General features: G+C 36.8%; 1 protein-coding gene across 2 annotated transcripts; it reads right to left on the bottom strand.

Annotated features, from left to right (window-relative positions):
* Positions 1–26,165: 26,165 nt before the first annotated feature.
* On the bottom strand, positions 26,166–140,631 carry RERG (RAS like estrogen regulated growth inhibitor). 2 transcript variants are annotated; one of them, XM_030804583.1, is made up of 5 exons: positions 140,363–140,631; positions 136,602–136,776; positions 39,432–39,488; positions 29,714–29,787; positions 26,166–27,902 (listed from the first exon to the last, which is right to left on the bottom strand). In XM_030804583.1, exons 2-5 carry the CDS (start codon positions 136,660–136,662, stop codon positions 27,495–27,497), a joined length of 600 nt encoding a protein of 199 aa, XP_030660443.1. In that variant the 5' UTR covers positions 136,663–136,776; positions 140,363–140,631; the 3' UTR covers positions 26,166–27,494. The 2 variants fall into 2 exon arrangements, with proteins under 2 accessions (XP_030660443.1, XP_030660444.1); XM_030804584.1 differs by lacking the exon at positions 140,363–140,631 and adding an exon at positions 62,872–63,053 and having other exon boundaries at positions 136,602–136,680.
* Between the last annotated feature and the right edge of the window lie 3,548 nt (positions 140,632–144,179).

Raw genomic sequence — 144,179 nt, 5'->3', positions numbered from 1 at the left:
AGGGAGTCACTTTCCACTGTCAAACATCTCTACTTTTGAGTTGTCTGCTCTGTATCCCTGTAAGCACCGTGTATTAGACTGATGTTTTGATTCTAGCAGAAAGAAGAAAAATGATACAGGCAACACTAGGATGCAAAATTTTATGAAAATAATGGTACTTGTAGAGCAATAACATACTTTTAGACAACAGTCGCCTTTTCTTAATATTATGTCAAAAGTGGTTTATGTATTACAGGGATGACAATCGACCATAGATGCCATTTGTCCAGGGACAGTCCTGGTTTATGCCTATTTACTCAAGAAACTTACTAATAATGCTCTCTTTTGTTACCACATGCTTTAGTGTGGATGATAAACATGGTCACATTATTTATTAGCAAGTGTAAGCCACACTCAAAAAACTACTGTTTTGTATGTTTATTAAAGAGATAAGCTGTAAACATTTTCTGATTACTAGTACATATACAGTTTCTAAAACATCGGGACAAAAACCGTAATTTACTTCATCATATGATTAAGCTTTGATTCAAGAAGAATCTCTGATAGACACACTGAAAGTACAATGGCTATGAAACAAATAGTAGTTCTTTTCCCCATTTACCCAGTCCAGAGTAGTAAGTAGCACTTTTCACACACATAATTGTCATAAAAGCTATGAAAATTATCATTTTTATTGAAGCATTCAGAATATAGTCCCTATAAAAAGCGATTCCTACATGTAGAGTTTAGGCAAGAAGGGAAACTAGAAACTTTTCATTTCCTCAGCAAAGGAAGCAAGTTGTCCTTGTTGAGAAATTCAAGAGAGGAAAGCTTGAGGTTGATGTTCAACGATTTTAGAAAACTATAACTAAATCTCTTTTTGTCTGAACTCTAAGAAAAGGGTAAAACACTAGAGGAAATAGCCAGAAAGTTAAGTAGACTAAAGCTCACCCAGATGAGAGAAAAGTCAGAATTCAACCTGGACTCTCAAGTATTAAGCTAGCACATTCCCTCAACATCAGATTTTTCTATAGCTCAGGTATATAAACATTTTCAGTAGGAATACTTGCATGGAAATTAAGTAAAGTGAGTTTCCAACTGTCTCAATTGGTAATATTACTCTATATATTTTTCAGATGAGCATTTTGTGAATATGTGTGAATTGTTGGACATTATTTTTCTACATCTGTTGAAATATTGTTCATTTATATAGGACCAACCAACTCTGTTTTCTTCACAAACATAATTGAACTAAATTAAACCATAAACAAAACCTGGAAAGCAAACCTCACCCAGACCAATTAAATCCATCACTGGAAAGTGGGGATAAGGTCTTATTACTGGAAGGGCATGTTTATTAGTTTTTTAGAGCTGCCATATCAAAGTACCACAAACTGGTTGGCTCAAGCAATATAATTTTTCTTTTTCTCGTAGTTCTGGAGGCTAGAAATACAAGATCAAGGTGTCAGCAGGTTTGATTTTTTTCAGAGGCCTCTCTCCTTGGCTTGCAGATGGCCGCCTTCTTACTGTGTCTTCAAATGGTTGGCTATATCCTGATCCCCTGTGTTGTCTGTGTCCTGATCCCCTCTTTTCATGAAGACATCAGTCAGATTGGATTAAGATCTATCCATATGACCTTATTTTATCTTTATCATTTCTTTAAAGGTCCTAGTTTTACACAAAGTCACATTCCTTGGTATTCAATGTTAGGGCTTTAACATATTAATTCTGGGTGGAGACAATGAGCCTATAATATCAATGTGTGTGTTTGAAGTCCTACTTCAGAGAGTCTCTGGGCCACTTACACTGCATACCTGGAAATGTTTAGAACAAATTTCATTAATTCATAATTTTGCTTGTAACAGGCTAAATCTTGAAGTCAAGAGCCCTGACTTCTTGGGAAGCAATAGGGGATGTTGGAAACATATAAGGTTTGTCAACTGCAAAAGTGGCTCTTTTGACTGACAGCTATATGGATTTTGTGGAATAATTTAAGCATTCCAAGCCTTACTTTTCTTATCTGAAAAATAGGGATAATGTTTATCTCATGGATTATTGCATAAGCTAACTATGATAACATTTAAAGTAATTAATATAGTGACTGACATCAGGACTCAAATATTAGTAAAAACAGGATTCTTCTCCCTCTTGTATTTATTAACTCTGCATTTGTACTAGTTTTATCTTGCTACTGTAACAAATTGCTACAAACCTAGTGGCCTAAGACAACAGTGATTTATTAGGTTACAATTTTGGAGTTCAGAAGCCTGACATAGTTCTCACTGTTCTAAAATCAGGGTGTTGGTAGGGCTGTGTATGTGTGTGTGCACGGTTTTTTTTTTTTTTTTTTTTTTTTTTTTTTTTTTTTTTTTTTTTTTTTAAGACGGAGTTTTGCTCTTGTTGCCCTAGCTGGAGTGCAATAGCATAGTCTTGGTTCACTGCAACCTCCGTCTCCCAGGTTCAAGTGATTCTCCTGCCTCAGCCTCCCGAGTAGCGGGGATTACAGGCATGCAGCACCACGCCCATCTACTTTTATAATTTTAATAGAGACGGGGTTTCTCCCTGTTGGTCAGGCTGGTCTCGAACTCTCAACCTCAGGTGATCCGCCCGCCTCAGCCTCCCAAAGTGCTGGGATTACAGGCGTGAGCCTCTGTACCCAGCTGGGTTGTTTTTTCTGGAGGATCTGGGAGAGAATATGTTTCCTTGTCTTTTCCAGTTTCTAGAGGCCACCTGCCATTTCTTGGCTCATGGCCCCCTTCCTCTATTCTCAAAGCCAACAATGGTGGGTTGAGTCCTCATTTTTGTGACCCTATTTTGGTCATTGTCACATCTCTTTCTCTGATTCTAGCCAGGAAAGTTTTCTTGCTTTTAAGGACCCATGTGATTAGATTGGAGCCATTTCAACAATCCAGGATAATTTTCCCATGTCAAGGTCCACATCTTAATTACATTTGCAAAGTCCTCTGCCAAGTAAGGTGACATAGTCACAGGTTCACAATAATGGGGCTATTACTCTGCCTGCTGCAGTATCCTCGGACACATTTCCACCGAGCCAATTCTTTGACACTAACGTGGAGATACTGCTGTAACTGCCCACCTTGAGAGGTTTATTTTGGAAAGTTAATGCATTATTTTCTATTTAAGAATAACAATTCTGTAGTGAATAAAGTTTCTTCTCTTTACTCTATAGCTATATGAGAAATGAAGACTTATTATCAAAGCCATAAACAGAAATTCTATCAATTCTCCTTACATTATGGTAAATTTCTTACCTTTTTCTTTTCTTTTATTCTTCTGTACCTGACCCCATCCCACTGATTCTCTTGTACTTTAGTGATGGCTCTTGCTTATCTTTCAAGTTCAACTCCCTGTTCTTAATTTGGAACTATAACAAAAATTATACTATATAATTTAATTAATCAAAATATCTCATTTGCCAACCATTATAGAAACAAAAAATTGAAATTTGGACATAGTTCTTCTCTATTGGATACTTACTGTGATACTGAGCTTAATTCTATATTCTTTTAAAAATTTATTAAATGTTTCTTTTTGTAGAGATGAGGTTTTACTACGTTGCCCAGGCTGGTCTTGAACTCCTCAGCTCAAGCAATTGTCCTACCTTGGCTTTCCAAAGTGCTAGGATTACAGGCATGAACCACTGTACCTGGTCAGTGCTATATTCTAAGATTCCTGAAGGCCATTATTTACTGAGCTGGTTCCAAGATAAACTGATGATATAATTTGGAAGTACATGATGTTTTTCCTTGGAATGTTACTGCCTCCAATTTGTTTGTAGAGGCTAGTCCTTTTCAGTGCATGGGGAATTAAAGGGTAGCCAACACATATTATACTTTCTTTTTTTTTTTTTTTTGAGGCAGAGTCTCGCTCTGTCGCCCAGGCTGGAGTGCAGTGGCGCGATCTCGGCTCACTGCAAGCTCTGCCTCCCAGGTTCACGCCATTCTCCTGCCTCAGCCTCCCGAGTAGCTGGGACTACAGGCGCCTGCCACCACGCCCGGCTAATTTTTTTGTGTATTTTTTAGCAGAGGTGGGGTTTCACCGTGTTAGCCAGGATGGTCTCGATCTCCTGACCTCATGATCCACCCGCCTCGGCCTCCTGAAGTGCTGGGATTACAGGTGTGAGCCACTGCGCCCGGCCAACTTTCATCTGTTATATTGATCGACTATAAAACAGTGCTTCAAAACTGGAGTTTTATAGGCAAAGATACCAGGGTTTAACCCTTGGTCTGCCATTTTTCTAGCTGACTGACTTTGGGGAAGTTTTGCCTTATTTAGACCTTTATTTCCTCAACTATTGAATGTAGTAATATCAAATGTATAGGCTTGATTTGGGAATTAAATAAAATAATGCTTAAAATACATATTTCACAGTGTCTAGCACACAAGAAACACAGTATTTATTAACTTTAGTTATTATATTTTGTCTTCAGCTTTCCAAATGGCTGCTATGAAGGAAACGGGAAAGGGGAGCAGTTTAGATTTATAGAAATGAGTGTAAATGCGGTTTTCCTTTCCTATGGGAAGACCCAAGACACTTATAGGAAGCAAAAATGGTGAGCAAATTTTAAAATGTAAGCACTTTCCAGGTAGGAGCTTATCTTCCCCATCAAAGTGGGTATCAGCTTTTCTCCATCAGTTCCTTCCTCTTTACTATTCACTGAAAAAAAGTTCTATCCCTTTTAGATTTGTCCTATAGGTTAAAATCAAGGTGTTGGTGAGGCTGTGTTTTTTTTCTCGAGGATCTGGGAGAGAATACATTTTCTTGTCCTTTCCAGCTTCTAGAAGCCACCTGCCATTTCTTGGCTTATGATTGCCTTCCTCCTTCTTCAAAGCCAGCAAGAGTGGGTTGAATCTTCATTTTTGTTATCCTACTTTTGTTGTTGTCACATCTCTTTCTCTGATTCTAGTCAGAGAAGTTTCTCTGCTTTTAAGGACCCATGTGAGCCATCTCAACAATCCAGGATAATTTTTCCATTTCAAGGTTCTCATCTTAATTACATGCATAAAGTCCTCTGCCAAGTAAGGTGACATAGTCACCTCAATACAAAGGACTTAATTCACATAGTGCAGAATCTGGAGACGTGAGCGAATGAATGGGAGAAGAAAATGGGAAAATATTTCCTGGAGGATTTGAGCAGAAATGCGCCGCAGGAGTTATAGTAGGAGTTGTCAAAAGACAAAATTACAATAAATTTAAAAATTGGATTGGCTTTTATTTGTGCTTCTGGAATAGAGCAAAACGTCATTTTATAAAATAGAATGAGTTGGGCATGATAGAATGGCTGGTTTTTGTAAGGTGGGGACATGAAAACAGAAACATAAAAAAAGTGACTGGTTAACATCAAGTCACTACAGGTTCCTTTTCTTGTAAGTGTTGAAGCAAAGAGGACTTCCTTAAATGATGCTGACTTAGATTGACTGTGCTCTTTCTGATAGATTTCTGCGAATCTCCTGTTTCCAGGAGAAACTGGCTTAAAGTACAGTTTGATGGTGTGGCATTTAGCATGCAATGACCCCATTTTTATTTGTTTTGGGCTGCTGGGGCCTAGGCAGGACACTAGTCTAAAACAATGGATTCCATAAATTTTAATGTAGGAAAAAGAAGAAAGGGGATTCTAAAAATTATTGTTGTGGACTGTGTGTTTACTTTGAGATGTTAAAGAAATACCATAAGCAGGTGATTATCTTGAACTTAGGTTTTAGTTATGTTTCAATTTATTTGCTTTATAGTTCTTTAATTGGACCATGTGAATCACAGCCTCAATAGGGTTACACAGAGTGTTAAAAGAAAAACCTTAGACAAATTAAATATAACAAAGTTTAATTGAGCAGAGGAGGATTGTTGCATTGGGCAGCCTCTCAGGCCAGAGTAGATGCAGAGAGACTCCAGCAGAGCCACGTGATGGAAGAACATTTACGGACAGAAAAAGGGAAGCAACCTATGGAAAACAGGCATGTGAGGTATGGAAACAGCCAGGTTGGTTGTAGCTCTGGGTTTGCCTTATTTGAACACAATTTGAATAGTTGGCTGTCTTTGATTGGCCAAAACTCAGTGATTGGAACAAGAACAGATTACAGTCTGTTTATACATCCAGTTAGGTTACAGTTACTGTGCACAGAGAAACCACGAGGCCAAACTTTGAATATATAAGGAGGCAGCTTTGAGCTAAATTTAACAAAAAGGTATACATGTTTTGAAAGGATAGGGCCACAAAATAACAGATATTGTGGGAGAAAGAAAAAAATAAGCGAGAGAAAAGGAGAAGGAAAAGAGAAAGCAGGAGGGGAAAAAGGATGGATATGAATAAAAAAAGGGAGGAAGACGTAAGACAAACTACTTATTTCAACATTCTGACTAAAGTAGAACCCTGCAATCTGAGTTGTTTGTCTCCAGATTCAACTACTCAGAGTCACATTTAAAGTCACATTTTAGGCTAGGCAAGACCACAGATCAATTTGCTAACCTTACATTTTAAAAGTCTTAACCACTAGTTTATTTTGGGTGCCCTGGAAGCAAACAACTGGCTTTACTAACCAGAAACTTTTAAGTTGGTGGTTTTGGCTAGGTGTAGTCACAGCTAGAATCAGGGACCAAAACCGAGACTCAATCTTGACTAAGCAGATGCAGAGATGTTCAATAACAAGTAACATTTTCACGTTAGACAAAGATTACAGACTACATGCTCTCAAATTTCAAGTTTTGGCTTTGTCATTAGACCATAATTCTACCTCTGGTGTATCATTTCATTTTCCCTCATCCTTTTCTGGAAACAATAGCAATTTTCATGCAGAGACTGATCTTACGTCCAGGTAGCCGATGTTTCACATTTATGAGTTAGATACTGGTTTGATTTTTTTGTTTGTTTAGTCTCTAGCCATGTCCTCAGAAGATCATTATAGAGAAAGTAGAAGTTATAATAACTAAAAATTAGAACTGTAACTCTTACGCTTTCAAATTAATACAACAAAGTGCAGATGAGTACCAGGGTTTTAGAAGACTCTGCTCAGGGCCACAGAAACCAAAATCAAAACAAGGCAGGACTCCTACAATTCAGCGAATGATGATCTGGTGCACAAGACCAGCGAAACCATAAATCACCACCATGCAAGTCAGAAAGTGATCATTATAAACTAAGTAATCCGTGAGTACAAAGAAGAAAAAAAAGAAAGGGCCACCGATTAGGTAGTTTATTTTTAATTCTATAGCTTATTTTTTCTTATCCTAAGAGATTATGTGCAGATTATTGAGCAAACACCAAAACTAGTCCTCCATAATCTAGTAAAAGATAACCACTCTGCCATTTTATTCTCTTTCAATTTTTGTCCTTTTATACATAGTTTTACTTGAGATTTAGCTGTATAATTAGTATCTCACTTGTCTTTTTAAAAAATGTTATAAACACTTTCCCATGTTTTTAGAAACTGTCAATAATATTGCAGTCTCTAGAAAATTTATGTATAATTTTTAACATTGCTTATTATTGAATACATAAATGCTCCCTTTTTTGTTTAGTTGATTTTTGTTATTGTTGTTATGAGAATTAACAGTGCAATTAATACCTTTGATGTTAAGCATTTGCTGCATTATTTCGTTTCCTTAAAATAGCTTTCTGGAAATGGACTCTTGAGTAGGAAAACTTAAGGCTATAAAGGGACAGATATGAAGTGCATAGTGTTATTGGCATAGGTAATAGCACAATCAAAAGCAGGCTATTTCACTGGTTATGAAAATAGTTGTGAAAAAATAAACTTTGTAGAAATGATTTTCCATATAGGTCCTATGTTAACATGTGAATATAGAGTCTTCTATTTATGAAAAAGCAAAAGCGAAAGGCCTGCATTTGTTTTTGTTTTTGTTTTTGTTTGGAAAGGGTCTTACTCTGTGGTCACCCAGGCTGGAGTGCAGTAGCAAGATCACAGATTACTGCAGCCTCGACCTCCTGCTGAGCTCAAGCCATCCTCCCACCTCAGCCTCCCAGGTAGCTGGGACTACAGGTGCGCACTGCCACACGTGGCTAATTTATTGTGTTTTTTGGTAAAGATGGGATTTGACCGTATTGCCCAGGCTGGTCCTGACCTCTGCATGTTTTAAATTATAAATGATACTGTGAATCCCTGACTATAGCATTGGACAGATATAAGATGTCTTAGAATGGGAGAAAGAGAAAATTTACAGCTAGTCTGGTTGTGCAGAGTTGTGAATTGTAAGTAAAAAGTGGTTTTAAGACAAGAGTGAGTGGGATGGGGAAGCTGCTGTGCATCATTTCTTCACAGAGAAGATTCAGATAGCTAAACACAGTAGGCTCTGATTCAAAAAAACAAAAAACAAACAACAACAACGATGACAAAAAATAAAAAGGAAGACCCAGTGATAACAAACAAAATTCATACAGAGGATCTTAAAAGAAACTTATTTATCTAGAGGTGAAATAATGGAAATGGAAGAGGAGCTATGAACTGGAGCTATGAACCCAGGAATGAGCCCTCGAGGCGGTTTCTTTAGGCTAGAAAGGAGAGATCACAAGAACCTTGGGATGAATCTCTGGAGAGCTTTTAAAGGCAGCTGAGCTTGGCTACTGAATGACATGAAACCCTAAAAATACAATAGGGATATCTCTTTCCAGGTCAGGAAATACCAATGTGCCCCAATATATTTACAAAGAATGGATAGCTGAAAGTCCTATCAGCTGGTAATAGCAGCAATGAGAGGAAAATACTAGGCTAGGCTGTGTTCTTCAGCCAGAAATGATCCCCTTTTTACCTCCGGATAATAACAGCAAAGGGAAACACATCTACCAGCACACCAGGAGTTACACATGGAGCTCCATTTTGTTTGTTTCAATGATTTAAACCAAAGAAAACAAATGCTCAGTGCTAGATCGGCATTTTCCTGGAACTAGAGCTGCTTTTTCTTGCAGGGAAACAACTGCACATTCCAGGTAGGACTGAACTTTTTCTCCAGCCAGAGAGTTTAGCAGCAAGCATGGTCTTGAGTAACTAGAGTATCCAACCTTCCGGCCACAGTGAATGATTTAAGGATGAGCTTAATACCCACATCAGGACAATCAAGGCCTGTGAAGGTTTTTTTTTTTCAGTAGAAAATATCATCAAAAACTCTTTCTCCCAGGTTGACCAGTAGCTGTTTTTTTGTTTTGTTTTGTTTGTTTGTTTTCTATTTTGTGGCCGGAGAAAGAAGAGAAAATCCTGATGTGCTTTAAAAGTCCCTGGATCTATTAATGCCTGAAGCCATTATCTTTGATCTTCCCAGTCATTTAAGCCAGATCGGATAGTTTCTGCCAGCTATGACTGAAAATGTACTAATACATGTTGTGTTTTCTTGTATGCCACAGAAAAGAGTTTGTCAAAGAAGAGCCAGTACATATTTGAAAGACTCTGTAGTGAAGGGAGAAAATAAATTATACTCCCTCTTGACCCAAGAAGGATGCTCAAATTCCTGAAAATTCTCATGATAGAAGAGCTTTCCCTGAACGAGTTCAGGACATTATGTAACAACAATAAGACTGGATGATCAAATATATGTATTTATTAAGTTCGTAAAAATCAAATTTAAAACTGAGTAAAGATATTCTTGTTGATTTTTAAAGCAAGCTTTAGTATGATATTTTACATACAATATCCTATATACAATGGATATACAATGTATATATATAATATATATAATTAATGTATGTATACTATTACTTGCTTGCTGAAAATTTTTAGATTTCTCTGTCCCTTGTACTTCCATAGTGGCTGTAATTTTTTTTGCATTATTGCATTATTGCATACTAGTAAGTATTGAATCTAAGCCTCTTTCCAAATGTTCAACACTTTCTAGGTTTAATGACTTTGAGTCAGTCATCCATGCCTAGATCCAAGATCTCTCCAATTATGCAGAACAATCTGGACACTTGAGATGGAAAAAGCTTCAGATAACCTTTGCAATTATTTCCCCACGTCTTCCCCAATACTGGTTTCAACAATCTTCACTCTTCCCCTGACATCCTCAGACCATAGCTCAAATTACCAAGATTTCTGGGCATGATTGCCCTTCTCATAAGCTCTAGAGTGCTTCTTTTTATTCACTAGCTTCTATTTCTATTCTTGTTCTGACATCACTGAGGTTGTTTGGCAGTTTAGCTATCTACGGGCTGCTGGGAGGAGCTGATTTCTTGGGGTGCTGCCTTGAAGGCATCAGAAATTAATATATCTACCTCCTTCCCCTCATGCCTTAGATGTGTTTTGCCCAGTTTACATGAGACTCTCTATAAAAGGAATCTGAACAAATTGATGTCGAGTTTACTTAAAGGGAATCTCTGTTCTGGAATACAAAACATTAAGTTAATTAGGGAGATTTTGGTATTCAGGTGAATGATGGTGGCCTGAGTTCTTTGTACCATTTTAATGAAACAGACATTATTATAAAATTTGTGTCAAGAAGCTTCATTTTAAATTTGGTTTCACCCAATCTCCAGGAGCTACACAAATTACCCAGGTGCTTTTGTCAAGGCTCTCAGAACTCTAAGAACCTTGAAGAACCTTAGCTCTGGTGCAGTAATGTGAAGATCTGGCATACCCCTCTGTATGGTGGCAGAAAACTGAAACAGTATAGAGCTAATTCCCTTCCCCTTGAAATTCACAGATCCTTCCGAAAATAGATATTTGATATTTGATATATTTAATGTTGTTTCTTGTTCTGCCTGTCTCTTTGGCCCTACTGCAGAAATTGTCACACTTTGATGGAAAATAAATTCTTTGAAGATAAAATCATCACCTAGGGAGCTTGTTACATGCAGATTTCTGAGCTCCCCTGCCATACATTCTAGATCAGTGGGTCTGAAGTAGGTCTAGGATTTAAATTCTTAACACGCTTCCCAGAAAAGTTATATTTTGAAAAACATTTCCACAGGGAGTAGAGCACTGAGCTGTGCCAGGACAGCATGGGGATTCTTGTATTCCCTGCCAAGCTCAGGTTGGAGATGGGATATCATACTTTCCTATTAGTGTGCCTCCAACAGGTTTGACCAAGATGGTCCCAACAGAAAGGGCCAATTACTTATGGATTCAGATTTCCCCCCATGTTTTACCTTTGACTCCTTAGCAAAAACATGATTTGCAACATAGAAAAAACATCTGGCAGGTTGGCAGTCCAGTGTGTAATCTAGTTTTAGGCTAAGCAGAATTCAGATACAGCGGTAAGGATTTGTGGGCTGGTGCCCAGTAATTACAGTAGGTGAGAAGAGTTCCACTCTGTTTTACTTGCTCATATTTTGTGGTCAAAATCAGAGCATTTATCAGCATCATATATTTGTCCAGCACAATTTCTCTTCTCCACTCTGAGTTGACATTTTAATGGATTGTTTATAGACAACATGGCAGCAAGATGTAGGATGTTGATTCACTGTTAATTTATTTCAACTAGGAAGATTACCAAAGCAGCATATCTCTTTGGCAAGGTTTGGCTCTGTCCCTACCCATACCTCACCTTGAATTATAATATTCCTCATGTGTTGTGGGAGAAACCCATTAAGAGGTCATTGAGTCATAGGGGCAGGCTTTTCCCCTGCAATAGTGAATAAGTTTCATGGGATCTGATGGTTTTATAAAGGTGAGTTCCCCTGCGCATGACCTCTTGCCTGCTGCCATGTAAGACATCTCTTTGCCCTTCCTTCATCTGCTGCCATGATTGTGAGGCCTCCCTAGCCATCTGGACCTCTGAGTCCATTAAACTTGCTTCCTTCATAAATTACCCAGTCTCAGGTATGTCTTTATTACCAGCATGAAAATGAACTAATATACTCTTGTTTGTTTTTACTTGTTTGTTTTTTGTCATTGTGAGCAACCTGGATAGATGGAGCTTTCCCTGCATTGTTCTCACCTGTCCTTTGTCTGACTTTTCTTCCATAAAAGCTTTCATTTGGTACACTAGTTAACTTGGAATATAATATTTATTATTGCTAAAAGTTAGAGTAATTGAGCTAAGCTAGCAAACTCAAGACCCTCTTTTTTTTCAAAAAGTCAAAGTGAATGTAAAATGTCCCAATTTTCCTTAGAAAAATAGCTTGATAAAGGTTGTGTAGCTAATTAAATCTCAATTTGCCTATTCAACACCTCAATTATTTTGTATTTTTATTTTTTTCCAAGGTCCCATAGAATCAGTTGGCTGGAAAAAAATTAGCAGAGAGAATTGTAAAATTCAAGTTGTAAGTAATAGCATTTGGCTTAGACGTGAAAGCTGAACAGATAAATTGAAGCTGGTTACCCCTTCTCTAGAGAGAAATGGAGAAGGGCTAGTACATTACTAACTTTGCTATGGTATCTCAGTTTATTATATGTTTATGCTGCTGACTTCATTGACTTCATACAATGAAAATGTAGCAATAACGAGTTGCTCTTTAATCTACCATATATGCTGTTTTCAACTTGGCAAGTAGCATTACTGCACAGTGAATATAGTCTGGAAAATGTGTTTGCAAATTGAATTTTTTAAAAAGAAATCACTCATTTTCTGGAGATAGTCAATTTTATTTATTTATTTTTTGAGACAGAGTCTTGCTCTGTCACCCAGGCTGGAGTGCAGTGGCACGATCTCGGCTCACTGCAAGCTCCGCCTTCCAGGTTCACTCCATTCTCCTGCCTCAGCCTCCGAATAGCTGGGACTGCAGGAGCCTGCCCCCAAGCCCGGCTAATTTTGTTTTTATATTTTTAGTAGAGACGGGGTTTCACCGTGTTAGCTAGGATGGTCTTGATCTCCTGACCTCGTGATCTGCCCGCCTCGACCTCCCAAAGTCCTGGGATTACAGGCATGAGCCACCACACCCAGCCGGCAATTTTTAAGAATAATTCTGTGGTGATCTTTTTAAAGGTGAAGCCAGAAATTTTTTTATAAATTCAAATTGTAATGTTTCCATTTAAGAATATTATTGGTTGCTATGTTATGGCATAGAAGGGAGAAGAGAATGTAACCTAGCTATCAGGAGGCCTGCATTCCAATCCTGTTGCTCTTTCATTATTTTGCTCTAGAGTTGAGAGAATGGCATTAGAGGATCTTTGAAGATACTTTTACTTTTAGAATTCCAGGATTTCAGTTTCAAATTTTTAGTGACTGGCTTTGTTCAAAATAAAGCATTAACACTCAATAGATGGCAACATATCCTGAAGCTGCACCATCCAATACAGCAGCCACTAGCCACATGTGGCAGTTGAGCACTTGAAATATGGCTGGTCTAAACTGAGAAGTGCTGTAAGTGTGAAGTGCATACTAGATTTCAAATGTTTGATAAAAAATTGTGAAATATCTCATGAATTAATACTTTTTATATTGATTATGTTACTGTGATATTGTTACTGGGGGAGTCCTTGCTCCCAGAGCTCCCAAGATGGTGGCGGGCCGCTTCAAAATGGCCACAGGCCACTTCCAAGATGGTGGCAAGCCTCATGTTCTCTGACCTGGGGTTCTTGGCCTCACGGATTCCAAGGAATGGAATCTTGGGCCATGCAGTGAGTGTTATAGTTCTATTAGAAGCCATGTGTCACAGAACAGAACCATGGAACCCAGTGACTAGTGTTCAGCTCGACTAGGATGAACCCAGGCACTTAGCCGTGCAGGAACAATGGCAAGTCTTTAGCCGGATAGGGAGCAGCAATGGGCGCCTCGCTGCATCAGGAGCACAGTGGACACCCTGCCAGATCCAGAGGGATGGAAGTCAGTGGCAGGTCTGCGACGGTGGCAAACAGCAGTGGTGGACAGCGAGCGAAAGCTCAGCTCAGGCTGTAACAAACACGGACCAGAAGAGTGCAGTTGCAAGATTTAATAGAGTGAAAACAGAGCTCTCATATAAAGGGAGCAGACCCAAAGAGGGTAGCGATTGCCCACTTGAATGCCTGGGTTTATATCCCAATCATTGTCCCTCCTGCTGTGCTCTCAGGCAACAGATGATTGGCTATTTCTTTCTTTTTTTTTTTTAATACTTTAAGTTCTAGGGTTCATGTGCACAAAGTGCAGGTTTGTTACATATGTATACATATGCCATGTTGGTGTGCTGCACCCATTAACTCATCATTTACATTAGGTATATCTCCTAATGCTTTCCCTTCCCCCTCCCCCCACCCCACAACAGGCCTCAGTGTGTGATGTTCCCCTTCCTGTGTCCATGTGTTCTCATTGTTCAATTCCCATCTATGAGTGAGAACATGTGGTGTTTGGTTTTTTGTTCTTGCGATAGTTTGCTGAGAATGATGGTTTCCAGCTTCATCCATGTCCCTACAAAGGACATGAACGCATCCCTTTTTATGGCTGCATAGTATTCCATGGTGTATATGTGCCACATTTTCTTAATCCAGTCTATCATTAATGGACATTTGGGTTGGTTCCAAGTCTTTGCTATTGTGAATAGTGCCGCAATAAACATGCATGTGCCTTTATAGCAGCATGATTTATAATCCTTTGGGTATATACCCAGTAATGGGATGGCTGGGTCAAATGGTATTTCTAGTTCTAGATCCTTGAGGAATTGTCACACTGTCTTCCAAATGGTTGAACTAGTTTACAGTCCCACCAACAGTGTAAAAGTGTTCCTATTTCTCCACATCCTCTCCAGCACCTGTTGTTTCCTGACTTTTTAATGATTGCCATTCTAACTGGTGTGAGATGGTATCTTACTGTGGTTTTGATTTGCATTTCTCTGATAGCCAGTGATGATGAGCATTTTTTCATTTGTCTGTTGGCTGCATAAATGTCTTCTTTTGAGAAGTGTCTGTTCATGTCCTTCGCCCACTTGTTGATGGGGTTTTTTTTTCTTGTAAATTTGTTTGAGTTCTTTGTATATTCTAGATATTAGCCCTTTGTCAGATGAGTAGATTGCAAAAATTTTCTCCCATTCTGTAGGTTGCCTGTTCACTTGATGGTAGTTTCTTTTGCTGTGCAGAAGCTCTTTAGTTTAATTAGATCCCATTTGTCAATTTTGGCTTTTGTTGCCATTGCTTTTGGTGTTATAGACATGAAGTTCTTGCCCATGCCTATGTCCTGAATGATATTGCCTAGGTTTTCTTCTAGGGTTTTTATGGTTTTAGGTCTAACATTTAAGTCTTTAATCCATCTTGAATTAATTTTTTTACAAGGTATAAGGAAGGGATCCAGTTTCAGCTTTCTACATATGGCTAGCCAGTTTTCCCAGCACCATTTATTAAATAGGGAATCCTTTCCCCATTTCTTGTTTTTGTCAGGTTTGTCAAAGATCAGATGGTTGTAGATGTGTGGTATTATTTCTGAGGGCTCTGTTCTGTTCCATTGGTCTATATCTCTGTTTTGGTACCAGTACCATGCTGTTTTGGTTACTGTAGCCTTGTAGTATAGTTTGAAGTCAGGTAGCGTGATGCCTCCAGCTTTGTTCTTTTTGCTTAGGATTGTCTTGGCAATGCGGGCTCTTTTTTGGTTCCATAAGAACTTTAAAGTAGTTGTTTCCAATTCTGTGAAGAAAGTCATTGGTAGCTTGATGGGGATGGCATTGAATCTATAAATTACCTTGGGCAGTAAAGCTATTTATGACAAACCCCTAGCCAATATCATACTGAATGGGCAAAAACTGGAAGCATTCCCTTTGAAAACTGGCACAAGACAGGGATGCCCTCTCTCACCACTCCTATTCAACATAGTGTTGGAAGTTCTGGCCAGGGCAATCAGGCAGGAGAGAGAAATAAAGGGTATTCAATTAGGAACAGAGGAAGTCAAATTGTCCCTGTTTGCAGATGACATGATTGTATATTTAGAAAACCCCATTGTCTCAACCCAAAATCTCCTTAAGCTGATAAGTAACTTCAGCAGAGTCTCAGGATACAAAATCAATGTACAGAAATCACAAGCATTCTTATAAACCAATAACAAACAGAGAGCCAAATAATGAGTGGACTCCCATTCACAATTGCTTCAAAGAGAAAAAAATACCTAGGAATCCAACTTACAAGGGATGTGTAGGACCTCTTCAAGGAGAACTACAAACCACTGTTCAACGAAATAAAAGAGGATACAAACAAATGGAACATTCCATGCTCATGGATAGAATGATTGGCTATTTCTTTACCTCCTGTTTTTGCCTAATTAGCATTTTAGTGAGCTCTCCTTACTATCTGATTGGTCGGGTGTGAGCTAAGTTGCAAGCCCTGTGTCTAAAGGTGGAGGCAGTCACCTTCCCAGCTAGGCTTAGGGAATCTTAGTCGGCCTAGGAAATCTAGCTAGTCCTGTCTCTCAATATTATCTTGGATATACTGGATTCAATAAAACATATCGAAATGAATGCCATGCGTTTCTTTCTTATTTTAAATGTAAACATTTTATTTTATTTAACTTTTATTTTAGATTTAGGGCATACATATGTGCAGGCTTGTTACAAAGGTATGTTGTGTGATGCTGAGATTTGATGTACAATGGAACCCATCACCCAGGTAGTGAGCATAGTACCGAATAGGTAGCTTTTCAAACCTTGTCCCCCTCCCACCCTCCCCATTCTTGTATTTCTCAGTGTCTGTTGTTCCCATATTTATGTCTATGTGTGCCCAGTGTGTAAACATTTTACATTTAAATAATTTAAATTTAAGCAATTAATAAGAATCTGGTAAACAATCTAATAAATAGAAAATTTAAGCTTACTTATGGCTTACATTATATTTTTATTGGGCAGTGCTACTCTAAAGGGACGGCACATCCTACAGAGGACCTCTCCTAAAGAGCAGAGAACTTTTCGTTACTGGTGTTGTTCAAGAAAAGCCTTGATGATGTGGAAGAGATTCTTTGAAGGTAAGATGAAAGCATTATTTCTCAAAGTACAGTTCACAGAACACTAGTCCTGTGAGATACACCACCACAGTCAAGCGAGTTTAGGCGACACTGTGCTACTGACCTCCTCTTCCTGATTCCCGACACTCATTAGCATAGTGAAAGCTCAAAGAAGTTACACTGTAGTGAAACTTAACTTTCCTTGAATTAATCCACTTTGTTTTTCCAAATTCGTTTGAAAAAAAAAAAATCCTTTTAAAAATATATTAACGATACCTAACAGCAGCCTATAGAATAAAGAAAGTCACTTTGAAAAATGCTGGTAAATTAGATAATTACTAAGTCCCTTTTGTCTGTTGTATGTTTATAGGCAATTTATAAGAACTCATTCTAGGGATTAGGTGTAACTGCTTCTGTGTATACATGCTTTTATTCTAAAGAATCTTTCCCCTATTCTATGTAAAATGTTTTCCTTCACTTTTCTAAGCGACTTGAAATATCATCAGTTGGATGTATTTGTGTTATCAACCACCATCTTGAAAAAATTCCTAACTTGCCCTACTCTTCAAAGAAGGTATAAAACCAAGAGTTCAAGGAGGGGCTACTGCAATGTGTGAGAGAGATATAGAAGGATAGGCGAGGGGATGCTAAAAAGACACCTGCCCTTTTTGAAATGTTATGGTTAGTGTATTCCCTATCAGGAAAAGTGCTGTGTTGTGGGTTAAATTGGTTGCTATGCTGGGGAACCTAAATATGATTTATAACTTTGTTTTCCAGGGAAATTGCATTGAGCATTCCAAAAAGCCAATTTACAAGCAAATGTTAGGAGCATAAATTGTAAGTTAGACACTACTGATGTATATATAGATTGACTCAGAACCTCAGGGAATAGAAGCAATCAATATCCTGTGCATTGCTTTAATGCACGATCTTGCTTTTTGCAATAAGCTCTTTGCTTCTTCAAACAGCAAGAAGATGGAAAGGTAGAACAAAAGTTTTTATAATGGTATTTGCAGGATCTCATAAATTATAAAGTAACATCAACAATCAAGAAGCCCTCATCAAGAATTTCCCTGGATTACAAACAATGAGGTTTTATTCTTTTTTTTTTTTTTTTTGGGGTGGAGTTGCGCTCTTGTTGCCCAGGCTGGAGTGCAATGGTGCGATCTCGGCTCACTGCAACCTCCGTCTCCCAGGTTCAAGTGATTCTCCTGCCTCAGCCTCCCAAGTAGCTGGGATTGCAGGCGCCTGCCACCACGCCCGGCTCATATTTTTTTGTATTTTTAGTAGAGATGAGGTTTCGCCATGTCAGCCAGTCTGGTCTCAAACTCCTGACCTCAGGTGATCTACCTGCCTCGGCCTCCTGAAGTCCTGGGATTACAGGCGTGAGCCACTGCGTCCGGCCAAGGTTTTATTCTTAAAGATACTTCTTCATAAAATAAACCAAGTTATTTTTTTCTCATAGAATATATAAGAGTAGATAGACATACACATATGCGAGCAGCCCAAACTTACAAAGCCTCAAACATCCATCTGCAGTTCTTAAGGAAAAATACATTTATTGGATTCACAAGGCATTAAATTACACATTGACTTGCAGTGGGTGTTTATTGACTGGACCTACTTCAGGTCAGGGAGCCTGAAATAGGGCAAAAGCAAGGAGAATTTAAATGAAACTATTATTTTAAAATAAAATATTTATACTTTATTAAAACTGAAAAATATATTAAATATAAACCCATGCTGAGATGTGGAACATTCGTTTTAAACGGTTTCAGAAAGTTTCTCTTTGACCTGCCTTCTTTGCTGAATGTGCAAATGAAAGATATGTTTTGTTTTCTAATTTGCATTACCGAGATAATGATTTATGTACAGTAAGTAAACCACTTTTCGATGAGTCTTAACAGATATATATGGTCATTTAACCACTGCTACTATCATTCCTTCGGATTCCTCTGTAGTCCATTCCTGCCCATTATCTGCGGCCTCTGGCAAACACAGATCTGCTTTTACTGTAGTTTTGCCTTTTCCAGAGTTTTGTACAAATGAAACCTTATCTTATAATACTTATGTAGTATCTTGTGTTTGACTTCTTTTACTTAGCATAATGCATTGAGATTCATCTAGTAGTTTGATCTTTTTTTAAAAAAATTGTTTAGTAGTATTTCTTGAATGAGATGTACCATAATTTGTTTATTCATTCACCCATGATGGAAAACTGAGTTGTGGCTAGATTTTGGTGATTATGAATAAAGCTGCTGTAAACGTCAACAGACACATCTTTATGTGGACATACATTTTTATTTCTCTTGGAACATATTTAGTAATAGAATTGCTGGATTGTATGTGAAGTTTATATGCTTAACTTTAGAATTAACTGCCAAACCGTTTTCCTAAATGGTTGTTCCATTTTATATTCATACTGGCAAAGTATGAGAGTTCCAGGATGCGGACATCGTCACAGAGGTGTATTGCATCTTTTTGAATTTTAGGCATCATAATGGTTGCATACTGATAATATATTGTGGTTTTTAATTAGCATTACATTAACGGCTAATGATGTTGAGCATCTTTTTCATGTAATTATCTTTTGCATATATTTTTAGTGAATTATGTATTCAAAACTTTTGCTCAAATTTTAAACTTGTCATTTTTAAACTTTTAACTCAATTTAATTTTCCTATTATTGGGTTTTAAGAATTCTTTACGTATTCTAGAAATAGATCCGTCGTAAGATAAATGTTTTCCATGTGCTTTTTCCTAGTCATGTCTACTGCTGCATATTCTTAACGTCCTTTAAAGTAATACACTTTTAATTTTGCTTTTAAGATGTGTTCTTTGTGTTTGATGTTAAAAATTTACACCTAAGCCAAGGTCCTAAGGACTTTTTCCCTGTTTTCTTGTGAAAGTGCTTTAGTTTAGCTGTTACATGTAGGTAAATGATCCACTCAGAATTAACTTTTGTATATGGTTTGAGGTATGGGTTGAGGTTTGTTTATTTTGCATATGGCTATTCAATTATCACAGCAGAATTTGTTGAAGAAAATATCCTTTCCCCATGGAATTACCTTGGTACATTTGTCAAAAATCAATGGGCCATCTAAGTATAGCTCTATTTTTTTGTCTTTCTATTCTGTCCTATGGAACTATATATCTAACCTTACACCAATAACAGACTATCTCGACTAGTGTAGCTTTATTATAAGTATGAAAATCAGGTTGTATAAGCTCTCTAATTTTTTAATCCCTTTCAAAATTGTTTTAACTATTCTAGATCGTTGTAATTTAAATATTCGTTTTAGAATTAGTTTGTTAATTTGACAAAATAGCCTGCTGGGATTTTGACTTGGGGTTTATTGAATGTAAAAATCAAAATGGGGAGAGCTGACATCTTAACAATGTTGAATCATCCTAACCATGGACACAATATGTCTCTCCATGGATTTAGAACTTTAATTTCTCTAGGCAATGTTTCATAGTTTCCAGGGTACAGGTCTTGCACATATTTTGTAAAATTTATTCCTAAATATTATATGTATATGGGTATTATTGTAAATAGATTTTTAAAATAATTTTATAATTGTATGCTGCTAGAATGTAGAAATGCAATTGATTTTGGGGTACTACCTTTATACAACTAATTTTGCTAAACTCATTTATTAGTTCCAGTAGTTTTTCTTTAAAGATCCCTTAGGCATTATCTGTATAGATGATCATGTCATCCGCAAATAAAACAATTTACTTCTCCATTCCCTTGATTTGTTGTGCTGTCTGGAACCTCTGTATAATGTTGAATAGAAGTGGTGAGAGCTTATATCCTTGTTCCCTTTCTTAGGGGGAAAGTTTTTAGTCTTTTACCTTTAAGTATGATGTAGGAATTTTGAAGATACACTTTTTTGGAGTCAGGAAGATCTCTTCTATTTTCAGTTTGCTGAGAGATTTTTTGTTTTTTGAGTTTTCAGATCAGAAATTTGGTATTGAATTCATCAAATTATTTTTATGAATCAGTTGAAATTATTATATATTTGTTATATTTTAATCTGTTAGAATTGTGAGTTACATTAATTAATTCTTGAATATTAAATTAACCTTGCAATTCCTTGTATAAACTCTCTTGGTCATGATATATTGTGATATGTGTGTGAATGTGTGTGTTTGTGTGTGTGTGTGTGTGTGTGTGTGCATTCATCTGCTAAAACTTTGATAAAGATTTTTGTGTTCATGTTCAAGAGAAATATTAGCCTGCAGTTTTTTAAAAATAATATGGCTTTTCTTGCTTTGGTGTTAGAGTAATGCTGATATCAGTATAATATGTTGATTTGTACTGGACTTTTTTTCTTCTATAATATAAGATGTTAGTGTAATTAATTTTATTCTAGCACAGCTTTGGCTGGGTCCCACAGATTTTGATATTCGGTGTTTCTACATTCATTTTGTTCAAAACATTTTCTGACTTCCCAATTGATTTCTTCTGTGATTCATGAATTATATGTTATTTAATTTCTCAATATTTGGTTATTTCTCAATTATCATTTTGTTGACTATAGGTACTTTAATTCTTTTAAAGTCAGAGAACATTCTTTAAGATATTAATTATTTTAACTTTATTTAAACTTATTGCCCAGCATGATCTAGCTTGATAAATGTGTACACCTGAAAGAAATGTACTCTGCTTTTGTTCAGTTGGAGTGTTCTGTAAATATCACATCAGTTTGATTGATAGTTTTGTTTATGTGTTCTATAGCTTTACTATTTCTTAAAATCTATTTATTCTATCAATTACTGAGAGAAGACTTGAAATATTCAATTATAATTTCATTTCTATCTTTTTTTATGTGTTTTAAAGCTGTGTTATAGGTGCACACATTTAAAAGTGTTATGTCTTTTTCAGTTGACCTCTTTATCTTTAGGAAAGGTTTCTTTTGGTTCCTGTTAATTTCCTTGCTCTGACATCTATCTTGTCCAGTATTAATATGGCTATTCTGACTTTCTTTAATTAGTGTTTAGTATATATTTCAGACTGTTGTATTTTTAATCTATTGTATCTTTTTGTTTAATAAGAATTTCTTGTGGACAGAATGTAGGTTGTTCTTGCTTTATCCAATTAGAAAATCTATGATTTTTAATTAGAGTGTTTACAACCATCATATTTAGTAAATTCATAGATATAATTGAATTTTCTTCTTTTAATCCAATCTGTTCTTTTTTCTTTATCTTCTCCTGATTTTTTATTAGAATAATTGAGTATGTCTTATGATTCCATTTTATATACACTATTGGCTTTTTAGCTACATCTCTTTGTTTTAGTTTTACGTGGTTGCCCTAAACTTTACAACATATACTTGTAACTTATTATCACTGCCTATCTCAAAATAATGTTATGATATTTTACATATAGTTTCAGAAACTTAAAATCTATTCCCACCCTTCCTTGGTGTTAATGTTATTATATATTTTGCCCTAAAAATGTCCTTTAACCTTTCTGGCATTACAGACTGGCTGGTGATAAATTCTCCTAGATCTTTTATCATTATTTTACCTTTATTATTGAAATATATTTTCATTTGGAATAGAATAGTAAGTTGACATTTCTTTTCCTTCTATTTTAAATATTTCATTCCAGTGACTTCTGGCTTGCATAGTTTTGAAAGTAAAGTTGGCTGTCATTCTTGTCTTTGTTTTGCTGTACTTAATGTGTCTAATTTCCCCATTGGCTGCTTTTTTTTTTTCCTTTTATTTTTTTCTTTGAGATGGAGTCTCACTCTGTCACCCAGGTTGGAGTGCAGTGGCATGGTCTTGGTTCCCTGTAGCCTCTGCCTCCCAGGTCCGAGTGATTCTCCTGCCTCAGCCTCCTGAGTAGCTGGGATTAGAGGTGCCCACCATCATGTCTGGCTAATTTTTTGTATTTTCAGTAGACACAGGGTTTCACCATGTTGGTCAGGCTAGTCTCAAACTCCTGACCTCAGGTAATCTTCCCACATTGGCATCCCAAAGGGCTGGGATTACAGGCATGAGCCATTGTGCCCGGCCCCCACTGGCTGCTTGTAAGATTTTCTCTTTATCATAGTTTTGTAGTAACTTTATTTGGGTGTATCATGATATTGTTTTCTTTGTTTTTTACTCCTTAGGGTCTTTTGAGTTTCTTGGATTTGAGGGTTTATAATATGGATTTTTTCAGCTATTATTTGTTCATTATTTTTTGGTCCCACCATTCTCTTCTCTACTTCTGGGAGTTCAATTATATACCTATGTGTTAGACTGCTTGGTTTTATCCCAGAAATCACTGATGATGTGTTCATTTTTATCTCTTTAGTCTTTTTCCCTCTCTTTTCTTCATTTGGATTGTTTCTATCACTATGTCATCAAGCTGACTGGTCAATTTTTCAGAGTCTAATCTGATGTAAATGCTACACAGTGTATTATTATTTCAGATATTGTATTTTCTATCTCTAGAGATTACATTTGGGTCTTGTTTGTAACTTTTATTTCTGTCTTCACTCACTATGTTTGTATCTTTCCCTACCTTCTTGAACATATGGAGCATATACATATAATGGCTGTATTAATTTTTTTTGTTTGCTAATGCTAGCATTTGTCATGTTTTTGTCTGTTTCTATTGATTGATTTTTATTCTATTTATGGATTATATTTTCCTGCTTCTTTGCCATAGTAATTTTTGACTGGATGCCAGCCACTGTAATTTTTATCTTATTGGGCACAAGATTTTACTATTTTTGTATAGTGTGTTGGATTTTTTTTCCAGCACAAAATCAAGTTACTTGGACTCAATTCGATCAATTTAAGGCTGCCTTTTATGCTGTGTTAGAGCAGTTACTTAGCATCCTGGTCTGGTGCTAATTTAGACTCACAATTCACACAATGTCCTAATGTCCTGTGTATAAACACAGTGTCCAAGATCCTGCTTATTACTTGTATATTACATGGTATTTTCAATAGTACAAACTATTCTCAGCCTTATTTATGATCCCCCCAAAATTTGACCTACTGCTTTTCTGCACTTCTTGCTTCATCCATGGGTAGCATCCTCTTACCAAGTGATCCATACTAAGCCAAAGATTAAAAGGAACTCTTTTGTACATCTATGGAATTTTCTCTCTGTTAAGTTTCCTTTTTTCAGACATTCTATCCCACAGATTCTTATAAAGTTGACCTCCCCCAATTCTGATTTTTGTCTATTCAACTCAATGAGAAAATCAAGTTCTGCAGGGTTTTTTGTTGTTGTTGTTGTTGTTGTTGTTTGTTTGTTTGACAGAGTCTCACTCTGTCACCCAGGCTGGAGTGTAGTGGCATGATCTAGGCTAACTGCAATCTCAGCCTCCTGGGCTCAAGCGATTCTCCTGCCTCAGCCTCAGCAGTAGCTGGGATTACAGGCATACACCACCATGCCCAGCTAATTTTTGTGTTTTCAGTAGAGATGGGGTTTTGTCATGTTGCCCAGGCTAGTCTTGAACGCTTGGGCTCAAGTGATTCACCGGCCTTGTCCTCCCAAAGCGCTGGGATTACAGGCATGAGCCACCGTGCCCAGGCTGTTCTTTCTCTTTCTTTCTTTTCTTTCTTTCTTTCTTTCTTTCTTTCTTTCTTTCTTTCTTTCTTTCTTTCTTTCTTTTTCTTCCTTTCTTTTTCTTTTCTTTTCTTCCTTCCTTCCTTTCTCTTTTTTCTTTTTTCTTTCTTTCTCTTTCTTTCTTTTCTTTCTCTCCTTCCTTCCTTCCTTTTTTTCTTTTCTTTCTTTCTCCTTCCTTCCTTCCTTCTTTCCTTCTCTTTCTCTTTCTTTTTTCTTCTTTCTCTTATTTTCTCTTTCTTTCATTTCTTTCTCTCACTCTCTTTCTTTCCTTTTTATTTTTAACTGTATTGCTTCTTGGAATCTGTCACTTGGCAGCAAGCTGAAGCATTCATAAGGTTTACATCATTTCTTTCCCTCCTTTTAGGGATCAATGCACTGTATTGCTTGTTGTTCAATATCTGAAAACCATTGTTCTGTGTATTTTATCTGAATTTTTTTCTAGTTGTTTAATATGTAAGAGTAAATCTGGTCCCTGTTATTCCATAATGGCGAAGTGATGCTATGCTTTTAATACAGAAAATAAAACACTGTCTCTACTTTTTACAAAGTGAATCTTGCTTCCTTGGCATTCATAAAAATGAAGCTCAGCTTCTAACCAACTAATAGTATTAACTTATTTATAATCTTACATTTGGGGAGAAGCCTAGGGCATGAGAGAAATAACCAATTTATATTTGTACAGTCTCATGCTCTTCTGTAATTAGTGGTTGAAACTTATGCCAATGGTTGTTTGGTTTTTAATGTTTGGATTTGTATTCACATACCTAGGGTAGTTTCTAGTGTTGGTGACTGTGTGTTTGACTTAGTTTTTTGACTCAAGAATGACATCTATGTATTTCACTATGCTTCCTTATGAGCTTATTTTTAATAGGAATTGGTTGAACTATATTTCCAAGTATAGATATGAGAGAATCAAAGTGACTAATTCTAGAAGATAACAATATTTCAAAAATAATTTTCATCTGCTTCCATGTCCCCTACATTGTCTAAAAAGACTTTACTGAAAATGAATCATAGCTAAGTTTACCAATTTGATTCTTTAGTAGGTAGTTGCTTGCAGGAATAGGAATTTTTGACTTTCTTTCCTCCTGCCCATTCATTTAAAAAAAAGTTATTCCCTTTTGTTCTCTTTCCCCTTTTCCCCTAAAAATGAGATATGTGGTCCTCTAAACTCCCTTTCATTACCACACTTACCATCATTGTTCATGTCTCTATATTTTGATTCCATGCTATTTCCTTTGCCTAGAATATCTTTACCATATTTCTTTCTTGGATAACTCTCATGTATACTTTAAGGCTCAGATCAGTCACCATCAAATAGACTAATTTGTATCAATTTATGTGTCCAACATGTATAAAGATTTGTAATGAGTGAAGAAAAACATAATTAAAGTGAATTATCTGCTTCAGTATCTTCCCCACTACAGCTCAAGGATAAGAAGTATATAATGGTTAATAATGCGAGGTCTAGAATCCAACTTTTTGACTCTTTGGATTCAAATCCTGGTTCTACACACTAAATAGCTATGCGAAATTGGCTTTACTACATTTTCCCCCTTGTGACTCAATGTCTTTATCTCTACAATTGTGCTTACAGTACTAGTCTTGCACAGAGTGATTGTGAAGATTCGATAATACGTAAAGTATCTAAAATAGCATCTAAAGACTCCAAAAGCAGCTAGTTTAATCAACAGGAGCTAATTTTTTTATATCAGGCTCACTGATTTGTCAGTTTTGCAATTCAGTTGTCCCCTTGAGTCTTCCTTCAAATTATAAATGTTTCATGTTATCACAAGAAAGATTACCCAAATATGACAGAATGAGAAAATTATGCTTTTTATTATAGTCACATAAAATAAAGTCAGTTACATCAAGTTGTCCAAATGCATTGGTGAATTAATGCCTCTAACGCTTACAAATTTTTATACATATATCTATGCATTTATAAATACATACATATGTAAAAGATATATATTTTCTACTAAAATAAAGTACCCAAATCTTGATATACATAGGGGCATAATGGGGGAGAAAAGAATCATAAAGTTTTGTCAGTTGTAGACTGTACTTTCAGAATATAAGAATCTGTTTTAGACACATTTATTCAGCTGTAATGAACTTTAATCACCCATTCTTTTCTGAATTCTCCTGAGTTAATGTATCCAAAATATCAAAACAAGTCATGTGGCAAACTTAATGAATCAGAGGCTAATTTTTCTTACTGTACCTGGCTCAAAGTCTAGACTTCCCAATGGAGGCATGGTTAAGCTCCATTCTTAATTTGCTTGTTTTTTGGACTGTGGTTTTTCTGCTAAGGTGATAAACAAATCAGATGTCTCTAATTCTACATCTTTTACTAGCATTCAATAAAGTCAGGGTTTGGTGAAAAGATTTCCAATGTTTTTATATCACCCTGACTTGATGAAAAAAGGCCTAGCAGGATGTGAATTGTGAGTCCTATTGCCTTTGTTATAGTGAAAATATTGTTTGAGCCAAGGAAGGAGAATTAGGGTGTAATGATCAATAGATCATTGATAGAACCAACTCAAATTGAAATGAATTCTCTGTTATAGTGGAAAAACATTAGTGAGAAGATGCTTGAACTTAAGAACAAAATAAAATTTTAAAGAAGACCTAGATGATATTAGATAATTCAGAAAATCCTCACTTCAGACAGAAACTAGAGTTCCTTCTATTTCCTGTTCCAATAGCTCAGCTTCTTCTCCTGTGTTTTTACTGTATTTTCTGCTATCTTAGACTTTTAAGACAATTATTTGTAGTATCTGACAAGAAATTGAATTTTTAAGTGCCTTTGAAAAAACTTCAACCTACTTAAGCAAGGTGAAGATGCCTAAAAATAGCTTAACATAAACCAGTCATTTCAGAATCTCTGGTGATTACATGTTCAAATGCCATTAGAGTGTATCTTATTCAAGCAGGAAAGGAGGAAGTTGTTAGCACTGAAATTGCATAAAACACGCTAAAACTTCCCATGCTAAAACCTATGAGAGGTTGGAAACAATGGGAAGCCCAGACATTTCTCAGAATCAAAACAAAGAATGCAATATTTTGTTTATTTTTGAAAGGGGAACAGAAGGGGAAGAGTATTTCCAATTACTTGGTCCACCTCAGCTGGGCTGCCTAACTACTGATTTTGGTGAGCATCTTGTTAATGGCTTGCTTGACATGCGTGGTGGAGCTGCGTCGCCTCGTCTTGCCCTGCACCATCCTCCGGCGACGCACCTCTCGACACAACTCATAGAATATCTCTGTGATGTTCCCTTCTCCAGTGCAGGCAGAACACTCATAAAAAGCACAAGCCAGTTCTGTGGCCAGCTTCTCTCCTTCTTCTGTGCTAACCTGTCTGGAGTGGTCCAAGTCAGCTTTGTTTCCAACCAAGATGAGAGTCACATTCTTGGGCTTTTTGATCTCATCTAGGATGTTCTTAAGTGGCAGCACTTCCTCAAAACTTCCTCGGTCAGTAATGTCGTAGACCAGCACAAAGCCTTCCCCCCATCGCATGTGCCCTTCCCTCTGAATGGTATCTTCCTGTTGGCAAAGAAAAATGGCCGTCAAGAGACCTGGAAATAATCAAAATACATGGATGCTGGTAATGCTGATAGTAGTCCCTTAATTACTGGTCTTTATATGCAAAGCCATTAAAAAGTTGTGGTATTCTAATTGTACAAACCTTCTAAATAAGTTTTAAATACAGTCATTACTTATTCATCTCAACATATTTCAGGGAACTGAGTATTTTCTAATTTAATAGATTTTAACTTTCTGCTTTTAATTTTTTTCTTGCCATATCATTAAATCTGTAATCCTAAAAACTAAAAAGAAATTATAATCTTAGCTGAGCACATCACTTTTGAGACTTTTCATCACAATTAAGGACTTAGCAATTTTTTAACAGACAAGTAGGCCCATCCCACATTTTAAGTATCATAATTAGAGTCAAAATTTAGCAAGATGCCATTTTGGTTTATTTATTACTTTTTTGGTTTGTTGTTTGTTTTAACTTTCTCTTTCTTCAGATTATAGACAATTAGCCTCCAGAAAAACTGTGACAAACTATTTAGAGAATCCAACTCTATGCTAAAGGATTTGGCTTTTTTTTTTCTTTTCCTATCTCAGAGCCCCCAAAATGTCATGTAGTACCAATGATAGAAACTCTATTGAAGTGATTCTCAAAGTGGGTTATCACTCCTTCATAGGAAAGTGACAAGCATGATTTGAAAAAGCATTGCTTTCCCAGGTTCAAATTACTTATGGAGGCATGCACTTCCCTGCTGCCTGTCTTCAGAATCAGTGCTCTGTGAATGTCAGAGAATAAGTAGGTGGTGATGAGATGGAAAAGTAGAAAAGTGGGTAATTCATTTCAAGAACACTTCTTGGTTTTAACACTTTGATTCAAGTCTTTTTGGGGGTCACGGGTCATTGATAAAGTACCATGGAAAACTTCAGCTTTCTGTCATTCCAGTGGCCATTTCTTTCTTTTCTTTTTTTTCTGAGACGGAGTCTCGCTCTGTCGCCCAGGCCGGAGTACAGTGGCACGATCTTGGCTCACTGCAAGCTCCGCCTCCCAGGTTCACGCCAGTCTCCTGCCTCAGCCTCCCCAGCAGCTGGGACTACAGGCGCCCACCACCACGCCTGGCTAATTTTTTGTATTTTTAGTAGAGACGGGATTTCACAATGTTAGCCAGGATGGTCTCGATCTCCTGACCTTGTGATCTGCCAGCCTCAGCCTCCTAAAGTGCTAGGATTACAGGTGTGAGCCACTGCGCCCAGCCAGTGGTCATTTCTGTACCTGGAAACTAAACCTATCTATGAACCCTTTTGTAATCTCAGAAGTGACTGACCTAATACCAAATATTACAAGAAAGACATCTAACATAAAGTATTCTGAAACAAACTTATATGACATCATGTAAGTTTAGAATACAATATATACTAAATCTCTTTCTTAAAGACTCACACACAAGTATGTTAGAGGCTCTAAGAATTCTTTCAGTAAAGACACCTGTTTAACTTCATTTGAGCATTTCAAAACACATTTGACCATGAAAACTTATTAATATCTTGCTATGCCACAAAATATAGGTGAGAGAGTCTAACCTAGATGATATATGAATATTATAGTATTTTCAAAATCCCCTTGAAACACTGGGCAGCTTACATAAGGATGAATATACAGATATTTACAAATATGTTAATATATAAAATGGCTAGTTAATTAGAGAAAAAGGTTTTAGGCATGCAAAAGTTAGTTGAAGAAAAGTGCCTTATTTTTGTTCTTAGCATAGATTTCTCAGTTTTATTTGATCCAGAAAAATATTTTCGCTGAACTCTTTATTTACCTGACCAGCAGTGTCTAGTATCTCCATGGAAACAACTTCATCATCGATGGTTGCTTGGTGTCGGTAGGTTGATTCTAAGGGAAGAGCAAATTAAAAAGGCAAAACGGTAAATAAATGCAAGATTTAATTTGATCCTTAAAACTGAAAATGGGCATGGGAGAAGTATTCCTGATTTTACAGCATAAGGAACTGTGTAGTCTAGGAAAGAGAGGACGGATGTGCAAAAATGTAGAATCTTCATACTTAGCTCCTGGACATACCAAGTTCTAACATGGGTGCCACTGACTTTCAGAGTGTAGAATAGGGGGAATCTCTTTGCATCTTTGCTACCCTATACTTTTTTTTTTGTTTGTTTGTTTCTTTGACAGGGTCTAGCTCTGTTGCACAGGCTGGAGTGCAGTGGTGCAATATCAGCTCACTGAAACCCGGGTTTCAAGTGATTCTCTTGTCTCAGCCTCCCAAGTAGCTGGGATTACAGGTACCTGCCACAACACCCAGCTAATTTTTGTATTTTTAGTGGAGACAAGGTTTCACCATGTTGGCCGGGCTGGTCTTGAACTCCTGACCTCAAGTGATCCGCCTGCCTTGGCCTCCCAAAGTGTTGAGATTACAGGCCTCAGCCACGGCGCCTGGCCCTATCCTTTCCTCTGAAGATTCCATTTTATTTTTCTGAAAAGCCAGCTCCCTGGTGCTCTTTTCCTTCTATAATGAGACCTCAACAATGTAAATTGAGAAGGTGATTTTCACAAAATGCATTCTGCCTTGGTGCTTCTAAAAATCTAGTTTTTGGAAACTGCTGTTTCTAACAAGATAACATACCAACAGAAGCTACTAATTTCCTTTCAAACCTCAACTCTGGAAATGTAACATATATTACCAGAAGGTGAATGGTTCTTGCCAAATGATGTGAAACTATGAGAAAGTCTAGGGGTAGTAAAAGGTGGTCAGACCCCAGTATTGGGTGGTTGGTGAGGAACAGTAATCCAAAGTAGGAGAGGGTTGGGCAGCATGGAGGGGAGGTGGAACTATACGGAGTCGTCTTGCTCATGCTGCCTCTTCAAAGCAGAAAAATGGCAGATGCTCAGTACCAGCTGGAGGTTGGTGGATCAACAGCAGAGTGGTCACCAAGCTATGTGAGGGGAAGGAGAAGTTAGCAGGTACAAGAAGACTGGGTGGTCCTGAGTATGCCCCTCATCACATAAAATGGAAACCACAGGTCAAAAATAAGTGCCAACTGGTGCTTCTCTGTAGGAAAACTAGAACAACAGAAATAAAGAACAGAATGAATGAATGACTGACCTGATGAGAGTTAGGTCGAGGAACTCTCCCAGAAGTGTCAGTAAGTATAAGTAAGTAAAACAAAGGAACATGTAAAAGTAAAATTTAATAAGAGGTATGGATAATAGAACAAGAAATCTTAGTATCCTTTATAAAATGAGCCTCAAAGGAGAGAATAAAATACATAGAGGAGTGGAAATTATTGAGGTTGTAATGACTGAGAATTTCTCAACGTGAGGGAACAATGAAACAATGAAAGATTTAAGATCAAAGGAACTAGCAGGACACATGAGGAAAAAGCTCTATATCTAAACCTATTATGACAAAATTTAAGGATATCAATGATGAAGAAGTCTAAAGGGATTTAGGGAATAAAGCACATCATCTACAAAAAGATATGACTCAGATTGATGTAGGACTTTTTGCCAGAAACTGAATTCAAGACGTCCATCAAAACAATAAAACTACATCAAAATCAATCCTGGCATTACAATTCTAGATGATTCTATCAGTATATCAGGGTGAAGATGGGGGAAAAGGCCAGAAGCAAGTTTGTGTGAACTAATGTACTTGTCTGATTCCAGAAGATGTTATAACTCTTAAAAATCTAGAAAAAGTGAACTACGTATTCAACTCAATAAATTAGAAGAAAAGAAACAGAATAAATTCAAGACAATATAAGAAAAGAAATAAAAGAAAAAACATCCTGAAAAAGAAAACAAAACCAAAGCATGGTATTTGAAAAGATATAAAAAGAGGGCAGAGCTGTAAAGATCTGACAATACTGCCATTAAATTAAGAGAGACAATGCAATTAAAATTTAGCATAAAAAGAGGAAATTGTACATTCTGCTGAAATAAAAATAAAATAATATGAAGTTTATAAGCAATAATTTCATACTCATAAATTCTGGAGAAAAATACAGTATCAGTAGCATTCTTCTGTATCAGCAAAAGCCATGTAGGAAAGGTAAGAGAAAACAGGAAACTACTCCCAATAGTAGTAAAATAAACAATATTTAGGACGTAATAAAAATGAACAAAACCCTTCAAAACCCTCCAAAAGCAAAAAGAAAAAATTTCTAGAATAGAAAATTTTAGACATTTATAACAGAAAATAAAGACTTGAATAAATAAGAAAATCCTAGGAAAATGGAGAAACAACGTTTTTAAAAACATGTCAGTTTTCCGCAAAATTAATCTAGAATTTAATGCAATTCAAATGAAATGTTCAGCTGGACTTTTTGAGCAGCTCAAGAAACTTATTTAAAATTATATAATACTATATAACATTACTCCAAACAGTGTGGTACTAATATCAGAATGCACAAATTTGCCAAGGCCTTAACAATAGACTCATATTTATATAGGAACTTAGTATATGACTGAGGTGGCACCACAAGTTACTTAGGGAAATAATAAATGGTTCAATCAGTAGCATTCGGATTGGAACCAATAAGAAAGAATTGGCCATTAAATGCACAAAATAAAGTTGGGCTTCTAGGGCATATATCAAAAGTAAATCTGGATGAATTAGAGATCTAAACTCATCTAGATTTGAAGAGTGAAACCTAAAGTTAAAAAAATTAAAAGAAAATATAAAAGCTCATGCACAGACCAAAAAAAATGAGATAAAAAATAAATGGGTTGACTACACTAAAATTAAGAATTTTGTGCAATATTAAATAGGCTAAAGACTGGAGAACATATTTCTAACACGATAAGCAAAAAGTTGATTAATACCTAAAGTATGAAAGAAATTTTAGAAATTAAAAAGATAAGTGAACAGGAAAGAAATACGGCCAAAGTATACAAAGAGGAAATTCACAGAGGAGGATGCCCAATTAGCGAAAACATATATCAGATGATGTTTCTACCTGCTTACTTACCAGAGAGAAGCTTATAAAATGATTTTATGACCATAAGATTGGCAAAAATTATAAAGCTAGGTAATATAATGCCTGACTAGGTTATAGCCATCTTCTCTACACTGGCAATGAAAGCGTAGACTGGTACATAATTTTGACGAGCAATTCACTAGTATTTGGTGTGGGCATACCTTATGATTCAGCAATCTCCTTCTCAGGTACATGCACTAGAAAAAACTTGGTCCAGGTTCTTACAGCACTGGGTCTCAAAGTGTAGTGCCTGAACCACTAACATCTGGCTCACCTAGAAACTTGTTAGAAATGCAAATTCTCAGGCTCCACCCCAGATCTATGGGCAATCTGTGTTCTAACAAGTCCCCCAGGTGATTATGGTGCATGCTAAAGTTTGAGAACCATCAATTTAAAGGTATGTTTTCCCTAGTGATGTTAGCAGTAGCTCATATTAGAGGCAACTTAGGTGTTTATCACTGGGGAGATTAGTTAAATGTGGCATAGTAAAGAATACCGTGTAGAAAACTAGAAGTAAATACAGAAAAATGCATGGATCTTAAAAATATCAGATTTGGTTATAATGATTAGAAGTGTATAGATATAAAAATATATAAAGTTTATATAAATTTAAAATATATATATACAGAACACTATTTTTCCTAAGTAAATATATAATAATAGCTAGCACATACTGCTTCTATTTGAACAACTGTTCTAAACACTTATGTTAACTGATTAATCCTCACAAATATCCAGTGAAGTATATATTGCTATTAGCTCCATTTTACAAGAGGAAACTGAACCGTAACAAGATTAAATAACTTGCCCAAGGTCACACAGATAATAAATGGTAGAGGTGAGATTTGAGTCAGGGAGACCAGCTTTGGAGTTCAGGTTTTTAAATACCATGCTTAGTTTCAAACACATTAGACTCTGCACTTAAGGGAAAGAGGAGGGCAGTGGGTGTCAAAATAAGGGATGAAGGGGAAAAGAAAGTGGAATAATATAAGGCCTCCCATACACTAATAATAGCATAACACCATGAAAAAGAGTAGTATGATTAACATAATTACTAACTCAATTCTTTGTACCCAAACTACCCAAATCATTAACCAACCAACCAACCAACCAACCAACACAATAAACTCAGAAGTTTCTGTTCTCATGGGGGTAGCTTGTAAGCCAGTGGTTTTGTAATTATTTTTTCTATCTACCTCATGTTTCTGACTTTCATTTCATCAACTATTTTGCAGTCCTTTTTTGACTACTGTTTTCTGTTACTTTACTGTAAATATAATCTCCTGTCCAAAATACAAGCCGTAGAATGCAGCTTTGCCAGCCGTATCCTTGCCTTCTACTTCCATCAGCACTGTGTGGTGATCATTGCCATAAGCACGGCACATTGCTCAAGCATTTTCCAAAAAGTAAAATTTAAAAATTAGGTTATGATCAATATTTTAATAAGTGTATTTTCCGTTATTGTCATTCTCCTAGAATATGTAATTCATACATGGTGTCTGCATAGTGATTCACAATTTCAGAATATTCCATCCCCCTACTCTTTTACGTTAAATGAGAGATTATAGTTTTGTACGATTTAATGCTCTAAAATACTATTTACAGCAGCCACTTGTCTCCAAGTGTTCTCCCAACGATTTTCTTTTTTCATCTTCAGTGCCGCAGCGTGAGGAAGAGCAGCCCATTCTGCATCACACATGCTGGGGAGCCATGCCCTTTGGCTTCTCCCTCTGCTGTTCTTTAGTGTCCTTTGTACCGACTTCCCTTTTAAAAAGACTGGCATCAGCCCCAGAGACTGGAAAACAGAGTTCTGGGCTCTATTCCATCTCTTTGCACTAAAAGTTGTCTGAGAGACAGGGACATTTTTCTCTGTTGCTTCCATGATAAATAGGGTATGTATTTCAATCACAGAATGCCACAGTAGGGGGGAAATGGAATATAATAAAAATTGTATGAAGTTGTGATTCTTTGGCTATTTGTTAACTGAAACAAAAAGGATAAAATGCAGGAAATGAGAGAATGTCTGCCCCAGACATAGCAGCATGTGGTAGCAGTGATTTTGTCTAAGGTGAATACTGGGTTCATACCATTTTAAGCATTTTTTTTCTTTAAGCTTCTCTCTCTCATTAGAAGCCCATTTTCTCTATGTGTAAAACAATGGAAGTATTGCCCCAAAAGGCAAAGTGTTGTGCATCTATGTGCTAACTTTTCCAGAGTTAACTCTAAAAAAAGTACTAAGTAGCTTTTGAAATTAGACTCCACTATGCATCTTAATACATAAAAGAAAATGTGTATGTGTTTGTTTGGTGGATTTGCTTTTGATTTTGTTCATACTAAACAAAAATAATAAATTGAGCCTTTTTTTGTGAAGGGTGGGGAGATGATTAGGAGATATTTCCAAATGAACCAAAATATTGTATACTATAAGAAAAATATGAGTTTCAAAGTGGAATGAGGCATTAAAAGTTACACTTGAATTTCACTGTGAGAGATGTATAATTTAAAATCTACACTCACTAGTAGTTTAATAACTAGAAGTATATTTTATGTAGTCTAAGAGGAGTTGGTGCTTGAAGGGATGTTGCATGTGGTTAATCTTTTTACTGATTTAGCTTTTTTTTTTTTTTTTTGCAAATTTCAACAGGTTAGTATGGACACTTAGCCAGCACAGTAACAACAGCAGTTAGTTATGTTGATTTATGCCAGAATGGAAATTATACTGAGTTGAGTTCTATTCCTAGTCTAACCACAACTGGACATGTAATTTTGATTAAATTTACTTCTTTGTACCTGTTTCCTTATTTGTCAAATGACAATCTCTAAGCTCCTTGCAGTGCCAATATTAAATAATTAAATAATTCTATGAGTTGGCTAAGCACTTCTGCTTTAGAATCTGGTTAAGATAATTTGTTCTGGGTGTATCTATTTTCGTATGAACCATTCCAAGCAGCAGGAGTTGTAAGGCAGGCAAGATGAACCCATCACAGAACCAAAGAACTAGTGGGTCTAACGTCTCCTGATTCCCATCCTCATCTGAGCCTTTTCTAAGCAGATCAAACACAGTGCCTCCAAGGGACCAGTTGCAGTAGTGACAGAGGCTGAAATACGGTCTCTCCCTCTCCAAATGCCTCCATCATACACACACACACACACACACACACACACACACACACACACACACACACAGTCACAGGCACACACATTCTAAGCCTCTGTCTGTATTCTCTGTGGTGACCAGCATTCTTAGAGGGTAATATGACTCTTGGAGGTAGAGATTCAATTCTTGGTTGGGATCCATTCGGAACATGGATCCTGTTGTTCTACAATCAGATAATTGCTGCCACCACCATCAGGGGGTTTTCATGGTTAGACGGTCCAGCTCCCATATCTTAAGAGTTTCCGTGGTGGTTTACAGATGTGGTTCATAGACATCCGTGTGCTGGCCACCCACAAAGATTTCACTGATCCACGGTAAAATAAGGAAAATTAAAATAAAACTAAAATTGTTCAATGTAAGGAACTGATTTTTTTTTTACATTGTATCCTTCAAAACACTCGGATGTTAAAGCAATTTCTTTCTTTTATGAAGTGCAAGTGCGAGTGGAGTGTAGGTTTAGTTCCCCCCCTCTTTCTTTCCCTTGCCTGCATCCCTAATTGAATTATTAGGATAGGCTTTCACCATAAAAATCAAATAAAACACTGGGTCTGAAACTGAAAAGTTTAGGAGTCACTTGATACTATAGTAGCAAACATTTTCTTCCTTGAATTATTTCAAAGCAGTAAATATTCGAAGTGTGTTAATATGTAGAATGATGATCATAGTCTTCAGCTTCTCGTGGAGTAACAATTCTGTTCCAGGTTGAACAAAAACTGCCCCATGTTTCTCAGGAAAGCACTGACTTCAGAATTCAACACTGCTTCTTGTATATAAGCCACTTGGCTTTTTAATGTAGTTATCTCTTTTGGTGGTGGTTTTGAAACTTTTAGTTAAAATAGTTGATATGGTTTGGATCTGTGTCTCCACCCAAATCTCATGTTCATTTGTTATCCCCAATGTTGGAGGTGGGTCCTGGTGGGAGGAGATTGGATCGTGAGGTGGTTTCTCATGGTTTAACACCATCCCTCATGGTGCTGTCATCACAATAGTGAGTTCTACTGGGATCTGGTTGTTTTAAAGTGCCTGGCATGCCCCCCCACCCTCAGTCATGGTCCTGCCACGTAAGATGCCCGCTCCCACTTTCCCTTCTGCCTTCAGTAAAAGCTCCTTGAGGCCTCCCCTGAAGCAAATGCTTCCACGATTCCTGTACAGCCTACAGAACCATAAACCAATTAAACCTGTTTTTCTTTATAAACTACTCAGTCTCAGGTATTTCTTTACAGCATTGTGAGAATGGACTAATGCAGTAGCCATGTATTCAACAAAGAATCCTGTCTTCCCCAAGGTAGTATGAAGTTAAACTCAGGAAATGCTAATTTCCCTTGAATCAAATGGATTGAGAACCCCTCTATGCTGGAACAAAAGTGACCTCTTGCACACAAGCATATAGACACACAAATCCAGCCTCAGTGTGAGAGAATTAACGAAGCCCTCACCTGGGAATGAGTCATGTATCCATTACTCCTGAAGTCTGATGAAAGTGCTTGTTGCTTAGCAGCTGCCATCCTCTTTGAGAAGTACTGTACAAGGTCACTCAATAAAGTTTCATTATTCTTACTGAAGGAAGCCTGCACTATACATAACTGATGCAGGCAGATTACTATTAATAGCAGTTTTTTTTTTCAGAATGAATAAAACAAAAGGGAAAATGGTTAAACTAAGACTAATTAAGAATAATAAGATTAGGTACTGGAACACATTCAGGGAGAGTTCATTTTATGAGACCGTTTTTTATAAGCTTCATCTTTCATTGAGATATATGGATACAGCAATAAAAAAATTTGTATTTTTAAAATTAAACTCCCATTAATCATTAAGATTCTCAGATAATCTCTGTAAAACTTATGTAAGTAATAAAAATATAAGAGCAGAATAAGTATTCACTTTGGTGGGTGAAATAATAAAGAATAATTTTTTTAAAAAATCAGGTGCATTTTTAGATCCAAATATATCATCTTAAAATTAATGTGGCTACATTTAAAAATATGTTGAAAAACTTGGATGTGAAAACTCTGACCTATTTAAAAGCAAAAACAGAAGAATAAATAATAAATGTAGAAACATGCTATTCTCCTAGATTAAAAGGTGGAATAACATAAAGATGTGGATCTTCTCAAAGTAATTTATAGTTATAGTACAATTCCAATCAAAATCATGTCATATTATTACAGAGTTTCTAAACTTGATCTGGAAAAATCAACGAACAGAGTAGCCAAAATAATTTTGTAAAAAAGTAATGAGGAAAGACCTTCTCTACAAAGTATCAAAATGTTCTGTATGGCATACAATTAACAAAAAAGTGTGCTGCTTCTGTTTGGTGTGAAAAGCAAATCTAGAATGGCGTCCTGGTGTAAACAATTAAACATATGAAAAGACTGCATTGGAAGTAGGGGAGAAAGGTAGCGAGTATTTAATACATAACAGGAGGAAAACTGGTCAACGATTTGGACAAAAACGTTGGGTTTTCACCTTGTACTTCTTACTAAAATAAATTTCAGAACTATTAGTCAAATACTAAGTAAACTATAAGATCATTCTCTATTCCCTTCCTTATTGTTTTCCTTCACACAACTTCTCACTATCTCACATATATTTGTTTGTTTATTGACTCTTCTCTCTTTCCTAGACTGTGCACTCAAAAAAGCCGAGGCCTTCTCTTTCTGTATACTGATTTATCCTTAGCACCCAGAACACTTTGACACACAGGAGGCGCTTGATAAATATTTGTAGAATGAATGAATAAAAACAATGAAAGAAGTCTTGCTCCCTTTTAAACTGAAAATCTTGGAGTGACAAAAATAAAACAAAACAAAGAAATTAAAAAAAAAAACAGGAAGAGTGTTTGCCTACATTTTCTACATCAACATTATTACTATTTGTAAGATCCACAGACATCATATTTTGCTGCTTCTTCTCGCCTTCTCTCTCTGTAACAGACTTTAGTCAGATGTATTGGAGAGAAGAAAAGAGAGAAACATATTTTATTTTTCCCTAAAATCCATATTCAGTAGTTTTATCTTTCTGTTACTCTTCTCAGGATGCCATTCTATTACGCACCAAATGTTCCATGTCCATTTTATCCTCTTTCTCCCATTAGAATGATGCTGCATTTTTCTGATGTGAGGGCAGTGTGTTGTACCCACTTCCTTTCCTCGTGGCTGAGGCTTGACCTAATTTCTTCATCTATGCATTAAAATCCTGCAGGGTTCTAAGCACAGACAACATGAAACACACATCTAGCCTCAGAGAGGGCTTCTTTGCATGATTTGAAAAGCACTTCCAAGTCAGCTAAAAGGAGCTTAAAAATGTTGCGACAGAAAATATTATTCTTTCTTTGGGGCCATAAATTTTTATTGAAGAGGAGAATGAAACAAAATTTGACCTACCGAGGGTGGGATCATATTCCCAGATGAACCGTTTGGTCAGAAATCTCACTACAAGAGCTGTGGAAGAAAAGAGCAACATTTCAAAAAATAATTTGTTAATTTGCTTAGCGCATCTATCTTTTTAAGGAAAGCGAAATGCTCCACACAACCCTATAAATCCTTTATATTTCCTTGGTGTATAAAGCAAATAAATGTTTTATGTTTATTCAAGTAATTTTCATATTATTCATATTCATAAATTTCATATTATGGCCTAAAAACCATTGCAATATTTGAATGGGTTTATTGTGCATTAGTCAACAATTAGATTTGTTGATTTAGTCATAAGGTTAAAAACAAAACAAGCAAAAGTATAATGCAAAAATGCTCATATATAAAATTTTTAGTAAAATGATGAATTTAGACATGAAAGTTCACAATACAGGTATCTGAAGTTTGAATATTGATAAGGATTGGCAAAGGCAAGTTTAAAATGTGATAATTTTTAGTGTAATGAAAGATCACTAGCAGGTTATTTGCATTTTAAAAAAGTAGATATTCAAAATTAAGGATTTTTATTAGACATCTGTGAAAACTCATCAAAAGTAGCACTGATAGAATACAGTCAGAGTCAGGTTCTGGAACTATGCTATGCAGTTTGCTTGCATGATCTCCTCAATCCTCATGTCATCTTTATGAGGCAGGTACTGTGTTAATTCCCATTTTTCAGATGAGGAAACTGAGGCGCTGAGGGGTTAACTCATTTAATTAGGCTTATCTAGTTAGTTAGTGGCCTGATAAGGATTTGAATCCGGGAAGTCTGTAACTTATCCATTGTACCAAACTGAATTTAAGTCCTAGGCCATCCGGATAATACTTAACTGGAAGATGGGCTGGAGAAAAGCATGGAAATATGTGGACTCTATTGTCCTTATAAATTGATGAGACATATGCCAAACATTTTCTTACACTTGTAGTATAGTTGAAAACAGTGGTTTTAAATTAAAAAAAAAAAATTGGAGCGGGATGTTACAGGCACTTAAAAAATGGAATGAAAGCATTGGATCCTTTTCCTGAAAAAATATACATACACACATTTGGAATATAATTTAGCAGGCTCATGAGCCCTTCATAGACCCCTGATGGCCTCCCTGGGATCCCAGTGACCTTAACGAAAGATTCATTGTCTACCATATTTTACACTTTTAAAATACCCATTATAATGTGTATTTTTATTTTTACTGAAATGCCCTGAATGTAGCAGCCAAAAGATACCCCTTGAAGAAATAAAACTAGTTAGTGGAAGGTCACTGTTAGTCTTTGCCTATTCTCACTTTTAGGAAAAACAGAGGTATAACCTTCCTCCTGTGAAGTTTTATATGAGAGATGGCAGTGTAAACTGCATGAGGACTTTGCAAAACAGAGCACAACGTGGCTTCTTGACTGGGGGCTGGAGATGGAAAGTACCAATGTTCTTTGTAATTACAGAGTGTGAGGCTGAATTCGAGCCAAAATATTTGCAGTGCCGAAAGTAGCAAGGCCACTGACCCTGTAATACTTCCCACAGTGACTGTACTTGTGGTTTTAGCTACAGTCTTCAGAGTCTGTCACTGTTCACTCTCCTGAGACTGAAACTTTTATTTTTACATACAGGATGCAGTAAGCAGTAAACGTATTTTTTTCTTTTGTACAATTAGCAACATTAATAAACACATAACAGCTTGCATGATTTAAAGAGTTCCAACTTTAGTTTTTTTTTTTTTTTTTTGACAGTCTCCCTCTGTTGCCCAGGCTGGAGTGCAGTGGTATGATCTCGGCTCACTGCGATCTCCACCTTCCGGGTTCAAGCGATTTTCCTGCCACAGCCTCCTGAGTAGCTGGGATTACAGGCGTGTGCCACCACACCAAGCTAATTTTTGTATTTTTAGTAGAGACGGGCTTTCACCATGTTGGCCAGGGTGGTGGTCTCAATCTCCTGACCTCGTGATCCGCCTGCCTCGGCCTCCCAAAGTGCCGGGATTACAGGCGTGAGCCACCACACCCGGCTACCTAGAAAACTTAATTATCTTCCATCATGAAAAAATGAGCTTAATTTTTTACATAAGTGAAATTTACAGTTCTTCAATTCCAAAACCATTTAAATTTGAATCATTTCTCAAAATCTTTAAAAAATGTATTAGTCCATCGGCTTTCAAAACCAAGTATACTGAACATAATTGAATCATTTGTAAATGCCTGGATCTCAGTTAAGAACCTTGGTTAGTGCCTGTGCAGTTATGCAGCAATACTTTCTGAAGCTGTAGAGTGGGGGAGGCAAAACAACTCCAGAGTGCTAGAGTTTTTGAGCATATATGTGTATATGAATGCTCAAAACCCCGAAAAGTTATATATATTAACTATTATATAAAAATATATATATTCAAAACACTTGTTTAATTTATAAAATTTAAATAATTATATATTCAAAATAGTTATATAATTTATTAAATTTAAATAATAAAATTTTATCCCAGTTGTGTAATTAAATTTATATATTAAAACTTATTCAATTTTAATACATTTATTGAATTATTAATAAATTAATAATCTAATTTAACTATAATTAAAGAAAATGGGTACTATAAAGATTGACCTAATTTCCTTTAGACTCCCTGCCCTCTCCATCCCAGCTATCTTGAGCGAAGTTTGTCTTTTGAAGTAAAATGGTGGTATTGATTTAAGGCCTTGTTGCTCCAGAAGTTTTAAGATTTGACATATTTGATTAGTAGTTACTGTTGAGTCTCTGCCTTCTGAAATATTTTATTTTCTTCCCATTTCCTTGACAACCCATACCTTTCCATTAAACAAGCCAAACATGTCCAATGGCTAATGTAGGGAAGACTGTTTTCCTCCTTTTGCCTAATTTACAACCTACTTGGCTAATTCTTCATCATCTGTGGTTCCGTTTCAGTATTACTGGTACTATGAATTTTATGATTATTAATGAAAGGTGGTTTCTAACAAAATGGAAAATTTGGTAAAGAAAAATTTAATCCAATAAAATATTTTTAAAAGTCACTTAATGTAATAATTCTGTGGCATGATATTCCATTCATAAGTAAGAGCTAAAAGGTAAAACCATTACATTAAAATAGTCACGTTATTTCTAAAAATTAACTAATCTATGCTGGTTACTCGAAATAATTCCTGACATCATTATCAAGAAGAAGTAGGCATCAGGAGTGCCAGATTTAGTTTCAGAATAATATTTTAAAATGAAAACTAATTAGGTATTTCATGTACAATAAATCAGCTTCAGCAAGAAATGAACTCTTCAAGGTAAATGTAAACTAACACACATGCTATTCTTTATTTAAGAGTCATATTCAAGAGAGATTCAGGCAAAACTTTCAAATGTTACCTTTCAGTATCATACTTGAAAAATATGTCATTACTTTTCTTTATAGAATTCATGAAGTAACTTGATTAACACTGTATATAATGCAATTTTTTTCTAAGATACTTAAGCATATGTAACTTCCTACACAGTTGTGATTGTTCTTTTCTAAAGGTTTCCAGGCATACAGCTGTTGCTATATAACAAATCCACCCCAAAACTTTGTAGCATACAACAATAAGTTTTTATTATGGAAAAACGTTGGAAATTTTTTTTTCCAGCTGGAAAAAGTATTATGTATTTATCGGACTGTGGTGAGTTGATTGCATTGGAAAAATGTAACTAAAAGTGTTTAAAATGGCCAGGACAGATCTTTTTTTTTTGGTTAGGAAAAGAATTTCTGCTCCAATTAAAAGTGCTTCAAGGAATATTACTCATCACCTTCACATCATGAATACCTTTTGAATCTTGTCTATAATCCTAGTAACATACCCTATAAAGACCCTTGATTTAATACGTGCTCTACAACGGTACAACATTCATATAATAATGAAAACTTACTATGGATGTATATTAAGTGATTTATATCATTTTCATTCTGTAACCTGCAGTACCTTCACAAAAAATACATAGTTACTTTTAAGTTGTAGAATCAGGTAACTTTAAAATACTTTTTAAGGGACTTCTACAAAAGTTTGCCAACTTTGGGACAATTCTGTCACAAAGAGTTTCAAATACTTTGTGAAAAACAAAAATTTGTGTTATATAAAGAGAAGGCAAATGTGGATAATACTAGCACAACTTTAGTCTGTTATGGGTTGTGATACGTATATTTACCACTTGTTATCTGAATTATTTTTCCCATGTTGATTTATAATAAAAAAGTTAGAAATGTTAAAGCTTAAAAACTACATGAACAAATTATAATAAACTTACGTAGTATCCTAAGTATGAAACTTTTCAAGGTTGAGATGCCTCCAGGAGATAGAGTAGCTCTCTTCATTTCTCCTCCATTTTCATTTCATTATAGTATTTACAGCTTAACTACTTGACCTTACCTTGACCAGCAAAAATCAGGAGGCAATGAGGTACATTACCAAGCCCACAAGGGTTGTAAAATCAACACTACATTGTTTTCACTTTGATTTTTATGATCTATAGTTAAAATGTCATAATAAATAAAGTGTTTAAAAATAATGGAAAAGAGAAGAATGAGAGGATTTAATACAACATGGGAACTGTTTTCTCATTGCATTAAGCATGACCTCAATTTAAATAATATTATAAAAATTATAATGGAAAAAGTTTAAAAGTAATGCAGTAGTGTTATTATTATTCATCTTCATTTAGTGTGTGCTCTATTAGGTTAGGCATTATGGTAAATATTTACACATGTATCTTTACTCTTCACTTCCTTATAGTGTGGAATATATGGATACGGATATGAATACGATGTATGTATATTGATGAAGAAACTGAAGCTCAAATTGTTTACATTTCTTCCTAAAATGTGGGCCTATTCTTTCCTAGCCTCAGGATCTACATTCTCTTTTTACAGATGAGGCCTTTGCTACCAGGGAGCTTAAGAGTCTTACTAGTGTATTCCTCTATTGTCTAAACCCTTCATTTGAAAAATTCCATGGAGAATGTTATATATACCATATATATATAGGTATTTGCACACATACATTTTTACACATGTAAACATGCTTCCATTTGAAAAAAATGCATCGTCTAGTCTCAACCTTCTTTTGTTACAAAAGAAAAGACTAAAAACCCTTGTGAAAATGAAACCTGAAATGTCTATTAAAATCTGATATTTTAGACATAAACTTCGGAACATTTATTATCCTCTTTTATTGCCCTGGTGTGGAGCACCAACACTCTTCCCTTAATTCTAACGCACATGATGTGCTAACACACACACACAGTGTAATTCTTCTCATGGTACCATTTTGCTCCACCATCTTAATGTACTTGACTGTACATTTCTTACAGGGTTTATTGCTATTATTTTAAATATAGTGCAGGGATCATTACACATTTGGAATGTTCCATAAATACTTACAAGCTGACGTTAGTTTAGTTTAGCACCCTTAAAAGCCCAAATAAACTAATAGCTTGTCAGTATTTTAAGCAGTTAACCCAGAATGGAACTAAGTCAAAGAAAGGGGAAAAGAAACACATATTTAAAATGTACTAACTCATATCCAGATAGCATTTCTTTTTCTTTTTCTTTTTTTTTTTTTTTGAGACGGAGTCTCGCTCTGTCACCCAGGCTGGAGTGCAGTGGCGCAATCTCAGCTCACTGCAAGCTCTGCCTCCCGGGTTCACGCCACTCTCCTGCCTCAGCCTCCCCAGCAGCTGGGACTACAGGCGCACCTCGCCACGCCCGGCTCATTTTTTGTATTTTTAGTAGAGACTGAGTTTCACCGTGTTAGCCAGGATGGTCTCGATCTCCTGACCTCGTGATCCACCCGCCTCAGCCTCCCAAAGTGCTGGGATTACAGGCGTGAGCCACCGTGCCGGGCCCAGATAGCATTTCTACCTGCGGTATCTAATGCAGCATCCCCTCCTCTTTAAAGTCCTCCCTGGTCTTCCCAAGATATTAATCACTCACCTGTGACATGAAATTGTCTTTTGTTTCTTCTCTGTTACATAATGTGTACATTACCTTGTAAACATTTATTTATATTCTTGTATGTCTTAGAAATGGTGAATGATCTGAAGTCAGAGACTAAGCCTTGTTCATCTTTATGTCCCATGGCTGGCATAGCACTTGACACATATGTGCCCAATAGGTATTTGAGAAATGAATGAGAAAATTTCTTTAAGCTATGTGGCTCCACTATTGCTATTGTGCTTGGGTCTGTACTCTAGTATGTTTTTGTTACTTGAAAGACATGTTCTTTAAAGTGGAACTTTCATTTCTTGAAAATATATTGACGACTTCTCTGGTCAGATGCCAATCTGATCAACCTATATTGCAAACCTGATTGAGAAAGGCAGGACCCATCACTCTTACTCTCCTAGGCCAGAGAGGGATCGCTACCCCTGACCTCATACCACTATCAGCCCTAAATTTAACTCCAACCCTTAAGTGGTCAAAAGACTTCAGAGAAGTAAAAATGAGCGTTACTCACAAAAATAGAGAAGACTTTACCCTAGATTTGTGGAGATAGTTTATTATTGGATGAATTAATTTTGTAGAACTAAGTATCCATTTATTAATCATATTAGTTGTTGGATTAAAGTGTATATGCTTTTAGAAAATGCTATTAGGTAAGTTTCAGCTATATCTTAAATAAAAACACTACTGGGATATCTTGAAGGTTAAATATCAAAAGGGGGCTTAAGTATATATTAAATACTGACTATAAGCTTATTTAATTTTCACAAAAACTCTTAAAAGTAGAAATTAAGATTCCCACTTTACATATAAGAAACCAAAGCAGAAAAGTGAATAAACTTGTCTAATTTACAAAGCGGTTAAGTGATAAAACTGATATGAACCCAGCTCTGTTTACCTTAAAACCCATAATTTTTCCAATATACAATACTTTCACTGTATTTTAATATTTCTATGTATATGATATAATTCTACATGTTTGATTTTTTTTTAACGTGAGCATACATCTTATGGAGAAGCATGCTTTGAGAAGGGAATATTTTGCTTGTGATTAGATTTATTCTTCCTTAGTGGAGAAAATATCCATGACCAGAAACCATGGCAACACAGAAAGAGAACATGAATTTTGTGAAGCAAGATGAAAACTTTTAGATAAATAAGATTTTTGTTTTTTTCTTGAAAACGTCTGTAAGAATGCTGTAGATGAGGAAAACAAGTATCTGAAGATGTAGGCGATGAAGCAGTATGTGAAAAGCAAATGTTTTCTTATGAGTTTCCTCAGTCATTAACAATAAAAATTAGCATACCAGGAACCATTTTAGGCAGTGAGGAAGTCAGCAAAGAAAAAAGATATAGTTTGTATTCATAAAGTGTTGTAAGTTTGCACCTTTGCATGTCCCAGGAAAAATATAAAGATATGTGGGCAATTTTGAATATTATCCAATTGAAGTCCTGTTACAATGTCTAGGATTCTTACTGCAAGGACTGGGTAAAAGGGAGGCCAGAATGAGGTGAGCTGGACTCACTCGAGTGCCTCACGGGGAGCAAAACTTGTGTTTTCCAGAAAAACTCTAGTAGATAAAATAGGAGTAATGTGTATGATGTGTCAGCCTTATAATGGCTTGTCTTCCAGCTTAGGGACAACAACGCAGTGGGTCTCCTTAAATAAGAGGCAATTCCACTCCTTCTTCCCTCCCTCACCTGCACCTCCAGCAACCTCCTGTCAAATCAAGCCTCCAAATCGAATTTTCCAATTCCTTGTCCCCTGGGTCCAACACTTTTGGTTCTTCATACGTTGTTCCTGGGTCTTCTATCACCAACCCTCAAGTCCATGTTCTCTTTTACAGCACTCCTTCCTCTCTTTTCTGTGACCGTTCTGGTCTCCTCCAAGAAACATGGGTCATTGTGCCTCAGATGGAGGTGTGAAGTATGAGATCCCAGCACCGAGTGAGTCCCGGCCTAGAAAGCCACACGGGGACCATGACAGCTAGTTGAAGCTTTGCTTTCACAGATGTTGGTGATGGCTGAGACCAAGATTACGCCAGTTTGGAATATTGGAGCCCTTAGTCAAAGAAGATGAAAAAACTATTTCTGTACTGAGGAGCTGTTCTGGAAGGGAATGGAAATGAGCTGGATTGGAAATAAGATGTCCAAAAAAAAAAAAAAAACCCACAGAAGATTGTGTGATTTGAAATGTCGGATCTCTAAAAAAAGGGACTCAGAGAAAAGATGTGTACACAAAAACTAGATTTCAGATATATTTGCTAATAATTGAATGCAATAATTTTCAAATGCTTATCCATTTCGATCTCCTATCAAATCTCTCTTTCTCCACACATGTGACTTTCACACCCATTCATTTAGTCAATAAATATTTATTGACCACTGTGCAAAGCACCAAAGAAGGCAAGACTGAGAGGATACCTAGGCACGATATTAGAAATGACTTTATATTAAAGCTAAGCCATAAGCTGAGTCTTAGCAGATTGAAGCTCACTATTTTAGGAAGAGCATTTCAAGCAGAGAGAAAGGGCCAAGACGCAAGACAGCTAGTTCAGTTAGGAATCACATGTGGTTCAGGGTGGGTAGAGTGGCATGTGCGGGGAGCTATGTTGGTGGGGGGGGGGTCAGGTTGTGCGGTTCTTTAGAGCCCAGACTATAAAGTAGCTCCTATGTCACATTAAGGAGCTTGGATTTTACTCTGAAGTTTTTGAGCATACAGGGGTTCTGAGTAGGAGAATGGCTCAATTTGATCTGATCATCTTGGGGACTGTTCACTGATTAGAGGTGGACAGTGAGGGAGAGGGATTAGTGCAAAGACTCCATATGAAATAAAAGTTTGGGGGTAGCATTATTCTTTGAGAATATAACGGGGAAACAAATTAAAAATGATGTTGGACTTGAACATGTTGAACGTAAGACATTAATGAAAACATAATGTAGAGAATTGCCTCCATCCATTCATCCATCCTTTATCCTGCCATTCATCTGCCTGTCTATCATGCATACACAATTATTGAATGTTTATCATGTCCCAGGTACTGTGCTAGGCACTGTCCCGTAAGCAGTGGACATCAAAGCCTGAAGCTGGAGGGAGTGACCCTTGCCAGAATGCCACTTTCTGGTGGGTGGTGGCATGCAGCGGGCATGGTTAACATGGTCCAGGTAGATAGTTTAAGTAGAGGAGGACTTAACTTATAATTCTATTTTCAGATTCATCTTATGGTGGCATCTCTTGCTTTTTATGTTCTCCTCCACCTAAACTCCTCAGATGTTTTAGCTAAACTAAAAAAGTTATCAGATGAGGCCAGGGGACAAAGATCTCTTCATGTAGTGATTATTTCTGAAGGAACCCTCTCCCTTACCCCTTATTTCACCTGTCCCCTTTTTCTATTCCCTGTGAAGGTCAAAATAAATTGACATTGAAAAAAAAAAACGTTTGGCTTTATAAAAAATAAAATTGAGCAATTTAATGGAAATTTAAAATGAATGCTATACAAAATGCATGCTTTATAATGCCAGAAGTTAAAATGAGAAGTAAATTGGTTCCAGATGGGGGTCTGGGGATTGCTTTTAAATTACTGTGTTTGCATAAGCCTGAAAATTTTGACTAGTCTTGCATTCTCACAAAATATCACTGAGAACACATCAGTTCTCTGTACAAATCATTTTTTAAGGCTAAGTGGTGTAATCTCCAAGAATTATTAGGGAAACACTTTTGTTTTTGAAAATCTAGCCTGGGAGTCTAGCTTCAGTGCATCTAAAGTTCTGAAAATTGACTTTTTTTTTTTAACTTGGAAATGGTAAGGTAAAGGTTAATCTGATCCTGAAATTTGGTTTTAGGCTGACACACGATGACGGGAAAAATGGCAGAATCATTGCTTTTAATTCCTAACATGTTTGAAAAGCAGTAGAGATATTGGAATGCTTAAAAATAATGCAAAATCAAGAAAAATGTTAATTTTCTATAGAAAATTAACTTGTATAATTAAATGACACTCTTTTCTTGAAGAATTTAAATTGAAAGTAAAAACAAGAGAAAATAAATTTGGAATATGGTAATCAACTGATTTGGTTTTATCTTTTCGTTTTGGACTTGAAGGTTAATAAATCAAAAGGGTTTTGTGTCCAAGATTTCAAACCAGTTTTATATAAGTTGAAAAATATTATTTATGTTAATTTTAAACGTGATCGTTAATAAATAAATTACTAAATTTCCCAAGTCAGTGTTTTTAATTTAATAACTTATATTTCATTCCAAGTCATCGTGCTTAAACAGAATTATTTGTAAGGTATTAAGCATTTTGTTAAGTTGTCAAGGGATTTGGTTATAAAATTTAGATTTTCAATTTTTACTTTTTCTTGGAAAAAGAAATACTTATGATGTTAATGCCTAAATTTTTTTCCTACACTTATGTTACTAGGGCACATAAGAAATTGACAAGTGAAAACATTCGGACTTTATTGTGGACATAAAAGTGACTCAAAGTAACTAAGTATCCCAGAGAAGCAGAGGAATATCTGGCATAATCCTCACTGGATGACCTCCTTATACAGATCCGAGGATCTTACAAGTTACTCTCTTCATCATGTCCTTTTCTCTAGACGGATCTGGTTTCCTGTCCATATGGACACATACAGTTCATTTGCAATTCCTAAATAGGCTCTGCCTATGGATTCTAGTCCAGGGGGAAAACCTCTAACAGTAGTGTGTGTCCATTTGCAGCTCAAACATCACTCCCATGGCTACTTTTACACCCCATAAGAAGACAGGAAGCCTTAAACATATGGAGAACCAGGGCCTGGCGAAATAAGGGTGTGAGTGGAAGGAATTATGGGTGTTTGAGCTGGAAAAGCACCCCCATTATGAAAAGCTTATAAGCCAGCCTAAGAAATTTCCAAGTATGTTTAGGATGCTGGGAAGCCATTAAAGTATTATAAACCAAAATATGACATGAACATCTTTTTGTTTTATAAAGGTCACTGCTGTTTCATTGCCAAGATGAACTAGGAGGATGAAGGTAAGACTGGAGACGAACGGCTTAGTTAAGAATCATTTCCAGTACTACAAAGGGAAAGAAAGTAACACTGAAAGGTTTCCCTTTCACTCCTACCATTACTAAATGTGTCCAATAATAATTGGAAATATACAGTATGTGACCTATTCAGACTAGCTTCTTTTACTTTGCAATGCACATTTAAGGTTCATCCATGCCATTGCCTGGATTGATCACTTATTTCCTTTTATTGCTGAAAATTCTATTGCATAGATATACCACAGTTTGCTTACCCAGTAACTAAATGAAGAATATCTTGGTTGCTCCCAGTTTTTGGCAATTATGTTTTGGCAATAAAGATGAGCATGCAGTTAACTGTGTAGACATAAGTCATCAAATCAGTTGGGTAAATATTTAGATGCATGATGGCTGGATTATGGTAAGACTTTGTTTAGCTTTGTAAGAAACTGCCAAACTGTTTTCCAAACTGGCTGTACCATTTTGCATTCCCATCAGTAACGAATGAGAGCTCCTGTTGTTCTACATCCTTCTTAGCATTAGAATATAGCTTTGTCAGGTTTTTGGCTTTGGATTTTAGCCATTCTAATAGGTGTATTGGTATCTTGTTGTTTTAACTTGTAATTCTCTAATTACACATGATATTGGGATTATTTTCATGTGATTATTTGCTATCCGTATATCTTCTTTGATGGGGTGTCTGTTAGATCTTTGGCCCATATTTTATAAATGAGACTTGATTTTTTAGAGCAATTTTAAGTTCATAGCAAAATTGATCAGAAAGCACACAGAGTTTCCATATACTCCCTGCCCTCCCCACCCCCCACACACATAGCCTCCCCCATTATTCATATCCCACACTAGTGTGGTAACTTTTTTTTTTTTTTTTTTTTTTTTACAATTGATGAATCTACATTGATACATTATTATTATTACCAAAAGTCCATAGTTTTTACTATGGTTCACTCTTGGGGTTGTATATCCTGTGGATTTTGACATATATATATATTGACATGTAACTACTATTATAGAATAGCTTCACTGTCTAAAAGTTCTCTGTTCTGCCTATTCATCCCTCTCTTCCTCCTAAATCTTAACAACCTCTGATTTTACTGTCTCCATAGTGCTGCCTTTGCCAGAATGTCATATAGTTGGATCATGCAGTGTGAAGCCTTTTCAGATTGCCTTCTTTCACTTAGTAATATGCATTTAAGTTTCCTCCACGTATTTTCATGGCTTGAGAGTGCCTTTCTGTTTAGTGCTGAATAATATTCCATCGTCTGATGTACCACAGTTTGTTTATCCATTCATTTACTGAAGAAAAACTTAGTCGCTTCCCAAGATTTGGCAATTATGAATAAAAGTTCTACAAATATCCACTGGCAGGTTTTTGTAGGGACATACATTTTCAGACTATTTGGGCAAACATCAAGGAACTTGATTCCTGAATCCCATAGCAAGAGTACCTTTAGCTTTTAGTAAGAAACTGCCAAACTGTCTTCCAAAGTAGCTATACCACTTTTGATCCCCACCAGCAATGACTGAGAGGTTTTTTTGGCTCCACATCCTCACCAGCATTTGGTGTTGTCAGTGTTTTGGATTTTGCACATTCTAATAATGTGTAGTTGTATCTCACTGTTGTTTTCATTTGCAATTCCTAAATGATACATGATGTTGAGAATCTTTCCATATGTTTATTTGACATCTGTATATCTTTTATGGTGAGGTGTCTTTTCAGATGTTTTACCCATTTTTTTAGCTGACTTTTTTTCATTGTTGAGTTTTAGAAGTTCTTTGCCTATTTTAGATCACAGTCCTTTATCAATTATGTCTTCGGCCAATATTTTCTCCCAGTCTGTGGCTTGTCTTATGATTCTCTAGGTGGTGTTTTTTGCACAGAGAAGTTCTTAATTTTAATGATTTGTTTAGAAATTATTTCTTTCATGCGTCATTACTTTGTGTTTTATAAAAAAGTCACCACCATACCCAAGGTCACACGGATTTTCTCCTATGTTATCTTCCAGGAGTTTCATAGTTTTACCATTTACGTGTAGGTCTGTGTCTCATTTTGAGTTAATTTTTGTGACTGGCATAATATCTATATCCAGGTTCATTTTTTTTCTTTTCTTCTTTTTGCATGTGGATGCCCAGTTGTTCCAACATCATTTGTTAAAAAGACTATATTTTAATAAAAATATGATTCTATTCTGTCCGACCCCACAGGCAGTCAGACCTTATGGTTATCTTTCCTTGTTCCCTAAAAATCGCTGTTACTCTGTTATTTTTCAGGGTGCACTGATTTCATATTGTTCAAACACTCATGTTTTACAATTTGTACAGTTAACGCAATCATCACAGGGTCCTGAGGTGACATATATCCTCAGTTTATGAAGATGACAGGATTAAGAGATTAAAGACAGGCATAGGAAATTATAAAAGTATTAATTTTGGGAACTAATAAATGTTCATGAAATCTTCAAAAAAAAAAGACTATATTTTCTCCACTCTATTATCTTTGCTTCTTTACCAAAGTTGACATTATTCGTGTAGGTCGATTTCTGATTTCCCTATTCTGTTCCATTGGTCTATTTATCTATTTTTCACCAATATTATACAGTCTTCTGATTACTGTAGCTTTATAAAACTTGAAGTCAGTTCTCTGAATGTCCTTCTCATTTAATATTGTTTTATCTATTCTGGATCTTTTGCCTTTCCATATAAACTTTTTTCTTTTATTATATATATTTTTAGATGGAGTCTTGCTCTGTTGCCCAGGCTGGAGTGTAGTGGCATGATCTTGACTCATTGCAACCTCCACCTCCTGGTTTCAAGCAATCCTCCTGCCTCAGCCTCCCAAGTAGCTGGGATTACAAGTATGCACCACCATGCCCTAATTTTTGTATTTTGGTAGAGATGGAGTTTCACCATGTTGGCCAGGCTGGTTTCAAACTCCTGACCTCAAGTGATCTGCCCACCTCGGCTTCCCAAAGTGCTGGGATTACAGGCATGAGTCACCATGCCCAGGCTCCAGGTACACTTTAGAATCAATTTGTTGATATCCACAATACAATTTGCTGAAATTTTGATTTCAATTGCATTGAATCTGTAGACCAAATTGGGAAGAACTGACATCTTGACAATACTGATTCTTTCTATACATGAACATGAAATATTTCACCATTTACTTACTTTTTCTCTAATTTCTCTTATCAGAATTTTGTAGTTTTCCCCATAGAGGTCTTGCACATATTTTTGTTAGATTTGTGGCTAAATATTTCATCTTGTGCTAACATAAATGGTAGAATGTTTTAAATTTCAACATTTGTTCCACTTGTTCATTGCTGGTATATAGGAAAGTGATTGACCTGTATCCTATAATCTTTCCGTAATTGCTTATCTGATCTGGGAGTTTTTTGTCTATTCTTTTTTAAAATTTTCTACATAGACGATCACATAATTTGTGAACAGTTATATTCTTTTCTTCCCAATTTGTGTTTTCCTTTTTTGTCTTATTCCATAAGCTAAGACAAGCATTATGATGTCAAAAAGTACTAGTCAAAGGAGTCATTCTTGCTTTGTTACTGACCTTAGAGAGAAAGCACTTGGTTTCTCACCATTAAGTGTAATGTTAGCTATAAGTTTTTTTGTAAAATGTTCCTTATCAAGTTGAGAAAGTTCTCTATTCCTAGTTTGCTGAAAGTTTTTTTATCACCCATTAGGGTGTTAGATTTTGTCAAATGCTTTTTCTGTGTCAGCTGGTATGATCATGTGATTTTTCATTCTTTAGCCTTGATTTGATAAATTTAATTATTTTTTGAATGTCAATCGGTCTTGCATATTTGGAATAAATTCCACTTGGTCATGGCATATACACCTTTTTATACATTGTTGGATTCAATTTGTGAATATTTTGTTGAAGATTTTTGCATTTATGTTCATGTGCAATATTGGTCTATAGTTTCCTTTTCCTGTAATACCTTTGCCTGCTTTTGGTATTAGGATAATACTGGCCTCACAGAATGAGTTAGGACGTACTCCCTTTGCTTCTATTTTCTGGAAGAAATTACAGAGAGTTGCTAAGATTTTTTGCTTAAATGTTTGATACAACTCACTAGTGAACCCATCCGGGCATGGAACTTTCTGTTTTGTGAGGTTATTGATTATTGATTTAAGTTCTTTAAGAGGTATATGCCTGTTCTGGTTGTCTGTTTCTTCTTGTGTGAGTTTGGTAGATTGTGTCTTTCAAGGAATTTGTTTATTTCATCTAGGTTCTAAAATTTGTGGGCTGAAATATTTGCCCATATAGTATTCCTTTATTATCCTTTCAGTGTCCATGGGCTCTGTCATGATATCTATCCCCTCTCTCATTTCTGCTATTAGTAATTTGCATCTTCTTTTTCTTGGCCTGGCTAAAGGCTTGTCAATTTTATTGATCTTTTCAAAGAATTAATGTTTAGTTTTGTTAATTTTTCTATAGATTTTCTATTTTCAATTACATTGATTTCTGTTCTAGTTTTTATTATTTCTTATCTTCTGTTTATTTTGTGTTTAATTCACTCTTCTGTTTCTAGTTTCCTAAGGTGGAAGCTTATGTTATTGATTTTAGATCTTTATTCCTTTTCAATACATGAATTCAATGCTACAAATTTTTCTTTAATCACTGCTTTTGCTGTATGACACAAATTTTGGTAAGTTGTATTTTTACTTTCATTTAGTTAAAATTATTTTAAATTTCTCAAGAGTTCTTCTTTCACCCATATGTTATTTAGAAGTGTGTTGTTGAGTCTTCAAGTATGTTGGGATTTTTCCAACAATCTTTCTGTTGTTGATTTCTAGCTTAATTCCATTGTGGTCTGAGAACATGCTTTGTATGATTTGTATTCTATTAAATTTTTGAGGTGTTTTTTATGACCTAGAACGTGGTCTGTCTTATGAATGTTCTGTGTAAGCTGAAGAAGAAAAAATATGTATTTTGCTGTCATTGGATGAAGTAGCCTATAGATGTCAATTATATCCAGTTTATTTATGGTGCTATTGAGTTGAAGTATGTCCTTACTGATTTTCTACCTGCTGGATCTCTCCATTTCTGATAGCAAGGTGTTGAAGTCTCCAGCTATAATGGCGGATTCATCTATTCCTCCTTAAAGTTCCATTAAGTTTTACCTCACACATTTTAATGCTCTCTTTTTAGGCCCATATATATTAAATATTACTATGACTTCTTGGAGAATTAACTCTTTTATCATCATGTAATGTTCCTTTTAATCCATTATAATTTTCCTTTCTCTGAAGTTTGTTCTGTCTGATATTAATATAGCTATTCCAGTTTTCTTTTTATTGGTATTAGCATATTTCTTTCTCTATCCCTTTAAATCTATATGTGTCTTTGTATTTAAAAAATATTTTATATTGGATGCACCAATCCCTTTTAATTGATGTATTTAGATCATTGATATTTAAAACGATTACTGATATATGAAATTAATATCGATCATATTTGTTATGTTTTCTATTCATTGCCTTTCTTCTTTGTTTCTATTTTTTGTCTTTTACTTTTTTCTACCTTTTTTGGTTTTAACTGAGCGTTTTATTTGATTCTATTTTCTCTCATTTTTTATTATATCAATTTTACTTCTTTTTTTACTTCGTTTAGTACTTGCCCTGGAGTTTGCAAAAAAACATAAATTTACAACTAATCCAAGTCCACTTTCAAATAACACTACATCACTTTATGGGTAGAGTAATACCTTATAATAATAAAATAATCCTAATTCCTCCCTCCTGTCCATTGTATCTTCATTGTCATTCATTCAACTTATACATGAGCTAGTATAAATACATTGTTTCCTTTACTACATTGAACAAACTGTTATTTGTTAGATAAATTAACAGTAAGAAAAATTAAAGTGTTAATTTTACCTTTAAAATTACCTTTTTCTGTAATGCTCTTCCTTTCTTTAGGTACAGTCCAGTTTCTGAGCTACATCATTCCCCTCCTCTGAAGAATCTATCATATCATTTTTTTTTCAAGGCAGGTTTATTGGCAGCAACTTCCTTCAATTTTTGTTGCCCAAGAAAGTCTTAATTTATCCTTCACTTTTGAAGAGTAATTTTTCAGGGTATAGAATTCTAGGTCAGTGGATTTTCTTTTTGTCAAAATGCTTCAGATATTTCATTTCACTCTTTTCTTGCTTGCATAATTTCTGAGGAGAAGTTTGCATATGATATACCTGGCTGTCATTCTTTCACATTTATCCTGCTTGTGTTCTCCGTGCTTCCTGAAATGTGTGGTCTGGTATCTGACATTGAGGGAAATTCTCAGTCATTATTTTTTCAAATACTTCTCTTATTTCCTATTTCCTCTCCTCTGGTATTGCCTCTCCATGTATGTTGCATGGAAAATAACATACATTTGTACCACGGTTGTACCACAGTTCTTGGATATTCTGTTCTACATTTTTCGGTGTCTTTTCTCTTTGCTTTTCAGTTTTACCAGTTTCTATTGACATATCCTTGAGCTCAGAGATTTTTTTCCTTTGGCTGTGCCCAGACTCATTAGCAAAGAGACTGAGGAAAAAGGCATTTAAAGGCATTCTTCATTTCTGTTATAGACATTTTAATATCTAGCATTTCTTTAGAGGTTTTCTTAGAATTTCTATTTACATCAACCATGAGTTTTTGCATATTGTCTACTTTTTTCCCATAGAGACTTTGGCGTACTCTACCTATTTTTAAATTAGGTTATTTTTTTCTTCTTGTTGTTTTAATACTTTTTTGTATATTTGGGGTATAAGTCCTTCTGCACATATATATTATTTCCTTTGTGAATAACTTTCTAACTCTGTGGCTCATCTTTTCATTCTATTCACAGTGTCTTTAACGTAACAGAAGTTTTAAATTTTAATGAAGTCCAATTATCAACCTTTTTTTATTTTCATGGATCTTTCTTTTGATGTCACTTCTAAAAGGTCTTCATGAAACTGAAGTTTACCTAGATTTTCTCCTATACTATAATCTAGAAACTTTACACTTTTGCATTTTACATTTAGGCATATGATCCATTTTGATTAATTTTTGTGAAAGTTGTTCACCTGTGTCTAGACTTTTTTTTTTTATTTTTATTTTTGCCTATGGGCGCTTGCTTTTTACAGCATAAATTTGTTTTTAAAAAGCTATTCTTTTGCCTTTGCTCCTTGGTAAAATATCAGTTGACTTTATTTGTGTAGGTCTACCTCTGAGCTCTTTATTTTGTTTCATTGAACTATCTGTCTATTTGTTCATGAATACCATGCTGTCCTACAGCCTTATAAATAAGCCTTGAAGTCTGGTAGTGTTAGTGATGGAACTCATTCTTCCTCTTTAATATTGTGTTGGCTACTCTAGGATTTTTTTACCTTTCCACATAAATTTTAGAAACATGTTGATATCTACAAAATCAGTTGCTGGGATTTTACTTGAATTGGATTGAATCTATAGGTTAAGTTCGGAAGAACTGGCATCTTAACAATATTGAGTCTTCCAATCTGTGAACATGCAATATCTCTCCATTTATTTAGATCTTCTTTATTAGATCAGAGTTTTATAATGTTTCGCACATAGATCTGGTACATATTTTGTTAGATTTATACATAAGCATTTAATTTTCTTTGTGCTGTTTTAAATGGTGCAGTGTTTTTAATGTCAAATTCCATCTGTTCATTGCTAGTATATAGAAAAGCAATTAACTTTTATACATTAACCTTGTATACTGTTATTTGATATAATTACTTATTAATTCCAGGAGTTTTGTGCAAATTTGGGGGCATTTTCTACATAGAAAATCTTATCATTTGTGAACAAAGACAGTTGCATTTCTTCCTTCCCAATCTGCATATCTTTATTTCCTCTTCCTCTCTTATTACACTAGTTAGGTCTTCTGGTGAACTGTTGTATAGAAGTGGAAAGAGGGGATATCCTTGCCTAGTTTATGACCTTACTAGGAGAAAAATCCAGTTTTTCACTCCTCAAGTATACTATCTTCATCTGGTTCTGCTGCTAGGCTAATGCTGGCCTTATACAAAGTGTTCACTGCTTCTATTTCTGTAGAAAATTGTCTCAATCTTTCTTAAATGTTTGGTAGAATTCTCTAATGGAACTTCTGTTTGCTTTCTTTTTTTAAAAGGTGTTATGAACTGAGTGTTTGTGTCTCTCCAAAACTAATATATGAAAATCCTAACCCCCAAGTTGATAATATTAGGAGGTGGAGCCTTTTGGAGACAATAGATGATGAGGATGAAACCCTCATGACTGGGATTAATGCCCTTATAAAAGACATCCCTGAGAGTTCTCTCACTCTTTTTCTCCCATTTGGGGGTTAGCAAAAAGACAGCTACCTGGAAACCAGGAAGAGGGCTCTCACCAGATACTCCCAACTCTTCTCTCTCATCTCTTACATTACTGTCATTCATCTTCCTTATCCATATGCTATAATCACCCAATACATCATTACTATTATAATTTGAATAACAGTTATAATTAAATCATTTTAAAAATAAGAAACACGAAAGATTTTATTTTACCTTATTTATTCTTTCTCTGTTGTTTTTTCCTTTTTAATGTGAATCTGAGTTTCTGGCCTATGTAACGTTTTTATCTCCATGAAGAATTTTTTTAACATTTCTTGTAGGGCAGCTCTGCTACCGATGAATTCTGTCAGTTTTTGTTTGCCTGAGAAAAGTCTTCATTTCTCCTTTACTTTTAAAGGATAACATCACTGGATACATAACTCTAGGTAATTTTTTTTTTCTTTCAGAACTTACTTAAAATATTTCACTCCACTCTCTTCTTGCTTCGGTTCTGATGAGTCCACTATATAATTCTTACACTTGCTTCTCTATAGGAAAGATCTTCCCCCCATGCCAGCTGCTTTCAATATGTTTTTAGTCTTTGTTTTTTTGGAGTTTTCTATGATTTTCCTATGTGTACATGTAGCTTTTTTGGTATTCACTCTACTTGGTGTTCTCTGAGCTTTTGGATGTGTGATTTGGTAGTCGCCATTAGTTTTGGAATATTCTAAGTTATTATTTCAAATGTTTATTTTGCTTCTTTCTCTTTCTTCTTGTTATGGTATTCCAACTTTTGACACCATCCTACAGTTCTTAGATACCCAGTGTGGACAGCGTTCATTTTTATATTTTTCATTCCTTTTTCCCTTCATGTTTTATTTTGGGAAGTTCCTATTGATGTATCTTTTTTTTTTTTTTTTTTTTTTTTCCCTATTTTGAGATGGATTCTCGCTCTGTTGCCCAGGCTGCAGTGCAGTGGAGCAGTCTCAGCTCACTGTAACCTCCACCTCCCAAGTTCAAGCTATTCTCCTGCCTCAGCCTCCTGAGTAGCTGGGACTACAGGTGCCTGCCACCACGCCTGGCTAATTTTTTTGTATTTTTAGTAGAGATGGGGTTTTACTTATTGGCATACCTTAAAGCTCACTGCTTCCTTCCTCAGCTGTGTCCAAGCTACTGATGAGCCCATGAAACACATTCTTCCTTTCTGTTAGTTTTGTTTATTTCTTATTTCTAGCATAATATCCTTTTGTTTTTTTAAAGCTTCTATCTTTCTGCGTATATTACCCATCTGTTCTTGAATGTTGCCTATTTTTAATATTAGAGAACATTTCACAGTCCCATCAGCTTCTGTTCAGGGGAACTGATCTTGCCTATGATTTTCTGTATTTGTCTGTCCCTTTCCAGGCTTCAAGGTATGATGGATTCCCTGGGAACTTTAATATTCTGAGTGGTCCAAGAAAAGTGATTGTTATTCAGTTTGTTTAGCTTTTTCTTTTTGTAAGAATGGAAGTGATGACTTACAAGCTCGTTGCATTTCAAGGCTGAAATTAGAAGTCTGTTCCAGCTTACTGTTCCAGTAATGTTCTAGAGCTCCCTTATCCAGCTATTATTCTTGCCTCTTCAATATTTTTTCACATTTATTTTGGCTCAGCCATGTGTTATATATATTTCAGCATTTTTAAAGTGTGCGATACAAAGAGGAATTTATCTTACCATCATTGACACTGTAGGGCTCGAAGTAGAACTCAGTTGACAAGCGTTTAGCATTTTACTATTAGTTTTATTTGGTTTGTTTCTAACTTTTTCAAGTTACTCATATTCGCTTAACTTTAAAGAATGTGCAAGAACACATATATGATTAATACATATATATTTAATCACAAAATATCGATTATTCTCCATTAATAAATGCGTTAAAAATTATTTTACAGACTCAAATATTTACATGTTATCTTTTAGCCTTAATAATCCAAGAGTCATTACCTTATTCAAATTAGAAGATTCCACTTCAGATTCACTTTGCTAATCTTATGTTCTTTTCAACACAAATGCCACAGGAATATTCTCTTGCTAGCAGCTCCAAGAGTAAATTTCTTAGTAAATTGTCAGACAAAACCAAAATCTAACAGCTATACAAACATGGGTACAGGTCAATGTTTCCATGTAGCACACTGGAGTATTTTATAAGAAAATTTCACTTCATACCTCATCTATTTTGTTCTGTCTGTTTGGAAATTAATTTTAAAAGCTCATCAAAGATTGTTATGCTTATTTGTTATACACATGATCCTAATAGAGCTACATGGTTGATATGACTCATACACTGTAATTTAAGCATCAATTTTGGATTGTTTGGTGGCGACTTATCAATTGGCCTCTTCTTTATTTTGCTTTTTCTAGCATTTATCTGGATAATAATAATACTTTGGGTCTCAAGAAAGAGAAGAGAGAGAGGGGGTAGGAGAGAAGAAATAAAAATGTAACACCAGTCTCCCTCATAAGATATTTTAGGTAGTTAAACCACCTAAAAAAACCCTGAAATATCTTTATACATACTTTCTGAAACTATCATCATCTGCTATATTCTCATTTTGAAATAACTGGCACAAGTCTTGATACATATACTGGCAAAAGCACACAACTTAGCCAGCTTTCTTCTAGCTGTTCCAAACCCATTTCTTCACAGTGTAAGATAGAAAAGCAAATCGCACCTCAGGGAGGTGTACATTTGGAGACAAAAAGAATAAAAGTGACTTCCTAGAACCCTTCTTTCAAGTCCAAAGGATTTGGCTTAGTGATCTTTGGTACATGCTGTCTGCAGCTCTGCTGGAGGATGGGGGCTGGTGTTGATCTTTGGTACATGCTGTCTGCAGCTCTGCTGGAGGATGGGGGCTGGTGTGTATGTTAATGTAATAGGTTAGTGTTAGTAACTATTACCAAACACATCTACCCTGTACAGGTACCAGGCTTTTGCTTAAGCACACTAAAAGAAAATTCGACAGTAATTAATGAGATTTTTCCCTAGAAAACCTCAGAACAAAGACAAAAACTGTGGATAGTAATTAATGAGATTTTCCCTAGAAAACCTCAGAACAAAGACAAAAACTGTGGATAATATAAAGTAAAAACATACATATACACACTTATATATGTATATATAATATATACCCACATGTGTGTAGGTGTGCATGTCATATATACCCACATGTGTGTAGGTGTGTATATAATATATACCCACATGTGTGTAAGTGTATATATAATATATACCCACGTGTGTAGGCGTGTATGTCATATATACCCACGTGTGTAGGTGTATGTTATATATTTAGTTATATATATACCCACGTGTGTAGGCGTGTATGTCATATATACCCACGTGTGTAGGCGTGTATGTCATATATACCCACGTGTGTAGGCGTGTATGTAATATATACCCACGTGTGTAGGGGGGTATGTCATATATACCCACGTGTGTAGGCGTGTATGTCATATATACCCACGTGTGTAGGCGTGTATGTCATATATACCCACGTGTGTAGGGTAGGCGTGTATGTCATATATACCCACGTGTGTAGGCGTGTATGTCATATATACCCACGTGTGTAGGCGTGTATGTCATATATACCCACGTGTGTAGGCGTGTATGTCATATATACCCACGTGTGTAGGCGTGTATGTCATATATACCCACGTGTGTAGGCGTGTATGTCATATATACCCACGTGTGTAGGCGTGTATGTCATATATACCCACGTGTGTAGGCGTGTATGTCATATATACCCACGTGTGTAGGCGTGTATGTCATATATACCCACGTGTGTAGGCGTGTATGTCATATATACCCACGTTTGTAGGTGTGTATGTCATATATACCCACGTGTGTAGGTGTGTATGTCATATATACCCACACGTGTGTAGGTGTGTATGTCATATATACCCACACGTGTGTATGTGTATATATAATATATACCCACGTGTGTGTATGTATATATAATATAAACCCACATGTGTAATAATACATATATATTATTTTCTGTGAGTTTTAGAGTTCAAGACAACTGCTCATAGATTTAAGCCATTGTATTCATTCATGAAACAAATATTTACTAATACCTACTATGTGCACGGCAATGAGCTGGTTGCTGAGTAACTGTACTGGCCCTGAGTTCATTCATTTCGTTCAATATTGATTGAGCAGCTACAATGTGGCAGGCTCCTGTGGGTCCTAGAGATGTAAACAGATGAAATCTCTTCCCTCAAGCTTCATGGTCCTTAGATTTTAGTACAGGAAAACAGATACTAAAACAAAAACCAAATAAATAAATAGTGTGTTATATGGTGGTAAGTGCTATGCAGAAAAGTAAAGCAGGGAGAAGAAAGAGGAGTTGGAGGGATTTGATTGGTATCTTATTTTAAGGAAGGTGATCAAGGAAGGTTTCACTAACAAGATGTCATCTAGGCAAAGACCCAAAGCAGGTGATGAAGTGAGCCATCCATGTATCTGGGGATAGAATGTTCCAGGCAGAAGAAAGGGCAAGTGTAGAGGTTCTGAGGCAGGCATGCACTTGGCCTGTTTAAGGAACAGGAGGCCACCAGTGTGGCTGGAATGGAGAGCACAAAGTAGGGCAAGTGGAAGAAGAAGAGATGAGTGAGGAGGTGAAGAAGGGTGTGGAGTATGAGAGGAAAAGAGGAGTGAAGGAGGACTCCAAGGTTTGTGGGCCAAGAAATCGGAAGAATGAAGTTCCATTTCCTGAGATAAAGAAAGACTGCAGGAAAAGCAGATTGGAGGGTAGGGATCAAAAGCCAGTTTTGTGCAAGATAACTTGGTAATATCTTTTAAACATGCAATGGAGATGCTCAGGGACCATGGAGTGCAAGAGTCTGGAGTTGAGGGCAGAAATTCAGGAAAGAGATACAAATTTGCAAATTTATCAGTATAAAGGTGCTATTTAAAGCCACAAGATTGGATGAGGTCACTTGAAGACAGCATAGATATAGGAGTACCCTGAACTCTGAGGCACTTTAAACAGTTGGGCTGATGAGGTAAAAATGAGGGAAGGTAATTGGAAAGTTGAAGTAGGAGGAAAACCAGGAAATTTTAGAATCCTGGAAACTGTGCAAAGAAGGTTTTTCATGGAAAAGAGATTGATCACTTGTTTCAAATGTTGCAAATAAATACGATGAGAACTGGGAACTGGATTTGGCAGTGTGAAATTGGTGGCTGAGTGGTGTGGATGACAGCGTGAATGGAGTGGGCTTAAGAGAATAGGGAGGGGTGGCAATGCAGAGAGTCAATCTAGGCTTTCAAGCTATTATCAAATGGTTCTGAATCACATACAATTCATGGAGACAGGCCCATTATAAACGTTTATCAGTCATCATTTGGTCTGAAGATAACGTTGTGAATCACACAAATCTAATGATATATCCTGCTACTATTTAGTAGTGTACCAAATACGGTTTAAATGCACAATGCTTGAGAAACAGAACTACAACAAAATGACAGAAAGTTGTAAAATGAGTGGGAGCAATAATGTGGTGAAGCATTTACTTAAGTCTTTTCTTAACAGAAAAATTTCCTTCTCTTTTTTTCCATTCCTTCTCTTTCTATTAGACCTTGATCTCCACTCCCCACAGGGAAGGTAAACCAGAGCACAGATGCAAAGAGAAACCACAGATAGCCATTCCTACGTTTTAACAGACCAATGTCTTGGCATTAACAATTGGAGTCTAACAAGAACCCTCTGCTCCTCCCAGTTCCCAAACAACCCCATTCTCAGAGGCCTGAGATAAACACTCTTTCTGGAATAGGAAGAGAGGACAGTTAGGAAAGCAAGGGAGATAAATTTTGGTGTGGACTTATATCCCTTCCCTCTTAGGCTGAGCCAGTGACCTGGAATTAAAGAAGAAGAAACAGACAGAGTAATCCCTGGTTAATGGACATCATTAAAAAAATCAGGAAACAACAGGTGCTGGAGAGGATGTGGAGAAATAGGAACACTTTTACATTGTTGGTGGGACTGTAAACTAGTTCAACCATTGTGGAAGTCAGTGTGGCAATTCCTCAGGAATCTAGAACTAGAAATACCATTTGACCCAGCCATCCCATTACTGGGTATATACCCAAAGGACTATAAATCATGCTGCTATAAAGACACATGAACACGTATGTTTATTGCAGCACTATTCACAATAGCAAAGAGTTGGAACCAACCCAAATGTCCAACAACAATAGACTGGATTAAGAAAATGTGGCACATATACACCATGGAATACTATGCAGCCATAAAAAGTCATGAGTTCATGTCCTTTGTAGGGACATGGATGAAACTGGAAAACATCATTCTTAGTAAACTATCGCAACGACAAAAAACCAAACGCTGCATGTTCTCACTCATAGGTGGGAATTGAACAATGAGAACTCATGGACACAGGAAGGGGAACATCACACTCCGGGGACTGTTGTGGGGTTGGGGGAGGAGGGAGGGACAGCATTAGGAGATATACCTAATGCTAAATGACGAGTTAATGGGTGCAGGAAATCAACATGGCACATGGATACATATGTAACAAACCTGCACATTGTGCACATGTACCCTAAAACCTAAAGTATATGAAAAAAAAAATCCCTGGTTAGCTTTGAAGGAGTTGGAACAAGGGGAACCTCTCCTTCACAGCCTGTCAGGGCAATGAGAGATCTCACCAAATCCCCTTTGATTAAGGAGGAACAAGAAGGACCACTCATGGGATGGTCAGGCAGATGGATCTCAAACAGGGTGGCAGAGCCACTCTGCAAATGGGGCCCGGGGTGTGTCTGATGCTAGCTCCCTGGCTCCGAGAGTGCCACAGGTGTGCTGTCAGTCGCGGGACCTGTGCACGTGCTGCAATCTGACAAGGGGATTTCAACAGCAGGTGTGCTCAGGTGCTTCAGTGGATGGCAGCACAGAGGGGCAGCTGTGCCTGACCAAAGGAGGGAGTCTTCCAGTGCTAGGCGTAAGCCCTTGTATCTTAGATTTCACACCAGGGAGTAAAGAAGCAACAGCAGAACCCCACGGTGGCTGAATTGGCCATAAACCCACTAAGAGAAATCTGAAGTTTTAGGCTGAATTCACATAAAATGGACTATTTCAAGTTTCATGTCAGAACACAGAATAAAAATTAAGATAGAAATTAGTTCATTTTAAGAAAAAGTAAAGTTACAGTTGCTTTCCGTGCCTACGGTGGTTGAGAAATTTGCACCATACACATAAACCCATAATTGCATAGATAATGTGTTTACAAGCCCTTTGGGAGAAATGTGTGGTACAGGGAAAAACAAAACACTATGCTTGGAAAGATAAAACTAGATTTCTCCTAGCTCTGTTATTCTCTTTAGAATCTCAAGAAAAGTAGTAATGCTTTTTGAGTCTCAACACTTGATAAAATGAAATGCCTCATAAGACTGTTGTGATTATCAAATGCCATAATATACAAAAGTGATAAATAAACTTTAAATGTTTCAAAATAAAAAATGAAGGAACTGAAACCAAGTGCTACAATATGCCAGGCTCCTTATCTTATGGTAAACATGATATGTATTTTACATTTAATGTAATAATTTATAGTAATACTGTATTATGTTATTTTATATTATATTCCTGGCTGGCCTGGGATAGCCATATTTTACAGATATCATCCCAGTATAATTTTTAATAATGCCCTTTTCACTCTCAAAACTTCTGATTTGTATGATAAATTACATAGTCACTCTATACATTCTTTCCATACAATATCCTTGCAAAGTAAGGTCGGTATTTTATTCCCTTTTCACAGATGAGGAAACTGAAGTTTACATGGCTTGAGTAGCTAACCTGTGCTCTCACAGCTAGTCATGCTGCCCTATTGGAAATCAAATCTGGGACTGTCAACTTGAAAGGTCAGGCTATTCAATTTACTGTACTATTGTGTAAGGTGCAATATGACTCTTTCCATTTGCATTAGAACCAAAGCATGTAAAGTGAATCACTCTCTCCCAGGCACAGAGCATGGGGCCCATCTAAACTGACAACTGTGAGTTAAGCACAGAATGAAGGCTAGTCTTTGAATTCCTGAGCAGGCAGCTTCCCAAGTCCTGTTTACTTTCAGTGCGATTTGGCCTTTGCGTTGGATTGGAGAGCAGTACAAACGTATGCAGATTAGCCATAAGCAAATCAACTTGGAAATATTACATTAACAATCCCTCTCTTTGGTTTCATTTTACTTAGGTTTTATTCAAATATTCTTAAAAGGAAAGCCTACATCTCCTTCAAACATGCCTTCTCTTTGACATTCTAAAGCTTTTAATTGTGTCCAGCTTCTAAATCTAATTTAGTGAAGCCAAAAAAAAAATTAAGGCTATGTTTATTTCAGTTAAGCCCGGAGTAAAGGTTCATGCCAGATCTCATTTTAACAAAATGAATTCACCATTCCCTAGTAAATATTGGATGAAACTTATACTGGTGACCAGAAAGACTGCCTGGCCTTGGTTTGCAGAATTATATGACCTTACATTAATATTAGAAATATAAATGATTAAAATCTAGGTTTTCAAATGAACATTATTTCTATTGTAAAATCTGCTTTCAGCAAAAAAGCATTTTGTAACATTCGTTCACTAAAACTGTCTTTACAAGCCAAATGAGATGGGTATTTGGGGGAACAATTTTTAGTTAATTCAGTACAAAACAATCTGAATAAAGATGGAGAAAAATTGGAATCACTTTCTAACTGTAGTTCTACATAAGTATATTTATTTTTAAGAATAGTGAGGGCAGCAGGGAAATTGAAACTTAGTTTTAAAATACATATACATATAGAACATGTATCTGAAATTATGCCCACTGATCTAGAACACCTGTTTCAAAACGTGACAGCTTGTTTAGGAACATTCAACAGCAAACACAATATTAACCCAGAATGTTCAATTAAGGATCAGAGCTGAACAAACTAAAAGGTAGATTATAAGAAATTTATGTATTTAGATGTTGAACGAAAAAGAGAGAGACCATGGAGTTGTTTTCTACTTGGGAAAATGTATGTTTATTTAAAATTCAAAGGAATCCTTCTACCATTTCTATACAATCAAAAATAAGTCTCAAGAATTGGACAGCACATCTGTGAGTCTTAATGGATAATATTAATCCGTGTACATGAAACACGTAAAACATATATCAGATTCTCCCAGAATAACATGGAAGAGTGTCCACATCTGGAATCTCCACTTACAGAGTGGTTAGACACAAGAAAACACTGCAAAAGTTGAAATGATGTTCATTTGCAGACCTAGAGCTTAATCATTTTGATTTATAATATTTATGTAAGGTCGTATTCTGCAAACCAAAGCCAGGGAGTCTTTCTGACCAGTGTAATTATATCCTTATAGCCCAGGGAGTGAGTGGAATATATTCTTAGATAATGTGAACTGAGAGAAAAACGCCATAGAGAGAAAACATTCAAGATACAAGGCTATATGTAGGTGGATTCAAAACAAAACAAATTACAAGTGAACTGTAAGTAATAAAGTCAGAAGACACCCAGAAGGCTAGGCAGACTGGCCATTATGGGGACTTCTGGGATTTTCAAAAGGAAGATTGGGAATGTTAATTGGAATAAAATAAGGTGTGAATAAAGCAGGTAGAAATGGGGGGAAAATGACCTGAAAAACAAACAGCAGATGAAGGATCATGCCAGTGCTTGTCAGCTACAGTGAGCCTCCTGTTTCTGAAAGAACATGGAGCTGAGTGTTGCAAGAATCAAACTTAAGACACTGGGAAAATATTTCTATCCATGTAAGCATAGGAAACTTTAAGTGTATTAATTATTAAGGAAAACAAGTTACTTGCAGTGACTTGTTAAATAAGCCGCTGATACCAAGCAAGTGCAGAGACACTGAGGAGTCATGAAGCGAATGAGAAAAAGTCACTTTTATTACAACTACTAATGCCCCAGGAATTTGGAGATCTTTAAATACTAATCTAATCTATTCCAGCATCATTATTAACATGTCTATTTAGCACTGAAATTTTGGTCTGTACATGAACATCAATCATTTGGGCAATAGTTTCATTAAATTCATTTGCAGTCCTTTAACTCTCTCTTTTTTTTTTGAGACAGAGTCTCGCTCTGTCACCCAGGCTGGAGTGCAGTGGCGCCGTCTTGGCTCACTGCAACCTCCACCTCCCTGGTTCATGCCATTCTCCTGCCTCAGCCTCCCGAGTAGCTGGGACTACAGGTGCCCGCCACCACGCCCAGCTAATTTTTTGTATTCTTTAGTAGAGATGGGGTTTCACCGTATTAGCCAGGATGGTCTTGATCTCCTGACCTCGTAATCCGCCTGCCTCAGCTTCCCAAAGTGCTGGGATTACAGGCGTGAGCCACCACACCCGGCCTGCAGTCCTTTAACTCTTAATGTTCAATATCTAATAGTGACTGAGAAAAACAGGGCTGTGTTTATTTGCTTATTTGTTCTTTCTGAAAAATCAAGAAATTTTTCATCTATTTTTTATCACTTCATCTCAGGCTTTCCTTATATAGACTGAATTCTGATACTTAATTCTTAACATATTTAAAAATATTAATAGTAAAATGTATCTTTATATCTAAAGCCAAAAAAATGTATCCACATCTACTATGAACAAAGAAAACACCAGTGCTAGGCACTGGTGGGAGGGGAGGTGGAAGATACATGAAAGCACAAGACAGAATTAATACTCAAGGGCTTTGCAGTTCTGATGGGGAGAAAGATGTTCACTAACAATACTAGCTCATGGCAGAATGTGACCTCTGTTGCATACTAGAGGGGCAGAGGGCTACTTCAATAGAAGAGGGTGAAGACTTTAATGAAAGGAATTCCACTTCCAGTAATTTCTCTCAAAAGATCTATTGGACAAATGCAGAAAGTTACATGCACCTAGATGATTCCTAGGTTAATATTTAGCCTATTTGTACTAAATAGCCAACAGCTTGATTACGCCAACATGCCAATTCACACGGATACTGGATTTAGAAATGACAGAAAATAAAATACTTTAAAGAAAAGTTGTTTCTGTTCATAAATGGTATCTAGGACCAGCCTACAGATCTCCACCATCCTCGTTTCGTGACTATGATAGACATTACTAATTGATCATGGCATACTTACCTTTGTGCTCTATGGCCTTAGAATCCTTCCTTCCTGAGAGTTACAACCCACTGAGACGAATGCGTTTGCATATCCAGGGTATAGACAGTGATTTTCTTACTATGCTACTTTGGTCTGTGAAAACCCCTGAAGGCCACTGGGGGAAAGGACGGGGAGGGAGAGTAGGTAGAAGGCCAAGACTGCTCACTTTTGGATCACAGCTATGATATTAGAAAGGAGCTTAGTAGTCACCTTTGGATGCAGGCACAAGGAGATTTTTTGGGATCTGGTAAAGATGCAGTGATGATATCTCAGGCGTTTTTCATTTGGGAATATTTACACAGGTTTAAACTCTATAATATGCAATTTTATATATTAAATGTAGTTTATACTTCAATACAAATTAAACAAACAAGCAAAATAATAGCTAACCTATCAGAACCAAAACAAGATGGTGACTTCAAACTTTATAGACCGTCAAATGTAGGCTCATATCTAGGCTCAACATTGTAACTTGCCATGTGATTTGGGCAAGTCATTGGAGCTCTCTGTTTCATTTTCATTACCTGAAAGAGGGATAAAGAATATCTAACTCACAGGATTGTTATGAGGAGTAAATGGCGTAATAATGAACTTAGTATCATGTCTAATGTAGCATCATAATATGTTAATAATGATAACTAACATTTATGTTCCCAGATCTGTTCTAGGGACTTAGTTTTCTCCAAAAAACCTTGTGTGGCAAGGCCTTTATTTTACAAAGAAGGAGACTGAAGCAGAGACTTTAATTACTCATCCAAGATCTCTCAGCTATTAGGTGGAAAAGCCAGAATTGGAATTCAAACAGGCTGCATATTAATCGCTGCACTCTTGTGTAATAAGGACCCGTTAAACAACAGTTATTACTATTACAAGAATAAATCCTAGCAGAGATGTGGGAGGTTATAGGGAAGAATTGAGTGTGGGCTGAACTGCTGTTCTCCAGGAGGCAAAGGGCAACTCTAGGGTTAGGCTTTGAAATTCTGTGCTAAATAAATGGCTATTATTATTACGCAATCTTCATACCTAATTTGAGACAGAAAATGAAAGTACATAATACATGCAATATTGTTATTGTACTCTATAAATAGAGAAAACAGCTTGTGGAAGGTTAATGTCATGCTCCCCTTTGGTCCACTACAGCCTGCTTCTAGAATCTACCCCAGGGAAGCATTCTACCTCCGTAGGCTACATCCAAAACCAATCTTGGTTTTGTTGTGACTATGGGTGATTTTTTTCCTCTGTATTTTCTACATTTTCTATAATGAACACACTTAATCTTAGAGTGGAAAACTGACTTTGAAAATAAAACAAAGCAGAAACAAAAACCAATCTCAGTAAGGCAATAAGAACCACATGTCTTTTAAATGGAAAACATGCTTATTTCTCCTTTGTTTCTTAGAAGCAGCTTGCCAGATACACAGTCCACAGCTTTGAACCATTTACATAAACACACCCAAGCCAAGTGTTTCCACGCAACAGCCAAATTGCACCCATATTAGCAATTTAATGACTTTGAAAGTAATAAATGGTAGAAACTGATATTCACTTTGCTAGAATTCACCTTAGATATTCCTTACAAACCACAATCCAGTGGCATTTGCTGTAGATGGTAGATGTAGATATTCAAGAAACTTTGAAAGAAAACACTATTCATCTTGAGATGGGGGGAGAAATGCTAAGTGGTAACAAAAGGTAGAAATCGTTCCGGTGAAATGTAATGTCCAGGAACTGAATGGTAGTGGATCATAGTAAATCATCCACCAGAGGGCACTGCCAGAATATACAAAGTTTTCCTGGGAAAGATTGGACACCCCGTAACTCTAAGCAAAGAGAGCTAATATGGTTAGGTTAACAGAATTCCACTTTTATTATGCTTCCTTTTCCTTTATAAATCAGGTCAGTCTTTTCCTCCTGATGAAGGAATTCATGAACTGCCTGCTACCCTTACTGTTACGACTTTTAAAATTGCTGCAACCATTTGATTGTAAAAGTATTTTACAATAAATGCTGCGTTCCATGTGCTAAGTACTGAAGTTATTACCATGACGACAAGACCACCTTCTTGCCTACAGTTCGGAGATTAATAAAGGGCTTCTGAGATAACCACAAGGCACATGAAATAACCCGGGAACTATAAATTGCAGAAGGTAGATGCTGTTTTGTTTTGCACTTAAAGTACCATTGCTGTTCAGTGAAGGGAATATTGCCCACAGATGTTTTGGAAAACCATCTGAGGAAGGCACAGAAGGTTGTACAAATAGAATAGGCAGAAAGGAAAGCAGAACACAGCATTAGCAAAGTCATAGGAGTCAAAATTTCATTGCTAAGGAAAACTAGTGCCTTTCATTTCGTATTTCTGGCTGTCCTACTGACTTGGAATGCTTCAAATGCACCAATTCACCTGCCTTAGATATGGACTGATACTTCAGTCCCATCTGCTTTAATAGGTGGGCTTTTCATATTTTCTGAAGCTATTATCCATAGTGTTTCCCCTCTAATTTCAAAAGCGTAGAGAGAAACAAAATGGAAAAACTCTTGTTTCGGACAGAGAAGGCTCTGAAGCAAGCCACCTCCTAGAGATGGAGAGCTCATTTTGTCCTGCCTGAGCCAAGATAGGACACAGTAGGAGTTTGCTGCAAGAACACAGAACACATCAGGTTTTCATGTAGCAGTGCCCTAAGAAGGAAACTGGACAAGGATAACTTGAATTGAGGAAACCAGTCCAGCTGGAGCACCACCCTGTGGTTTTGCATGGACTAGGAATAGAAATTTGCTCTGAAGAAATATGTTTTTAAAAGTGAACCTTCACATAGTATATGAAGTTTCATAGAACTTTTTTGGATTGGAACCAGATCTAGCATGCATGTTCTTAGGTATTAAAGCCTAATATTATTATATTACTCTTCAAAAAAAATGAATTCTTTCATCATAGTAATTTTCTTAAAATATAACACTGCTTTTTACTTACATTAAATTCTCTACTGTTTCCGATGTTATGCTACTTAGGAAAATGCCATTTTCTTGTTAAATTAATATGTGCAGACAAGTATTTACTTACCACACATGAACATGAGCCCCTTATAAGTCATCACTCCTAATATTTATGGTCTAAGAATGAGGTAGTTAGGGTGAGTCACATATTTACACTTAGCAGAGAGATTAAGAAAAAAATTAGCACCACAATTTCCCTTAAGTAATGGAAAAAATGTGACTTGTTACACATTTATTTTCTGGGTCAGTGTTTTTCCAGCTTTTCCATAGAGTCTTAAGGTCATCCAAGGTTTCTTTAGGTTTTCCTAAAAGAAAGAATGGGGGAGTTGTGATGGGTGCTTGACTTTAAATGTGATAACAATTATCTGCGACTTTTAGAGAACACAACTAACCATTGTGAAGGTTACTGTTCCAGATAGTGAAAAATATGAACCAGCAGTACAGGCTTTGAATGCTTGAAATTGATGATCTTAAATTTCTTAAATAACAGGGCCCTAGACATGCACTTTGCTCACAAAAGAGATCTTTTACCCCAATCTTTAGACACTTGCTTAAAGTGGGAGAGTCTAGTATTTATAAATAGAAGGAAAACAGTAAGATTCAGAAAAATACCATTGAGATTTATAAAGAACTAGAGAACCACAGTTCCTGGAAAGTCCAGGAGTAATTGAATAGCTTTTATAATATACAGAAAAAGAATATTCACGGTGCGTTACTTTTGGCAGCCTATCATCTAAATATGGCACCTAGAATAAATGCATTGACTAAAGGGAAATTGTATGATTTGCATAAACTTTACCAATGGCTATAAATTATCCTCTCTGGTGACTTTTCAAGATAGATAGTGTTATGGGTTGAATTGTGTCCCCTCAAAGGACATTGAAGTCCTAATCTTAGTACCTGTGAATGTGACCTTATTTAAAAATAAGATCTTTGTTGATGATCAAGCTAAGATGATTTCATTGGAGTAAGCCCTAAGTAATTAAATATGACTATGTTCTTATGCAATGGGGAAATTTGGACACAGAGACAGATACACACAGAGAGATGATATGGAAACGTAAGGAGAACACCATCTGTAAGCCAAGGACGGCCTGAGGTTACCAGAAGCTAGGACAGAGGCAGGGAACAGATTCTCTCTTACAGACTTTGGAAGGAACCAATCCTTCTGACACCTTGATTTTGGAGTTCTAGCCTCCAGAAGCATGAGGCAGTAAATTTCTGTTGTTTAAGCCCTCCAGTTTGTGGTACTTTGTTGAGGCAGTGCTAGCAAACTAGTACAGTTATATATTCTGAATCCTTGTTTTTTGCTTTGCCGTTTAGCCCGAGTCTCCCTGGCAATCAATAAAGCACAGAAGCTTCGTTCAGATTGCCAACCACCCGGTTCGGTTCTGGACAACCTCATACTGCCATCCACATAAGGCAAGTTCCTTTTAAAGTTTGCCAGACCAAAGCAATTAAGAGGGCAAATCTGTTGGAAAAACTCACATATTGCATTATGAAGCCAAATATAAATTCTACTTTGATTATTGTTCCTTATGAAGGAGAGCAGTGTCTCTAATAATCAGAAAAGAATCAGGGATTGATTGTATTTAATTTTCTTCGAGGAAAATTTGGCCAAATAGCTAAAGTAACCTGATTAATGAGAAATTTGCAGAATGGGAAAAACACTGCAATTATAAGCAGCAACCATGGACATCCACTGATAGCCAAAGAACATAGCCAGTCTTCTGGTGCATACATTATGTGGCAGCTCATTGGTCTCCTGCCAAATAGGACAATCGATGTAGGCTGAAATTTGTCTCAATCTCACTCGGCAATCACATTCATAAACACTGCCTCTGTGTCTTATTTAGGTGAGACAGCAACTTAAAGACTATTCTGCAAACAGAATTTTCATAACTAGAATTTTAAAAATGTATTAAACTTCAAAAGGGCCTTTCCTAATATTTGATGGAGGAGCTTTAGAATAGTTAATTTAAATGAAATTGTAGGATTATATATTTTCATTTTTTAAAATGTTAAGTTGCTAAGTGTGAAGGCTTTAAACACTGACACCTCATATTGATTCTTGCTTTACAAAGAGACTTGGAAAAGAAACCAGTGTATGTATAAAATGATTAATTGGGATAAGAAACTCAGCTAAGAGATATTCAGACTGGAAAAAACTAAATAAAGAATATAAAACAAGCAATTAAAAAATAAAGGGAAAAAGCAGGCATGGTGTTGAAGTATATAAAGTAATCTAACACCACTGTGTTTTTTCATCTTCATTTTCCAGTGTCTATGCTGCATTGTGACTTTCGGAAAAACATGCACACACCTGGTGCCACCCGGGTAGGTGTGACCAGAACCTGCCTGTTGGAAAATAAAGGATTAAAAAAATGAAATGAGAGAAAATGACACATAAAAGGACAACTTAAGGTTTCCGCAAAGCAAATACATAACCAAGCTGATCAACCCTCCAGCATAGTCCTTCTGAGCTGTGTTTCCACAGGAAAATGAGGGTGGAGGCGATCACAAAAGTCTTGGCTCTCATCCACCCCCATGGCCTGCTGACACAGGCCCAGCTCCCTAGAGCACTGGGGTCACAACGAAGTTGCTGCCAGAAGAGCTGCTTTCATTAAAATTGAGTAAGAAGAGCGGGTAATGGGGTTGGGCAGAAACTAGGACGTGCAAGTGGTTGGGATTGGGGGACTCCTCTTTCTAATTGGGAAGGCTGAGTAGGGCTTCTTGGTAGTACCTGACAATTATCTTGTTCTAGCATTTACAGCCCTTCTCTACTCCTGGAGTCACTGCAGGGCCCCCAGGGGACTCTGAAAGCAGCCAGTTGTTAAGCAAGGGTATTCTCCACTAGGATTACATACAATGAAGTTTATATTATAGAGCTGGATCCTTCACCCTTTTTGTGCTGTAAACCATTTGTGCATAGCCTGTGAACTATTTCTCATAATAATACTTTTAAATATATATAAAATATATGTCACTACAAATAAAATCAACTATGTAGAAATATCTCTATAAAAATATTTAGAAATATTGATATACTGTTAGAAAAACATTTTTAAAAATAAGTAGGTGATATAGTAATTACATTCTTTATTAACATGTTCAATATAATCTGGTCTTGAGCTTATTAATTATGATTTCACATTAATGATGACTAAAAATAACATTTTGAGATATCAGCAACAACTGATACAAATGGAAATATCCATCATTTCTTTTAGGGACAAAGACACAGGTATTGCTAACACTGTGATTTGTTTCTACATTCATCATGGAAGGCAGTGCCAAATGTCATTTAAGGGTGCATGAAAATGTGGATGAAATGTTTTCCCATACAAGTTCACAGACCCCCTGAAATCTACCTGTGGACCCTTTGCTGGATCTGGAGTTCAGGTTGAGAACCTGCCATACAGGCTTACCCATCCTGATACAGAAGTTTACCACAAATACCACGTCAGCTTTCATGCAATTGTATGATAATTACCAACTTTTAAAACAGTGTCACTTTAATCTCTATCTCTCTGATGATTCAGAAATCACTTCAAAATTTTCACAAGTAGTAACACTGTGAGTGTCAAAAATTTGCCCTGTAGACTTGAGGAATGCTTGTTAATAAAATTGCTAGGTTCAGAAAATCTCTAATAGTTGTTAGTATTTTCTTTCTAAACAAGAATGTACAACAAATTATGCAAGAGCAGAATGGTATTATCATTGCTTTGCGAGTCCTCGGGAGAAAGAAATAGAGTGATCAATATAATCAATAAAACAAAGCAGTTTAAGCTTAGTCAGACCCTGAAGTCAGGCACATTTTCGTGAAAATCTCAACCCTACTACTCACATTTGACAAGTTATTTACTTCTCTAAACCTCTAAACCTGTATCTGAGCTACAAAATAGGGATAAAAATAGTGCCTATCTCATAGAGATATTGAGGGGATTAAACGAGGTAATACATGATAAAATGCTAACTCAGGCTCTGTTGTTGAGGGTCCATTGCCCCTCTTGCAAAATGGGAAAGCGGAAACCATCTTCAAGTCTGTCAAACATCTCTAAGCCTGTCTTTTCTTTCAGCCTCTTTTCTTGGAGTTGCTCTGTATTTTCCACTTTAGTGGATGGTCTCCGTTTTTCATTCTGCATTGCAGGAATCTTGAAAAATACACAGTTTTTGAAAAGAGACAGTTCAAGAAGACAGGGGAAAACAGAAGAGGCCACTTATTTTGCATATAAGACAGATGCTCAGGGCATACCAGAATAGCTTAGAATTATTTGTAATCAGCAGATATGAGTGTAGGTCTGGTATCAGCTTTAAAATGTTTTGTAATGTTGAGAAAAATTTTACAATCCATCCACCCCCAGTTTTCCTGTGACAAAATGTCAGCAGGGACGTGCAAGAAGCTTGAGAACCAGCAAGTAATTTTTCATATGAATTCCCACTAGTTGGGACTGACTTGAAGGATGTAATTTATGGCCATTCTTGGGAAACAACCATGAAAATGTAGTGCTAAAGCTTGTCAGCTGCTTCCTGTCCCCTAAAGTGGTAGAGATAACTTAACCAGAGTGTCCCATTTTCACTCTTTTTGGTTCCCACATTATACTTACAGATACAAACAAATAAAAACAATACAAACATGAAAGAGAACTCTAACTTCAAAGCATGCAAAGATAACTAATGACTAGGAAATAAGAGCTTTGCCTGCTAATTTGAATAAGCCAGGCTTTTCTTTTTCATCACAGTGAAATGTAAATGCCTTTACTGATGAGAAAATTTTGCTTTTCAACATTTCTTTGTCACTCTTTTGTATATATTTTCAAACTTGGAAAAAAGCTATGAGAAAAGATTACATAAGTTTCATATTCTGTTTATCCAGATCCACAAACTGTTTATATTTTTCCCATTCATTTTATCATTCACTCTCCCTTCTCTCTATACATAAATATTTATGTATAAATAAATATATATACACACACATCCACATTTTTCTGTACCACCTGAGAATAAGTTGGAGACATTTTGCCTCCTTACATTTAAGTGTTTCAATATCTATACTTCATAATAAAAACATTTTGTAAGATAACAAAAGTATAATTATCAGTATCAGAAAATTTAACATGATGCAATAATATTATCTAATCCACAGTTCATATTTGAATTTCTTCAGTTGTCCCAATCATGCCCTTTCTAGTTACTTTCCTCTCCTTGGTCCAGGATCTAATCTAGGACTGAACATAGCATTTAGTTGTTATAACTCTTTACACTCTTTTAAATTGGAATAGTTCCTCAGTTTTTTTTTTTTTTTTTTTTTTTTTTTGAGATGGAATCTCGCTCTGTCATCCAGGCTGGAACACAGTGTTATGATCTTGGCTCACTGCAACCTCAATCTCCTGGGCTCATGTGATCTTCCCACTTCAGCTTCCCAAGTAGCTAGGATTATAGGCACACACCACCACACCTCGCTAATTTTTGCATTTTTTAAAGAGATGGGGTCTCACTATGTTGCCCAGGCTGGGATCAAACCCCTGGGCTCAAGTGATCCACCTACCTCGGCCTCCCAAAGTGCTGGGATTACAAGTGGGAACCATTGTGCCTGGCCTCTCAGTATTTTTTAATGATATTTCATCTTTGACATTTTTGCAGAGTATAAGGAATTTTGAAGAGTACATAGTTTTTGAAGAGAGACAGACTAAAATGTCCCTCAGTTGTCTAATACTTCCTCATAATTAGATTCGGATTAGGTATTTTGGGGCAGAAATGCTACAGAGTGATGTGCGTCCTTCTTAGTGCTTCATATCAGGAGGCATACGTTGTTGGCCTATCCCATCACTGGTGACATTAACTTTATTTTATTAAGTTGGCATTTTTTGAGAATTTTCCACTGTAAAGTTATGATTTTTCTATCTGGTAATTAATAAGCAATTTGTGGAAGATATTCTGAAACTATGTAAATATCCTGATCTTCACCACACTTTCACTTTCACTCATTAGTTTCAGCCTCCACTGGTGACTCCTGCCTGAATCAATTATTTTGATAATTTCAGAATGATAGTTTTCTAACTTGTCATTTCTTCTGCATTTATTGGTTGATATTCTATTGTAAGAAAGAACTTGTCTTTCGCCCTATTAATTTCTTTATACACTTACTGTTTATATCAACAGGGACCCATGTATTTTTTTTTGTTCAATGGATTGTAATCCATTACTGACATTACTTTGTCTCAGAAGTCGCCAGTGAGAGCACTTTCAAGCTGGCTCTTGTGTCCTCTTGATAGGTCCCCACCATTTGTGGCCTACAGCCACAATAGTAGTTCATGCTTTTGCATAATTTGCTGCCTTACTAGTACAGAAATACATTTTTAGTTCTTACATAAAGAAGATTCTTTACTTTTACAGAAGGGAGAATTATTGTTGATTTAACTATATATTTTAAACTTTGTATTTGGCTTATCAGGAATTTTAGTTTTTAAATAAAAGTAATTGATTTGGACACATTTATATTTATTGATACAATTTAAAAAATCTTAATGGAAACAAAACAACAACAAAAAATTCCAACCAAATTTATCTTCCAAACAATGGAAAAGGGTGAGATTTAATGCATCTTGGCCTAAGACAATTAAGAAAATTTTGATATTCCATAGTTGATATAAGAAGGAAGAGAGCAGTAGAGATTATCATACATTTTGGAAAATAGAGGGAAAAATGAACACAACTATTTAGTATCTATAACAAATTTCTACTTGTATAAAACAGCAAATCTGTTTCATTATAATGGCTAAGTACAGTTCTCCACAGTTGAGCAGTTTTTATTTGTACACTTCTATATATGTGCATATATATATGTGCACATTTTGGTCATTTTTTGTTTTGAATCCTTGTCTTGATATTATACGGAAAACGGTAGTGTTAGATTGTTATATTTCACGAATTCTAAGTACAAAGCACTGTGACCCTCGCTGGGCAGCCCAGTAACCACGCGCGGGTACTGGCCACTTGACAAGCTGAAATGAGGCACACAGAGATTGCAGCAGGTGCAAAGCATCTCAGGTGCCGCTGAAACATGGCTTTTTAGAAAACTTTTGTTAAGGGCTTTTCAAAACTTTTGTTAAGGGCTCCATCTATACAGGAAACAAGAAGAAATCACACAGCAAAAAGTATGCAGAATTTGGAGTGTAGCCTTAGATTTGTTAACCTTTCAATCTCAATTTTTTCATGTCTAAAATAGAAATCACAGTAATATTTACATTATGTATCCCACAGGGTAATTTTAGCGATTGAAAGAGATACTGCCACAATAAAATACTTTGCATATGAAAAATAATTAATTATGATCACGCTTTGTCCAAAGACATTTGAAGGCATTAGATAGAATGCTGGAAGTCAAGAATCAGCGCAGCCCCACAGCTTCGATGGCAGCATAGTGGAGGTGGAGATGTAAGCATTGAACTGGAAAAATACATCAGGGTTTGCTCAATAGGCATTAAAGCCTTAGGGAATAATACTCCTTAGAAACAGGGGCATCGACTGGGCGCAATGGCTCACACCTGTAATCCCAGCACTTTGGGAGTCCAAGGCGGGCAGATCATCAGGTTAGGAGATCAAGACCATCCTGGCCAACATGGTGAAACCCCATCTCTACTAAAAATACAAAAATTACTCAGGCGTGGCGGCACGTGCTTGTAGTCACAGCTACCCGGGAGGTTGAGGCATGAGAATTGCTTGAACCCAGGAGGCAGAGGCTGCAGTGAGCCGAGATCACACCATTGCTCTGCAGCCTAGGCAACAGAGTGAGACTCCATCTCAGAAAAAAAAAAAAAAAAAAAAAGAAAAAGAAAAAAAAAGAAACAGGGGCATCACTTAGTGTTTTGCTCTATATAGTACAAATAAAGTAATAAAGTAGGCTGCTGTGTCATACAATATAATCTCTACATATGGACCATCCCAAGGAAAACATCAGTCAACAAGTGTATTCTTTGGAGAATGTTTATCTTCTCCTTAGGTCCTCTCCTGTCTCAGGAATAATAAGCTAGTTCCTGAAAGCCCCTTGTACAGTGCACAGACCTGTTCACCAAACACTCTGGACCTCCCTTCCTCCTTCTTCCCATTTACATTTTGCCTGTTCAGGAACCAGCCAGATCCCCTTCACTCACCATGAATAGCTGATGCACTCAATTAAATCTCCTGGAAGCACATGCATTTTAGAAAAGATTTTAGAGACTCACTCATTCACTTGACTGATTATTTATCCAGCACCTATTTTGAATCAGAACCTATGTTAGGAGCCTGGACTTGAACCATACACAAGATCTACGGTTTCTGCCTTCATGCAGCTTACTATCTGGTGGTAAGGATATATAATTAAAGAATCAATACTACCAATAACAATAATAATAATAAACCATATTGTTGACCATTTACCATGTGCCAAGCACTGTTCTAAGTATTTTGCATTAAAAATCCTCTTCCCAAAACATACGAAGTATATTCTTATTCCCATTTCACAGGTTTAAAAATTAAGTCTTATGAAGCTTAAATAATTTTCATACAGTTACTAAGAGGTGGAGGCAAAATTTAAACCCAGTATCTTCAGTACCTGGTAAGGAGATTCGAGAGCATTGTAGAAATACACTCTAACTTAGCCTAGTGGTATGAATGGAAAGTTTCTTTGAGGAAGTGTTCTCTAAAGAAAGACTTGAAAAATTAGACTACTGCCTTAATCAAAATGAATCTCTTATGAATTTCAGGATACTTACACAGAACAAGAGCAAAGCAATGGGAAGAGGAATATTTGAGGGCTGAAGGACCTAAATCTCATTGCTGAAATGGCAGCTACTCTGGTTATGCCCTGAGTGAACCAAGGCCCAGGCACAGCCCTGGCCAAGGACTGCCTCCAGGAGAAAGTATGTCTTACATCAATCAGAATAAAAAAAGAAATCAGGAGATCAAATATTCCAATATATCAGATAAATCCTCCAGCTAAGAGGATTGGGGAGAGCTTGGGCACATAAATATTAACTATACAGGCTTAAAATCCATAATTAAGAACCCCATTAGAGTTTTCTCTCATTCTTAGAGACAGGTCCTATATCATTGCTTTTATGACGAAGGAAAAATTAAGATCCCTAATTATCATACATGTCCCATTATACATAAGCATTACACATCCATTGGTCAAAACATAAATGGTAATACAATGGATGGGAGTACTGAAGTGAGAAAACGCAGCAGAGAAGGCTTTCTTCTACATACATGAAGAGCTCTTTTGTTCTCAAGGAAAGAAAATAAAGCATGAAGAATTTTTTAAAAACACAACCAAATAAATTTATGGTGTGGTTTCAGCTTTATGTTTCTGGGCTCTTAAAGATGACCTAGTCCAAGTCCCTTATTTCACAAATGTGAAAATTTTCTCAAAGATAAACTTGCCTATCATCACACAGCTAATTCCTGCCACTGTGAAAAATGGAACCTAGACCTCCTTACAATATTGCTCTAGAGCTTAGCTTCCTATAACATACGTTTATATCGTGAAGAGTTTCCATTCCTCCTATTAGCAATAGCTTTTACAGAGATGTTCATGTTAAGCCTAGATTTTGCTAAGAATTTTGATGAACTTTGCTGAAGCAATATGAGTACTATTTGCCCTTGAGCCCCCGGTTGTGTTAATGAGGATCCCTAGTTTCAACCTTTTGTTGAAACATCACAAAATGTAGGTGGAGATTATAGCATTTTCTTTTGCAGTGAGTCAACAATGCCAGAAGCACTACACAAAAGCCAAGCAGACGTTATCCCCGCCAGGTGGCCTGATATTGAAAAAAGAGAAATAAATAATATACTAGAAAAATTGGATGACTCAGGGAGCAGGGAAGAAGAAGAGATGAAGATTAAAATTGATAACATCATTTTGTGACTCATAGAATTATTTTTCCTGGATTATATTTCAAACGTTGCCCTTGTTAATTTTCCAATGAATATACAGATTTGAAAGCAAAGGAACAATGACCCAAAAGAACTAAGGTTCGACATGAATGTGAAGAATTGGGTTACATAGGGGAGGTATTTCCGGTAGGGGATAAGACATACATGTGGAATAGAGGAAAGAAAGTAATTTAATAGTCAGATGGTCTCTGCTGCGATTCCAGATCTGCTCAGTGGGAGTGTATCATAGGGTCTAGCCAGGAAAACAGAAACCACTCTAGGTCTTTCAAACCAATGGCATTTAATCGAGGGAAATTATTATCTAAAATGATGAAAAACCTGAGAAGCCATTTAGGAGATGGAAGGCAACAGCAGAAAACTGTAACCACAACTAGAGGTGATGAAACAACAGGAGGAAATGGGTAACCAGAGCCCAGCATCTGGAGCCGTCCAGAAGCTGGAGTCAGTGAAGACTGCCTAGTGGGAGAGACGATCATTGAAGGAGGAGCTTTCTTAAGGTAATTAGAACTCTAGATGGGACCCAATTACTCCACAGGAATGGAAACATCACAGGAAATACTACAGGAAAGGGTAGGGGGGAGACAGAGAGAGGAGAGAGGAGAGAGAGAGAAATATTGTGGTTTTCCCTTTCCATATTGCAGTCTTCTGCTACTACCTCACATTGGACAAATGTGCCAGGAATGAAGAGGAGAAGAGAGACAAGGAAATGCAGTTCTATTTAAAACAGAGCAAAGCAGGGAAAGAGAAAGAATGGATGAGGTTACTCAGTTAATTGACTAGCACAGGGCACAGTTAATAAAGTCTGACTCCAGAAGACTCACTGATCTCTGAGCCAGTCCTGACTGGAGCAAGTTTTACATAGGGGCTCCATTACCATTTGTGGGGCCTAGATTCATCCATCCTCCTTTCTAGAGCTTCTGAAGTAAGCTCAAAACTCATTGCCTATTCACCAAACTTTAGACTTCCCCTAAACAATCAAAGTATTTGGGACATCCATAAAGCTAATGTCCAGCTTATCACATGAGCCTTCCCTGAACCTACTCCCTTCTTTTGAGACCTTGACAGCCTGTGAAGCTCATTAATTCCCACTTCCAAGGGACATGAACAAGGCTTGCACCCCCCACTTTGGGCTAGAATATTGATCCGAAAAGGATTGATCAACTGGTGCCTCAGTGCAGCCACCTATTAGATGTCCTGTATCACCACTAGCAAGTTTCTCCAGGTTCTGTGTTTCCACCCACCCATTGGACGGCCTTGATATAGTCAACAGCAGAATTTTCTGAGTTGCCATACCCTGAGCTGTATTGACTTTGTCTTAGGGGGCCAACAGAACCACTGTTTACTTTACTGGGCTTGGATTACCCATGGTCCACTAAGCAGTCACATTGAATTTTCCTTCTTTATCTCTCCCTCAGAAATTTGCCACCCACAAAAGGTGTTAACTAGCACAAAATAGTCAAAGGTGTATGAGAATAAGATAGAGTTAAAACAAAATTTCCTTTGGAAACTTGACCTTTTGCACCTGGAGAGAGTCCAAAGGGGTGTTATTGAAGTTTTCCAGTGGAGCACTCTCTTCATTAAGCCAGGGTGCCACTCTGGAAATTTTAATGTAAGAGCAAATTGTCAATAATCCTCTTGGCACTAAAGGTTGTGCTCTCTCTTTGAGGTCTCAAACAACTCCTCCAGAGCAGACTCAGAGCTAAATGAAGAGTAGGAACAAAATGTACCAAAACCCAAATTGATTCTGAGGACACGATCAGATTTTCAGTCATTTTCCTTGTCCGTATGGCACTTTAAAGCTGAAGGTTAAGGGAAGGACTCCTGCTGAGCCCTGGCTGCGTTAGTCATAGCAGCATGTCTTTGAGTGGCGACCACTCAAAGACAGCAAATTACGGATTTCTGCCTCTGCATGTAAACTGTCTCCGTACAACTAAGGAAACTAGATTGGAACTCATGTACCAAACACTTCTTCTAGCCAACAATCTTTTAACTTCTGCCAAGACTTTTTTTTTTAACTAAAATAAAGTTGCTCAGGCTCCAAAAATAACATCTGTTGCTCAGAGTAACATTTTCAAACAACATAATAAATTGTACTTCCAGAAAATGTACACTTTATGCTTCCTTAAGGGAACTCACAAATGGGTGATGTGGGATTCTCAGCTCCTTCATTTCATGTACTGCCTGCCCTTGGGCAAGTTGTTTAGGTGGTGTGGGTGGCGGTAAGACTCACCATGAGAAATTTACCTTCATTTACAGCATGTAGGGACTGGAGTAGCCTTAACTAACAACCCTCCCCAGATGAGCCTGGCAGGTTAGCAGAATGAAGTTTTAAAATGGGGTCATGATGCCCTGGAGTAGGTACCAGGGAGAGCCAAAGAGGTTAAGCAATCATGTTAATAATTGTAACACTCCAAATATGGCACATTTTTAAATTCCCTGAAAGTTAAATACTTTCTGAGATCAACTAACGGTCTCACTCTTAACTCTGAAACCGGCCAATCTTAGGATCTTATCCTCTCCAACTCTCCCTGTCAACATTTTAGAGATGGAAGATGGGCTAAGTATGGATGTGCTTGGATCACAATTGGCTCCATGACTGTGAGCTCCCCTGACCATTTCCTAGGGACACCTAGGTCACTAGTATAAGAGACTGGGAGAGGTTGTGCAGGTTATGTATAATCATTATCACTACTAGAGATAATTCAAAACACTCATTTCTATAAGCACAGGGTAAAAGACTTAACTCCATGAGAACCCTCATTTCTAATTTGAGAAGAAATTCCAAAGATATTTTTATTGTTATCAACTTCTTAAAAGCATGAGATAGTCCTGCTGTCTGCCTTGGCCAGGATGTGGCTGCCAAGGGCAGAGTGGCAAGGAGGCCTAGAGAGTAAGCCCAGGGTTTCTTCTAGATTGAAAGGTATTGAAAATAAATAGCCACCCTCATGGGCTTGCAAGATTTTTTAGAACTAGAACATAATATTCATACAGTTCATCCAAATTTAATCAAATTCCTTAATCCTATGAAGGTGTTATGCAAAAGGGATGGGCAAATATGAATTTCAGTGTCTCCTTTTTAATTTTGGGACTCTGGACAAGTCACCAAGGTGCCCTGAGCTTCAGTCTCATGATGATTGATGATGGGGATGGTGGTGATGGTGGTGGTGGTGGTAGGGGTGATGCCACTGTGGCTGCTTACCTTCCCTAATGCATACATTATGTGAAATTCACATCAGCATATATGAAATGACTTTATGATAAGATATGGTGCCTTGAAAGTATTTATTGTTATTGCTTTCATTGTTGTTGTTATTCAGAATGTTGTAGTCAACCACGATACTGCCTGACAAACGGCTGGACTCGATTGCTTTTAAGAACTTTCCTGACCCTAAGATTCAGTTTTGCTATATGTTCATGTGCTTTCTCATGTTCTAGGGTCAAAACATCAATGGAAATATAGTGTCTTACAAGCAAGGCAGGTCTTATTAAGCAGACAGTGCATAGGCAAGCCTTGGTGCAGAGGGTACATTTTCTTACCAAGTATAGGGCATGTATAAAAATCACTGAGGGTTAATCTGACTTGGCCTTCCCAGTTAAGCCTGCCTGGAGGCCTGAGCAAACCAGAATGTCCCAGACACTAGACTTGGCCTAGATTGAATGTGACTATCTGCTGGGTTGCCCTGAGAGGAGTCCAGGCTCTAGATTGGCCCTCCCTCTTTGTTCTGTAGTGAATTTAAAGGGGATTTAGGTTCTGCATCGGAAAGACTCCACCCCAGCTCTAAGTCAATGCCTGCCTCTTCTGGAGAAGTGGTTCTCAAAGTTCAGCATCAGCAGAATCACCTGGGGAGGGGCTTGTTAGCACACAGATTGCTGGACCCCAGCCCCAGGGTTTCTGATTCAGTTGGCCTAGGGCGGGGCATGAGAAACTGCATTTCTAAGATGATGCTGATGATGCTGCTGCTCTTAGGACCACATGTTGAGAAGCAATGTTCGGGAGAAACCATCATATATTCTGGTATCTAAATTGACCCTTTAAATATGCCAAAAAGACAGGCAGTTTTGTGAGCTGTTTTTGATGGAAGCTGGAATGGAGATACTTTAAAAAAGATAGTAGTAGTGGGTGTTAACTTTAAAAATAGATAATCTAGTTATATAAATTACATCCAAATAAAGCATTCCTTTTTTTGCATAGACTTCCCTGTTTAACATTTCTAATAAAGACAAAAAAATCATACTTTTTTGGATTAGTCATTTTTCCCATCTCTGGCTATTAAAAATGAGCAGTTTTAATTGGTTCTTTGCTCAAATTGAGGCAAAAGGCTTTCAGGTTGGTGACACAGAGTTACAAATTGCCCTTTGAAAGTTTAATAATAACTGGGAACTATGGCCCTGAGAGAAGGTAACGTCAACTGTACACCTCAGTTTTTCGTTTCATTATGCGTGTAAGTCTGGCTTATGATTGCCTCTCATCTAATTAACCAATTGGGCTTTTCGCCTTTTTGTTGGGACACTCAAATGTCCAAGGCTCTGCTTTAATAGTATATTCCATCATCATAAAAATATGTACAATTCCCTACTTTCCAAAGAAGATTGCATTTCCTGAGATTTATGTGCTGTTTTCAAGTTCAGTATTAATGATTTGGATGTGGTCCCCTGCAGCTTTAATCACTCACCACAAATAAGAGGTGGAGTATAAGCACCATTTAGCCTCTTCATTGCGGTCTGCCTTATTAGCAGGAGAGCAACACAACAGCGAGAGAGTTCTGCACTGAGTCTAAAGACTCAATTTCCATTCCAGCTCAAATGCTTACTGGTTCCAGGACCTTGAGGAAATCTTTTGACTCCCCAGAAGTTTTTCAGTTTTGAAATGGGGCCAATAACCTGTGCCTGGACTACTTCAGAGGGTTGTTTTGATGATCGAAATCAAAATGAGATAACACAAGTGAGAGCACTTTGGAAATTCATAAGTCTTAAAAGAGTCAAGATCTCTTTCTTCCTGGTGTCATGTTGTGGGTACAGCATATTCTCTGTGATGGATTGTTAGTTTGCCCTGGACTGTGTCCGCAGGTTTCATTCCTGCTTCCAGTCAGCAGTTTCTCAAATGTGTGCTGCTGGTTCCTACTTGAAGACTGATGAGAAATGATGACAGCCCCATATCAACTCGCCATGATAATGCTAACATTTCTCTGCCACTGTGAAGGTAATAAAGTCATTTTCAAGCACATGATGTTTCTTAACCTTTATAACCCTGTGCAGTTAATATTATTTCTCTCAATTTGCAGATGAGGAAACAAAGATGCAGATTCTTATTGTCTTCTCAACTACACAGTGAGGAGCAGAACCTTTTCTTCTGGAAAACCAGATTTAAACAAATAAGTACATAGGCCACTCAAGGGTATGGTCTGCTGATACACTAAAGGTTTTTTTTGTTTGTTTGTTTGTTTTTCTATTTGAATGACTCTGGGGATGAAAGGTTGTAAATCAAGGGAATCCCAAGGTAAGAAAATAAAACAAGTTGTCATTTGTTTGCCAGTGAAATGAATGATAAGTGCAAACTTAAACCTACAAGATTGAGGAGGTGAAGTTTAAATAGTAAGTTCTGTAAGAGCCAACCTATAAAAACAGATCTGTAGTGTTCCTTCTAACTATACAGGGGTGTGATAGTTAATTTTATGCATTAACTTAACTGGATCACAGGATGCCCAGATATTTAGCTAAACATTATTTTGGGTGTGTCTGTGAGGCTGTTTCCAGAGAGATTAGCATTTGAATTGATAGACTGAGTCAAGATTGCCCTGACCAATGCAGTTGGGTATCATCCAATCCTTTGAGGCCCGGACCAGAAGCCAAGAAGGAGGAAGGGAGAATTTGTCCCCTCTGCCTGAATGCTTGAGCTAAACATTGATCTCCTCTTGGCACTTCTGGTTCTCAGGCCTCAGACACAGACTGGAATCTACACCATCTGTGGACCCTTCCTGGGCCTCCAGCTTGCAGACAGCAGTTCGGCAAAATCAGATCAGCAGATCTGTGGAATCATACAGCCTCTGTCATCATGTGGGCCAGTTCCTCATAATAAATCTATTTACATGTATGTATATATCTTATTTGTTCTGTTTCCCTAGAGAACCCTAATACAAAAGATTCCCTCTCAGATGTATATAGAAATTTATTTTTATGAGTTTCTAGCCAGGCATTCATGTGATACCAATTATTGGCCAGTACTAAACTTTGACTCTTAATGATTAACCCACACTCTTTAGGGAGACCACAACGTGAGGACACATTAACAGAAGCCAAACACCACACAAGCAATGAAACAAGAAGGGCACACGTCATCCACTAAAAATGTGTGTGTGTGTTTGTGTGTATGTGTGTGTGTAAAATCAGGGATCAACAATGCATGAGTTTGGGAAGACCAGATGATGACACCCAGCTTACAAAGTATTTTGTATTTCTAATTGTTATAAAACCTGCCAGATTCAAAGTAAGTGAGAAATACAGATATAGAAATGGCACTCATAAATGAATTCAACTCCAAAGTGAATAAAACTTAAGACTATTTTAAAATAAAAGTGCAATTTTATTTAAATAAATGCTTTGAATTATTTTAAAATAAATATTAGAAGAGCGAACTCAAATGTAAACTATGGACTTGGGTGATAATGATGTGGGTTCATAATTAATTGTAAGATATTTACCACTCTGGTACAGGAGGTGGATGGTGAGGTAGTCTGGGTGTGTGTAGGGGGTGGGGAGTGGGAGGACAGAGGGCATATGGGAACTCTGTACTTTCTGCTCAGTTTAGCCCTGAACCTAAAACTGTCCTAAAAATAGAGTATTTTTTTTTTAAAAAGAAATTTTTTTTTTTTTTTTTTTTTTTTTGAGACGGAGTCTCGCTCTATCGCCCAGGCTGGAGTGCAATGGCGCAATCTCGGCTCACTGCAAGCTCCGCCTCCCGGGTTCACGCCATTCTCCTGCCTCAGCCTCTCCGAGTAGCTGGGACTACAGGCGCCCGCCACCACGCCCGGCTAATTTTTTGTATTTTTAGTAGAGACGGGGTTTCACTGTGGTCTCGATCTCCTGACCTCGTGATCCGCCCGCCTCGGCCTCCCAAAGTGCTGGGATTACAAGCGTGAGCCACCGCGCCCGGCCAAGAAATTTTTTTTAAAAGCACATTTTCTGGAGTTGTGATCTTCAGGATTACTGCTAGCAATTGCATTTTACAAACATGCAGAGGCCAGTGGCTTCCAGTCTCTGAGTATAATATGTTGGTCTGGAGGATAGACTCTGTTTACCTTTTGGATCCAGACTTTGGTTCTGAATGAACATATTTTGTAGAACATGCAATGGGCAGCCGAGCTCAAGGAAGCTTGCAGAATTCTGCAGTGTGAAGGCACACTGAGCAGAGACGGCATTTCCAGTTTTCACAGAAGATGCCACAGCTCTTGCATATACTCTATCTCCTTCCAACTTAAGTTCCCAAAAGGTAAAATCACCCTAAACAACCACTTTTAAAAGTCTAAATCACTTTCCTAAAAACCAGAGGAAATAAAAATCACAGTTAATATAAAACCAACTGCTAATACTTCCTCTTCTACTACATGACTGTGTGCATAAATAAAGCTCTGCAGACAATTCAAGGGAGCTTTAGAAAATCCCAGGTATCTACATAGGTTATTGTTGTCTTTGATTTACCAATAGGGAGAATTTAATTGGTGCATTTATTGTGTTTATCACTGTAGTAATATGAATGAAAATTTTCAGGTCTCTGTCTGGCTTACAAGGATCACTGCAATGCGATGCCACTATTTTCCTTCAGGATGTGCCCGCGTGCTGAGGGATGTGTGCATCCACCCGTTTAGGAGGCTGTAATCAAAGCTGGTGGTCAGAGCTGGTGTTGGACCTTCCTACTGCACAAGCATGAGTTGATTCATAGCATTAATTTTTACTCCATCTTGTGGTCTTCTGATTTTCCCCCACATATCAGTATGTTGAATTTACAGTATGATTAGTAGACTTTGAACAAATATTTTAACTGAATGACTAATTGAATAAATGATTTAATTAACACAAGGTGAGTTCAAGGACCAAATAATCTGGATGATTTACAAGGTTCATGAAAGAACAGCAGATAAGGCTGGACTGTGAATTGGAGATAGTGTGTAGGATATCCTGAATGCCCAGCTGAGGAGGTGGGAGGAAAGGAGCCTCCAAAGGTTTCTGAGTGGGGCGGGAGCACAATCAAAGCATGCTTTAGTACGACTGTGATTAGAAGTCATGAGTCAAAGTAAATATCTCAGAGACATACCTAAAAAACAATTTTGTCTTCTTATTTTTCATATTGTTAACGAATTTTTTTTAAGTGGGTTTTAAGTTAACCTGAAAAGGTCTTGAAATTTCAATAAAATTAAAACATTCCATTTCCCAGAGCTCATGCAAAAGAATATTTCATAAGTGACGTATTTCCAAGGAAAAGAACATTGACATACTCTGACTACATGCTATCTAAACTAATAGAGGTTACTGGTTAATCATATTAATAACAAGAATCATAGTAATAGTTAATAAGCTTACGTGTAGTTCTTCGACTTTTTTGAAATAATTTAAACATGTAAGACTTAACGTTTTTACTTATTCGTTAAAGCTACATACAGCTTTTTAAAAATAGCTTTATTAAAGAGATAATTAACATATCATGAAACTCAGCCATTTAAGAGTACAATTCAATGTTTTTAGTATCTTTGCAGAGGTGTACAACCATCAATACAGTCTAATTTTAGAATATTTTCATCACCATAAAGAAACCCCATATGCATTAGCAGTCAATTCTCACTCCACGCCCATCCATCCCCAGCCCTAGGCAAATTAATTTTTCTGTGTCTATAGATTTGCTTATGCTGGACATTTCATTAAAATGGTATCATACAATATGTGGTCTTTTATGACTGGTTTGTTTCACTTAGCATAATGTTTTCAAGATTCATCCAAGTTATAGCATGTTTGAGTATGTATTTCTTTTCATACTGAATAATATTCCATTATATGAATACTCTATTTTTTTATCCATACATTCATTTATGGACATTTGGGTCATTTTTATTTTGGGCTATTATGAATAATTCTCCTATAAACTTCCATGCACAAGATTTTATGTAGGCATATTTTTTCTTCCTATTGGATATGTATCTAGAAGCAGAATTGCTTGGTCATCTGCTAACTCCATGTTTTACATTTTTAGGAGCTGCCAAACTGTTTTCCAAAATAGCTACACTATTTTACATTCCTATCAACATTATTTGAGAGTCGCAGTTTACCACATCCTTGCCAATGTTTGTTACTATTTTTAAATAAAGCTATCCTAGTGGGTGCAGGTGGTATCACATTGTGGATCACATCGTGGTTTTGATTTGCATTTCCCTAACGGCTAATCAATGTGAACATCTTTTTATGTGCTTATCGTTCATTGTATATCTTCTGTGGATAAATATCTATTCAAATCCCTTGTCTATTTTTAATTGGGTTATTCATCTTTTTATTATGAGTATGAGGGTTCTTTATAAATTCTGGCTACAAATCCCTTCTCATATATTTGATTTGAATGTGTTTTCTTCCATTCAGTTTTTCTTTTACTTCCTTTGATAATGTCCTTTAATGCATAAAAAGTTTCCAATTTTCATAAAGTTCAATTTATCAATTTTTTCTCTTGTCACTTATGCTTTTTGTGTTATATCTATAAAAATCACTGCCTAACCCAAAGTCACAAACACTCTTAGGTTTTATTCTAAAAATTTATCATTGTAGCTCTTATTTTTAGGTCTATGATCCATTTTGAGTTAAATTTTGCAGATAGTGTGAGGTACAGGTCCAGCTTCATTCTTTTGCATTCAGTTATCCCAGAACAATTTGTTGGAAGTACTATTCTTTCTCTACAAAATTGTGTTGGTACCTCTGTCAAGGATCAATTCTTCATAAATATATGGGTTTATTTCTGGGCTGTCAATTCTATTCTGTTGATCTATATACCTATCCTTGTGCCAGTACCACACTGTTTTGATTAATGTAGCTTTTATAATGAGTTTTGAAATCAGGGAATATGAGTGTCCAAGTTTGTTCCTCTTTTTCAAGATTGTTTACCTATTCTGGGTCCATTGCATTTCCATATAAATTTTAAGATCAGCTTGTGAATTTCAGCAAAAATTCCAGATAAAAAATTTTTTATAGGGATTGCAACGAATCTGTAGATCAGTTTGGAGAACACTCCCGTCTTGTCATCTTAATAATATTAATTCTTCCAATTCATAAATAAATATGGGCTTTTCCCTTATTTCGGTCCTTTAAAATTTCTTTCAGTAATATTTTATACTTTTCATTGTACAAGTATGACACTTGTTAAATTTATACCTAAGTATTTTATTCTTTTTATTCTATTGTTAATAAAATTGTTTTCTTAATTTCATTTTTAATTTTTCATTGTTAGTATATAGAAATATAATAGTTTTATAAATATCTTGCATCTTGAAATCCTGATAAACTCATTTATAATTTTTAATTGAATTCCTGAATATTTTCTATATACATGATGATGTTGTCTGCAAATAGTTGTTTTACTTTTTCCTTTCTAATATGGATACCTTTTATTTAAAAATACTTTTATTCTGCCTTTTATATTTACCTATGCAGTTACATTTACTAGTGCTCTTTATTTATTCACGTGAAGTCAAGCATTCCCTATTGTCCTTTCATCCTTTCAATTCCGTATGAAGGATTCCTTTTAATACGTTTTGTAAGGCAGTCTTGATAGAGACAAATTCTCTCAGTTTCTGTTTGTCTGGTAGTGTTTAACTTTTCCTTCATTTTTGACATGTAGTTTTGCTGGATGTGAAATTCTTCTATTACAGTCTTTTTCTTTCAGCACTTTAGATACATCAGCCCCGGCAAAAAGTAATTTGAGGAGAAAAAAATAGATATGTCATCCACTGCCTTCTGGCCTATGTAGTTTCTGATGAGAAGCTAATTATTAATCTTAATGAAGATTCCTTACACATGATAGATCATTTTTCCCTTGTTGCTTTTAAGATTCTCTCTTTGCCTTTGTCTGTTGAAAATTTGACTATAATAATGTATAGGTATGGATCTCCTTGAATTTATTCTACTTGGAGTTTGTTGTGTGTGTGTGTGTGTGTGTGTGTGTGTGTGTGTATATATATATATTTAAAATCAAACTTAGGCAGTTTTGGGCCGTAACTTTTTCAAGTAATCATTCTGCTTCTTTCTTTCCTCTATTCTCACATTCCAATTACACATATACATTTGTATACCTGATGGTCCCACAGATCTCTGAATCTGTTTATTTTTCCTCTCTGTTTCTCACAATGGATAATATCAATTGATCTACATTAAAGTTCACCATTTTTTTTCTTCTGTCAGCTAAAATCTGCTCTTGGGCCCCTCTGGTGCATTTTTCATTTTAGCTTAATACTTTTCAATACCAGAATTTCTATTTTGTTTTTTATAATTTTATTTCTTTATTGATATTCTCTATTTGGTGAGATATTGTTGTCATACTTTCCTTGAATTATTTTCATATGTTTTCTATTAGTTCTTTAAACATTTCATAAAAGCTGATTTAAAATCTTTGTCTAATAACTCTAAGATTTGGGATCCCTCAGGGCCAGTTTCCATTGACTCCTATTTTCCTGTGTATGGATAATTCTTTCTTGCTTTATGTGTCTCATAATTTTTTGTTGAAAATTGGACATTTTAAATAATATAATGTGGCAACTCTGGAAATCAGATCAACACCTCCCAACCAAGGTGTGTGTGTGTGTGTGTGTGTGTGTGTGTGTTTGTGTGAGAGAGAGAGAGAGAGAGAGGTTGCTATCATTTTGTTGTATTTGTTGTTGTTTGTTTTGTAACTTTCCTAAGCTAATCCTGTAAAGTCTATATTCTTCATAGTGTGTAACCACGGCTCTGTTCAGTTACCTTGTTAATCAGCTAATGCTTGGTTAGAGATTTCTTAAAAGCCTCCAAAAATTAAATCTTTCAACCTTTACTCTCAGGCTGTGTGTGTGTGTGTGTGTGTGTGTGTGTGTGTGTATTGGGGCATGCTTTCCGTGTTCAGGCAGCCAGTTTACAAACTCTACCCTAGACTTCATTTCCTGCTTGCACAGAGCTTCAAGATCAGCCAAAGATTAGAGACTGGGGCCCTCTCAGGTCTTTCCTGGGCATACACACAACCTCGCATGTAAGCGCAGCCATCTAGATCCCCAGGAATATCTCAGGGCTCTTGAAAAGCCCCAGGGACATCTCATTTCCCTTATCTACTTTTTAAGTTTCTGGCCAGGCTCTTGTTTATCTCTCATGTTAAGTAATTACCACTAATTGTTTTTGAAAAATTCACTGGGGATAGGGCTTTTCCTTTAACATGTGTTGTGAATCAGATCAAATAACAACTGCTCCTTTTGAGTGGGCTTTTCCAGAGGCTGTGAGATAGGTCAAATAGTGACAGTGCTCTGCAGATAGAACATTCTGTGGAGTTACAAACCCCATCTGCCCCTCCAGTGGCTGCACTGCTGCTGTTTTTCATAGCTACTATGATTGTGAGGCTGCTGATTTTCCAGGCTACTGCAGAGATGGGGAAAGAGTGATAATAGTAGATAAAGTTAAAGTACCACAAACTCTGCAATTCTTAATGAGGTTCAGCAGTTTTTCCTGAATAAGCACTTTTCAGATTGTTACAAGACTTTGTTAATTTCTAGAAGTCTAAAACGTTATTAGTGTTTTCATGGCTTAGTGTGCCAGTGTTTTCATGGCTTTTACGGCAGGGCAAATTATAGAGGTCCTCATTCTGCCATTCCAGAAGTTTCCTACTAGTATTATTTTTAAAGGAAAACAACGTTTAATTGAAGATTTTCATACGTTATAAATGATTCTTCATCTTTATTTTCAACTATTTTATTTAGGCAATTGCACATTGTAGTTCAAAATTCAATATTAATTTACAGAGTGTGACAGAAGCCTACATTTTCCTAGTTGCTTTCAGCACCTTCTTTGTATCACATATTTCCTCGTGTTATATAGAGGGCTGAATCTCCCAAGTAACTCTCCTTTTTATTCCCCTTAATTTGGTTATGCTTTTTTTAACATGTGGTACCCAGAGCCAGACATATTTTTTTTTTATATAATCAGATCTTTGCAGGCCATATGAGGGCTTTCACATTTCCCCTGTTAAGGGTATTATGTTTTTATTGATGTTGTTTGTTAGCAAACATGCTTGATTGAGTATATAAACCTACCCAGATTCAAATCAACTTGAAGCAAGACATGAGATAATAGAAACTGCAAGATAAATGCTGAATAGGTTGGTTTTTCTCTTTTGGAGTTTGGGGACTTGGGTCCAGTGAGATCTGAAAATACCCAAAAAAACTAGCAAAATACCAAAGCACACAAATTTACTTGGTATTTTATTTTGTTATTCTTTAAAACTATTTTATAAAATTTATTTAAAGTAGATTAAAAAAAGATTTCTTCTTCCATTGTGAAATGCGTTACTTTCAAGTATCTTTCTGATATCTGATCTTTCAGTAAAAGAGCTCATTCTTTCCTGTTAACTAGCCACACCCATACACTTTTTAAAATATTTTAAGTATCAAGAATACAAAAAGGGAAAATACACTTATTTGGCCATTAAACCTTTCTGGCATCTTATTAAAATCTTATCATAAGGCATGAAAATAATTGATTTTATTGAAGATGTCCTCATTCAGTTCATCTATATCTAAGTGATATGCAGTATGCATAATCCTTTGTCAACATTCAAATAAATTTAAGACCATATTTTGGCATGATAAGTTCTAGTTTCTTAAAACTTGTACAATTCACGGCTTGGTGCTGTGGCTCACATCTGTAATCCTAGCACTCTGGGAGGCCGAGGCGGTCAGATCACCTGGGGTCAAGAGTTCAAGACCAGCCTGGCCAACATGGCAAAACCCTGTCTCTACTAAAAATACAAAAATTCACCAGATATGGTGGTACATGCCTATAGTCACAGCTACATGGGAGGCTGAGGCAGGAAAATCACTTGAACCCAGGAGGTGGAGGTTGCAGTGAGCTGAGATCATGCCATTGCACTCCAGCCTGGGTGACAGAATGAGACTCTGCCTCAAAGCAAAAAAAAAAAAAAAAAAAAAAAAAAAAAAAAAAAAAAATTACAATTCATACAGAGCAATTCTCCCACTATAATTTAGCCATCTTATTTATGATGTTCATCTGAAATTCATACCATTGCTTAATAGAATACCTCAAAATCTCTTTCCGATAAATTCAGTGGCTCCACATTTGAGCATGAAAAGCAGCAGAAATAATCAAAGTACATTTTAAAACTGAAGACAACTAAACTGTCAGTTTAAAGGAACACTTGTTCTCAAACTTCTATCTTACAAACATTTAGGCTCCACCTAAAAATCTAGAGCAAAGACCAAAACATTGTTTTGACAGAGTCTAAGAAAGAACGTGAGGAATAAAGAAGCAAGAGAAAACATGAAAAACTAAAATTGATATCTCTCTGGCTCCCTCTCTTTATTTTTTTTGGCCTGTATGACTTATTAAATAATTGTTGCCATTTATAACAAGGATATTATACTTTTCTATTTGTGGTGTTAACCAGAGCTACAGAGCACACAGAAACGGGGAGCTGGATGCATACATTTACATATTTAAATTTTATAATCCCTGGACCTCTGCTTTTTAGCTTCTTTCTCAAATAGATTGAAACCCTTCCCTGGATGACTGTTGGAACAGATTGGCATTTTATTGCTAAAGGGGAGTAAGAAAGTAGTAAGTAAGTAAGAAAGAAAGCTATGTGCTATAGTGGAGGCATACTTTGCAATTCTCTCATTTTGATCTATATTAACAACTTGATTCTATCATGGAATAACTTCAAGAGTAGCTCTAAGCTCTCTACAAAATGGCTAACTATATTCTTCTTATTCATTTCAACCTTTCTTCTAAGTAAAACATGCGACCTCTTCACTCCCACTTAAAATGGCAGCATTGAGTTTTTCTACACTATTCATTATTATATGTCTTTGAGCCTCTGTTAAAAATATGAATATGGAACCTTGGCACTAATGAATGAGTTTGATCTACACTATGCAAAAGGTATCAGAAATAATCAGTACACTGTCTAGGGAGAAGTCCAAGACAATATCCATTTGGTTTTCTTCCTTAATTTTATAGACTTATTTTATTTGGTGAGAGAATATTCTTTGGATTCAGAGTGGCCTAGTTTTGAGTTTCAGCTTTATCTCTTACTAACTGTGAGAACTTATGCGAGTTACTTACATATACTAAAGTATACTACGTCTCAATTTCCTCATCTGTAAAATACGGATAATAAAACCTGCTGGCAGGACCAAATCATAAATTAAATGGCTGCATTGAAAGGACAGTCTGACTCCTACGAACCTCTAATACATTCATTGCACAGGAACAACCTCCAAGTTCCTCAATGTATATGGAGATTCAATAAAAGGACCATCTCGTTAGAGATGTGAAAAAATGTTTTCCTGAAGAGATTACCCTTGTCAATATAAAATTATTTTATTTTCTGGAGTTACAACTGTGTTAAAAATTACATCAACTCTTTTATCTGTTGAAGGAAGTGAGCATTTAAAGTAAAAGTTTCTTAATTGTCAATACTTTGTATTGAAATCCTAACCTATTACTTTCTCCAGCTGTTCTGCCTAGAATAAGGTTGTTTCCCCATGCCCCAGTTAAAGATTTCAGGCATCAGAAATATAGAAATTAAAGAAAGAAGGGAAGGGAAGGAGAAGTGCAAGAGACAACGTATGTTTTGGGGGTAGGGGAGAGAAATGGGTAGTAGCAATGTGTGTATATGTGTGTAGCGGAGGTGCTGATAAGAGTGGCTACTTCTCAGCTATCTGAGGATGAAACTAAATCTCTCTATTGTCTTTTAATTCATACAATCCCTTCTGAAGACAGATGCATTTTTCTTTCCTTATGTTATCAGAGTCACTTTTTGCAATCTCAAAAGCAGTTCAAAACCAAAGGATGTCAAAAGCCAGTGCAGTTTCGAGAATGTCTGAAACCCAGGGCTCTGCACTGCTTGTCTCTTTCTAAATTGAAGTGCGAACTGCATTAAGGTTGTTGCCATCAATCACTGTTCAAGCCCAGGATAAAAGATCTGTACCTGCTGGAAGGCAATCTCCCACCCCACAGTGCTGCAATCAAATGTATAAATTTTGTGAATCTCCACCAAAACTTTCTACAGTATCTGGCTTATGCCCCTGATTGTATTATCTTCCATGTTTAGGTTATAACTTTCCCCTAAAAATTGTTAGGAAACATTTGCTTACTGCCATGTAACATCTAAAAATATAAAGACATTAAGAGATGTGAGAAAATGCCTACGGGTTTTTGTATTCCAATTGCCATCGCTGAAAGCCACAACAGAGTGATTCACTGTTTTTCATGGAGAAAACTACCAATCAACAGAGAAAGAAAAAGGAGGCACTGAGGGATATAGTGTGGGCAGCTCTAGTTATAGTCATTCATTATCACAGCTTGTACACTGCACAATGGGAGCTTCAAAAGATCACAGCTGGATTTTGCATGAAGCACATGTTACAGGACATCACAAGCTGGGTCCCAGACCATCCGGGTCAGCGGCCAGGCCAAAGTTGTAATGAAAAGCATTACAACAAGTTTAGTAGTTTTCAGAAGAAAAACGAAGAAGAGATATAAAATTCACACATATGAACTTATTTGGGAGAAACTTGATGGAGGAAAATGAAAGAAAAAAGATGGAACAAGAGCATTCCTAGTTAGAAATTTAACTTTTTTAAACAAGGAAAACCAAGGAATACAATATAATAGTGTCCTTTTAAACAGAGAACAATATGACTCCATAAGCAAGGCCTTGGAATTTTACTGCAAAGGGCTGACATATGTAGTGAACAAAGATCAGAATTATAAAATCAAAAATAAAAATGTAGCCCTATTTCCAGGCTGAAGTGAGCTGACAAGCCACATCCACTATGTGCCTGGGGGTCCCTGTCTTGGGCCATTCAGTCTCCCAGAACTGTCCACAGCCCAGGGGACAGTTTCCTTCTCATCTTGGAGAGGTGGGGAGAGCTGGGGTCCTGAGTTGAAAGGCTTGAGCTACTGGCAATGGCTCTGACATGAAAATGAGCCCTATCTCTCTGTACAGGCCCCACAGCCAAGCTTCCAGCAAGCAGTAGCTCTGGGGACTGTAGCCAGGAATGATCAAAAGCAAAACCCCACGCCCAGGAGGCAAATCTAATATATCATCCACAGCACCCTCTAACTGGAGGCGCAGACTTTGAGATGGAAGTGCACTGGCTGAAGTAAATAGGGACGAGGTAGAGCCCTTCTATCTGCTAGAAACTGTGTGATCCTGAATGCTCATTTGTCCCATGCTCTACCGATAAAGAGATCTCTGAAGTGGATCTGTCAGCTCCACTCATAGGCTAAAAGCCTCACTCCTGACTCCATGGGTTTGTATCTCCCAGCTTTGTGAGTAGGAAGCAGAATTTTTCCAATACTCTTGCTCCAAACTGGGGAGTAAGACCACACAGCCAGGTGGCTTCTAGTTAGGCAGCCCCATGAGTTGTAAAGATATTTCATATGCTCTCAGACTCAATTCTTCTAACATGTACAAATGATTAATAGCAGCAATTCTATTGCATCAAGACATTCATTTTTCCAATTGTTTCCCACCCCCCCTCCCCTCACCAGGGAAATGTCATTTAGCCATTAAGAAACGAAACACAGACATCAATAGCTTTAAAACTCTGTTTTTGGTTCACCTGCTGCCACTGAGACTCTAGTTTCATTTAGAGTAAGCACAGCACATAACATTGCAGTAGTCCAAAGAAAGTCCTCAACCAGCCCTGGACAGTGGAGGCCCTTGGAGAGACTGATAATGACGGAGTCATGTGGATTTAACACAGAAACCCAACAGCCAGCAAGCTAGTCTTCTTCATCTTGAAAAATCTTAATAATCCAAACAATATGTGAAATATTAAGCTAGAGCCCTTTTATGAAATTCCATATCTAATTCAGAAACTGGCATGGGATTTCTTTCTTTGTTTGTGTTCACAAATACCCCATTCATCAAGATTGCTAATGGCTGGGCCTTGCAGACTTAAAATGTGAGAAATGAGATATTGTAAGATGACAGTGTAGGGTGTTGGCAGCCTGGGCTTCTAGGTTTCAAATCCTGGCCCTGCCACTTACCAGTTACATAACCTTGGATATCATGCTTAACCTCCCTCTTTTCCATTTCTCCGTCTGTAAGTGGGGATAATGTTAGTTATTTCATAGGATTGTTATGAGAATTAATTACTATATGTAAATTGTTTAGAATAATCCCTGGACATCACAGGAGTTCAGTAAATGTGAGATACTATTATGTCTGGGTGAATCTTCTCCATTTGTAGAGGAAGAAGGCAAACGACTAAAGCCTGCTGGGGTGGTTATGTTTATATTGATGAGGAGAGAGTAAAGAATGGAGAAAAGAAAGTGAGAAGTGAGGTCACACATAGAACCAAGTGGAAAACACCCGCAGGGCACTGCAAAGGTGTGGCTGCAGGGCTTCGCTATTCAAAGAGCAAACTCTGGGAGAATGTCATTACAACTACTGACCACAGGCAGGAGCCATTTGAAAATTCAGTTATTTTCTCTCTCTCATACTTTGAAGAATTAAATTACTGTTCACAAGACAATCCTATCTCAGAAGAAGAAAGTAACACTAAACTAATTAACCCTTTTTTTTGTTTTTTCTTTTTTGTTTTTTTGTTTTTTTGAGATGGAGTTTCGCTGTTGTTGCCCAGGCTGGAGTGCAATGGCGCGATCTTGGCTCACTGCAGCCTCCGCCTTTCAGGAGCAAGCGATTCTCCTGCCTCAGCCTCTTCAGTAGCTGGGATTACAGGCATGTGCCACCACGCCCAGCTAATTTTGTATTTTTAGTAGAGATGGGATTTCTCCATGTTGGTCAGGCTGGTCTCAAACTCCCGGCCTTAGGTGATCCGCCCGTCTCGGCCTCCCAAAGTGTTGGGATTACTGGTGTTAGCCACCGCGCCCGGCCCTATAATTAACTTTTAAAAAGGTTTCCTGGATTCTTGCTAAAGGAACTCTCCATCCTCACCAAATACCTCCTCCCAGGTCTTAGCCATAATGGGACCAAGGGGCAACTGTTAGCTAAGAAGAGTTTCAAAGGTTAAAAATAATCGAATATTGACTCAAAGATATAATATCACATTATAAAGTACAGATCTTATTTTTTCTCATCTAAAACAATTAAAATTTTCTATAATTCTAAAAAAGATGAGCCAATTGTAATGCAATAGCAATTGTTAAATTGCAAAACATGTTTTCTACATATTCATGTTGATTCTAGAATGACATCAACGTAAAGTGATATAAACTGTTCATCTTTACCTTCTGACTTAACAATAATAATTTTTATTCCCTGATGATCTCAAAATACTTAACAGACATTATCTAACTAAGAAGGTATTAAGCCACGTGTGGTGGCTTAAGACTATAATCTCAGCACTTGGGGAGGCTGAGGCAGGTGGATCGCTTGAGGCCAGGAGTTTGAAACCAGCATGGGCAGAATAGGGAGACCTTGTTTCTACAAAAAAAATTAAAACATTAGCTGGGCATGGTGGTGTGTGCCTGTTATTGGTCCCAACTCCTGAAAGGCTAAAAGTAAGAGGATCCATTAAGCCCAGGAGGTTGAGGCTGCAGTGAGCCACGACTGCACCACTGCACTCCAGCCTGGGCAACAGAGAGAGACCCTGACCGAAAAACAAAAACAAAAACAGAAAAGAAAGTACTAATGGGAGATTTCTGTGCAAATATTATAAAAAGTTGGAGTAGAAAATATGGGGATGTAATATCTAAATTAATGATAAATCTTTGAAACTTAATAATAACTCATTATTATATTGTCTTTAATGGTTTAGAATATATCTTCCCATGCATGATATCATTTAAATTTTAACACAAATCTCTGAGATACGTGGGCAAACATATAATAATCTGTAATCAAGAAAGCTCCAGAATATTGAAATTGAGTAATCAATTTAGTTTCAATTTTAAAAAGTAAATGCAAAATTAATTTTGTATATAAATTCAAAACTTTGTAATCTTCCTGAAATATATATTAATAAAGAAAAGTATTTCCTTTTTTAGGTAAAAAAGGCATTTATCTCAATTTTTAGTGAAAGAAAATCAACGGAGACATGAAATACAGTATTCAATCGAAGCTTCTAGTTCAGGTATACAATTTTTAACCCAGGACGAATATTTTCCCTCAAGTTATGTAAAGTTTTATGCTTACAACATGTTATTTTACAATCTGTCATTCTGAGATATTAGAAAGCTATTAGGGTATTTTCTTTAAATAAATGATCTCTATATATCATTTTAGAAAAATAATTTTATTGTAGTTTGTCCCAAATCCAGAAAAAGCACAGCTTTTACACAGGCCCATGAATAGTGTGGAAAGCAAAGGGTCATCCAGATTTACCCTAAACTTACTTGTTTCAGGGTTAACCTGTCATGAACCCAGCTGGGAGAAGTCCCCAGTCTCATCAGAACTATGTATCTCTTCATCTTCCATGAAGAGTAGAATGAGGAGCCTATAAACGAACACTTAATATCTCTGTTTGCCTATCAAAGTTTTGCAGGAAGCCAGATAATCTTTCTGAAAGTAAAACGTGTGATGCGAATTTATGGAAATTCATTCTACATCGCTGTCACTCTCCAGGACACATCAAACCCAGTGACTCTCATGAGTCAGAATGTGATGGTGAACGCAAATCAGATAAGGGAAGAAATCAATCACTTAATGTCTTTATGTCCATTTCCTCATCTACACCACTAGTCTCCAAAGATATAGAAGAAGAAAATATTCAAACTTCTATTTCTATTATTTTAATCTCATTCTTCCAAAATGTCTACATTTTATATTTTTCATAATGTGAATAATATATTAATACAGTAGTGACAGGTAGTAATTCCAAATGAACCTAGTTTAAACAAGAGGGAAATATATTCCTTTGTATATGAGAGCAGTCTTGCAGGGAAGAAGGACTTTTTTATGCTCAAGTGGATGTATTCCGCTTTTCTAAACTGGTTTGCTTCTTACGGGAAAAAAAAAAGAAATATGACCAGTGAAAAATTTTCTAGAAAATATGTGATAAACCAGAATGTCTGAAATTTCTAAGTCCAGTAAACTTTTCCCCCCACTTATGCTGCGTCATCAGGATGGGTCTCATTTATCAGGAATGCACTGAGATCCGGATCATTATTACAGGCTGTAAACCTGGGAACACAGTGTGTTTGAAGTGATGAATTTAATAGTGTCCGATGACAGGAAATCATAATGACAGAAGGTGTGTCATAAAATCAGTCAGAGACGAATTGTGAAACATGAATATTGCCAAGTCAGCTTGTGGGAAATTATGTGATTTTCCCTGTATTTCTAGCATTTTAAGAAGGTCAACCTTCAGGAGTCCTTTCAGAATCTGAACTGAGGTACTTAGGAGGTTTCTCATAGATTGCATAATTTGAAACACCACAAGAAAGAATGGGGGCAGGCATAGAGAGGGACATGCTATTTTCCTGTAATTTCATTTTCCCTTAACCTAATAAAACACTCCAATGGAAGGTGACAAAAAAGCAGCTCCAGTAATTTGTCAAACACAGACTAAGCACTGCATAAATAACCTCAATATGATTCCCCCAGTATTCACTTCATTCCTACGCAGGCAAGATCTCAGGGACAGGTGCAGATCCCCAATTTTTTTTTTCTGATGGCTATGTTTATATTAAATAATATTTATTCCCCTGAAATATTTAATCTTAGATTAATTGCCACAATTGTCAGAATACACATAAATCAGACCCAAATTCTGCCATGTTCCAACAACTAGAATATACAACACGAAATATTTAGTTCCTTTGCTCCTGTGATACCAATCTCATATCAATCCTCTTTCACATATTCTTAACCGTGGCCTAGACATCAAGATTTTTAAAGCTCTCACATAATTGTAATGTGCACCCCAAAACTGAGAATCAATGGATAGGGGACTCAGAAACTCACAGAGAAGCTCCTTAGGGAGCTTGCAATGTGATTCAGAGCAGAGTGGCCATCTGCTCTTCGAATCCCTCACTCCCCTGGATCTCCTGGAATGTCCCTACCTCCCACTAGGTGAAGACACCTCAGTTAGTGTCAAGAAATGCTCCAACCTGTATGAAAGTAATTGTGTCATCTTTTAGCAACAGTAGGGTATTTTAAGGGAAAATTCTGAGGTTGGGCTCTCTGGGGGAAAATAATTATTTTAAATGCCTTCCCATATTATCAGGTTATGGCCCTAGACACCAGGGTCTACTAGAGGGGGAAAGGTAGGAGGAGGGTGAGGGTCAAAAACTATGCTCACTACCTGGGTGACGAGACCATTTGTACACCAAACCACAGCGACATGCAATTTACCCACATAGCAAACCTGCACATGTACCCCCTAAACAAAAACAAAAGCTGAAAAGAAAAAAATACAAAACCTAAATTTGATAAAATATTAGTAAGACTGATTAGAAAAAAGAAGAGAAGAAAAAAATTAAAAATTTGAGGAATGACTAGATAGAATAGATATTTATAAAATGATTTGAGAATACTATGAAACAAATTATGCCAACATATATTAATAAAAATGGACAATATTTTAGAAAAATATAACATCAAAAATTGAACTAAGAAAACCTGGAAAACTGTTTTTTCAATGACCAAAGACCATTAAAAAATTGAACAAACAAGACTTAGAAAAATGTTTTAGTCATGTTTTACCAAATCTCAGAGGAATACTTTCTCTTGTATACATTATTTCAGAGGATACCCAAATAGCTATACAAATTATATTTAAAAATACATTATATTTTATATTGTATATAAATCAGTAGCATGATGACATCAGGAAGTGAAATTATTTATTTTTTTCCTGTTCAGCATTTATAGTAATTCATTTTGTCTGGATGTTTGCTGGGCTGTGTGCTCCAGTCAAAGATTAAACTTTGTAGGAAAAATTTAAAAAATTAAAAATGCACATTTAATTCTAAAGTTTTAAATCTTCTCTACTCAGAAGAGGTTAAAAGGAAGATAAAAAATAGTTTATATCAATCCGATATATTATTTAGATAGTCTGGCTTTGAGTCAAAGAGACGAGGAAGAAGAGAAGAAGAGCAAGGAGGAGAGGAAGAGAAGAGGAAGAAGAGAAGGTGGAAGAAGAGAAGGAGGAAGAGAAAAAGGAGGAGGAGAAAACATTAATTTAGAAGAAGGAATCAAAGAAAGAAAGATTTGGAGGCTACTTCTTCACAGCCATATGGGATAAATGACAAAGAACAGGCCTTGCTATTTAATGAAAATAAGCTGCCAAAGTACAGGACCATGCAGAAAATAACAAAGCATTTAATTATACAGTGACAGTTGCAGCACTGGGGATTTCCCAGAGATTAATGGAGCAGCTGGGAAGAGTCGATGGCCCTGGGGACAGCCAATATGATCCCAGTCAATGAATAATACTCAGGAAAAGCTTCTTGTTAACTTCACTATTAAGCAGAAAATGGAGGAGAACTTGGGTGCTTGGCTTGTTTTCCTCTTTTTCTTATTAGAAAAAAATTAACATGGGGATAATTTGATTTCAATTAAGATTCCTACAGAGATAATTAGACCATCTAGTTCATCTCACTCACTATTCAACTATCTTAACGATGGATAAAACTTTTCCACTATTTCAGGCTAAACTGAAAGTTATGACCAAGATAATCTTTGAGGAGATAGTGGGAGGAAATAGACTTTGAAAATTGACCTTTCAAGAGCAGAGGGGTAGAACCAGCTCTGAAGGCAACAAGTAGGAGTAAGGCACAACGCTGAATACTAATAATACACTCTACTCTTGTTGGAAAGCAAAGCTTAAAATGTGCCCAAGAGTAAACGCAGTACTTAGCACATCCAAAGTCTAACTATATTAATACAAACTAAATGTGATTCGACTAGAAGCCAGCAAACTCCTTAAGTCTGGGGTCTTAGCACAATTGCTTACTTGTTCACACTTTATTTGGTGACCAGCCATAACACTGATGGGTCTTAAGTTTGACAGTGTCGGCTACGAACATGAATTAAGGCCATACATATTTACTACATTTTCTTAGTCATTTAGCTATTCTTAATAGCAAAAATAAATGGTCTGAGAACCTTTTTTTTTTTTTTTTTTTTGAGATGGAGTTTCGCTCTTGTCCCCCAGGCAGGAGTGCAACGGTGCAATCTTGGCTCACTGCAACTTTTTCCTGCCTTGTTCAAGCAATTCTCCTGCCTTGGCCTCCCAAGTAGCTGGGATTACAGGCACCCGCTACCACACCCAGCTATTTTTTGTACTTTAAGTAGAGACAGGGTTTTGCCATGTTGGCCAGGCTGGTCTCGAACTCCTGACCTCAAGTGATCCACCTGCCTCGGCCTCCCAAAGTGCTGGGATTACAGGTGTGAACCACCGCACCTGGCTGAGAACTTTTTTTTGGGTTATACTAGATGAATTACAGACTTTATTATAATTTTATGAGACTACATATTGTTCTCCCTTTTATTATCAGGAAATAAACAAATACTGAACATATGAAGCCATGGAGAATTTTTTCCAACCAGAGTAAATTATAGAGAACACCAAACTGGATTATAGAGTTCCAGAGCTAGAATGGGTCCTTAGACAGGCAATACTTGTATCTTAAGGATGAGGAATAGATATCCAGAGAGATGAACTACTACATTTGTAAGGCCACATGGCTAATTAGTGAGAAAGCCAAGACCTTAACTCCTGTTCCTTGTTCACCAGTCCAATGTTCATGTATTTCCAGCAGTGTTTTGATTTGCTTCTTTCTCACATGGCTGCCTTTAATGCCTCCTTGGTGAAGAGATATTTATCTTGCATGCTCTAATAGAATAGGTTTTTCACAAAGGTAAAGACAGAATGCTCTGTCCAGAGACCCAAGCTTGGGTAACCACTGTTACTTGGAGAAGGTCACAGTGTCTCTACAGATATATTCAGAAAGTTACATGAACACACAAAGCTTTCTAATCTATTAGCATTCTCTTTGGATCATCATGCATGAAGAAATCCCCAAAGAGGAGGCAGCATCAAGTATATCAAAAAAAGTGATAATCTTGTGGATTATTTCATGCTCCAACTCTGACTCCTGCCCTGGCCATGGCATTCACCTTCCCTGAACTCCAGAAATAAAGATATATTTTTCATATTTAATGTAAAGATGAACTTTTTTAAAAAAATTAAGTGTATCTAGCACATAACAGGTGGACATGATGTGTGCTTATACCAAAAACATATTAAAATTGTATTTAGCATGTAATGGGTGCTCAACAGTATGAGATTATTTGCTCTTCCTTAAAAGGGTTTTTCAGCTGAAATTATAGTCCTTAGAGATAAGTAAATATGCTACTTGGAGAAAGGATGGAATCAACTGTCCTTTCCATGGTTTTCTGTTCTCTATGGGCAGTAGTTATGAGAATGCCTCAGACGCCCATGCACTCTCAGAGTAAGGTGAGAGATCACTTCTTCTTTTTATCAGATTTCTTGATTTCTTGATCAGTCACCAAAAAAAGCAAGGTGTTCCATATTGTCTCTCCTCTCCGTAAGTCCACTAGGATGTTGTGTAATGATGGTAATGTTCTATGTTTGCCCTGCCTTACTTGGATTATTGCAGTAGCCTCCTAACTGGTTTCTATGTTCCTACCCTTGTTTTCAACCTCTCTCCTGTAAACACACACCATATTGTTTTCTTAGCATAGAAATTATAGACTGTTAAATGTGTCACATGTCATTTCTTTGCTTAAAATATTCCAATGGTTTTTCATCTTATTCCAGTAATAGTCAAAGTTTTTATAGTGACCTGCAAGAAGCTACATAGTTTCACCTCCCCAAGAATCTCTCTGACCTCTTTCTTCTCTTCCATTCCACTCTACTCCACCTAAACTGGCCTTCCTTTTGCAGAAATAGGCCCTTTCACTTGCTGTTTCCTTTGCCTAAAATACCTTTGTCCATATATCCACATGATTCACTCTCTTACTCTTTTCAGATCTTTGCTTAAATGCAATCTTCTCGCTGAAATATTCTGGTTATTCTGTTAAAAATTGCAACTCAATATTATTTTTAGTCTCATCATTTTTCCCCATTATAGCTATCACTGACACACTGTGCATTGAAGTATTAATTTTCTTATTATGTCTCTTTCCCTTTAGAATGCAAATTTTGTTGTTAAAACTCTTTTGTTCATTGCTATATTCCCATAGCCTTAAATAGTGACTTACATACAGTAGGTGGTAAATAAACATTTGTTGAATAGATGGTCCTACAGCTAGAGGATTAGAAAGAAGGGTCTTCTGGGAGAGGACTTTGCATTACCTTAACCAAACATGAAGACTAAGAAATGGAGGGCTTACTGAATCTGTTCTCAAAAATTCATGGAAAAGGCAGAAGGCCATGGCCTCCTGGTTATCACTTATGTCAGCAAGGTTACAAACCAGGGAGCTTGACATTAAGAAGCCTGCATGATTTCTTAAACTCTACACATTCCCAAAGATGCTATTTTTATAATTCTCTGTCCATTTCTAGGTAGTAGTTTATAATGCTACACTTCTCAGTAACAGTAAGATAAGAGAGAAGGGTACAGTATATGAAGTCCAATTTAAGAATAAGATTACAGGTGTGGGAGTTCAATTCCATAAGAATTAAAGTAGATGAGGATAGCTTAAAGGCTTAAAGCAGCTTAGGCCTGTTGCTTCTGTGGTAAGGGACATAAGAAAGCACGGGAAGCCAGTTTGGGTCTACAACAGATCCTCATGGCTCCAGGGGTGTCCAATCTTTTGGCTTCCCTTGGCCACATTGGAAGAAGAATTGTCTTGGGCCACACACAGAATACACTAACATTAATGATAGCTGATAAGCTTTAAAAAAATCGCAAAAGAATCTCATAACATTTTAAGAAAGTTTACGAATTTGTATTGGGCTGCATTCAAAGCTGTCCTGGGCTATATGCTGTGCACAGACTGCAGGTTGGATAAGTTTGGTAAATAATGGGAATGTCTTAGGGTGCTCTGACACCCCAAAGCAAATGTCATTGGTAATGGGTTATGTATGTACACAACATAGTTCTAGGTTGACCAAAGATGGCAAAGATGTTCCTTAATTTGTAGGTAAATCCAGTTCTGATAGAGCCAAAGAGAGTTTTCAACATTCAGAATATACAGGTTACGTTAAAACATAAATGATAGGCAAAAACCAGAAGAAAGCCCAGTTTAAGACCCTGATAATGGACGGAGCCAAAGATGGGAAATACAAAAGAAGGAAGAACATAGTATCTGGAGTAAGTATATTCATTTTCTGTTGCTGCATAAGAAATTGCCATGAGCTTAGTGGCTCTGAACAGAACCCTTTATCATCCCATAGTTTCTGTGGTCAGAAGTCCTTTGCTCAGCATCTTGCCAGGTGACATTCAAGGTCTCAGTTGGGATTGCAGCCTCCTCAAAGTTGTGAGATTAAGGTTTCACTGTTTTGCTGGCTGTCAGCTGGGGCCACTCTCAGGTCCTGGAGGTTACCCACAATTCCTTGCCACATAGCCCTCCCACAACATGGCAGCTACTTCTACAAAGACAGCAAGGAGGTCTCTCTCACTTGTCTGCTAAGACAGTCTTATGGAATGTAAGTTTTAATTATGGAAGTGGCATCCTATCACCCTTACCATTTCCTATAGGTTAGAAGACAGTTATGGATTCTACCCACACTCAAGGAGAGAGGACATGACTCATTAGGGGTCACGTTAGGTGTGCCTGTCACACCCACACAAGGATCACAGATCTTCAGACAATCATATTTCAGTCACAGGCTGCTGCCATACATGGTAGCATGGACTTATGTGCAGACTAAAATGATTTACTAATTCTAGATGTAGAATTGAACATTCTAAACAGTAAATCCTTTCTCTCCCTTATCATCCCTATGCAATCATTAGCTTTTGTTAATTATGCCTTTCTGAGACCTCTGAAATCTGTCCACTTCCTCTCCAAGCCACTCACTATAGTGTCAAGGCCTCATCCTCCCAGTATAATCTATTCCTCATAGGGAAGCCAGAGAAATTTTTTCCAAATTATAAATTTAATAACATCACTCTTGATTCAAGCTCTTTACTAGCTGCCATCATATTTAGGTTAAATTACAAACTTCTTAACACGATGGGCACTCTACTTACCTTTCCAGCTTCATCTCTCTCCAGCCTCCCTTTGGACTCCATGATCCAGCCAAGTTAACTTTTTCTTCATTTTACAAAGGTTTCTTGTTTTCTCTTGCCTCCACTTCTGCTATGCTATTTCTTCCAGTCTAAAAATGACATCCCTATCATTTATCCCCTCTCTCCTCAGTCAGTTCCAACTTGGCCCATTCCTACTCATCTTCAGCTCTGTGACCTCTGATGCCTGCAAGCCTAAATTCAGTGTTGCTTCTATACATTCTCATAGATCCATGCACTTTTCTTATCCTGGCACTTACTGCTTTATCAGGATCTGCCTGACTTGTTAGCCATGAAATCCCTAAGGCTAACAGTGACTTGACCTAGTGACTGCTGAGCTGCTGTTGAATGAACAAATGCCAAGTGTTATGGTGAGCACTATCTTGTCATTGTCCTGGACGCCTAATATAGTTTAGATCTGTGTCCTCGCCCAAATCTCATGTTGAATTGTAATCCCCAGCACTAGAGGTGGAGCCTGGTGGGAGGTGTTTGGATCATGGGGCAGATTTCTCATGAATGGTTTAGCACCATCCCCTTGGTGCTGGTTTCGCGATAGTAAGTGAGTTCTCATGAGAGCTGACTGTTTAAAAGTGTGTGGCATTTCGCTGTCTCTCTTGCTCTTGCTCCTGCTATGCGATATGCCTGCTTTCCCTCTGCCTTCTGTGATGATTGGAAGCTTCCTGAGGTCTCCCCAGAAGCAGGTGCTGCTATGATTCTTGTATAGCCTATAGAATCATGAGCCAATTAAACCTCTTTATAAATTACCCAGTCTCAGCTATTTATATCAATACAACAATAGCCTAACACAATACCTTACAGTTATTTTTTTACAGGGTTAAAATGTATTAAAAAAAACCCCTAAATGTTGCATATGCAATACCTTTTTATTTTGAGATAATTTTAGACATATAAAAGTTATGAAAATAGCACAGAACAGAGAATTATGTATTCCTTCACTTAACCAAAATGCAATTATAAAAACTAGGAAATTAATATTGGTGCAATACTATTAACTAAACAACTGATGCAACTGGATTTCACCAGTTTTTTCCAATAATACTGTTTTTTCTCTTTCCAGTATATGATTCAACATCCCACACTGTATTTACTTGTCATGTTTCCTTGGCCTTCTGTAATCTGTGGCAGTTCCTCAGTCTTTCCTTGTCCTTCATGACCTTAACACTTTTAAAGAGTACTGGCCAGCCATTTTGCAGAATGTCTTTGATTTCAGGTTTGTCTGAAGTTAACCCATAATGAGGATATGCATTATTGGAAAGAATGCCAGAGAAGCGACATGCCCTTCTCAGTGCATCATATAATCATGTCAGTATGTCTTATTCCTAGCGATGCTAACCTTTAGTATTGCTTAACATGGTGTCTGCCAGATTTTTTTCACCATAAAGTTACCACTTTTCTCTTTGTAATGAATAAATATTTATTTAAGGGGAGAACTATGGGACTATGCAAATATCCTGTTTCTGCTTAAATTTCTACCCACTAAATCTATTGATGGCTGCTTTTAGTGATTATTCCTCTGGTATTCTGATGTTCTATTCCACTCATGCATTCTAAAACTTATTAATTGGAATTGTGTTCCAAGGATGACTTGCTCTTTCTACTGCCTTTGTTCAGTTATTTGTTTCAGTATGGCCTCAGGGATATCCATTTTATCCCATGAGTTATATTCAGTAATGTTTTTGGCTTTATGCTGTTATTTATTTTGCTTAAACTGTATAACTCCTGCCATGGGGAACTGTTTTTATTTGAGGTTGGTAGACATGCCTCCACCCTTTCATTTTTCAGCACTTCCTTACCTTCAGACACCACAAGATGTTCCATACTAATATTCATTCCATGCCCCAACCTTGAATCTAATCACTTCTCCAAAAACTCCATGTACCTTCTATTGGAGAATTTATATCTGTGTCTCAGAACACTGTGATGGCTTTAACTCTACACTCATCCCATGCTGCACACACTGGGGCTCTCTGTCTCACTTCTGGTTCCCTCAAAGAAAGATAAACTCAAAATGACAGCTTTAGAAACTTATATGGGTCCACAATATAATAATGAACACATGACCATATAATATAGGAGCAAGAGTGCTGTATTTAGAACTGGGAGATATTCCTGATCATCTGGTATTTTCACTCTGGGTCTGGTTTGGATGGAAAAATATTGTAAGTAAGAGCAAGTACAAGCATAATTGCAACTGAGAGAAATCTGCCTTAGAACACTTTGGCTATCATTTCCCCTGGATGTGTTATTTCCTACATTTCAGTGGTAGGCAAACGATTCAGGTTATTATTAATCCTATAGAAAGGAGCGAACTGGTGAAAAGAGGCTTGCTTCTTTTTATTCTCTACTTTCCCATCCCTCCCTCCAAAAGGATTTGAATGTGAGATTTCACATTGACAGCAGGAAAAAAAAGTAAGTACCTTTACAAGAACAATCAAAACAATGACTCATAAACTCTGTGCAAGAATTTGAGATTATTTCCCTGTTTTGAGAACCTTCAGGGGATTATGCTAAATCATATGCTGACAGGTGAAAAGGAGAGAGTGCGCAGCTGGGGGACATCTATGTTTGCATGAAACACTTTTGCAGGGTTCAGGCTGGGCTCTGAATAACAAACACTGTTTTCCTTCAACAGCACATTACAGGCCTTGCTGTTAGGAAGCAAAGGCAAGACACATTTAAGTATAATCATGAATGATCATTCAGAAGTCACTGAATGGCCTCTTGAAACACTTTTCCTACTCTCTCACATATTGTCTGCTACTCCTCGGTTCTCAAAATATATACACTCTCCCCTCAGAACATGTGCTTTTGAAAATCAGTTTTATTAGACTGAATGTTTTTAATTTAAAAAACAAAGAAGAGGAAGAAGGAGCCCGATCTTCCTAAAAAGCTTGGTGTTCAGTGAAATCTCTGTATGAATGCCACACTCTTACTGCCATTCCATCATTTCAGATTCATACACTGTATATAGAGCTTTGGTGTTGCTTAAAATCTTGGAGCCCATCTCTTCCAAGAATGCTTAACATGATGTTCAGCTTTCAGACGCCAAGAAAGGAGTTCTATTTTGCTTTATTGGTTAACAACAGCAGGATCTCTTGCTGTGTCCATTTTTCACCCTCTGGTTGCTGCAGGATGTTGGGCTGAATGTATCTGACCACTGAGAACTTAATGAAATTCACAGAGGAAATCTTACAGGGGGCATTGGGTTCTCTAGGTGCAATTTCCACAACCACGTCAATATCCATTATCTCTATAAGACCAATTTCCAGGCTGCCAGATGGCACATGGTAACTGATGCCAAGGATTCAGTCCTTTATGTCCATCAAAAATTGATAGTTTTTTCCATTTGTTTTGTTTTCTAAATATCTATATATATTACCTTCCAGCAAACACTTTGTGGAAAGGTTTAATCTACTACCCAGAAAGCTAGAGAGCTTGTCAAATTAATGCTTGTAAAGTGGCTTGAATAAAGCCTTTCTGAACATCATTATAGTCATGGCTAAAGAATAAATAACTGCTGACATGGGAAGATTCTAGAGAGCCCCCGAGATATGATGGCAGAGTTGAGGAGATTTCCACAATGCCTCCAGAAATACTGCCTTGGGTAAGGTCCAATACGACTGGGATGAGCCCAAGCTGTCACAAATGGAATGACATACAAACCCTATGAGACCATCCTGCCTCCCCTTTCCACCTCTCACACAAGTGGCACTGCTCAGAATGCCAAGAGTGCCTGATTAGGGAACGAAGAGTTGGAGCAACAGAGAGGCCATTGTTAATCTTTGTCTTTCTTGCCCACTCATTTTCCTCTTGCTATGTAGGTGGCCTTCACCTTATTCCACAAAAGATTATGTATTCCGGTTCCATAACTTCCCATGGAAAATTTCCACTTATCTTCTTAAGGCACAGCAAGCTTGGCTGTGTGTGTGTGTGTGTGTGTGTGTGTGTGTGTGTGCATGTGCGTGCATGTGTGTGTGTTGTATTCTGTTGGTTTAGTTAATTACCCAAATCCATCAGCATCTATTTGTCTCAAATTGAACTGTGGTCAAAGGATGGGAGGAAATCAGCAACTGCTGCCATATGGCACCAAACTGAGACATGCAGATACCTAGAAGTTGCATCACTAATAATAATTACATTGCTAATATGCCACCCACCTTCCTGGAAGGCTCACAGCTTCGGTTCTCATCCTGCTTCCTATTAATATCTCCAATTCATGACTTAAATCAAATGCATGAATAACTTAAGGTGAAAAGCCACTCCGTCAGCTGCTTTTCTGTTTTGTGTGTCTTGGGAAAGTTTTTCAAGCCATATATACAAACATATGTGGAAGGGACATAGGTGTCCAGCATAATGCTCAATGGTTTGCATATGTGCCCCATCCAAAACAATACCCCAAAGCTAGGTGTGGGAACTTTGACTGCCTAAAGAGTATGATTCAATGACTTCTCTCCCTCTTTCAGGCCATTTAAAATCTGAGAAAGGCATTTCTATTCCTCTTCAAGTTTTCATGGGTAAGCTCTGCCTGGTCAACATTTTGTTGAACTGGATTCATGTTAAGTCAAATGAGAAAGAAGTCAGGTAATATCTATAGATACGTAGGAGTGAGCACATTGCCCATCCCTGTTTAACAGTATGGATGCAGCTCTTATATTTATCTATGGAAAAAGAAAGAAAAATCGTTTCACTTTACCATCTCTTCTGACTGAAGAAATGACTGTGGCTTCAGCTTCCTGAACTGAGATAATGAACACTGCCAGCTTATTACAAGGCTGGCATAAACATGTTAGAAATTGACACCTTGTCTTAATCATTCTTTTCCCCTGAGGAAGTATTTGTCAAACAGATGCAACCTCAAGCTAGGGCTTCATATTAACAACTGCGTTCAAGGTCAAAGCCCTGGTGTGAAGGTCAATCAGGTCCTCAGCTCCCAAGACTGTAGACCTTGCACCAAAAATATGCTTAGGGTCAACTCAAACACATGAATGAGAGAAAAGCTTTTAGTGATTGGTGAGCATTTAGTTTACACTAAAAATGAAACACATACTGCCTCTCTGGGATGAGAAATCATTTCTAAAGAACTTTAGAAGTGGTGATTCTACAAATACTGTCAGTAATTCATTGAGGTAGGTATTTTGTACATAATTATACTGTACTAGAGAGGAAAGGCTATTCTTAAGCATTCATAGCAGTGTATATTTTTACAAATGCTGTGCAATCCTTCTTGACTTCTGACACTGAAACAAAACAGTCCTAGGTGAGAATGAGAAGAGAAGTGAGAAAGGCCAGGAACACGAGGGGAGGATTCTAATCATAAAATAACCAAACCTCCTAATTGTTAGTATCTCATGAGACCACAGGTCTATTCAATCACAGGTCCTGGGCTTCAATTTCATGTATAATGACAGCTAACTTTGAGTATTTATTAGGTGTCAGGCAATGTTCTAAAGCATTTTCATGAATTATTCTGCTTAATACTTACAATGACAATCTGAAGCAGTATTTTATTCTCCAAATATTTACTGAGCAACTAGAATATGTCAGACAAATACACAAAAATGCCTGTTTTCTGTAACTTAGATTGTAGTGCAACCAGGAAGCAGAGAAGCCAAGATTTGAATCCAAGAAGTCTGACTATTGGATTATAAAACTATTATAGTTAGCAGGCATCATAAAATGCAGTCTCTCTTGGAGACCAATGAGAATCTCATAAATCATAAACAATTCAATGTGAAACAATTGGGAGATGTTTGTGTCCTGGGCTTGATATTACTGGATTCCTAAGATTGAGCTATTCTTGATTGGAATAGTCTGAGCAAGGCCAGAAACTGAAAAGATCTGGCATTTGGAGTGAGCACGTATGAGTTCAGGTACTGGCTCTGCCACTTAGTAGATATATGCTTTGGGCAAGTTGTTAAACCTATGTGAGCCTCAATTTCCTCATCAATAAAATAGGGGACTTAAAATAACAGAACTTAATTCATTGCATGTTGGTAAGCTATTAAAGGCGATAGATCAAATAAAATAGTCGGTAGAGTGCCTGATATTGTATAAAGTAAGCCATTTTTATTATTTGCCTTTATGGGCCCTCAAACCTAGACAATAAAATATAAGAACCGAATTTAAGTCATTTTAGGAATGTGAGCCTTGCACTTTATAAATTCCTGACTATACGGAAGGAAGCAGAACTGTAGTCTATAGCCCACCTGTCTTCAGTATGTGTGTGCACAGTGGTGGGCGGTGCAGAGAAAAAGGACGGGCTGGGCCTGTATTACCCAGGAGCACCATTCAGCTCAGTCTGTCTTGGTTGCCGAGTCCTTTTTGCCCAAGGAGACTGGCTCTTTCGTCCTGTGTCAACAGCTTTGCTTCCTGTAGGTCTTGCCCTCAGAATAACTGTGTCATCCAGGACTCATATAAAGCAAAGATGCCTGAGAATCACAAACTGATTTATCTATAAGGACATCACCTGGCCTGGCCACTCTACACTTGATGCATTGGTTCTTTTTAGTTCTTAACCTCTGGCTTTATTTCCTTTCCTTTCCATTTTTCCTATCTTGTCTCTTGGTGAGGAGGCATTCACTTATAAATCTAGATGGTTCAACTTACTGTTAGTGAGTTCCTCTGTTTAGTGTACAGCTCTCAATGCACCCCCTTCTTGGTCAAAAGGGGTGCAGAACTCAACTCCATTCAGGCCATGCCTAACCCAAGTGATCACTCAATGGGATCCTTTAAATTTAGAAATTAACCAGCTATAACTCTTCAAGATATTGGTCATCTCCATCCATTTGGTGTTCCTATCTGATTGGGGCTCCATTCCTGAGTTTCCAAATGCTATTTTGAACCTCAGAGCAAGGGGGAATATGTGTGCATAGGCTCAGAAACTTCACTCTGTATAGAATATGCTGATACTCAGCAGTCTCTTCTTGTTGTAATTTCAGTATACATATGAAACCAAAGTGTCTGGGAGCCACATTCAATTTTTATGTATAAGAATCCAAGTTATCACAAACTTAGTGGCCTACAACAATCAAATTTACTATCTTAGAGTTCTGTAGATTAGAAGTATGACACAGGTCATGAAGGTCTCTTTGGAGGCTCTGAAACAGGTTCCATTTTCCTGCCTCCTTCACCTTCTAGAAGCCACTTACATTTCATGGCTAATGATCCCATTCCCCTATCCTCAAAGCCAGTAACATTATATTTCTGTGACCAGAAATATAATCTCCCCCGACTTCAGCCTCTGACCTCAGCCGGGCCAGGTTCTTCACCTTTAGGGATTCATGTGACTAGGTTGGGCTCACCCGATAATCTAGGGTAACTTCCCTGTCTAAAGGTCCATTACCTGAATCACATCTGCAAAGTCCCTCTTGCCATGTAAAGAAACATTTTTATAGGTGCTACAGATTAGAGCATGAACATCTCTGGAGGTCATTATTCTGCCTATCACAGTCTTCTCTCTGGTCCCTAAGGATTCACATCTGTTTCACCTGCAAAATATATTCATCTCAAGGTCCTCAATATTCTCAACCCATAATAGTGTCTACTCAAAGTCCAAAATCTCATCAGCTCAAAAATCCTGTATCTCATCATCTACCTTATATAAATCAGGCATGAGTGAAGCTCAAATTGGCAACGTGAAATACTCTTTGTCAATGTAAATGTTCTGAAATAATTTAGTTGCTATTGTTTCTATTGGTTTACCATTTTATCCAATGTTTCCATTTGATTATGGCATTCTGAGGCATTTTTATCAAAAGTGCCATGAGTGGCTTTTATTTTTTGTGTTTTTTGTTTTCTGCAGGTTCCCATATGTCTACTGTATGTCATTTCAATCTTCCTATTCTCAGTCCAAATCTGAGTCTACAGTGGAGGTAGACACTTGTTTTCTTTACATTCCTATATTCTAGACTGGTATTTACCACATATGGAGGAAAAAGCTAAACGTAAGACTAAATATTGAACCCCTTGGTATCTCAATGTTTTCCATGTTTTAAATCTAAAAAACATCAAAATCCATAGATGGTTTAGGTTCTGATTTTCTAGGATAGTAGTTTTAGTCAACATACATATAGATACAGAAACACACACACACACACACACACACACGCACGCACGCACTCACTCATATATACGCATTCATCAAATAACAGCGGGGATTTGAAAATTATACAATTTAATATAGCAGTTAATGCAGTGTCTTTGGTGCCTTAGAAGTTTAGTTTTATTTCTGCCTGTACCAATGCACCTTTATAGAGAAAGCATTCTAAGATTAAAATAAATTTCAGATTTCTTGGCAATTGCTTTCTTTTAGTATGTTTGCATTTGCTCCTCTATAAAATGAAACTCCTTCATTGTAAAAAAAATTATTTTACAGTAATTTTGGGGCCATTCAAACTAATACACATTAGAAATAAAACATATTAATACTGGAAACAATATTGTAACTCCACATGAAGGGCACAAACTTAGAATAAACTTGGCTGAGTAGACAAAGGTATTTGGTAGACTATAATGACTACTCTGTAGATGACCAAGAAAGAAATGTTTATTTACTGAAAACTATGGCAATGCTACATTGCATAATTAAAGATAATTTTTAAAATCTTGTTTCATCATACTTTAAATAAGACACATTTACAAGAGCTCATGTTTTCTTAGTGATGCTTGGCTTGAGGAATTTTTTAATTTGTAGTGAACAAAACTTCCTTTCTACTGAACCTGAATAAATGACCTGAGAAAACTGTATAGTAAAGTTTCCAGTTTTTCATCAAAGCTATGTGTGCCAATCATTCATCCAAAAAGCACCATCGTCATGTAATTCTGAATAATCAATTACAGAATTAAAACATAACAACCATAAATGACAGTGGTCCCTTGCATTTACAAAAAGCATCATCGTTTTTAACAATATTTATTGACCAAGAAGTCATGAATTATTCATAGCAGATAAAAGATCTCTAGTTATCTGATGGGATCCAATTCTACCCAACCTGCCTTCATAAAATGTTTGAAGCCTTCTGGCATTTTGCCCTTTGTAGGGGCTTGATTCTTCCAGTTATTTGGTTCACAAGAACATCTTGTATTTTAGTGAAGAATAAAACACCCTCCTATTGCGATGAATAATGAAGAAAATGTCTTCAATCCAATATTTTGAACACATATCATCATTTAAAAATTCCAACTTGACTATATATTTTCCTTAATGTTGACATGTTAGGACTTTTGTGTTTTTAAAAGGCTTCTGAGTTTTGCTTCTGGGGCTATGCCAGGTCAAATTATTAATGTACCCTCCCTTTCCACTGAGGATATTTGACACGCTTCGCATTTTTTACATATTAAACATTATGCACTTCTATCTTCCTTTACAATTTCCATCCTCCTCCCTTAACACTTCCTTCACATACTGCTGGGCCCTAAAAGCCAAATAAGAGGTTTTAACGTGAAATTATAGGCAGAATTTGGAACAAAAATATTATTTTTAAAACTGAGTTGACAAACAATATAATGTAAGGCCATAAGATCTTTTAGTAGTTTAATCACAGTTTCCTCCATTCTGGTTCCTCATTTTTTTTCTAGCAATGGTTCGGGTTAAGTACTTTTCATGGATACTGATTAATCTAAATGAGTATTCTAAGTAACATGGAAGAGAGGACAAGGGAGGGAGAAGGGAAAAAAATATTGTCGAGTGTCTACAATGTACTTGGCATTTTGTTAGAAATTTTTAGAGTACTGTAAATCAAATCAGACACCGGAGCCAAATTGCCCGAGTTGAATACTAGCTCTGCTGAAATCCCATCACTGCCTGTAAGATCTTGGGCAATTTACTTACTTTGCACCTCAGTTTTCTCATATATAAGAACAAGGTGAATACATAAAGTAGTTCTCATCAATTTATGAGTTCATATGTGTAAAGTACCATGGCAATGGTGGGCTTATGGTAAATGATATTAATATTAGCTAATTATTGTGATTGTTAATTACTATTATTATTGTTCTATCTCACTTGGTTTTGGTCCGTAAAAGCCCTAATATAAGATGGCTGTTTTCATCAGCATATTATAGCAGAGGAGACTAGGGTTCACCAAAGTTAAATAAGCTGATCCCTCACACAGTTAGTAAGTGGTCTGTCTTATTCCAAACACATGGTCCTGCCGACGAAGGGAAGTGAGGGCTAATGAGTAAGCTCTGTAAGGTGTTAAAAGGACCTTTCCTATGACTGAATCAGTAAGATCTCAGAAGCCCTTCTTCCTTCCTTATCATCATTTAGTTCCTATCCCTTTCTTTCATTACTTTATTGCCCTTTTAAACATTCTTTTTTACAGTTTCATTGGAATATAATTAATAGGTGAAAAAACTGTATATATTTAATGTTTACAATTTGATGTGTTTGGACATATACATATATCTACGATACCATCACCACAATTAAGGGTAATAAAAGTATCCATCACCTTCAAAAGTTTCCTTGTGTTCCTTTGCCTTTTCTGTCTGTTGTATATGTCTGTGTGTATGTTAAGAACACGTGATATGAGATCTAACCTCTTAACAAATTTTTAAGTGCACAACGCCATATTGTTAAAGGCACTTTGTTGTAAAGCAGATATCCGGAACTTATTCATCATGAATAGCTGCAACTTTATGCACACTGAAAAACAACTCCCTCTTTCACCTTACTGCCATGCCTGCCAATCACCATTCTATTTTCTGATTCTTTGACTATTGTATTTGCCTTATATAAGAGGAATCATGAAGTATTTGTCCTTCTGTGGCTGACTTATTTCACTTAGCATAATATTTTCCAGGCCCATCCATGTTGTTGCAAATGGTAGGATTTTATTCATTTTTAAGGATGAATAATGTTTCATTACATGTATCCACTCCACATTTTCTTTATTCATTTGTATGTTAGTGGGGACATGTGAATCATTCCCATAGCTTGGCTATTCTGAATAATGCTCCGATGCACACTCAAGTATAGATTTCTCTTTGAGACCCTGATTTCATTTCTTCTGGGCATATATCCAGGAGTGGAATTGCTGGATCATATGGTAGCTCTAATTTTAAATTTCTGAAGAACCTCCGTACTGTTTTCCATAGTGGTTGCACCATTTTCTATTCCCATCAACAGTATACAAGGGTTCTAATTTCTCCATATCCTCATCAACACTTCTTGTCTTTTTGCTGTTGCTGTTGCTGTTTTTATAACAGCCATTCTAACAGTTATGAGGTGATATCTCATTGCAGTTTTGATTTGCATTGCCCTGATGACTAGTGATGTTGAGCACCTTTTCAAATACCTGTTGGCCATATCTATGTCTTGTTTGGAGAAAAGTCTATTTAAACACTATTCTGATTTTTAAATTTTTAGATTAAGACTTCTGTTTTTGTTTTTGCTGTTGTGTTGTAGGAGTGCCTTATCTATTTTTAAAATTAACCCTTTATCAAACATATGGCTTGCAAATATTCTCTCCGATTTTTGGGTTTCCTTTTCACTGCTGATTGTTTTCTTTGCTGAAGAAGCTTTTGAGTTTGATGTAGTTTCCCACTTGTCTATTTTTGCTTTGTCATCTGTGCTTCCGGTGGCAAATTCATGAAATCATTAAACACTCAACAAACTAGGTATAGAAGGAATGTGCCTCAGTGTAATACTCTATATGACAAATCCAAAGCTAACATTATACTCAATGTTGAAAATCAAAGCTATTTTTCTAAGATTAGGAACAAGACAATGATGACCATGCTTATGACTTCTATTCAACACAGTACTGGAAGTCCTAACCAGAGTAACTAATCAAGAAAAAGGAATAAAAGATATCCAAATAAGTAGAAAGAACTAAAATTACCTCTGCAAATGACATGATCTTATAAATAGCAAACCCCAAAGACTCCACCAAAAACACTCTTAGAACTAATAAATTAATTCAGTAAAGCTGTAGAATACTATTTACAAAATCGACAAACAAAAAACCCTTGCATCTATACTAAACAAATTATTCAAAAAGAAATTAAGAAACAATCCTATTTACAACAGTATCAAAAAGAATAAAAAACTTGGGAAAAACTTAAAAACTTAACCAAGGAGTTGAAGACTTATAAATTGAGAACTATAATACATTGATCAAAGACATTAAAGAAGATACAAATAAATAGAAAGATATTTTGTGTTAATGAATTGGAAGATTTATAATGTAAAAATGTTCATCCTACACAAAGAAACCTACATATTCACTGCTATTCCCACCAAAATACAAGTTTCTATTTCTTACAGAAATAGAAAACACAGTTCTAAAGTTTATATGGAACAATAAAAGACCCAGAATACCCAACTCAATTTCAAGTAAGAACAAACTTGGAGGCATCACATTTCCTGATTTCAAACTATATTACAACGCTATAGTAATCAAAACAGTATCATATTGGCATAAAAACAGGCACATAGACCAACAGAACAGAATAGAGAGCCCAGAAATAAACCCACACATATGGTCAACTGATCTTCAACAAAGACACCAAGAATACACAATATAAAAAGGATAGTCTCTGCAACAAATGATGTTGAGAAAATATTCAGTATTCATGTGCAAAAGAATGAAACTGGGCCTCTATCTTATACCATACACAAAAATCAACTAAAATGGATTAAAGACTTAAATATACAACCTGGGACTGTAAAACCCCTAGAAAAAAGAGGAAAAGCTTCATGACACTGGTCTTTTTCTCCCTCTAATTCCAACATTAATAACATGTGAATTGCTATGAAGATAATACAATTTTGAAATATAATAAATAAGAAGAAAAGCTTTTCCACTCCTTACCATAAAAATCCCACTGAACTTACAGTATTTCAAACTTACTCTCTCCCTAAAGGCCTCCCCAAGTATTTCTCACTGATTTCTGCTCTTCCCTTGACTCCTATAGCATTTATGGCCTGAACAAAATGGCCAAAACTTTGTTACATACAATTTAAATAGCTAAATTGCACATAACACAAGATGTACATTTCTGATAATAAATAGCTTACCAAATTTCACTTTTTAAAAACTCACGATGAGCCCTATCATTTCTTAAAGTCTCTCCTTCTCTATCCTTCCCTAGTTGTATTTTCAAACAGGCCTTGGGCCTGAATTGAGTTAAAAAGCAATAATTCTAGGATCTGTAGCTTAATTGTGTATCTACATCAATTTCCTTGTTTTGCTAACGCATTGTGGTCATGTAAGATATCATCATTGAGTGGAATTAGGTGTAGGGTACACAGGAATTCTCTATTATTTTTGCAACTCTGTATAATTAATATTATTTCAATATAAAAAGTTGTAAAAATCATTTATTCTGATAAACACATACTATTACTGGCTGATTTTGAATTATAAGTTATACATGCTCAGGAAAACACTATGGTCCCTGAGGACAAGAAAAAATTTACATAGTTCTTTGGACTTCTCCCACAAATATTAGCATTTTATTGGGCTTATAGAGGGAGGACTGAAGAAAGGGTGGAAGAATTAGGAACACAGTAGGATTTTCACAAATATTTGTAAACTGATAAGTGGGAGACATAAGAAATCGTGGGTTAAATTTTGGGACCTGAAGATTCAAATGTACTGTGTTCCTGATTTTACCTCTTTTGGAGCACTGCTAAGAAGTAGATTCAAGATATGAAATATTTGAATGGAAAAGAAAGTCCCAGGCTTTGGAACACATCACTATTATTCATACTACCATGTGTGGTTGAGTCTTCCTTTAAACCATCAAACTCAACATGTGTTGCCAAATGACTAGGAAGCTGGCTCAGTTGTTAGATTCAGTTGTAATTTATGGGGTTCTTAGTGCAAAAATAACTCAATTACTTTTCAGACAAATAGTCACAATTTTTTATTTGTACTTTTTCTTTTTGACTTCACCTCTTAAATTACTGTCCAATGGCACAAAACAAGAAAGAACTTTTTAAAAGATTTAAAAAACAGGAAATGCATCATTGCGGAAAAGACATTATCTTTGTACCTATAACAGTGGAAACTTAGGAACTGTTCTGAACACGGCTGTTCTTTCTATCTACCATTGCATAAGTTTTATAAATGCCACTGTCAAAGAGCAATTTAAAATCATTTTTCCAAATACTGGGGAAAGAAAAACGATCTGACTTTAATTTGGTTTTATCTAAGACTTAACTACATGGAGTGAGGTGTCAATAAACTCAAGGTTACGGGTTCAACTCCTATACGTCTACTTAGTTTCCATCAGCAGAAAATTTGTAACAGGGTCATAGACTATATGTTTAATCCCCAAACACTTACCATGCAATCTAGCTCAATCCATTCCCACTATTATCAAATAGCACAAAGTATTATCTTAAAATCAAAGTTCATCCTGTCACAATTGTTGAGGCTTACATTTTATTTTTTAAACAAAATTCACCCTTCTATGATGTAAACAAAAAGTTCTAGTTTTAAGGAACCACAGGAAAGCTTCACATGTGCTCTGGCCCACAGAATTTTTTTTTACTCACTTAGTCTATTCTCACTAGAATATTAACTCCATGAAGGCAGAGAGCTCTTTGTTTTATTACTATAGTGTCAGTACACCCAACAGGGCCTGGCACTCAATGCACTGAATCTGCAGCTCACAAAAAGCTATATGCTTTTCTGAAGCTGAAAACACACACCTCAAATGGAAATTGAGTACTCAGCAAACTTAACACAATGATTCCCAAAATGTGGGCCCTAGACTAGCAGCATCAGCATCACTGAAGAACTTGTTAGAAATACAAATTCTCTGGCCTCAGTGCAGACCTACTGAATCAGAACCTGTGGAGGTGGGGTCCTGAAACATACATTTTAACAAGCTCTGCTGGTGATCCCGAGGCATGGTAAAGTTTGATATCAACTGCTATAACCCAATAAAAAAATATATTTCCAAATTCAGCTCTGGTTTGCAGCAGCAGTGCTAAATCACATAAATTCAGCCATTTTAGTACAAAAGTATTCATACATATCTTGGAATAAATGACTGGGAAATGAGTTTCTGCATAGGATAGATATTTGGGCCAATAATGGATGATCACTGTTAGGCACTTTCTGTAGCAATGTGTCTTGATTCCTAAGAAAAGCATGGGAGAGAGAAACAAGAGACATAAAATACAATATTAAGCAGGACATTATAACGGTGAGGCTTCTCCCCAGCTCACCTTTGTTATGGCAAATCTCCTAAACAGAAGTTATTTACTGACCACAGAAGTAATGTGATACAGTGTTAATGTGCCTACACCAAGAACCAAAGACCTATGTTTTTGTTAACCAGTTGTAAGTTACCCAAAAAGTGACATAATTTCACTGGAATTTCTCATCGTTTCAAAGAACTAAATAATACCAAAGTGGAAAATTCTGTGATTCAATGAAAGTGCCACAAGCGTCCATTAGTTCCAAAACAAACATTTCCAGATGATAGAAAGTGGGGAGGGATAAGAGACATGCTGGATCCGAAAGGCTCCCGATGCACCAGGAGAATTGATTAAATCTAATCAAATAATACTTAAGAGGATGGAAATAAACATCTATACCTGGGTTAAACATACACACATTGCTCAGGTACAGATTTGGGAGGGTTTAGCTCAGCAATGGCATACATTAAAAAAAAAAAAAAAACAAAACAACAGTCTCCGTTTGCAATAAACTCCCCATGAGCCAACATCATGTTGTCTCTTATCCTGAAACCAACAGTGACCTTAGGATGCCTCAGCAGAAGCAAAGGATCTAGAAGCAAAATCACAGTTGTGCTCTGATCTGTTCTGCGTACACCACATCTGAAATGTCTCTTCAACTCCAGGTCCACATTTCATGGAGTGCATTGTAGAGCAAAAGAGAGAGGATGATGCTATGACCTCATGGGGGTAAACCAAGAGACTTTTTGTAGCTAGACTATAGAAGAAGAGACTCAGGCATGAGTCAAGGCATGCTGGCTATATTCAATTTTGCGAAGGGCTGTCATAAGGAGAGGGATTTATCATGCTCTACGTGACACAGAGGGGATAAAGTTAAAGTCAATGCCTAGAAGCTACAGAAAAACCTTTGGTTCCAAAGAAGGAAAAGCAACAAACAGGAAGAACTGTTGGGATAATTTTATGTGTGAATTTGGCTGGGCTATAGTATCTATTGATTCAATCAAACACTAATGTAAGGGTTTTGTCAAGGTAGTTAATATCAGTAGACTGGTAATAGTAAAGGAGACTACCCCTGATAATATAGGTGGGCCTCATCCAATTCTTGGACGGCCTTAAGTGAAAAAACTGAGGTTTCCTAGAGCAGAAGAAATCCTGCCTTAACATTGCAACATTATCTCCTGCCTGAGTTTCCACCCTGCCAACCTTACAGATTTCAGTCTTGCCAGCTGCCACAATCAAAGGAGACAATTCCTTTAAATGGATGAATGAATGTGAGTATGTGTGTATTCTATTGGTTGTGTTTCCCTGGGGAGCCCTGACTGATACAGTTGTGCAAAGGTGGATGTGCAAGAATGATCTACTTCCGGTCATGTTGCATTCCTGTCACTGGAGACAGTCAAGTTCAGGCAAGGAAACCACTTTGGTGATAATAAGGAGACTATTTAAAATATATGACCCTTGATATAATTTTAAAGCATATGTGGCAAACTAGACAACATAGTCTAATTCAAATTTTTCATCTATTTATTAAGTCCTAGTATGTGTCAAATACTGTGTGGAGCTCTAGAGGTATAATGAACAGAAACAGCTACTGCTTTGCCTTTTTGGAAGGTACATGGATCCTGTACGATATGCAGGGGAACCAGACCAGCTCTTCTAGAACACAAAATTGGTGCTCAACAGATACTTGTTGAATGAACAACTGAATGAATGAATAAAAATATATTTTAAGATTGTAGGGAAATATATAAATATACACATATATACATACATGTATATACATGTTAATTGAGAAATCTATCAAAAATATTAAAAGGTTTTAAAGCTTTAATTTTTATAACGATAAGATTTGATTATTAAAACATTATATAAGCACACCATGTTTCCTTCTCCGATAAGGCATAAGTCTAAGTTATTGTCCTAAACCCTCCTCTCCTTTTTGACTGCCCACTTTACATACTGATACTCAAAAAAAAAAATCAACTCAATGTCTCTTCATGTGACATATTTGAAACCAAAAATTCCTAAGGCATTGAAACTACAACCTCTGGATATGCTGTCACATTCCTCCCCACGAGGCAGTCCATGGAGGAACACAAACAGCCAACTGCTGGACTGAGTGTATTCACCTGGCCTTCAGTAGCGAACAGACAGAGAATTCACCATGCTGCTTCTCCAAAGACAGATGTTAGGGAACATAAGGGGAAAAAATTGATGCAGATCAATAATAACAGAACCTTAGTGTTAAGCCCGCATTTGTATCAGACTTGTAATTTTTCAAAGTACCTTCAATGCCATAATTTCATTTTATCCTACCTGCATTCTGTAAAAATTGAAAAAGAACAAATGAATCCATCATTGGGCAGATGAATAAAAGGAGATAAGGACGAAATTAAAATGAGGTTTTAATCCCAATCTTTACAGTCAATTGTGTGCTTCTTTACTATTAGATCATAAGGAGAGGACACAGTGTAATGTAGGCTATTTACATAACAATGAGAAACATATTCTTTAGCAAAAGATGATTCATCAGTTTTTTTTTTTTTTTAACACTTGATCCAAGGCTGCAAGAAATAGAATACTGCATTACAGGAGAATGCTCTTTTATATAAAAGTTGCTGAGAATTTTGGCTATTTTGGTTGAGAACACACCTGGTACTCCCAGAGGGCTTTGCCATGCATTGGTTATTTACTGGTTACTGTGAATTTCTTACAAAAACAAAATCTATCAGGTTTTACAAAGTTTATATGATAAAATTCTAATGAACATTTCATTTTCTAATATAAAATATCTGAGAAGATGTGGAAAATAACTGAATGATACAAAATGAAAACCTTTGATAGCAAAGTCGCAAGAGCCTTGCATTGAGTCATAGACTGGAATGCTAGACTTGGCTCTAGCACCAACAAGCTGGGTGATCTCGCTAAGGATCTCTCTCTCACATGTATCTCTCATATGTATGGATAAACTTTACATATTTGTTTATTCATGCTGAAATTATCTATTTCAGACTGCCCTGCCTTTACAATATAGGAACTCATTTTTCATGGGATGGAAGAAATTATGGCTGTTTTTCTGAAACCACATCAATTTTCAAAAGCAGCTGTAGCAACAGACATGCATTTGCACTGGAATTTTGGCTTCAAGACCAGTACCACCTTGAAAATCTGGCTGATTTCCCCAAACCCATAAGTTGGAGAAATACCAGGAATAAAAAGGGGAATTACAAGGATGATTTAAAATTTTCTTTCCTCCACTTAAAGTTAGTCTTTTCAAGTTGCCAAGAAAACAAGTCAAGATCAAAATGGAATTAATGGATAGCTGGTATTTAACTACAGAAACATTTCAATGAATAAATTAGCCATTAGTTTAAAATACAGGACAATTGAACTTTAATAATGTATTCCAATAAAAAAGCAAGAACAGAGATATGTCCTCTTGGCTTTGAAAAATAATTCTTGATTTTCTTTTGTTTTGTTTTCCAGTATTGTCTCCCCCCTAATTATATTTTTCTTAAGAGAAAAACCTTAACTAAGAAATGGTCATTGTCAACCTGCAAAGTACTTAGCCACCTACCAATAACAATTAATTTTCATTTTTTTTCTAGTTTTTTGTTTACTTTTATTTTCCTATGTCCTCTTAAGCACCATTTCTCTTTTTTCTTCCTGGCCATACAAGAAAGGTCAGCAATGACTTACAAATTACACAGAGGTCTGCCTTTTATACATATACATAGGCATACACCTGCAATTTGAAAACATGGTTTCACTGGTCTTGGGGTAGAAAAAAACAAATCACAATGGACTCATCTAGGCTGTTTGCCTCCTTTTACTTTTATGTCTTTGCAGGTAAAGGAAGATACAAACGCTGTAAAGCCACAGGTAACCAGAGCACTATATTTTAGGACAACAGAAAGGTTCCTTTTTTCTAACCACACCCAAATTTGTCTCAAAATCACCTCCCTCCCTTTGGTCCAATTCTTTAAAAACCAATTATTCCTCTAACCACCAACTACACAAGAAATTAATAGGATTTCTAGTAATCCTTCAATTTCACAAACTAACTAGGAAAAGCTTCTTTACATACACACATGTGTTAAGGGGCCATGCAAGCTCTGCATCCACATGGGCAGAGGGAAGCATAATCTGCCCCTCTTCTTACTTTAATGTTTTTAGCAAATTTACCACAAAGATTATATAATCTTATGTCTACACTCCCATGTTCACTGCAGAATTTTTCACAATAGCCAAGACATGAAAACAACTTAATGCCCATCAATGGATAAATGGATTTTAGAATGTCATTTTATACACACACACACACACACACACACACACACACACACACACACACACACACATACACACTATGGAATGCTATTCAGCCTTAAAAAGGCAGAAAATTCTATAATTTCCAACCACATGGATGAACATAGAGGAGATGATGCTAAGTGAAATAAGTCTGGCCCAGAGAGACAAATACCATATGATCTCACTGATATGTGGAATCTAAAAAACTCAAACTCATAGACACAAAGAGTGGAACGGTGGTTAACGTCACTGGCAGGGGTATCAATGGGCAAAACGGAGGCATTGGTCATAGGGTACAAAGTTTCAGTTACACAGGAGGAAGTTCTGGTGATCTATTGCACAGCATGGTGACTACAGTTCATAATAATGTATTGTACACTTCAAAATTGCTAACAGAGAGGATTTTAAATATTCTAACTACAAAGAAATGACACTTGAGGGGATGGATATGCTAATTAGCCTGGTTTGATCATTCCATAATGCATATATGTATCAAACATCAAATTACACCCCATAAATATTTACAGTTACTCTTTGTCAACTAAAAATAAAACAAAAAACCTTGAGTGATGGTGAAAAATATTTAGAATCTTAGAAAATAATGCTCCAAAAGTTTAATGGCTAGTTGGGTCCTCAAGGAGGTGAAAACTGAGATACAGGGCTGTTGTCAGTGCTCACATTCATGTGGTATGCACAGCCGAGGCTACTTCTTATATCTGTGGTCCTCAAGTGGACCTGAAACCTATGTGATATTAGAGCCACGAATAAACTTGTTATATCATCCTGAAAAGTCCATTTTAGTCACTGAGTTTTAGGGAAGATTGTTTTTATGTTTAAAGAAACATAGATATATTAGGGATTAATAGTAAGTTTTGCACACATTTTCTATAACTACAAAACATGCAAAATGCTTACATGATTATGAGATGCTTACATATCCCAAACGCCCTAGATCTTTCTTTCTCCTATTAAAAGTACTTTGAAAATGATGTTCAAAAGCATCATACTATGCCATTTAGTCTGAAGAAGCGGGAAAATTGGTATATAGCTACTTAAGTAGAGAAGAACTTCTAAAACACAAAAGGTAGTTCTATAGCATAAGAAAACTGACCTACCCAAGACACGACTGAGGTTTCTGTTTTTTATTTTATATATATATTATATTTATATAATATATTTTATAATATATATATGAGATCTCATAAATATATCTCAGCCTGAAGTATACATATACTTTAAAGCGGGTTTTGATGGTTATCTTAAAAGTCACATTTAAAATTAGAATAGTCCCTGTCCCACTTAAAAATAAGACAAAAAAAGCTCTTAAAAACTTTTTTATAATTGACAGAGAAAAAAAGCAGACAAGAAAAAGAACAAAAAATGGGATGAAATATCACTTCTATTTGTGCCACAGAAAAAAATATCACAAGCTTGTTTGTGTTTGGTTCCCAGTTTATAGCCTGGCATTCTGAGTCTATGAACTTAAGCCTTCATGGATGAGTGCACCAATTGGCTTTTGAATTACAGGATAGCATTACTCAATTAACTTTAAGACTAGCCCTTTCAAGCAATATAGTTAGCTGTGGCACACAATATTTCGGTTCTAAAATGAGAATGTCAACTGTGAAACTAAATTTACAATTTCAGTTGTTTCTCTATCAGCCCCCTCCCACACTTACTACAAATCTGAATAATATGACTACAAGAAGCATTTAAATAAAAATGTGTGCATTCTAGGCTTATTGGCAAGTCTTAACACTTTAATTACTTGGAGCTTGTCAAAATATAGGCTGATGCACACAAGTAAGGAAATCTGTGCCTTGCATGCCACATTATTAATGCTTCACCCTTAGCCAATGAAAGTAAATGTTTACCTGGCTGGGGCAAGAAAAGATAGAAAGGGCTGGGAAATCATGACCCTACACTTTGCAGCGTCCCCGCAGAGTTCACCGTACTATCCCTATGTCAGCAAGCTCACTTGAAGACAGAACTGCAAGATAAACTTAGAAGGAACAAGAATTCCCTCAATACAGCAGACCATGTAAACACTTACATATTACACACATGTGCGCGCACATACACACATCCTTCACATCTTTTATCAGTGCTCCTTAGTAATTAGCACATTATTAAATGTTTGCATCTGCTGATATGTCTATGGCCAAACTGTCGATGAAAAAGTTCTGGTGAATGTTAAATTCTGTTTAAAATATAGAAGGCCTATCTATCACCTGGGCTTAGGAAGCCATCTGCCACACACCAGAAGCACTTTCAAATTTAAAGGTGTTAATTTATTGGTGACACCAACATATTTCTGGCTTTTTAAAAGATTAAATATAAGCCATACAAAGTATTGTTACGATCATCTGTGGTCAAGCTATAATGGACATTAACCAGATTTTAGGTTCAAGAAAGAGAAAAACAGAGAAAGTATGTGTGTATGTGTGTGTGTGTTCAGGCTATGCTGAGCAGGGATACGGAGTTTTTACCTTATAAGCTGTCTGACTTAGTGAAAACCAAAATACTCACTTGAATGCAAGTATATCTTTAATTGTATCTTTTCACTGCGGAACTTACAAATTAAAAAAGCATACCTTAACAAATTATAATAATATAAGCTAATTTTGAGCATTTGCAATGTGCCAGGAACACTTGCATGTAACAACTCATTCAATCCTAGTAACAACTGAGGGGCTATTATATGTTCTTCATAGTTGAAGAAATGGACAGGTTAAGTAACTTGCCAAAGCTGCCAAGTTCACAGGGCTAACAAAAGCTCACACTCTTAACTCCAAGCTATACGACCACTCGTTAGCAAATGGGCAATATGGTCTTATTTACCCCCAGTTCCTACTGGTATTAAGTGTGGGGAAAGTAGAGGGGACAAGCAAGACTTGAAGCCTCTGAAACAATTCAGTGAGGAGCTACTGAATTACATTCCAGCAGGTATAATTTCTTGCAGACCTAAACAAGCAAAAATTACCTATAAGACTGATAAAGTCTCTGCAGTAGAAAGATAAATGTGTGATACAGTGATGAGGCAGAGACATCAACTAGCCAAAGAATCAAAATAAACATAAATTCAATATTGTTGCAGTCTATTTTCAAAACTGTTGCGTATGAGCCAGGCATGGTAGCACACACTTGTAGTCCTAGTTACTGGGGAGATTGAGGTGGGAGCATCTCTTGAGCCCAGGAGTTGGAGGCTGCAGCGAGCTATGATCATGCCACTGCACTCCAGCCTGAGTGACAGAGGGAGACCCAGTGTCTTAAAATAAAATTGGTAGATATGAAGTAGTTTGTGGTCGTTTTCACTGAACTATGGAAAAAAGTTTCACAATTGTCACCCATGCATCAAACGAGTGCTACTTTTAAAATGTAAGGTGCAGTTACAGGTCTCAGAAAAATAATTTAATGTTGACATAGGAAAACACTGTCTGTTTATAGATGACAGACAAAAAGGCAATTGTTAAAGGTATGTAGCCTGTCATTGTCATTTTCACCTAAATGAAAATAAACACAAATGGTGGAATGTATTCAAGGCAAATCGAGAAAACAGTCCAAAGAAGATTTGAATGTTAGAGTTGGAAAGAAACTTAGTGAGCAATTTCAACCTGTGCATTTTACATAAAATAAAATAAAGGTCAGCAAAATTTGATCTCTCTGTGCAGGTGTTATCTTCAGCTCTGGGTGTGAGTAACACTTCTAGGGGCAGTATATGGAGTAAGGACGCAAGAGGATGATATATAGAACCCTGGAAGCTTCAACTTTGAGAAGTGTGCAGACGAAGAGCAAACCCACGAAAACAGCTAGTTAGGAGCAATGGAGAGACAGCAGCAAAGCCAAAGAGTGTGATGTCATGGGAGCCTGGGAAGGAAGGAATTTTAAGAAAGAATAGGCAGCTGTGTGATGATAGAAAGAAGTCTAAGAAGATCAGAACTGGAAAATGATCATTAGATGTGTTGGTCACTGTTTGGTAGTGACCTTAGCAAAAGCAGTTTCAGTAGCATGGTTATAACGGAAGATGGCTATGTTTTAAGCAATGAATGGGAGAGTAAAAAAAAAGATAAGACAGTAAGGGAAGAACCCATATTCAACAAGCTTGAAGAAAAGAAAAAGATGAAGCAGTGGACAAAGACATGCGTAAGGAAAAATGGTCAGGTGAGAATGAGAGGAATAATTGAAACAATGTGGGGAAAGGCGATGAAAACAGGCATCCCAGCTCAGGCTGATGCGTGAGCCTTGAGAGGAGGAGACACCCAGCTTGCTCCGAGATCATGAAGATGGGAAACGGATGGACGCACGCACAGCTACGTGGTTCTCTGAGCTGGGTTTTCATTTTTATGTTTGACTTCTTAAATCGCATGTAGGTTATTTTAACAAATGATACAAGGTTTTTAAAAATCTCCTTCCCTTATTGCCTTTGAAAGTCTGGAATGAAGGAATAAATGGTCAGCCTCAAGCCTGGACCCTGCACTCACAAGGAGTTAGACAAGCTCTTGCTGGCTGCGCACATCTTCTCCCACACTCCCTTCCCGCCATCCTCCACTCACAGGAATCATTTCCTCATTCTCCAGATCCTTCCACCAGCAACAGAAATTAGGTTCTCACGCCATTAGGAAACACTGAGGAGATTAACAGGGAGGAGTTTAACTATCTTCAATCTTGTAAAGGCTGGCAGTTTCTTAGCCTTGCCAACTATCTATTTTCCTTGTGTGGTTTCTGCCAGAGGCAAGAGCAAACCAAACAGAAGAAAAGGGTGGTAGCAGGGAAGAGTACTCTTGAGAAAATTAAAAGAAAAAGGAGAGACAAAGACTTAGAAGAGGGAAGATTACTGCTGAAATTAAACCAGACAGCAGGTTAGAAAAGAAAGGTTGGTCACAGAATTAAAAAGCGATTATGTGTATTCGTCTAAGATTTTGTGGATTATCTAGTGTATTGGATTATACGGTTTATTTCCAAACAGGTTTCCCTCTACAAACACGCACCTATCAGATATCTGTTTGAGTCCTTTCCTGAGAACCAAAAGCTCTGTGTACAGTTAATTATGGTTCCTTCCTCCAATAAGAGACTAAGGCAAGAGGTTACCCTGAAAGGTCATGCTGCCCTAATATTTCAGCAACGTTGACTTTGGAATTCTTTAATTATAAGATCGAAGATATATTTTTCAAATTAGATATTAGGTACAATTTTCACTTCCACCATTTCACCCTTAATCTTAAAGGTCTGCTAGCGATTTCTCAGATAGGGAACAAAGTCTCTGAATTACTGATGTTAGCCAGAACTTGCTAATTCAAATTCACTGCAGAGGCATTCGCAATAGCTATCTTGCTTGAGAGCATGCACTCCTAAAATTTCAGGAATCCTCTCAGGATTTTCGAGTGTTGGGTAATAATGCAATTCTGTTTCTGATAAAGCTAGATTCACTTAAGCATTTTTAAAGCACCTAACACATGCTTGACACTGGACTGTTTGCGAGAATATCAAAATGAATGAGATGGCAAATCAGTCCCTCAAAATCTCATACATAGAGAAAAGAACAAATAGATATTTTTTAATTTCCATGATCTGATTTCTTTGGAGGTTGTTAAAAATCAGAATGCCAAGACCTCTGATACATCCATTATCTTGTGTGTTATCAGCAAAGCTACTTCAACATAAATAAGCAAAACGATATGTAACAGTCGATTACGCAAAATAAAAGTTCTAGATGTAGAGATTTTATCTAAAAGAGTAAGAAATGAAAATAGGAGGAATACCAACTACTCACCTGCCCAATTCCAAGAAACAGTAATAAAGAAACACACTCACCCACACACACACACTATAACAACCACAACAAAAGTCTTACCTGACTTGCCCACGCCTGCTCTCCCAAATATTGCCAGTTTGACCTCCGCACTTTTAGCCATGATGGGTGTTGGTAGACAATTTACTGTTGTTAAAACTAAAGCACTGAGCAAATCTTCTTGGTTCCAGTCTTTGGATTCACCATATCATTGTAAATCTTGGAAGAGTCCACAATCCTTAAACAAAAGAAATTTGGGAATTGATAAGTGACTGGAAAATGAATTAATATTTATTAAGCATCTACTATATGCCAGCCACCATTCACTTTATCAACATTTTCTAGTTTGATCTTTACCACTATCCTGTGAGAAGTCTATGGTAACTTGCTGTAAATGATTTAACTAATAAATGGTAGATTCAGGACTTGGATTTGGATCTGGTTGGTACTAAAACATGCATTATCACACACAATAGCATTTCTAAAGTACTTCCTCAAGAAATTTTTTTATGAAGGTATTGATTCTTGGTAGTAACTGAAAGTAAAAGTGAATACACACATTTACCATCTATCTGTAAACATTCAGTGTACAAACACATGCAATGGTGCAATGGATACCATCACTTTTAGGCCTCTTCATATCTCTTTGGGTTGAATAATATACATTCATATTAGTCAACTCCAATGCAACACAATTCAATTTTGCATCTCAAAGTTAATTTTTTTCTCATTTCACACTTGATCACATGATGAAGTCATGTAACAGATACAGATACACATGTTCTAGGAATCAATATATAATATGTAGATTACATACATTTTGCTGGGCACAATGCCCTGGTACACAAACGATAAATGCCATGCTCCAAGTTATTATTCCTTTTCTATGATGACTTCAAGTAAATTAGTTTATAGTGCTGTCTTAAAACTTGGGAAATAACATTATGTACAAAGTAAGCACATCTTATTTAGTTTGGTGCTTTAGGAATGACATCTAGGTTCTTAGGATCATGGAAACGTAAATTTGGAAAGAGCTTTGGTGGTGGTAGGGGCTGGAGTGTGGGTCATCTGAAGAAATCTTCTAGACATTCCTCTAGCAAGAATCTTTCCTTAGGACATAACAATAATTCCATATTCCATGCCTGACTTACCACTTCCAGGTATGAAAGGTGGGCTCATTACTTCTGAAAGCTGCATCATTTCTCCAGTTAGGAGGAACTATCTTTCTAATATTGAGCTCTAAACTGTCTCCCTGTGGCTTCTACTCATCTGTCCTGGTTTTTCTCTATGAAATAACTCAAAACAAGTCAACTTTTTCTTTCACTCAGAACCGTTCAAGGATCCTAGCATCTAGCAGGACCCTTTGTTCCATCCTAGGCTTCTTTTTTCTAGGAACATGAGGCCCAGCCTGTCCACTTGTTCTTCCCGGAATGTACACTCTCGTTTATGTTTTTTTGACCTTCACTCCCTTTTTCATCATGTGCATTGCCTCCTCAACATCTTAATCACTCTAAAAACGTGGTGTCCACTGCATTCCACTTTGAGATATGACCTGACAAACTGACCCGGTGTAAATTCCCTGAGATTTTCACTGTCGTTAATCTGCACACCATGGTTGTACTGTAGCACAGCCAATCACATTAAGCCTCACATCTTTTACACGGACTGCAGACACCCTCATTCTGAACTTTTGCAATCAATGGCTTAAACCTAAATACAACACTGCACTTTTACCCGTGTTAAACTTAATCACATCAGTCTTCATAATTCATTCCGTTTTCAAGTCTGTAAAGATGTTTTAAACACAAATATGTTATCTAAATGTGTTAAATGTTCCTGCCAGACTTTTTTCATCTATAAATTTTTACAAAGAGCTTCTTAAGAGAGAGAAATTAAAAAGTGAAAATCCTTCTGAAAAAGTATTTCTACAAAGACATTAACATGTAATTGTTTTCTTCCTTAAGTATTTAAGCTGTCATCCTGTACCCAATAAGGTTTTGTATTTGCTGATTTTCAATGTGCCAGAGCTTCCTCTGAAGGAAGGAAAAATCAACATTAACATTAGCTATTGTTTACTTCATCCTCAATAATGAAAAAGTGTCTAAGTAATCATTAATAACAAAAACCAGAAGCTTAAACATCTGCAATTTGTCCAGTCCCATATTTTTGGCTAAAGATAAAAAGATTTCCTTATTTGTCACTTTAGATGCATTCATTAAGAAAAGGCCCCTATGTTTTTAAGGTTCAGTGCTTCATCACAGAAACATAATATATGGAGATATATTAACTATTTAAATTATAAATGAGAAGAGGTGCTGGCAAGTATTTCTTTGAAACATTGAACATGCAAGTGTCTGGAGCTGGTATAGACAATAATTTTCTGTTTCATGCAAAACTGTTCACATCCATGGATATAAAATGCAAGTAATTATCTGTCTGATTAATGTTTCATGAAAGTAGTCATCAAATGTGATTTTTAAAAAATGGCAAGTCACATTTTTTAGTAACTCCCAAATGGCCTCAGAGGCATAGGAATTTCACATAAGAAAGAAATTGTGTGGGCTATTTTTTCCATTTATAACCTAATAAAGATACAGCTGGTTATTGTCAACCTAATGTTATGTTTAGAAAAATCACTTAAAGGAAGACACAAAACTGACAGGAGTTCTTCAACATTTTATTTCTCACCTGAAAATGTGAAAAGTTACATTTGACAAGATAGAAAACAAAAATAAATATGTAAATTGTTGTAATAAGTAGACTGTTGCCAAGTTTCTGATGTTCAAAATAATTCATAATCTGAGAGTTTCCATACGTGGATCTAAGAAAATCCATTTGTCCTAATGTTCTGCTGAAATATTCTGGGTAGGGCTGAAATTTGCCATTCACTTTTTATGTGGATGGTGCTTTATTAGGACAAAAACATCTCAGCTGCTATCACTCTAAAGGTAAAATCATACCTATTTAGTTTGAAGGTGTAGGGTTTTTTTTTTCTAAACATAAATTAAAGGAAAAAGGAAAAACGCTAGGTAAAATCCTGTATTATTAGTGATGCATTCATTGATTTATTCCACACTTACGCTATGCACATACAAATAAAAGTAGTTCCCTTCGAAGAGCTGTTAGACCTATGATATTTAGATCACTGTAACCTTATTTACTTACTTACTAAAAGAAAGTTTTCATTCCTAATAAATCATTGTCAAGGCTATATTTATCAAGGTTCATGCTCTCTACTTCCTCTTGGGGGTGGGGCAAGCAAGCATCTTTATAAGGTAATCATGCTTGGAACTTCTGTTTTCAGGCGCTCATCAAAATCAAGTGTAGCTATTTAGGAAAGCAAAGACCCTAATCTAGGCCTGGAAATGAGATTCTCTTCTTTTTTGGCCTCCCCTTCTCTGGTTCTGAAATCAAGTTTTCCTGGTCTCATTCCTAGGAATTCTTCCTCTTCTTATCACTACGCAGTACCCACAGCAAACCAGGGTAATTGTATAAGCCCCTTGGCTATTTAATGTTGCTCTGAAATCAACAGGTATCTTGCAAGAATAAACAAACCCATTGTGGACCGCAAGTCACTTGCTTTCAGGCTAGGGAGAAAATGCAGCCGTAAGTCAAAAGGGCATTTTCCCTCTCAGCTAGGAGAGCCCTGTCAAGCTAGGCTGCTGGTGTTCACATCTCCCTCGCAGCGAACCCCAAAGCCGCCCTGGGAGGAGGACCCGGTGACCAAGAGCACCGACTCAAGAGGCCGAGCGTGCTCAGGGCTCGGAATGGGTCTGCAGGAAGTCGTCCCGAAAGAGCCACCTGGACACGTGCGTGACACTCACCTGTTCACACTCTCCAGGCCAGGAGAGCCACGGTCTTCTGCAAGTTCAGAATGGGTCCCCCAAGATCGCGAAGCCCTCCCACACTGCGCAGCCCAGGCTCCAGGTTGCGTTTGCGAGTTGCTGGGCTGCGATCGTGGGTGGGACTCGCCGCTGAAGCAAGTGCCAGTGGCCTGGCAGGGGTCTCCTCACTCGCGCTCGCTCCGACTAGCGGCGGAGGGACTGCGGCAGGACGCGAGCTGAGCCCGGCCAAGGCCGCTGCGCTCTGCTGCAGTGCGGCGCTTCGGCGCCCCCTACTGGAGTCAGGGGCAGGCTCCTCCCGCAGCGCTGCCTCCCAGGCTTGTGAGCTTGGGTCTTTAACGTGCTGCACCCAAGACGGGCTTCCCTTTTTCACTGGCTATTTCCAAGCCTCCAGGCTCTCACCGAAGGGCAGCTTTCCTCGGTTAAAACCTTGCCTAAGAAAGCATCACTACGTGGTGTTTTCTATTCCTTACTTCAAATGATCTTCACAATATCTCTTTGAAGTATCTTTAATTATCTCCATGATACCCAAGAGGAAACTGAAGGAGAAGGTAATGCAAGGGTAGTAAATGGCTGGAATGAAATCCAGACTGGATTGGAAACTGAGAGATGCTAGGAAAAAAAAAAACGGAATTCAATTGAAATTCTATTCATATATTTGAGAAAGTTCCAAAAGCTTCTCGTCCTCCTTACAAGATCAGCATTTATAGGATTTGCATTGGAGTCATACTCCATTATGCTCAGACCCTAACAAAGACAATTAATATGCGAGCTGTGCTGGACCTGCTTTCATATCCCTCATCTGATTTGATTTTTATACCCTCTCTTCATGTAAGAACTAGTATTATAATTACTAGCCTTTCACAGATGAGAAGGTGAGCTTCAGAGAGGCTAAATGATCTCCCAAAAACTGAAACATCTGAGCAAAGAAGCAGGAGACACTTATGTTATTGTTTTTCCCTTATAAATCTGGGTATTCTTACCAAGATACCAAGCGGCTTCCAGAAAACCAGTGTTATATAGAACAGATAGGGGCCTAGGGCAAACTGAACGATCTGCAGAATGTCATCAATGAGAAGGGAGGTAACCTTGGAGGCAATTTCCAGAGTCCAGACTGACCTGGAAGGTCACTGCAGCCACGAGTGAATGGCTGAATGGAACAGCTAGATCTATGGCAAAATAGCTGAGGAGTTGCCCTGCTGGTTCTTTGAGAAAGCTCAAACATTGTATGGTTTATGAGTTTCCTGATCACTAATGTATCCCTCCCTCCACACCACACACATCTGGATTAGATGCCACCCTCTGTATCTCACAGGACCCTGTGATCTTATCATTGTGTTTGTGTTGTACTCATTTCTGCCCCTCAGTCCTCTCCATTAAACTGTGAGCTCCCAGAAGCCAGGAATGTACCATGTGTGACTCTGTATTCCCAGCATCATCCATACAGTGTGTATACCTACAGCTTGGCATATAGTAGGTAGTTAAAGAATACCTACTGAACTGAATGAATTAAGATAAAGAAGAAGTTGTGATAGGATATGTTTGAGCTTTTTTACATAGTGGATTTAAGATAGACCATCCAGTAAGAAATTGAATGTATGGGGCTGACATTTAAGAAAGAGGCCTGGAAAAGAGAGAGACTTTGGTGTCTTAGCATGCAGAAGATCTTTGAAGTCTGGGATGGGATAATAATTACCTAGACTGATTATACAGAATCTTACAGAATTCCAGTTACATGGAATCGTGTGGCATTAAGGTGTTCAGGTTTCACATGTTACCTTGTTTCCCGCATTAAATCTTATACTCAGGGCAAGATTTAATAAAAAAAAATCTGTGACCCTATATCTATAAATATACTATTTACAGAGACTTGAGTTGGAATTTCCACTTTGCCACTGTTATTTAATAAGAGTTATTGACCAGCCTGGCCAACATGGTAGAGACAGCGTCTCTACTAAAAATACAAAAAATTAGCCAGGCGTGGTGGCACGCACCTGTAATCCCAACGTTTTGGGAGGCTGAGGTGGGCAGATCACCTGAGGTCAGAAGTTCGAGACCAGCCTGGCCAATGTGGTGAAACCCCATCTCTACTAAAAATATAAAAATTAGCCAGGCGTGGTGGAAGGAGCCTGTAATCCCAGCTACTCTGGAGGCTGAGGCAGGAGGATCACTAGAACCCCAGAGGCGGTGGTTGTAGCAAGCCAAGATCGCGCCATTGCACTCCAGCCTAGGTGACAAAGACAGACTCTGTCTCGAGAAAAAATAATAAGTTTTTGAAGAGGGCCCAAGCCAGGTTCCATTTGTAGTAGTTCTTTTGGAACTTGCCTATGGAGCCTGATTCTCTCCATTTTCCTGCTTTGCCCATATATGACAGCATTCCTCCCTCAACTAGGGAGGCATTTGCATACACATCTGCATTTCTTGATGTGCTGCTCTAAGATAGATGAAGTAGCTATCCTGGGGCCTGACACCCACTGTGTTACATCTTCCGTATGTATCCTGTATTCTGTGGGCTGCTTCGTTTGTCTCTAAAGCAGCAAAAAGAGGCATGCTCTCTTGTGCTGCCTGCCTCATGGATCAGTAAGAAGGGCAGAGGACACTTTGTACTTATGGTTCCATGATATATGTTTGCTGTGCAAGAATTCTCCTGGGGAAAGGGGAAGTCCTTGTCACATTCCAGTCTCTTAGCCTGGCCTTAGGCTTCAGCTAAAACCTCTAACACAAAACAAGTAGATGAAGTGTTGATATAACCACAAAGCATGTTAGAAACTGGAATTGTGTGTGTGTATGTGTGTGTAGCTGTTAATCATGTTTGTTATGAATAATTCAAACAGTAGAAAAAATACAAATACGTAGAAAATCATCCCCAGAATCACACTATCTAGAAATAACCATTGTTAACATAAGGGGACCATCATCATTCCAGATATTGTAGAAAACAGACATCCTGATGGACAGGTATGTGAAATGGCACAGATATGCTAAGTGTCATCATCATGTAGATGCTATTTTTAATTTAAAAGTACACTTAATGAAGCAGAAGATAACAAAATTAAAGTGAACATTAAAGACTGGCTGAACTTTAGATATTTACTCACTTCATGAGATAGTCACTCACTTCATGAGATAGTCACCCTAAAGATTCCTTTACAGTTTGAATTATTACATAAAACCAGATCTGAATTCATTATGCTTAAACATATATTTGTTTTAGTCAATATCAACTGATTGTTTGCTATTTAAAAGAAGAAAATAGCTCTTTTATTATGTCTCTTTTCTTCTTCCCTCCTTCTATATTTTTACACAGGTTTTGTTTGTTCATTGTCAAGATTTATAACATTCACATTCCACTTATAACTCTCATTCCCAAAGTGGTTTAAACTTAGTTCTATATTTAAATAGAATAAATTTCTTTAATTGATTCTTTTATCATGTTTTTTCTATTATTGATTATTTTGATTCATCGCTTGATATCTTCATTAAGCAGTGTCTTCAAGAAGGTCTTGCAGGTGCTGTATTGTATAATTGAGAATACCTGTTTCTTCCTTTTCTTGTTGTTTTTAAATTTGTTATTAGCCTACTTTTGCTTACAATGACCTTCTCCTCCTTTTTTTTTCCTGTGTAGTGTGTTTTTATATTTGTTATTGATTTCTTTTTAAGATCAGGACTCATATTTGCTATGATACAAATTCAGTTAATTGTGCTTGACTTCATTCCTACCTTATCTGAGGCCTGTTTGTTTTTTCTATAAAGCAATGGTTTGAAGGTGAGCATTGCATTCTGTCTACCATCCCGAGAT

This window comes from Nomascus leucogenys, chromosome 23 (genome assembly GCF_006542625.1).
Source record: "Nomascus leucogenys isolate Asia chromosome 23, Asia_NLE_v1, whole genome shotgun sequence".
Lineage (NCBI taxonomy): Eukaryota > Metazoa > Chordata > Mammalia > Primates > Hylobatidae > Nomascus > Nomascus leucogenys.
This window is presented reverse-complemented; position numbering and strand designations above follow the sequence as displayed.

Excerpts from the sequence above, each read along its gene's own strand:
- RERG (XM_030804583.1), bottom strand. The coding sequence starts at position 136,662 with ATGGCTAAAAGTGCGGAGGTCAAACTGGCAATATTTGGGAGAGCAGGC. Across the intron at positions 39,489-136,601 it reads AGCAGGCGTGGGCAAGTCAG|CTCTTGTAGTGAGATTTCTG; the intron begins GTAAGACTTTTG and ends TTTCTTCCACAG. Across the intron at positions 29,788-39,431 it reads GGAATATGATCCCACCCTCG|AATCAACCTACCGACACCAA; the intron begins GTAGGTCAAATT and ends CTCTTCCCTTAG.